General features: G+C 37.5%; 1 long non-coding RNA gene across 1 annotated transcript; it reads right to left on the reverse strand.

Annotated features, from left to right (window-relative positions):
* Positions 1 to 64,705: 64,705 nt before the first annotated feature.
* On the reverse strand, positions 64,706 to 94,383 carry LOC126962735 (uncharacterized). The gene is made up of 3 exons (XR_007728795.1): positions 93,959 to 94,383; positions 64,990 to 65,207; positions 64,706 to 64,868 (listed from the first exon to the last, which is right to left on the reverse strand). It is a non-coding gene; the product is annotated as an uncharacterized LOC126962735 (long non-coding RNA).
* Positions 94,384 to 141,782: the final 47,399 nt, after the last annotated feature.

The raw sequence follows: 141,782 nt of genomic DNA on the forward strand, positions 1-141,782 counted from the left end.
CAAGAAGTTAACATGTTTGCACAAGTCATCAGGTAATGATAAAATGAGTTCAGCCTGTATACCCACAGTGCAGTGTAGGACACCGTAGTTTACAGCATTTGATAAATAAGGGTCATTATCAATATTATGATTAATATATTGTTAACTTTACTACCATGATATCAGCTGTTCCTCTTTAGTTGTTTAACATCTTTCAATAATCTGACTTCAGTATTCCCTGCTGGTTCCTTCTCAAGTACACACTGGAGAATGCTTTCTCAGCCTAATTTCCATGTCTGAGTCACATGCAGTCCATTTTAAAGTCGACCCGATTTGTGTCCCCAGAATCAGCTCCTGAGCTACTGCACTTCTCCAGTGCTTAGGAGTTTAGCTCATTAGATGCTAGATTACTACCATCAGAAAGTGACAAGTTTCACTTTGCAACATTTTTACCACCATAAACTCACTCAATAAAAACAAAAGGAGCCATAGAGAAGAAGGGTTTGGGGGATCATAAAGAAAATACATGTTTCAGGCAGTTAGTGTTTATCCAAGTGACAGCATTGAGTTAATGCTAAGGAAGTAGACAGCTTCAGTTAATGAGATGTATTATTCAGGGAAAACAGAGCTGTCACTATTGTTTGCCATGTAAAGCAGTGGATTTGTTACTTTTGAATGCTGGCTGCATTAACCAAAACATCCTGCATTATTCCTATTGAAATGTTCCCCCAGAGCTGCACTTTGATTAATAAAGATAAACCCTCATGTTGGTGGTCAAACGATATCTTCCTATCCTAGGAACCCTTCCAACAGCAACCTGGGCACTTATTCCCTGATAAGATTTGCTTAGTGTAAGATCTTCATGTGTATTTCAGAACTTGGGTAGATTCCCTTAACTGACCTCTGGGGCATTTCTGTGACAATGTGAGATCTACACCTCTGTGGTTTGCTGAAGCATGAAATCTAAAGAAAAACAGAAACGAACAAAAAATTTAAGAATTTCAGCCCCATAACAAACTTGCGTGTTTTCATTGGACAATTATCCAGCTTCCAGTCTCCCTCTCTCCTCTTCCTAGCCAAACTTCCCCAGATGTCTCCTCCCCTTCCTCACCACTCTCTTGCTCCCAGTCCACTCTATTTTAGCTACAGCACCATCACTCTACCCAAGTAAGTTTTACTATAGTCAAAAATGGGCTCCATGTAACTAAACCAATGAGTAGTTTTAGCTGTCTTCATTCTTGACCTATCATAATTATTGGATACTATTGATACATCCTCCTTCTTTAAACGCTATATCCAGTTAGGGATTCTATACTATTCTAGTTTCCTTCTTATCTCTATTGACAAGTTTATTCCTCTTCACCCACAGTCATTAAATGCTGGTGTCCCTCAAGGCTCAGTATAAGCTTTGATCCTTCCTCTTTCCATCAACTCTCTCTAGAAGACCTCACCTACAGCTACAGCCTTGAATGCCCTCTTTTTACAGGCATCCCATAAACTGGCCCGTGACTCTGACTCAGACATCTCCAAACTCTGGACTCACTTAACAAGCTAAACCTTTGATATCTTCCAAAAGATGTGTCCTAATCTTAGTTCAATTCCCAAAATGTCTAGTCTAAATGTCTGAGTTTCTTTCCCAAGCATGGACCTCCTCCAAAATCACTATGTATTCTTCTCCCTCAAACTAGAAACTTAAGTGATATCTTGAAAATAGCCCCTCTTACATTTAATATCAAATGTATCATACATAGTATTTATTTTACCTCTTAAATATTGTTTATATCTATTCATCTTTTTTTTTTCATTGTCACCCCTTAATTTAGGGCCCAGCATATAACAGGAACTCAATATTTAAATTTTGAATTAAAGAATCACTATCGTCAACACTCTAGTAAAAGCCTAGCCTGCTGCAAGAGCTTCTGAATTGATATCTTCAGTACAGATTTACACCACTATAACAATTCCCCACTTTCCCAATTAGCTGGAAGCTTTATGCAACAAAATAAGATTGTCATTCACTTTTTCCCACTGTAAATGAAATCTTAATCCTCAAGAACCACATCAATTATCTGAGTTCTCTCTTTATAAAGCCATCACATCCCATGCTCTCTCATTTCCCTCACTGCAACAACCACCAGGCTGCTTTAGGCCCTTTCCACTCACCATACGCTCTACAGACATGGTGTCCTCTCTCTGATCCAGTCCTCTACTCCACCCCAATCACCTCCTAATTAAAGCCTATTCATCCTTTAAATTCAAGCTCATTTTAGCCCATTTCTTCAGAAAAATTCATAACAACCTCCCTGACAGGATCAATCATTTCTATCATGTGCTCTAAAAGCACAAAAATTAAATCCTAACTTGTTAGAATTTTTCTCTATTTGATTAATATTTGTAACCACATTTAAATATATTTCCGAGAGTACAAGTTCATTAGGGCAAGGATGTCTTCTTATATTCAGCATTGTATCCCCAGAAACAAATAGCTCAATAAGTTTAATTTTACATATATATGTATTTTATATGAATATGATTTGGCTTATGTAGTATATGTGTGTGAATATTTGTATATATTATTTTTTATGTATATTATATATATATGTCTATCTATATTGTAGTTTTAGACAATTTTGTGTCTCTGGGGATCAATTTTCTTATTTATTTAATGGGGCCAAAATAACAATATCTAAAATCTTGCCCTGTGTAGATGTAATAAAATAAAATATTAACAATTTTGACATAAAACTGACATTAAAATAATAATTACATGGCAAAAAATAACTGTATACTCAAACTCAAAGCACAGCAGAAAAACTGTGAGATAATATTTGCAATATGTATCACAGATAAAAATTCACATCCCTAAATATAAAGAACTTTTTGAATGAGTGAAATGTTATCAAAAATGTAATAGAAAATGGGCAAAAGATATAAATGGATAGTTCACAAGACGAATGTAAACACAAAAAAGACATTTAACTTCCCTCATAATGAGAAAACAGAAAATAAAACTGTACTGACTTACCCTTTCTCATGTATTAGATAGGCAAAAATGAAAAAAATTATATGACAACATACTCAGCGAAGATGTAGATAATAGTCACTCTCATACTATTCTGTATAACATAACATTTGTAAGCACCTTATGAAAATGAACTAGAACTTGTCAGTAACCTATAAAACTACATGTATGTTCATATTTCAAACCAGAAATCAATTTCTAAAAAGTGCTCCTGTAGATATATCTCTAAATATGAAAAAATACATAGGTGTGAGGTTATTAATTACAGCATTGATTACAAAGAAAAAATACTGGAAACAAACTGGGTGCTCATACACAGGAGACAGATTCAGTAAACTAAGGTATATCCACAGAATGGACTCAATACACCCAGAATAGAATGAGGAGGATGAGAAAGATTCCTATGATATGGAGTGATTTTTAAGAAATACAGTTAAGTGAAAAAGCCAAAATAGAAAGATTAGAAAAAGCATACTATTCTTAGCCAAGGGAATCTTAAACCAAAAGAACAAATCTAGAGGCATCACATTACCCAACTTCAAATTATACTAAAAGGCTATAGTAACCAAAACAGCATGGGACTGGTATAAAGGTAGATCCATAGACCAATGGAATAGAATAGAGAACCCAGAAATAAAGCCAAATACTTACAGCTGACTGATTTTTGACAAAGCACACAAAAATATAAACTTGGGAAAAGACATCTTACATAGTAAATGGTTCTGGGAAAATTGGATAGCCACATGTAGAAGAATTAAACTGAATCCACATCTCCCATCATATACAAAAATGAACTCAAGATGGATTAAATACATAAAACTAAGACCAAAAAACCATAAACATTCTAGAAGAAAACCTAGAAAAATTTCTTCTGGACATTAACCTAAGCAAAGAAATTATAACTAACAACCTGAAAGCAAATGCAACAAAAGCAAAAATACAAAAATGGGTCTTAGACTAAAATGCTTCCACAAGGCAAAAGAAAATAACTAACAGAGTAAAGATGCAACCTACAAAAATAGAGAAAATATTTTCTATGCATCTAACAAACAATTAGTACCCAGAATCTACAAAGAAGAACTTAAATCAGCAAGACAAATACAAATAATCCTATTAAAATGGGGCAAAATACATAAGTAGACATATCTCAAAAGAAGATACGCAAATAGCCAACAAACATATTTTTAAAATGTCTAACATCACTAATCATCAGAGAATTGCAAATTAAAAACATGGTGAGATAACACATTACTCCAGCCAGAATGGCCATTATTAAAAAGTCACAAAACAATAGATAGTGGTGTGAAAGTGGTGCAAAGGGAACACTTTTACACTGTTAGTGGGAATGTAAGTTAGCACAACTTCTATGGAAAACAGTATGGAGATTTCAATTTCTCAAAGAACAAAATGTAGATCTACCATTCCATCCAGCAATCCCACTGCTAGGTATCTACCCAAAGGACAAGAAGTTGTTATACCAAAAAGATACCTATACATGTATGCTTATTGCAGGACAATTCACAACTGCAAAGACGAGGAATCAACCTAAATGCCTATCAACTGATGAGTGGAGAAAGAAAATGTGGCATACGTCTATACCATGGAATACTACTCAGTCATTTAAAAAGAATGAAATAATGGTGTTTGCAGCAACTTGCATGGAACTGCTATTATTCTAAGTGAAGTAACTCAGGAATGGAAAACCAAATACCACATGTTCTCACTTAAAAGTGGGAGCTGAGGTATGGGTACACAAAGGCATACAGAGTGACATAATGGACGTTGGAAACTCAGAAGTGGAGAGTGAGGAAGGGAATGAAGGATGAAAAAGTATCTATAGGGTACATTATACATTACTCAGGTGATGGGTACGCTAAAATCCTAGACTTCATTAATATACAGTTTATCCACATAACCAAAGATCACTTGTAGCTCTAAAGCTATTGAAATAGAAAAGTTAAAATTAAAAAAAAAATACTAACAATCATGCAGTTTAAAAAGAAGGAAAAGTACTGAAATTCCTTGATTAATATCTATCTTTTCTGCTAGACCATAAATTCTGTGAGAATGGAAATTTTCTCTGATTTGTTCACCACTGTATGTACAGTACCTGGAATATCATAGGTGCCCTACAAGTGTTAAAATAAATTGAAAAAAATGCAGATATGTGTTTCAACACATTCAAATATAATAAAAACTTCTATATATCTCTAAAACATATGCTATTTTTGTGTAAGAAAGATAGGGGAGTGAGAAAATATGGATGTATCTTTTTGTTGTACATATAGGAAAGATACTTTAGAGATTAATGAAATTGGTTAGTTACATCGCTTAGTTGAGAACAATGGAAAGAATGGAAGGAATGGGGATAGGGAGGAGAATGAAGCTTCTGCAAGCATACCATGTTGAACAGTCTGACTTCTAGAGCCCTGCTAATGTTTCAAATAATTAAATGAAGGGAAATAAATACAACGATGTGTGGGGAAGTCTAAAACAAAACACAAACAGAAATGCATTTTTTAAACCATATTTGGAGAAGTCATGTAACCACACTGGAGGAAGAGAAAAAAAGAACTAAATCAGAAAATTTTCAACAGCATTTACATTACACACTTCAGGCCAAAGACAAAATTAACTTTGGAAATATGCTGGACTCCGGTTAATAGGTTTCTTTGTCACAAACAGATGGGTTAACAGTTCTAAAACTACTTTCTGTGTATTCTAGATCTAAGCAAATAAGTAAATATATTGTAGATACTAGGAGCCAGATTTCTCACTGTCAGAGAAGGAAGCTATAAATATGGAAAGGTGAAAGGATAGTATGAACCCTCTAGTATTTGACTGGAAGAATGAGTGTGAACTTGATTTTAATATACATAAATAAAGAAGTAGTTAAGAATGTTTTGGCTGCATGTATATTCATATATATGTGTATGTGTATGGTTGTGTGTATATAAATATAAATATCTTTAAATGTAGGTCTGTTAAGAAATACATACAAATATAAAACTATGAGTATGTATATATCCCTGTATATATATTTGTATCTACATGGCTTCTAACTCTATCCACTGAGGGAGCCTGGAAGTGATAATACTTCAGTAGCAATGGGCATACCTAGTAGCCATGTCTTGATTTCTAATCACATTTTCCACTTAAAAAGTGCAGACATTTTAGATAAACGGCTGATTTCAGGGATAGAATGGAACAACGAAAGATGTACTTGAAATACTATTTTGTGTCATAAAATGATGAAGTGCTCAATGAATGCCAGCTCTGTGGGGCACCACTTGCTAAATCTGGGATCACTTGAGTACATTTAAACACATGATAGTAAAGATTTTCATCCACACAATAAAGTAATAACTCATGTGTCCACATGCATAACAATAAATCAATAAATAAAGCTCTTCTTTACAGCAGAAATTAATGTAATACATGCAGGACTGATGGAATTAGAAAATCGAGTGGCAGCCATTATTGTAATCATTGTTTGAGGTAAGACTCCTCAAGAGATGATGAAACTGTTGAGTAAAACATTGGCAAGCAAATATTTGAAAGGAAACTACATAGTTTCAAGATATATCTTTACAAGTTATTAATTTAAAAGGGGAAGCATAAGTACCTGTACCTTGGAGAAACCAAGTGATCATAGTTAATATCACCAGAAAGGCAGTAAGTCAACAGCATGTTCCTCCTAATGTGATTCACTGAGAAGGACAGAAAAATCCCTTATGTAGAATTCCAGGCAATAATGATCTGAACCTAATCATTTAGAAATATCAGGCCAGGCGTGGTGGCTCAAGCCTGTAACCCCAGCACTCTGAGAGTCCGAAGTGGGCAGATCGTTTGATGTCAGGAGTTCAAAACCAACTTGGTCAACATGGTGAAACCCCATCTCTACTAAAAATACAAAATTAGCCAGGCATGGTGGTGACTGCCTGTAATTCCAGCTACTCAGGAGGCTGAGGCAGGAGAATTGCCTGAGCCCAGGAGGCGGAGGTTGCAGTGAGTAGAGATTGCGCCATTGAACTCCAGGCTGGGTGACAGAGCAAAACTCTGTCTCAGAAAAAAGAAAGTAAAAAAAAAAAAAAAAAAAAGACAAGAAAAAAGAAAAGAAATATCAGGCCCAATTTAGGCATGTTCTACAAAATACCTACATTTTATTTTATTTTTTTTAATGTTAGTATCATGTAGTTCAAATTTAAGAAGGCTCCTGGATTAAAGAAAATTAGAGAAACATGATAACTTTTTGCAACAAATGATCTAATTTTCTTTTGGAAATGACTAGAACAGTGGTGAAACTAAAGAATATTGCTTTAATATTAATTTTCTGATTTTGATAACTGTACTGTGGTTATATAAGAGAATAGTCTTACTTCTGGGAAATATACTCTAAAGGAACAAGGGGCATCACATCTGTAACTTATTTTTAAATGTTTCAAAAAGTATGTAAACATGTGTCTGTGTGTGTGTGTAGATATCCATAGAGGCATAGATAGACACATTGAAAAGACAGAGGAAGAAAGGAGAAGGGCATGGAGAAAGAAAAAGTGAGAGTGAGGGAACATTATCATGTGTGTGCACAAAGGAAAGAGAAAGCACAAAAGGAAATGCTACGATTTGGGAAATGTGGGTGTAGGGTATGTGAAAATGTCTTGTTCAGTTCCTACAACTTTTCATAAGCCTGAAATTATGTCCAAATAAAGTTTAAAAGAAAAAAAAAGATTATAATTCTATGCATTAGTAAATAATTTTCTGGTCCTGGCAAAGCCCAAATGGTAACATGATATTACTAAGATCAGACAATTTGTCAGAAGCAGAGCCAGGTGTAGAACTAAGTCTCAGGTATTCTTTTTACTAAACAACAATCAACAAGTCATCAGTTTTCCAAGTCCTCCCTTCTTATGCCCAAAGCAGATATTGATAATCAATTAACAGAGGCATGGTCCAGTCTTGGTATCCTCCTCAGTTCATTGCTTCAGGCAACCTTTAAGATTGAAACCTATTTTCCATTCTAAATATCACAGCTCACTCCCTCGAATCCATACTGAAGTGGAACTATCTCACACCAGAATCTTCAGAGAAGGTTGCTTTTGAGGCAGTAACAGAAATGAAGTACAAAATAAAATTTTCTACTTTGAAAGCAAGCTATGTGCTATAATTAAATACATTTTTATAACTTAGGACTCATCCCTTCCTTGAAACAGAGTTCTTTTGGTCTGAAAGGATGTAGACAACCCCTTGTTCCTTTTACGGCAGCTGGGTTCACATAGGGCCCTCACTTTCCCCACTAATGAAGTAGAAAGAGGAGCCTGTTAAAACACCCTTTCAGGTTTGGTTTAAAGTTCTAAGACATTAGCCATTGATCATTGATCATTGCACCTTCCTCTACCATAAACTCCACTTTGAGCCTAGAATGCTGCTTCAGAATCTCAGTGTAATGCTCCAGATCATCATTTCCTATGTGAGTTGACACTGTGATAAAACTCACATCCTTTCACAGGGATTCCACCTTCCTAATTTAAAGTCACTATAAAGAGTAAATGACTTCTACCAGATTCTTTCATGGGATGTGGCTGGGGGTGAGGTCAATGAGAATGGGAGAATTAAGGTGGGAAAATATAACACTTGAAGGATATTGTATGATTAATGGAAGGCAAAAGAAATCTGAGAGCTGTGCCTCAAGGTCTCAAAGTCATCCTCTGCTGATTTTCTAATCTATCAGGGTGTCTGAGGTAGACAGCTGCATTTGCATCTTAAGGTGTGGGTCAGATTATGCCGGTATATTTCTGCAGCATATTCTAGTCTCAAGCAATGGGTAGAGTTCCATTGCCCAAGATGCCAAACATTAAAGGGATGGTTCAGAGTTTCTCCCTCTGCCTTTTTGAGAACCATGTTTTGGCACACCTACCTCAATGACACAAGGCTATGGATTGATGACATGCATTTAGGCCAAGGGAATGCTATTTGCATGGAAGAGACTGGTCTTTAGTTACTGAAATTTGTTTAATAATGGCATGTCTTGCAAGGGAACCGACATATTTATGTATTAATCCTTTAAGTGGTAGTCTTAGTCCCTAACTTGCAAAGTGCAAATTGGCAGCATTTAACTACTTCAATCCAATTCCCCAATCTAATTTCCCAAATCTTCTCCACTGGCAGCTGCCAGTGCCCCAGGGTGCATACTTCACATAATTAAGCTTTATAGCTAGAGCCTGTTCTGAGATGGTCAGCTGCCTGAATCCCATTGAAAATGCAGACAGAACAGAAAGTGTAAGGCTGATTCACACTTTTGGAAGCTCAGACCTTGCCCTGGTTGCTCTCTGGTTTGAAACAATTGAAAGGGAGACTTCTGTTCTGCACAGGAAAGACTCAGTCACACCCGTGAGGAAGGAAGTCATCCTCTGGCTGGTACCGACACAAAATTGAACCAAGGGGCACGTAGATTTTCATTATCAAAGACGATCCTATATTTATAATAATTTCCTATATCTCATCACATTTCTTCATCTTCAGGACAAGGCTGCAATTGGTACAGTCTTTGTGGCCATTTTTTAGGTTAAGAAAATGAGAATTTTTCTGTATCTCATCCTTTTGCTAAGATGGTTTAAAATTCAGATTTTCTGACTCTAAAACCAGTGAGTTTTCTTATTACACCTCTAATAATTTTATTTTCCCTACTAATTCTTTGATATATTCACACACACACGCAAAACGCACATGTGCACACACGCACAAATATATATATCCTCTCCTTATACAGGGATCAGACTGCAGTACAAGGCTGGTGGTCTTAGAGAGAAGGGCAGGTATAATGTTGGAGACAAAGGCCTGATATCAGAGGAGACATCAGTAGATAGAATCTCCTGTGATCAAAGATTACAAAGTTCATTCTGATTTTGGGGCAGAGATGGTTACTTACAGCTGGTAAGGTGAATCTGGGTCCATATATTTAACTATAACTGTAATGAAGACACGGTTTCCTGGAACACTAAGGGTCCTTATGTTCCATATTCCTTCCAGTACCAGCACATGGCAGCCCAAAATAAAAATGGTATTGAAGTAATTGGAAATATTTCCAATAAAGCACCAAAGCCAAGATTTGCTATTTAAAGCTCAGTATTAGCTGAAGCCAAACTTTCCTTGGAAACACACACACATGAAGATCTATTCACTCGTGTAGAGATAAAAATGATGAATTGGCAGATGCATGGGTTTAACCGTTTCTAAGCAGGGTAGGCAGGATTGGGGCAGTACCTCCCTTATTCCCAAACTCTCTCCACACTCTGGCTACCTCACCATGGCCACACACTGCCTTTTCCAACAGGTAATGGCCTGAATTTAAGGCTGCACAACTTTTTGAGGAAATGCCACTGTCTTTTAGATTGTAGCAACCAAGGTTTTTTTTGCTTTTTTTTTTTTTTTTTTAATAGAAAAAAGTACTAAAAGCCTGAAACAACACAGTGTTTCTGGTAGTATGGCCCTCCTAGACCCCAGGGCCATCCTTGATAGTATTTGCTGTGTTCTCTAATTTCATCTCTGCCAAAAGCCATTAAGGGTATATCAGCAGCCATAAAAGGCTGACTCCCAGGGAGGAAATTGTAAGAAACATTTCTAGGGTTAAAGCTAGCCTCACACCAAATAGTCCTGTGAGGAAAAAATACAGCTGACAGATTTATGGGATTTCTCTTAGAAAGGAGACCTTGCTGGACCACAGGTAGCAATATAATCTGTTGAATTCTCACACTGCAGGGCCTTGCTTTATACAAGAGTAATAGGTTTTATAAACTTAATCTCATTATATTCATTGAGGTAATTCACTAGGGCAGTTCAATATGTGAAGGAAACCTGCAGTGAACATTCTGAAAACTTAAAGATGTGTTTTATTTTCTTTATTTTTTAAACAGCTTTGATACACAATTCATATACTGTACAATTTGCCCTTTTAATATAATTCCATGGCTTTTAGCATATTTACACAATGGAGCATCCATGACTACAATCAATTTTGGAATATTTTCATCATCCCCTCAAAAAAGACTGTATTTCTTCGCCTTCAACCAAATCTCCCCATTTACCCCAGTTATCCTAAGTAATATATTTCTGAGTTGATAGATTTATCTATTCTGGACATTTCATGCTGTAGCAGGTTAGTCCTGACTTTTTACCGTAACAGTCATGAGGTTCCATGAAACAGAGAACAGAAGCATGAAAGGTCTCTTGAGGCCTGGGTTCAGAACTTCTAACGCATTCTATTGGCTGAAGTGAGTTAAAGATCAGCCCAGATTCAAGGGGTGGAGGAATATATTCCACCTGTTGATGATGAGTGGAGAAGCCATCAAATCCCACGTCAAAGTTATAAAGAAGTGGGGAATTGGAGTCACCATTAAAAGATAAATCTACCATTGTGATAGTCTATTTTATCAAAATTCTGCATGTGTTATCATCATTCTTAGTTGAGAACATAAGAAAATATATTACTAAATAGTCTGGTACTGCATCCTAGTCTTTATAAAATGACTAGGCAGTATCTGTGGCATCTAAACCAAACACCTATCTACCGATAAAATTTTCTCTTTACCTTTCCACCAAGGCATTCTCTCCAAAGGTACCTCTCTGTATATCCTGGGTCTCATGGACAACAAAATTAAACTCATTATTTCCTTCAGAAACTTATCTTTTTCTTCCTGTATTTTACATTTAAATGAATAATACAATCAATTATTCAGTTACCTAATTGTGATACCAGGGAAGTATCTAAGATTCCTATTCCCCGCCAACCTACGCACATTATTCAACAAGTCCTACATCTCTACCTTTAAATGGCTTTTAATTCTTGCTTCATCTCTGCATTCAGCTGCCATTGCATTATTCCAGGATCTCTTTATTTTTAACCTGAATTATACAACTTTTGGACTTGTTTCTCTGTTCCTGTTCTCATCTGTCTTTAATCCAATTATCCACAGTTGTGCTGGTATACGTTTACTATATTATGGCATCTCTTCAGCTAAATGTCATCCAGTGATGTTCAACCGTTTCCCACTCAAAAATCCATGCTTCTTACTACAGCATTCAAGGTCTTCTCTGATCTGATCCCGTCTTGCCCCTCCATTGTACTTTCTTTTCTCACTTTGCTGTGTTCTTGCTCAACTCACTATCATACACAGGTACTTCCATTTGCCTCAGTGTTCTTCCCTCTAGTGTCATGGGGGAGGGAGGACCCATGGTATTTAAGAGCAAGTATGTTAGAGTTAGATACTCTGCTTCTGAATGTTGAGTTCCCACTTAATGATGCTGAGCTACCCTTTTCTTATTAGCATAATAAAATGGAAATAGTAATGACATCTACCTTATAGGGTTTTTAGGGTATTAAATGTAACAGTGCATGCAAATAATTTAGTATAGTTACTTACACAAATAAGCACTCCATAATGTTAACTATCAATATTAATATTTCTATCACCTCAATATTTTTGCTTCTGAAGACCCTATTCATGTTTCAAGACTTAAAGCTTACATTTTTCAGCACCCATTTTGGAATGGAATTCTACTATCCCATTCTCATTCTTCCAGTGCGTTCCCATCAAATCCTAGGCACACCTTCACTACAGCATTTGATACATAATATGGAATTTCTCCTCCCTTTCTGTATGCCTGTATCCCCTCCAAAGCCTATAAGCATCCTAAGAGCGGGGATTGTGCTTCACTCAGCTTTGAATTCCTTGTGTCAGTAATGCGAGATTCCCTGGTGACGTTATGGAAAATCCAGGCCCAGGTTTAGCAGAAATGAGTATATGCAGTCATAGATGGAGAGGTGGCTAGGGAATTAGAATTTCTTGGCTCAGTGGACTTTATTTACTCAGTCAGCTTCCAGGTCATATCCTGACAGCTGAATATTGACCAAAAGAAGAGCTGGTAACTCAGGCATCCCTCAGGAACCTTGGATCAAAACAATTGTGATCCCGCCAAGCCTTGGCTTATGGCAAGTACAACTGTCTTTGATTCTAAACCGTTTAGTGAATTCCAAAACTAGTGTTAGTCAGGAACTCCTACATAGGTTTATGTATCATGAAAAATATCAAGACTGAGAAACCAACATTTTGGGAAATTACTATTATCAATACCTGATAGAAACAGGATGATGACATTTTGTTGAATGTAAATTTCCAAGAACAACAAACATGGGAATGAGACCGATTTCCCATCTTAATCATGCAGGATTTCAAATCAATTCCTTATTAACTTGACAATATTGCTTTTTCTAGAAAGGTCACTATTTTTGGAATTAAGAATATGCTCTTGGCCGAGCATAGTGGCTCACACCTGTAATCCCAGCACTTTGGGAGGCCGAGGAAGGCAGTTCACTTGAGCTCAGGTGTTTGAGACCAGTCTGGGCAACATGGCGAAATCCTATCTCTGCAAAAATTACAAAGTGTAATTTTTGTGTGGTGGCACATGCCTATGGTGCCAGCTACTCACTCAGGAGGCTAAGGTGGGAGGATTGCTGGAGCACAGGAGGTCGAGGCTACAGTGAGCCATGATCATGCCACTGCGCTCCTGCCTGGATGACAGAGCGAGACCCTGTCTCAAAAAGAAGAAATATGCTCTTTAACCTTGAGGTAGTACATGCAGTTTGTAGAGAAGATTGTTTTCCCTTATCTTTTATTTCTTATTCTAGTCTCTGGAACTTGCTCATCAATCAGAAATGCATTTGAGGGGTTGAATTTAAACAATACATTTAACCTACATACCTCTTAGCCGGGTTTTTCAGTATAAGTCTCATTTTCATAGATTCTTGCTCTTGATTCTAAATTATTTTTGTGAGTCTTTCTCCTGATTGTTCTAGGTTATCTGGCAATTATTTGTAGACACAGGAGCTTGAAAGAAGTCTGGAATTTCTGCCTGCCAATTTGTAGTTTGACTTTCAAAACCTATCTCTTTGCTTTCGTTCTTGTTAACCTTTCTTAAGACCTTTCTGGTCCAACCCTTTTTTTCTATTTCTCTTTATTCCACAGAACATGGTTTTTATAAACTATTTAACTATTGCAAAAGACACTTTTGATCCTTTCATTTCCTATAAAGGGAGTAATATTTCACCATCTCCATGATATGTTTGTATCCTATACAGGAAGAACAATGAGACATAGAGTGAAGAATTTCCAATAGCTCTACCCTTTTATCACTGGACAGACAAATAGCTCACTGCATGTGGGTTCCCATATACTATTTTATTATGAAAGATAAAACATTTAGAAAGAGAAGAACTCTTATAAGGTAATTCTATTAAGCTCTCCTCCCCCTCCTATTTTTATGTTTTATGTTTATTTGATATCATTTTATGTAATTATTTGTTGTAGTGCTCTGATTTATACTTAACAAGGTAACTGTATTACAAAATAAATGAGACTTGAATTGATTTGAGGGAAATGTATATAAAAGTTATACTCTTGGTTTAAGTTCAAATACTGTGGGAGGAGTAACAATGCAGAAACACATGCCCATGTACACCTGGCCTCCACCACACACATTATACACCAGGTTTTCCTTAACTAGGACCGTAGAGGACTAAAGCCATACTGGCACATACATTATGTCTCCATACTATATATAAACATAACATATAAGTATTTATGAATTTTCTCTTCCTTCTTCTAAAACAAGTACACATTAATTTCCTCTCTCTTTTCCTTGAGCTTGAACTTATATATTCTTCCCAAATTTTATATAAAATATAGCCAAATGTGACATGAAGCTTTTCTCCAAAGCCATGTAGATTTAAACAATTATACAATTATCTGTTAATTATCTACATTTATTTACTCTGTGTCATAATGTCAGGACCGAATTAGGCAAACTATATTTTTCCCCTGTCCAAAGGCTTCTTTTTAGAATCTGCCAATAAAAGGCAGACTCTGGAGGAAGAGAGACAAAGGGATGTGTCTCCTTTTGTAACTGTTATATCTGTCAGCGTCACCCAATGAAGGAATTTAATGCAGTAGCAACACTTGATTCCTGCCTTCAAGTTATTTCAGCACTCTTAACACCAGCTTAGGAGCCCCTCAGAAGCACTAGCAGTAAGTAGGCTGAGCAGCACTTCTTGGAAATCCAAACCCAGATCCACAGGATCCCTTTGAGGATCTCCTGAATATCAGCAACAGACAAGCAACACTTACTCCAGAGAAGTCTCATCCCCAGGTCTGCAAGGTACCTTCTGTAAGCTCTCGAGGTACCAGCAGTAACTAGGAGCCAACCTCTCTTCACTGATCCACCTGTACATGACCCCTCCTACGAAATTCAAGATTTTGATAACTCTGTCTTCATCCATTTGTTCTCCCAGCCTTATGGGTATTAGTTATTTCCCGCAGTTATTACTTCTATGTTACCATACTGTTCCATTTCTGCTCTTTCATCATTTTATGTCTGGGTTAACAATACTTTATGTAAAATGTTCACTGTTGAATTACAGAATGTAATATCAGTTTTTCTTTTTAGAGTCTGATCTGTACTATACCAGTAGTGGTCCTAGAAAGCAGATGTTCAAAGTTTGAGACTCTGGAATTGGTGTGGTTGTAACCTTGTCCTTGAACACAGAATTGGATTACCTACAAATGTAAAACTAGATATAAGTAATTTATAGCATGTAGTTGCAATAGAAATCTCAACATTAGTCAAACTTCTAACTAGATTAATTCAAACCCCAGCATTAATGACCAAGCAGAAAGAAAATGTGCCCGTCTCCAGGCATAAAAGCTGTTTATCTCAGTCTTTTACTATCCTGTACAAGATCTCTGGCTTTCAAAAACAAAGCACATTAAGAAATGTGAAAAAGCAAGAAAGGCCAATCTACCAAGAGATAAAACCAGTCCTCAGAATGAGACTAACAACACATTCAACCTAGAATTCTCTGCCTAGAGAAAATATGTTTCAATAATGGAGAAGCAAAGACTTTGTCATACAAAAAACTACTGAGGGAATTCATTGTCACCCTAATTCTCCATTGAATGTTAAAAAGGAGGTTTTCAGAAACAAGGAATATGATATTAAACAGAAACTTAGATCTACACCACGAAAAGGAAGAGCACTGAAATTGGAACAAATGAAGGTAACTAAAAATTACCTTTCTCCTTTCCATTGCTTTAAAAGATAAGTTACCGTCTAAAGCACAAATAGTTGATAGCATATGCAAAACGAAAATATCTGACAACAATAGCACAAATGAGGCTAAGTATAAATTAGAAGAAATACAGTTTTATGTCTATGGCCATACCACCCTGGATGTAGCTGATCTTGTCTGATCTCGGAAGCTAAGCAAGTTTGGGCCTGCTTAGTACTTGGATGGGAGAAAATATAATGTTGTATGATCATTAAACAACATGTGAAGTGGTATACTTGAAAATTGAATAAATTAAATATGTAAGATGTGTTCAACTCTAGGGCAACCTCTAAAAACATTTTTAAAAATCATTATTCAGAAAATTACCAATTACAACATAACAGAAAATGAAAGTATTATAATCCAGCAAAATATTTGAAAGATCTGGATGCTGAAAAAAACCAAAACTCTGAGAAAAGGAAGCAAGAAGACCTTAATAGTGAACTACATAATGTTCTGACAGTTATTCTGACAACTAAATGGTCAGAATTCCATTTTTTGTCATTGTAGGACTGAGGTCTCTGTTTTCTTGCTGTCAAGCTAGGATTTTCTCTTAACTCCTTACAGCCACCCGAATTCCTCATCACATTACCTCCTCCATCTTTACAAATCATGGTGTCAAGTCTTGTTCATGCTTCAATTCTGTCTGATTTTACTTCTGCCACACCTCTTCTGCCTCCAGCCAGAGAAAATTCTCTGCTTTTGTGGGCTGGTGTGATTATATTAGGCCCGCCAGGGTAATCTAGGACATTCTCCACATCTTAAATTCTTAACTTTAATTATATTCACAAAATCCCTTTTGCCATGAAATATAACATTTCATTGGTTCTGAGAATTAGGATGTGAATATATTGGGGAGGGGAATATTCTTCTTCTTACCACAAAAGGAACCAATAAAAAGAGTGAAATAATAGTGTTAGAAATTACACACGTGCACACACACACACATACACACTCTATCTATGAAAGTTTTCAAAGGACTTTTCAATAATATGATCACAACAAAGAGTCAGCAAATTTGAGAATAGGTAGGTCAATATTAATTATCTAAAATGAAATAAAAGGGGCCAGGCACAGTGGCTCACGCCTATAATCCCAGCACTTTGGGAGGCCAAAGCGGGTGGATTACCTGAGGTCAGGATTTCCAGATCAACCTGACCAACATGGTGAAACCCTGTCTCTACTAAAAATACAAAAATTAGCTGGGTGTGGTGGCAGGTCCCTGTAATCCCAGCTACTTGGGAAGCTGAGGCAGGACAACTGCTTGAACCAAGGAGGTGGAGGTTGCAGTGAGCTGAGATCATGCCACTGCACTCCAGCATGGGTAGCAGAGTGAGACTCCATTTCAATAAATAAATAAATAAAAATAAAATGAAATAAAAGGAAGAAAAATTGTTAAGAAAATACTGAACAGAACATTTAAGAATTGTGGGAAAATAGCTTTTCTCTAACATACATGTAATTGGAGTCCCAGGTAGAGGAGAGGAAGATGGTTGTTTAAGAAGTGTTTAATGTGATAATGGACAAGAATTTTTCAAAATTAATAGACAAGAAACCACAGATCCACAAAGTTCAAAATTCCAATTAAGAACTTAAAAAGGCAAAAACAAGAACAAACCCACAACCAAGAAACTGAGGCCAGACCAAACCAAACCAAAGATACACACGCAGACACACACAGGCATTACCATAGTCAAACTCCTGAGGCATCAAAATAAAGGAAAACTTTTGAATGTAGCCGGGGCGGGGGAATATAAAAAGTACAGAAGAAAAATACGTCTGGGTAACCACAGATCTCTTTTCAAAACATAGAAACTTAGAAAACAATGAAGCAAGCAACACCTCTAAATTTTAAAGTAGAAAGCAGTGAAAAACCGAAAGAACAAAAAACTACCTGGTCAGATTTCTATAACCACAAAAAATATGTTTCAAAAATAAATTTAAAAAATAGTTTTCAAACAAACCTGACTCAATCGCCCCCAGAACTGAACAATAAATATTAAAGAAATGTATTCAACTGCATAATCATTTCAATACTTGCACAAGCACATTTGAAAAATTCTGTTTCAAAGAACTTTCACCAATTTGGAAGGGAATTTTCTTGATGTAATGAAGAACTATCCATGATAAAGAGCATCTATCAAAAATGTAAGCTAACATACTGAAGAGAAAAATGTTGAATGCTTTCTCCCTGATATTGGGAATAAGGCAGAAATGCTCCTTTTTTCTTATTTTATTCGATGTTACAGCAGAGGTTCCAGTCATTGAAATAAATAAAGATAAATAATTAAAATAGATAAAAATAAATTATTTTCATGAAGTCTTACAAAACCTGCAAAACAAGTGTTAGAACTAGTAAGTGCATTTAGCAAGACTGCAAAATATATTGCTAATATCTAAAAACCAATAGTATATTATCATCTATCTGCAAAAAATTAGACAAGTGAAATATTATAACAGGTTTGAGTCAAAACCCATTAAATTTACACTTTACATTTAATGTAAATCCTTGCCTAAAAAGGAGAGAAAACACTTTACACAAATACTTAAGTCTAGTTAATAAATATTTAGAATGAAATATAATGATGTATGCAATTTATGTAAGTATATTAAAATGAGATGGATAGAGTATAGCCTCATGGACAGATACATGATAAAATACATATAGTAAAATGTTTGTGGGAGAATATAGGTGGATATACTAATGCTCACTGTAAACTTGATGTGATGATGCAGGAGCTTTGGGGAATTAAGTGAATGATGTACTTTATCATTGTGGTTGTCATAATAGCTGTAAGGACTGTGGGAGCAGAATGACTATTTGTAACTACTGGAAAGCTCACAAAAACATTACAAGCTGTGGGCCTTAAACCCCTTAAATAAATTATGGTAAAAGAATTATGGTAAAAAATATATAGTAAAAGAATTAGAGCACATCAATGATGTTTCTAATTCTCTAACTCCTTATATCTGTAAGGATAACCTTAGTGATAATTAACCTACACAATATGACTGCTTGGGTTGCAGAATTACAACATAAGTTGAATTCAAAGACTTGCTGTGTCTATTATGTGATAGTCAAGGCATTGATAGAGATGGGATGGGGTTCTGAAACACCTCTAAATTTTCCCTCTGAAAATTAGTGGGAACAATTGGATAGATTTAGTTGAGGCAAATAATTTCAAGACTTCAAGTCTCTCTGCTTCTGTGCTGACTTCAGAAACATCCTGCCCCCCAATATCAAAGAAGGATAGTGTTTCAAGAGCCCCCAGCTACCCTGGGGCTCCAGTATTAGCACAGCTAGCAACTCTGCCCTAATGGAAAATGAATGGGAGCTGGCCCGGGTATTTGCAGTGTGCCTTTCACAAGACACGTCTTATACCTGGTGAACAGCCTAAGGCCTTGTTGTCCAAAATGTGACCAGGGGTGCCAAACACAGGAAACTTGTTTATACTGGCAGAAGTCCTTGTGACTCTTTCCTGACCTGTGTCCAGTTTATGCCTACCTGGCCTTCTCTCTGGAGCTGGGAATCCAACCTTGTGTTCTCCCTGATATCCCACAGAAACACTGGCCTTCGGTAGCTCATGGTTCTTCAGATGAAAGTTGCAAATTAAATACATCACCACAATAGGAAACAAGTGCAAGATTTTTACTTACAGATTCTGGGCAGATAGGGCACAATGAGTCGGGAGGACAGTTTTCCATCCCTGGGTCACGCAAGGCAGGAATGAAGAGTCAGGCAGAGAGAGACACTATGTGTGGCAACTAGCAGTGTATATAACAGAATAGGACATGGGTCACTTTAAGTTCACAAGCAAATGCCTGAATAGTCCCTTTTAAGGAAGTGGCCCAAGAAAACTAGTGTGTTAGGTGGGAAAGTCCCTTCTAAGTTCTTAACTTTGGCCATAGGCTTAAGCCATTTAGGTGTGGTTTTCTATTTCTAATGCCTAGGCAGCAACCTTTCCTGCATCATTCTTCTTACACCTAGGCTGCCCTTTACTTACAAATCCTATGGTACATTCCTTCTGTTGAAATAACTAGTGCAGTTTTAATTTCTTAACTGCACTCTAATACACCATTCTAATGTACCTTTTTAAAAAATTCTTCATAAGAGCTGGGCGGAATGGCTCACGCCTATAATCCCAGTACTTCGGGAGGCCGAGGCAGGCAGATCACCTGAGGTTGGGAGTTCGAGACCAGCCTGACCAACATGGAGAAACCCCGTCTCTACTGAAAATATAAAAAATTAGCCAGGCATGGTGGCACGTGCCTGTAGTTCCAGCTACTTGGGAGGCTGAGACAGGAGAATAGCTTGAACCCAGGAGGCGGAGGTTGCGGTGAGCCTAGATCATGCCATCGCACTCCAGCCTGAGCAACAAGAGCAAAACTTTGTCTCAAAAAAAAAAAAAAAAATTCACATAACAGTTTCAAGATCTTTTAAAAATTGACAATAATCATTATCCTTTTTCTTTCATATTTTTTGGGTGTTATTTATTCCTTACTTCCAGACCACATGGCAGGATGTTCAGATCATACTTTCCTAAAAAGTCTAGTGTTAAAAAAAACCCACAATATTTCTTAAATTTAAAGACATTATTTTATATTATATAATACTGATAACATATAATTTATACTTTTCTTTCCTCTTTTATATACATTGTTTCTTACAACAATAGTAGCTACTGAGGGAACCAACCAGTCAAATTAAACTATTATTTTCTACCCACCCCAAACATATACTTCCTCTGTGTTTCCCACCAACACCCTTCCAATCATGTAGGACAGGAGCCATATGGTCTCAGTTGTGATGACTCAAACTCTGCCACTGTGGCACAAAAATAGCTATAGCTATTATGTAAACAAAGGTTATATAAAGTATGGTTATCTTCCAATAAAACTTTATTTACAAAACTAGGCAGCCCCTGGGAGGTAGTTTGTCTGCCCTTGAGCTGGGTGTTATACCCAATAATCATTTGTAACTCCTGCATCCAATCAAATTTCAAATTAATATCAGTTTATCAAACACTCACAGAGTATGTGCTCTTTACTGGACATGATTAAGGTCCAACTCTTATCTCTGAAGCAAGCTGCGTAGATATCTACTACTATGTAGTCTTACTGTCCCAGTATAAAAAGCCTCATACTTGGTCTTCCATCTAATTTCTTTCTAAACCCTTCAGATTTGAAGGTATTCTCTTTTGAGGTCACAGATATTTTGTGCCACTGATATGGTTTTGATGAAGGGAGGAACACCAAGTTCTTCATTTCGAGTTGAATTAGATAAAACGACACGGATACACGTGGAGTGGTTTTAAGGAGAGGAGAGTTTAACAGGAAAAAGGGGAGAAGGCAGAAGGAAGAAGCTCCCCAGTACAGAAACAGAGGGAGGGGGCTCCAAAGCCTAAAGAGGAGACCCCGAATTCGGAGGATACCAGTGAGTTCTATGCAAAGGCTGGAGGAGATGGTGTCTGATCTCCTTTGCACAGGGCTCATTTACATAGACCATGAAAAACCTGGCCCTCCCACCTCAGTCCTTTAATATGCAATTACAGGGCACCATAATATTCTACACATGTGGGGATATGCGGGGGTGGCCATGCTGTCAGGTACATGTGGGGGCAAGGGCAAGAGAGCAACAGTGGGAACTGCCATGTTGGGTAGACCCAGTTTCTAAGGTTGCCAGTCTGGGTCTAAGAGCCAGAGCTTTCATGCTAGACAAGAAACATTTTTTGGAGCTGTGAAAAAACCTTCCAAGGACCCCTTTTCCTCTCTATCTGCCTAAAATAATTTCTTAATAACTCCTACCACACCACAAGAGTATGTCAACATAGCCCAAGTCATGGATACAGAGAGAACAGCATTTCAGAGGCCAATTAACTTACTTTGTTATTAATCATTTTATTACAGAAGAACACAAAACACCTAAGTGGTAATGTACAGCCCAAGTTCCCTTTTGTTATTTCTGGAAAAGTCCTCACCTTTAGTATGAATAGGGTTGTTTTAAAACAGTGAAATCTAATAATAATATTATTATATGAAGATACATACACACACACACACACACACACACACACACACACACACACACACAAAGTAATCACCAGCTCCTGCCTTTGATATTTATGATTCTGGAAATGTAATGCATGCCTCACTGGCCCTGCTGATGACGTCTGCAAGCATCTTTGTTTGATTTTTTTTAAAAGCTGGAAGCAACAATGCTGGATGTTGACTTGTTAATGAAGAAAGAGATCTAAGACCTGAGACCTTTACTTATTCAGAGGTTATTTAGCAAACTTGGTTGGCTTTGGATTGACAAGAAAAAAAAAAATCTATTGTCCTATCCTGGAGAGAAAAAGGATGCTAAAGAGGCGAATAAGGTTACCTGATCATTACAAAGTGCCTATGCTGCCTTTCTGCAACTAAGGCATTGGAAATTGAAATTTATAATAATACAGGCACTGCCGCCTTACTGAAACTGGTCACACCGATGGTGTTTGTATTATTAGGTTTGCTTTACACATTTACCATAGTTTCCTGCCCAACCAACTCCTCTTGAGAAAATTCTGTGTGGCTCTAAGCATAGCTATGCACTAAACATTGGCAGGAAGCCAAGTATTAATTGGATAAATATCATCCCTTCTGGAAAAATATTTTTCCCAGGGTTTTTCTCTTGTATCTCCCCTTTCCATTATCACTCTTCCTTGAATTATTTGTACTTACATACTACAGAAGGCACTTCAGGATTCAGGGATGAGTTGAATGACTGGTAATGAATTGCTCTATTGGTGATAGAAGACTTTATATGAGCCATCACTCATAAAACTGGCACAAGTGTTACCATCTTCCTGGAGGCACTTCCTTTCTGCCTTCCCTAATCCCTTGATTCCAGGCACAACTTTCTCCTTCGGGCACAATGTAACGTGGATTGGGCTGTATGTGTATTCATGTTTCTATTTCATCACCATAACCTCATAAAGTATCACTTTACTCATTTATAAAAGGGACAAGCCCATGGAATGCAACAAGCATTAGAAAAGGTAATCAATGAAATGCAAATAGCACCGTGCATCCCACAACATGTCTGCTCAATACAAGGTAAACATATTTAAAGCCATGTTAGAGAATTTTAAACCTGAAAGAGGCCTTGAGGAGAACTGAGTCCATAGGTTCCACTGGCAGGTGCCTGCAACAGAATAACCAGAGATTTCTTGCTCCAAACACTGGTGCTCAGGCTTCCCGAAGACCTAGTGAATCAGACTGTCTCCTGCTTTCATGTTTTAAAATTGTCTTAGATGATTCTGATGAGCAGTCAGGTTTGTAAGCCAGTACATCATTTACTCCTTCTTCCAATGCTCCTATCATCCTCTCAATGGCCCTGCCATTTGTTCCTCTAGCTTTTTTTTCAGTGATAGTAAACTGACTATCTCCAGGAACAGGCATGTCCCCATGTGACAGATTTGCACAGTTCTTCCTTCTACACACAGAAAACCTGTCATCCGTATTGTCCATTCATTAAAGCCAATTCTAACCCTGGGGGCTATGAATGAACAAACTTAACCACTTTTTTTCTGTTTGAAAATGCTCCAGTTATATGAAAATACTTATTTTCCTATATCTTTTCTCCCATGTGTCTAATGCATCCTGATAAAGCCCTTGTCCTGGAATCTCAGCTTCTTGTTTACTAGATTTTACCAAATGCTATTTCACTGCTAGAGTTTCAGTGGCCTTATCTTTAACTTTTCTGATAACTGTCCCTCTTTAAAGTATTTTCAATGTCTTATTTCAGTCACTTCTTCCACAAACATGTTGGAAATATATTCTTGCCTGTAAGCTTTTGCAAAAGGAATTTTAGGTCTTTTATCTATATGATTTCTATATTTTCAGTCATAATATAGGTTTTTTAAATGTCAACACTGTGATTTTTAGTATGAGAATCTGAAAATGTCGAAGTAGGTAGGGTTGAAAACATTAAGACTCATATGGTGCAACTTCCTAACTCTTAGATCCATTTTAGAGATAAGACATCAACAACCTGATGGACTAAGTGGTTTCCTCCTATCTCCTACAACAAAAGGCTCCTTATATTAAGATAGTACATTTGTATAATGCATATAATTCAGGCTAACAGCCTGCAGACATGTTGTTTTAATTTATTATAGCCATATATGTGTGTGTATATGTGTGTGTATGTGTGTGTATATATATATATTTAGTGAAAAAAAATATATATATATATATATTAAGCTAAGAATTGAAAGTCAAAGATTTCACATACTACTCTGGAAAGGAAACACTGAGAAAGCTTGTAATTTTAGGGCAGCATTCTCAAGTAGTAACAGTGGGCTGGAGTTCAATGGTACATACCCATTTTGACAGAATTACATGCTCCAGCTTACCTGTCTAGATATTGTAGACAGTTAATTGTACCTTGCCTCTCTCTTATATGTATGTTTTTTACTTGAACTGTAGTTTAATACTATGCAATACCCAGAATTGGCATATACATACCCATATACTTTAGAGGTATACACATTAAGTTATCTGAGGTTCTTAACATGTGAAGTAGTGCACAGTATTTTAGTGGTTTGGAGTAGTTTAGAGTGGTTTGGAGTAATAAGCCTGTCTGCTTGAAAACCCCAGTTTACCACTTACAAGCTGTGCAACATTAGGCAAATCATTTAATTTTTCTGAAACATGATTTCTTTCTCTGCAAAATGGACAATGTAACATTATTGGAAGCTCAAAGCAGAAAATGAATGGAATAGAAACTTTTAGCCAAGGGCTTAATAAAATTAGCTATCTTTATTTTGTACAGACTGGGTACCAGAACTCGTATCTCCTGGACCGAAAATGAGACTGTTTCTATTGTGCAATTCTGCTACACATCTAGGTTCCATGTGTGTCCTGCCACAGTTTCCGGAGCTTCATAAATGAAATCCCTGCTTGGGATACCGCTTGGTTCTAGATGAGCAATGGAAACATCTCAACATCCTGCCTCACCTGCCCTGTCCCCAAAGCTTCTTACGCCGTGAACAGAAAAAAGGCTCTGTGTGACATGACACTTCAATAATATACAAAGGTTGGGTTATGAGTAGGATTAGATGCTTTTATGTCTATTTGAAAACAACTGGTAAATAATAAAAAATTGAGAGAATCAAATTACAAGATTTGTTAGGTAAATGAGTAGCCTGGGACTCTACCTCGTGACCTTTGCAAATCCTAACAGTCTTATGCAACGTATTGGCTTTGTGTATGGCTTCCCTCTGTTGAATCTGGAAAATTAACTTAAGAGAGAAACTTGGGCTACTCAGCATCTCCAGACCAGAGACAGTCTTCAAACTTCACATTCTCAGCAACAATCTCTTCTCTTTCCTGTCCTACCATTTTTTAAATGCTTAGAATGTTGGGGGCACTGTGGCTGTGTGGAGAACAGGAATGTTCTTGTTTTTTAAGATAGCATTTAATAATGCCTCAGAAACACCCCCGAAAGAATCAATTAACACTTCCTCATAAACATTTGCCAGAGTTTGGTCTTGCCTCATCCGGTACAGAATCACCATTCTTAACTGTATAAAAGAAAACTGAAATTTCTAAACCTATTCAAGACCTTTTAAATATATCCTCAGGAGTGGATCCCAGGAACGTGTATTTCTCTCCTTTTTTCCTTCAGACTCTCTAGATTATTGAAATACACTAACGTTTGAGAATTAAGTAATCCATGTTCGGAGAAATGTGATAGCCTCTGAACTAGGCATAGAGATGGAGAGAGAATTGGCATCACTCCAGCAACAAGTGTTACTGTAAATTTAGACATATGAGGAATACAAAGCTGTAGGTCAAGCTTTTTAGAAGCATGAAGGTTTCCTTGGCTCTGAAAATGTAAAAATAAAAAAAGAGAACTATGTAAGAAAATAAGAACATCCATGATTGAATATGAGAATGAATTTTGCTAATAATAATTGCTGTAGGGTTTTGGGAATGGGCCAAGGAAGCATAATGGGAACAATTTGGAAAGGAAGTGATATGATATAAAGTAGGTCTTAAAATATGTTCAATCTTTACATGGATGGATAAAAGAGAAGGGGGATTTTGTGACAGCAGGAGGGAACAACATGAATAGATATGAGGTGTTAGTAAATATAGGGGTTTAGGTTAATGAAGGGTTGAGAGGGTGTATTGAAGACAGAGATATATACAAACTCATGTAGGTGCTTATACTAATCAGGACAAGGGTTGAGATCCTAGACGTCAAAGTGGATCGTTATGCTTTAGTGAAAAGACATTGATCCAGCACAGTGGACATACAAGCCTTTCCATAACAGTGAAATTTGACCAGGCATTTGAGCAACAGAGTCCCTTCTCCCCACATAAGACTTTGATCTGGAAATGTGTGGACAGGTTTCACTTTGGGCAAAAGAAAATGAAAAACATTCCAAGGCAGAATAAAGCATTTGTAAAGCAAGGCAACCCTATTCAAAGAGCAGGGGGAAGTGAAAAGAGGGAAAATAAGTGGAAAGCCAGAGATTTACCCTTCTCTGCTTGTCGCTTTAGCTGTGTCTCAAGGGGCTGTTCCCCAACTCTGCAAAACCAGACGGTACCTCTCTGGTAATCCGTGTGTGCAACAGAATCAACCTACAAAGCATAGCTTTATAAAATATAGTTGCTGAAATGGGAACTGGCAGCCTCATTCATTCTAAATAAGACTAAAACATAAAATCACATTCTTTTTCAAGGTTTCAGATTGCATTTAATATTTCTCACGCTAAATCCCAGATCACTTGAAAAATCCACAGAAGATTAAACTCATGTTCTTTTTCTTACACTCTTGCAATACTGGCAAAATAAAGTTTTTGCCCTTCCTTTTATTTTCTTTTTTTAAATCCTTTAACCAGGTCAGTGTCATTCATTCACACTGCTCTGAGACTGTGCTAGGTGGCACAGAGAGTCTCTAATGCACGATGTGGACAAGATTTAGTGCTAAGGAATTTGGTTGAGATCCTAGCTCAGTGGCAAGGAAGGTGTTCATTTTATGAGAGGACTTCAGTGGGCATAAAAGACCAACCTATTGTAGCAAGGCTGAAAATCCCCATAATCTGGGAAAGTTATTATCAGCTTTATTCCATGTGTTGGTCTAAAAATCAGTGTGATTCCTATTTTACATGCTAGTTTAACCTAGCATATTTGCATACATGCTCAGTTTAGTGAATGTGTGTTATCATTTTAGCCATGCAACTTGGAATCCCCCCTCCTAAATAAAAAATACCCTCATTTCTCTCTGAGGAGCTAGAACTTCTCTAATCTCACAATGTGTGCTTTGGGTGTAATTGAGACTACCTCCAGCTCCAAAGGAGGCATCTGATTTAGCCCTGAACCGCTTTTTTGGCCACAAAGTTGGATGCACAGGTAGATAGAGGAATAAATTGGAGCCAATAAAGCTAATCTTAGGATATGGTTGAAACGACCAAAAAAAGGACGTCTTTTTTCCTTCGCCTTCTATAATTTCCATGGCCATCTTTTCATCACAATGGGACAGCCTGTCTGAGAATGAGGCCAATGCAAAAAGAAAGTGGAGCCCACATACAGAGAGATGATACATTGATGATATCATGTGTCCTAGATTCATGCTTCATATGAAAGTACATTTTACCTTTGACTTTTTGTTTGTTCATTAAAAAATATACTCTTACATCAAGATACTGAGGTAGCATTCAATGGTAAATGTCAGTGGTATGCTGACTGCCAAATATTTGCCAGCTGGCTGGTGTGTGTGTGTGTGTGTGTGTGTGTGTGTGTGTGTGTAAGAGGGAGATGAGGGTAAAACTCTGATTTATAGTGTTTTCTAATCTCCAAAAACATCCTCCTATGCCAACTTTGAACTACCAGCTTGAGGTCACTGAACACAGTCCTGGGAAGAGATGCATACTGTAGATTCTTGCCAGCTGATGAGAGCTACCTCCAACGTATCACTGGTTAGATTATATGCTAGCTTTCAGTAAGTCCAAACAATTTTTCTCCTAGTATTTATCAATCATTTTAGAAACATCACACCTTTTTCAAAAATCATTAAATGTTGCTATGAAATAGTGATACCTGGAACACTTCCTTTCCAGTTTGTCAGCAGAGGATGAAGAATAACATCATATCCCATTAACACAAGGGTAGGGGTAGGTTTAGAATACTTCAGATACATCATACAACTCTGACTTAGTAATGGGAGGTAAGAGGTGATCAGAACAGAAGCATATGTATCAGAAAGGCATCGTATCTGTGTGGCAATATTTAGATTTATCTTTCATGTGGAAACCTGGGAAAGTCAGTGAAATTTTCTGAGTCTCCCTCTGCACATCTATAAAATTGGTTCTTACCAATACCTAAGTTATGGAGTTGATAAGAGAACTAAATCTGATAACCTATGTGAAAGGGCTTAGCATAATGCCAAGAACATGGTGAGTGTCCAGTAAATATTAGTGATAATGATCATAACTATTAATATAAATAAATAATCCACTACTTTTTTTGCTCCTTTCCTTCTAGGAGTCCCATTATACCAATACTGAAACACTGGATATTGCCTAACAAGTTATTGAAGTCTTGTTCATCTCTTTTTTATGTTTTTCATATTGGGTGATTTCTATTGATCCATTTTCATTATCATTGACTCTGATTTTCTTTTGCTCCTTCAATTGGCTGTCAAGACCATTGGTCCATTTTTCAATTTATATGTTTTATTTTGAGATCCTAGAATTTTCGTTTGCTTCTTTACAAATAACCTGTTGATTTTCACGTTGAAATCACTCTTTTTCTGTTAATTTAACACAAGTGATGTATTGACATTTTTAAAATTGCTGCTCTTTCTCTGAATCTTGCCTAACATTGCCCCATTTCCTTACACTCTTGATAAATTTTGATTGTCTACTAGACATTTTGAATATATGATACACCGTAGACTCTGGCTTCAGTTATCTTCCTCTGAAGTGCATTTATTTTTATTTTAATAAGTAATTAAATTATTAATTGATCACAATGAAATTGTGCATTCTTTGGTTTACACTTCTAGGTTTGTTTTCTTCCTTCCTTCAGATTTCCCCGTAATTCTATGGTCAGTCTTTAGTCCTGGGACCTAGCCTCCACTCCTAAAGCTTCTGGGGTTTTAGTGGAAAACACGAGGTGACTACCACTTGTCTAATGGTAGTATCCAAACTTTCTTTTTTTTTAAACCTGTGGTAGAGAACAGCTGAAATTTCCACTCAGCTTTTTCAGGTATGTAATTATTACTCTCTTCTATGTTCTTTGAGTGTATGTGAAATTCGGAGTCTGCCAGGATGTGAGAGGAGTTCACAGCTAAATTGTGGAGCTAACCCAGTAAGGCCCTCCCCTTTTCAGGACTAGTCTCTCAATTTCCAGATACCGTGTCAGCTGCAGTCTCTGTCCTCTAACACAGTGGTCCCCAAGCTTTTTGGCTCCAAGGACTGGTGTCACGAAAGACAATTTTTCCATGGACTGGAGGTGGAGGCAGAGGCAGAGGCGGGGTGTGTGTGTGTGTATGTGTGGTTTCTGGATGTTTCCATGCCACTTCAGATCATCAGGCATTAGATTCTCACAAGGAGTGCGTAACCTAGGTTCCTCACATGCGCAGTTCACAACGGGGTTCGCACTCCTCTGAGACTCTAATGCTCTGTTAATGTGCAGGAGGCAGAGCTCAGGTGATAATGCTCCTTAGCTGCTCACCTCCTGCTGTGCGCCCCATTTCCTCACAAGCCACAAACTGGTATGGTCCATGGTGGCTGGAGGGTTGGCACCCCAGGTCTAGCCTACCAAACCAACCAGCCTGCAGCTTTTTACCTGAGTTTCAGCAATCATATACCACACAATGATGTGAAGTAACCCTAAAATAAAATCTGTAAAATACCCAGTGCCGCTTCCTTTCTTCAAAGGTCAAATGGTCAAATGATCTCCAGCTTTTGCCTGATTTTGATCATTCTCTAGTGCCTTCAAACAGTATTTTTATCCTTTTTACAGAGTTTTAAAGTTTATTTAAGAGGAGTAAATATAACACAAGATACTCTCATGTTACTGGAACTGTAATCCAACCCATTCCTTTTCCATTTGTATCATTTTAGGACATTTCTATATTTCTGACCTATTGAAATTCCTCATTCTTGTGTTCTAGAAATAATATGCTTTTAAAAGCGTTATTTCTAGCATTCTGGTACCTTAGAGTAGGTGAGAGTATAGCTTATGCTGAGTTCTTCACATTGAATGAAACTTTCCAAAGGTAGTTATTAAATGGCTTTCTTGGTTAAGCATTCACTGCTAATTGCATTTAAATATATTCCGGTAATGAGTAAACATCAGTTTTTCCTACTGCTAGAAATAATTTTCCTATCTTTCCATTATGATCAAGGGTCCTTTTAACAAGCTCCTAGAGAATAGGTTTCTTATAGGTTTTAAGTGGAAAAATAATTTCACATGAGGTATTTCTAGGGTCCAGAGGTGACTGATATTTTTATGCATTTATGTATTATTTCTCAGGACTCAGAGCCAATTGAACCTGTACATAGACAAAAACCTGAAAAGCAAGATAAATGCAGGTTTGGGCTACCCAGAAACAGGTGGCATCTTTGGTAGTGTCAAGCCTGGCCTCCTTTTGTGCGGACTAAAGTTTGGCTTGTGTTTTTCCGTCAGCCTAAGCTTTTCCACTTACCCTCAGTAAACCTAGGCTCTATCCCAGCTGCTTCTAAATTTGCCAAGTGTAAATGAGCTCAGGCTGCTGAGAGAAAAAAAAAAAAAAAAAGCCTGGGGACACTAGGGAAAAGAGCAGAAGAAACTCTTCAAAACTCTTTACCCCAGTGACTTATGAGACAGCTTCTAGAATAAGCAACTACAATCTTTTCCTCCTTCTTTGTTATTTAAAAGAAAACATCAAACCAACACTAAGTGAAAGTTTTATTATTCTGACTACGAGGGACGTTCTTATCTCAGCTGTGATCTTAATTGAGATTGATTTGAAATCTAGCTAAGAGTTCTCCTTGACAGGAGATATCACAGAGGCAGACAAGTTTAAAGTTACCCAGGGAACTTGGTGAGATGCAGAATCCCCTTCCAAGTTTCTTAAGTCATCATTAGAAGAGGAAAATGGCAGTGATTTGTCTTTTCTTTTTGTTTGGGATCTATGTATGCTCTGTTACCAAAAGATGGACTAAACTGTCATCTGGTCCTTTTCAAATGGAAGTCCTAATTGACAGTCTTCAGACTATCAATCCTGTGTGTCAGCTATTATTTGAGTTATCATGTTCTCATTCCAGAGAACCCACAGTCAGATGACACTGTAGATGTTTCATGTTTTCTACGTTCAAGGAATTATAAGATGTTTTGGAGACATTAGGAAATAAATTTAGCATCACACACACTTACCTACATAATCTATGGCGTTATTGAGCATCTTGATTATACATTTCATTTTTTGTTGTTTGCTTTGGGATGCAGCTGATTCAGTTGTAAGTGCACTGAAGTGTGTGAATGTGGGCATATGTCATTTAAATTTCATGAATTACATGTCCATACATTGCAATAAGACTTTCCATTTATTAATTCATTCATATTTAATAAACAGTAAATGCAGGTGTTAGGTTCAAGTTCAGGTTTCAGTCCATGCTGAGGTCCAAAGGGAGTGGGTGGATGAATGACACATAGCTGAAAGAACACTCAGGGGGCCATAGGTAGGTGAAATACGGCTTTATTCAGCCATTCTCTGATCAGTAGCTCTCTTACACTGTCTGCTCTGTCTTGGCTGCTCCCACACACAACTGCGTGGACTGCTCTTTCTTCAGGGTCAGCAGTTTAACTCTTTCTCTGGGCACAAGCTGGCCAAGCTGTGTCCTGTTCCCCCGTTCATCTGCAAAGACAGAAAACTCTGGCTCGCTCTCTCTTTCTCTGGGCACGAGCAAGCCTGTACAGTGTCAGCAGGGCAATTATACCTTTTACAGAAGAGATAGCTGGTTATGATGGTGGGAAATGTGGTGCTAGGAACCTTTCCAATCAAACATTTTCCTCCTGGTAGTCTCTTACCGGAGCCAATTTTGCCACTGCAGTTTACTTCTTTGGATTGGGTCATGTTACCTAGAAAGAATTTTTTTTTTTTTTTTTTTTTTTTTTTTTTTTTTTTTAACTACCGTGTTCAGTAGAGGAGAGGTGGGAGAAGTTTGGAACAAGGAGGCGACCAACTTCATTTTTAGACATGCTGATTTTTAGTTGTCTGTGGGCATCAGGATGAAGGGGTCAAGGTGGATACATATGTCAGTATTCAGGGGACAGATTGTGGTTAGCGAATTATGTTTAGAAGGGTCTATATATTCAAGCTAACAGAAACCATGGGTGTTCATGTAATTAGCTAGGGAGAGGTTTAAAAGTGAGACGAGATGCTTGTTGCTATTCTATGAAGCAGATATTATTATTCCAATTTCAATAGAAGAAAATTAGTCCCCTGGAGTTTACTTAATTTTTATTTAGTTACTAAGTTGTGAAGCCAAAAATAGAACCAAGTTGTCTTAATCAAAATTATCATTTGCTGAGTCATGATCTCTTTCTTGCCCACAAGTAGCTATGGGGGCCCAGCATGTGTAAAGCACTATAGAGCTAAGAAACAAGCAGAAGGCACATGATCGGCCCCCAGGCAAGAGTGGGACTGTATGAGTTTAGAATGAATCTCTTCGTCACCATTTACACCACTCCTCTCTTTTAGGGCTTTCATTGTATTATTGGTCACTTCTTTTCAAGTCATGGTCTGTAGGCCCTGCCAGAATCTTCTTCTGAAGATGTCTAATGGTTTACTTTTGTCAAAGAGGAAAAAACTGAAGTTTTCAACCAACCTGCAAGGTCCCCTGAGTCTGGTGTAACCACGTTTTCCAGTTTTATTTCACTGTCTTCCCAGAATGGAGTCTTTCCTCTAGCCAGAGAGATCTTGTCACTATTCTCTTGTTTTAGTGATCTATTTCTATGTAATAGTATGCCCCAAATTTAGTAGCATGAACAATAAGCAACAGTCATGGTCTGTAGGCCCTGCCTACATATATATATGTTTTTTTTGAGATGGAGTTTTGCTCTTGTTGCCCAGGCTGGAGTGCAATGGGGTGGTCTAGGCTCACCACAACCTCTGCCTCCTGGGTTCAAGCGATTCTTTTGCCTCAGCCTCCCGACTAGCTAGGATTACAGGCATGCACCACCACGCCTGGCTAATTTTGTATTTTTAGTAGAGACGGGCTTTCTCCATGTTGGTTAGATTGGGCTCAAACTCCTGACCTCAGGTGATCTGCCTGCCTCGGCCTCCCAAAATGCTGGGATTACAGGTGTGAGCCACCGCATCTGGTCAGTACTATATATTTTCATATCACTGTTAACTGTCACTTCCTCTGGGGAGACTTCACTTAAGTTAGTAACCACTAAAGATGTCTGGACCACTTTCTGCAACACTCTACGTTATATGCAATACTAGCTATCCTTTTTCATATACATGTCTACCTCCTCAACTAGAAAGATATAGTAAGGTTTTAAAAGATAAGAACATGTTTCAAAGGTTAATTCATTGATTAATTCAGGATATTAAGGGGATATTTATTATGTCACTATTATCTAATAATTGATAAATTACACAAATTTCTTCATTACGTGGCTGAGCAGGTTTATAGGTAAAGCTCAGGTCTGAGGACCAGGAAACTTCAACTCTAATTTAGAAACTCTTGATAGAGCAGATCCCTTTCTCTCTGAGTCTCAATTCTATAGTATTCATAAAATGCAAATAAGGTCCCTTCGGGCAGGAACTTGGAGAAGGGCAAACTAATTACCCTCACACTGCAATGTAATTTTTGGTATGATATCCCTTTTGAATTCAGCAAATCTTGGAGGCTGTTACAGTTTATGCTCTTCAGCCTTTTTTCTTGGTAACTAGGTGGCAGTAGCTTGGAGAAGCCTCTAATCTTGGCAAATACTCATTAAAATAAAAGGTCTCTTGGAGCCCCTGGGGGAAAAATTTATCAGGAAACCAATTAGTTTAGGTTCAACCCTTGACTCTTTCTGTTCAGAATTTTAAAACTACTGCCTTATTTCCTGTTTTATTTTCTTAACCTGTAATTAATTACTGCCCATTACAAATTCCCAGACCTCAGGAAACATTTATCTGCAACTTTAGGTCACTTAGAAGAAAGAATAAATCTGTAAAGAGAGGATACTGAATGACTAAAGGGTTTCAGGATTGAACATATTAACTCCAGAGACAGCTTCCTGATTTGGGGAATAATCCAAGACATTCTGTAACCCATACATACAGAAATCTTCCATCACGACTGTGTGATCTGCTTGAGAACAGCAGGTGTTCCCGAAATAACTACCACTACCAAGGCTAGATTCTGGGGGATGGGGAGATTGTCAGGTCTTGGCCTTGATTCTGAAATGAGTGCAAACTCTTCCCATCGACAAAGAACTCAAGAAGGACAGATGCAGCCACTTGTATCATTATGACAGATCAAACTAATTACGACAGATCAAACATATCTTTGTTACATAGCGAATTTTACTCGAATATTGTTTCAGAACTTAGCATCTTAGAGTGTTAAAGATTTTAAAATTTTTATTACTTAGCCCTCACCCTACATACAAACAAGGTTATGTTGTATTATAGGCATGCATTATTTCACTTAATGACTAACACGAAGTAAGTATTGTTATCCCACATTTAAAAGGAAAAAACTGAGGTTCAAAGAAGTTAGGCAATTTTTTAAGATCACAGATTATCAGTGGTAGAGATCTGATTTAAATTGAGGATCTGCTGTTTTCTAAAATACATGTTTTTTCTGCTAAATCCTATATATATATATATATATATATATATATATATTTTATATATATATATAAACACACACTACAGCTATTCAAAAAATATAGTTCAATTAAAGAGTAGAATATCAAAGAAGAACTTATTCAAATGTATTTTATTGTTACCTAAAGTTGTATCTCTAATGGCTAACATGGTGGCTAGCACGGAAGGCAGACTTAGTAGGTAGTTATTGAATGGTGAACACTCTTATGAGTAGTGACAAGGGAAAGGATACAAAGAAGTTGTTGAAAAGTACAAGGAAAAGTTGAGCTTGCTCTTAAAAAATGGGATGAGTCTGGGCACACATTTGACAGGAATTGAGTGTCAGAAAAGGGTTTCCTTGCACATGGGCCCCCGTGAGCAAAGTAAGGGGTTAAGTCTTAGTAACTCGAAGGGTGAACAAAAGATTCAATGGGAAATGAAACCATTGAAGGTGGAGTATCAGACATTAACCTAATTGTTAATAGGTAGAGAAAGAGATACTTTTTAGTTAAGGCAAATTTTACTCCAACTGAAATCACTCCAAATATGGGATCCCAGGTAAGGCTGAACTTGACAATTTCTTGAGGGATCTAATCATGCCATCTGAATTGACCTGGTGCAGGGCTTTATTCAAATGCCTTATCATAAAATGAAAATAGATTTCTCCTTCTGTTCATCATATATTCATGTTTATTTTAATGTTTGTTCCAGGAAGATGGGCTATCACATACCTGTGAGGGCAGTGTTACAGGAGGTTAACTTGTCAACATAATATACCTCAGGGGGAAAACAGTGTTTCTATGATGTTTATTTTTCAACTTCAGAACAATTATTATGCATTTTAGAAAATAAAGAGAAGTCATAAGAACTCTCTAATGCAGCATGTTCCAACAAAAAATTTTCTAAGTCTGGTATTTCCAATCCAGACTTAGAATTTTTTTGTTGGAACATGCTGCATTAGAGGATTTACTTTTAAGTGAGCAAATGTAGTGGAATTATGTCCACATTGCAAAGCCAACACTTGTGCTACAAAGCAGAGGGAAGACTGAAGCAGCAAGGGAAGTCCTCTCCCCCACATCAAGGAATCCTATTCATGTTTGCTGGAGAAACCTAACACTCAGAGAAATGAGCTGGGAAATTTTCACATCACCTTCATTCAGTCCTTTTCCTTCCAGTTTGGTCATCCTTTTCCTGAACTTTTTAGTGGATGATTAGGTATGCTCAGTGCTTTAGGTCCCTAAGAGCTTTTTAGGAATGACAAAGGAGACATGGTATCAACAGGTTACTGCCTCAGGAGAAGAGGCATACTTACTGGCTGTGAATCGTAATATCTATACTCATATGACTTTCTCCTATGTGTATTTGTTGAATGAATGAAAGAATGAATGAATGAGAAAATAAATGTGTATTATTTTTGCCTTCTTCTCCTCCCCCTCAAGCACATTAATTTAGCACCTACTGTATGCTATGCCTCTAATAAATATGACCCTATCCTTGTCCTCAATGATTGTGCAATCCAATTGCAAACTGGCAATGTGGAGGACTATGACTCAAGATTCAACATATAAGGAAAAGAATGATTCATAGGAAGGTTAAAAACTGAGAGTGATCACCACAATGTGTTCAAAGGGTCAAAAATAAACTCCCAGCTTAATAGCCCAGGATAATTATCTTTACTTTTTAGAGGTAACGGAGGCACACAGAAACTAAAGTATCTTTCCCAATCAAACTTCTAGCAGGTTAAAAAGGACAAAAAAAAACTATTATTTCCCTTTATTACTATGCACTCTTTCTCAAAAAATAGAAAATATTAAAAACTACCATAAACAGAAAATTCTTATGTTCAAATAACTTATAGCAATGAACACACAATGCCTGCTCACATCTGCTTAAAATATGCAACATTGGTCAAGTTTGATTTATGAATTATGACCCAGACAAATCTATAAATGCATCAAAGCTTTAGAGCTCTAGTATTAAAGGTTCATTCCTCTGAAGCCAAAACACTTTCCCTCTTTCCAGATTTTTCTTCATTCTACATTGTAGCCAGAAGAGACAATTAACCATTTTTTAAGACATTAATATTTGCATACATTATAGATTATATAACCCAATCTTGGTTTCCCCCTTGCACAATGGCAGTAAGCCCCACCTTAGGAGTCCAGAACTGGGATATTCTCTAGTTCTGTAGTAGAGAGAGACTGCATACTCAGTATTGGAAAAAAAACAGAATATTAGGGCCCTACAACACCCTTGATTCACTTTCATAGCAAACATCATGAGGAATCCAGTAAACACATAACCTGAATCTACCTCATAGTCCTCTGTTGCAATGAAAATCACCTGTTGTTTTTGCATATGAAATAGAATTAAATATATTATTTACTAAAATTTTAGATATTTCATCTCTTGGCTCTACACACATAGACACACATATGCACACACACATGGCAAGGGAAAGCAGGGAAAGAAGAAAGAAGAAACAGACCCTACTCTTAGAAAATACTACACTGGTAGGCAATCATTTGTGAGCCCCTTGAGGACAAAGACTAATTTTTAATTTCCGTGTCCCCAGTGCTCACATCTGGCCTCAATAATTGCTTATTGAAAAACTGGACAAATGATTAAATCTTCATTCACTTACTATTCATTTATTTATTCATTCAAAAATATGTATTGCATTCTGTTTTGTAAAGGTAATGGCAAAATCATAATGGTGGAAGACAAAGATGATGCTGTGGGCTGGACTTACATGGAAAGGATTTACCAGAGCTATATGATAGGGTTAGAAAGGGACAATTTAAAGGAAGAAACAAATGAGGCATGGAAATAGGGAATGTTTTACATAATGCAGTACAAACCAGCCTAAGCATATATTTATATGAAGGAAAATATGCTTCTCTGTATCTAGTAGGAATTTTGAACTGCCTTCTTGGTAGTAAGCACTGTTCTCATCCGGTTCTCCCATTAAGATTTTGTGCTATCCTGTTTCAATGAACTGCTTTAACATCCAGATAATTCAGCTCTACTTCTTCAGAAATAGCCCTTATTCCTTTCACTAATTATATGGAGATTTTCTATCATTTACTTTTGTAGTTGGCATGTGTTACATTAAAAAGAAAAAAAATATGAAAGGACCACCACCAACAAAAAATGCTCCACCATATACGTGCCCCATCACAAACTCTAGTGTCAATCTTCCTTAATCTCTTCCATTGCCGAATTCTCTGTCCTCTTTTATGCTATCATTGTGTTGCACTTGTACTTTCTTTTCAAGGTTTCCATTACTTGCATTCCTTTCTTGGCTAACCCTGAACAAACATGCATCTGATCTCTGGAAAAACATCTCTGATTCTCTGAATCTAGCCTGGGTTAGGTGCAGCTCATTTTTTAGCAACCTATGCTAATATCAATAAAAGGTTCATGTTTAAGACATAGCTGGGTCTAGGGTCTCAAATCATGCCACCAACATACTTTTGTTGTGTTTTCTTCTCTTTTCGTTTCTATGTTTGAAACATTCTGGACAAAACTTCTTCATATATTGGGCCCTGAAGACATCTCTGAAATAAAACATTCATATTTGAGATTCACTTTAACAGAAATAGCAATTAACATTTTCATTGGCAAGGCTGGAGTCATGGGCTTTCCCCTAGAACCAGGATGAGAAGTCTACCCAGCCTAAATTACAGAGACCAAGAATTGAATGGGATGGATATCTTAAAAGTCAATTGGAGGGAGCATCAAAGTGTGATTACCCAGAGGAAAGGATAAGTTAAACGATTATAGGGAGTTAGGTGGATTGAAGACAGAATGACTTTGAAAAAGTTAGAGAACTGTACTCAACAAGCACACACACGCACACAATACTGAAAAAATGAAGAAATACTAGCTCTGATATTATAATAGTATTCAACAACAAAAAAGGGCCATCTTTCCTTTGTGGAGCTGTTTATTTGGCAATAAACAAAAGATCTTTGCTGAAATGATGGGCCTAAGACCCAAATTTTAGGAGGTGCTGGACGGTAGCAGTTAGAGAACAGGCTTTTGATAATAATTATGTTGATGCAGAAATTTAGCCAGAATTCTGTGTACATTATCTCATTTAATCAGCCCAACAATCTGGATTATCATTATCTCTGTTTCACAGATAACGAAATAGTCTTTGCAATATTAAGTAACCTACCCAGAGTCTTACAGGTAGAAAATGGTCAAAAGAGGATCTGATCTTGGGTCTGTGTTTATAAAAGCTCTTGTCTATTCCACTGTGCCATGAGGGTTGCTTTCCTTGTCTCTTGTTTGATTAGCAGGCACAATTCCAGTTTTTCATTTGGCACATTGAAATATTCCATTTTCCATCATTTCTTATATATAAACCTTCCCCTGACTCTAGACAATTTTTAGAGAAAATGAACCCTGTTTTGACAAGAGGCTTCTTCCTTGGATGCTTACTAGTGAAGCATCATCCAGCAGTAGGCTGAAATCACACAAGCTTAGGAAAGCCTAGTTCTTCCTCTTCCCAAGAGAACTGATGTGAAGGTGTACACACAGAGTCTGCTCCTATGCCAAATTTTGGCTTGATTACCAAGACGTACTAGCAACAATGTGAAGGTTTGTTTACATGGCCTATTGCCCACTTGTCTGAACTATGGACCATCTGTGTATGAGTTGCCTAGGCAATAGGTTGGGAATGAGCAGACCAAGATTTATTTGCACTGGTTGTAAGCAGAAAACAAACTTTCCCAAGTAAATGTTTGATTTTTAAAAATCAACCTGAAACAGATTCTCCAGATACAAATTATTTTGGGGAAGGGAGAAGTGACTGGTGATAGGTTTTGCTAACACTGCAATTTTTACGTTTTTGTTGTTCCTTAAGATAAAGTATAAATAACAGACAGAAGAAAAAAGAGCTACTCAATGAATTATAAACACAAATGAGTTCATAAAATATTTACCTGCAATGAAGTGGATTTGATACTATTTGACAATAAATATACACAAATATAAAACACTACTGCAACAAGCATTATTTTTAATGTGCTCCTTTTGATGTTTTTAATTGAAATCTACTATTGTCAAAACTTAACAGGGACCTGCAAATGTGTTGGGGTCATGTTTTTATTACTCTCTTTTCTCCAAAAACCAATATCTTAGCTATAGGGTGAGATACTAGCATCTCTCCTTGTTATTTATTATTATAATCATCATAAATTTGACTATTTGCAAGTAATTGTATAGGTGCATATTTATGCGTAATTACAGCTATCCATAGAGTTTTGGGGGAAGTAAGAGACATTGAGAGATCCACATCAAATATGTAAGAGAAGTTTGTGGGAAAGAGCACATTATGTGGTTAATGAGGGTCCCTACCTAACTGTCCTGCATCCACATCTCAGCTAGTGTTAGCCCCCTACACCCTAAAGCTTGTATAACATCGCACAGCATGGGTATTAAGAGTACTGCAATCAGACCGTTTTGCCTAGATTCCTAGTTCCACCACTCCCTAGCCACATGACCGTGGGCATGGGCATGCTGCTTCTCAGATTCCTGATTTGTAAAAGGTGGATAATAGAAACTATGCCTAGAGTGGTTATGGGTGAGATTGGGAGAGCAAGAGATTGAGCCTAGTACCTAAAAGATGTACACAGAGGTAGGTAATCAATACTGGTATTCTCCTCTTGTACTTTACGAGTGAATAATATCAATCTCTGCATTATTTCCAAATTCAGTCTATATCAAACCTCATAATCTCCCAACACATATTCTGGAGAGGTGTTACTAACTCGTTTCAGAACCTGAGACAGCCAATGTGCCTATGCTGTGCTGATATAATTCTGAATTGCAGCTCAGGTAGGGAGTTTAACTGAAGGAAATATGGGAAGGTTGGCTAAGGTGATCAGAATGAGAACAAAGATTGACTGATATTCCCAATACCTTCTGTTAAGCTCTTTTCCTTTCAGGAACACTCATCCTTCATTAACCCAGAATGATGATTTACAAGACCTTAAAATTAGCTCATTTTGGAAATGTATCAATGCAACGAGTAAAATAATAAAAGTTTCAGATTCATATAGATGCTTCCATAAAAATGACAGTAAAATTTATCTGTATAACTTGGAGTGTGGGGGAGGAAAAAACAGAAAATATCAGCTAGTATTTATCCTTAATGAGTGGGGAATTACTATGGAATTTATTCTTTTACTTATGGGGAGATTGATTAAATCTCAAATCAGATAATTACTGGATTAATGCCAGGTTTACATATAAGTGAATGGGATTTGATGCATAGCATCGACCTATAGTCCTTGATTTGTACAGGATATGATGAAAGAAACTACTTTCATTCTGATTTTCCAAAAAATTCTTAGCCCAAAGTGAAAAATAAACATTATCTAATTGGAAATTGAAATACAGGAAGAGTAATCGAAAGAGATCTCTTCCTTGTCCTACAGAAAGGCAGTGAAAAACAGTCTACCAAATATTTCTTCTTCCTGCCTTTATCCAGTTGAGCATTTCTTCTCTTCAGTACTTCTGTCTCCCTTTACTTCACTAAAACAAAGCCAACAGTGAGAAAAATTGCCAAATACACACTACATGGGTGTCAAGTGGAAAACTGAGAGCTTATGGCAGCTTATGTTCCCCTAAGCAACTCTTGCTTGTTTATATTTTGTAGTATCTACCAGCTCATAATAGTTGTGACAACAGGATGACACTGACCCTCTGGCCTTATTTGACTGAAACATCTATTGTCCTTGATATGAGCTGAGTCAATATTGTCTTTTCTAAGTGTTCTGAATTAAAACTAGGAAAATTGGACATAGAAAGTCTTTGTTTAATGTGGAATTTTGCAATATGTGCATTTCAGAGTTGAAGAAGCTATGTTCTACAGAAATAAAGGTTTAACAGCAGAGAAAAGAGTTCTGTGAGAGAGAGAGAGAGAAAATAGAGAAACAAAAATGAAAATGTCTCAGGTTCTTGAAAGTTTTAATTTTTCAGGCTCTGAAAATTTCTGGATGTCTGACTGCGTGTTTAGCCAAGTCATAGTGAATTTGACAGAGGCAAACATTGCTGATTAAGACAATTGTTTGACTGGTTCATTTTCTTAAGCTTTCCATGTCTTTTTTTTGTAGGGTAATCATGTTAGTGGTTGTAGGCTCTGGATGCTGACCTGTTTACTTTGTTTTTTCAACCATCTCTGGCCTTTAGACATTAATCCCACTTTTAATAAGAGGTGCTCTTTGAGCCTCAATTAACAAGTCAAAGCAATTTCTGCAGCTTCTGATCAAGGATTGATATTCTTTTCATGGGCCATACATCACCTCAATCTTTCTAGCCTAAGTCGTTGGGGGAGGATCATGAGATGGACACATATTCCTTCCACATCTTCTTTCCAAACACTATTCCTCTTCATGATTAAGCTGCTCTTTCCCGGGCATTTTTATTAATCCTTACAAGAGACACAAAGTAGATTTTACTATTTTCAGTTTCAGATTGACACATTGGAACTCAGGAAATTAAAATAACATGTTCAATATTGGAGTTGGGACATTGAAACGCTGGAATTTTAATTGAGGATTGTCCGTCTCCTAAGCCCTTTCTGGGACCCTACCACCTCTTGTTCTTTCTCAGTGTCAGGAATTTAACCTTGGATTAATTGCTTACCTCATTCCTTTGGGATTTTTATAGTATTCACTGCCAAGAACCATGAGCACTTTTGAATTTCATTTCTCATCACAATCCCAAGAGGAATGTGTTTATTAACATTTTGAAGATGAGGAAACTGAGTCTTGGAACTTGCCAAGGACACAGCATTTATAGATTGCAGTGTTGGACAGCATGCCCAGATCTGTCTGACTGTTCTCCCAATCCACATCACTTGCTCCAGATCTTTACTCCCTCCTTTATTTTCCAGCCATAATTAGCATGTGTTAAACTGGGACACTTGGCTTAGTCCCATGCTACTCTGAAGACCAGATTTGATGTACTAACTTAGAGAAACAGAAAGGGAAATGGAGGAGGAGAGAAATAGAGAAAAGCACTGCTACTCGCACATTACAAAAGGAATGAACAACTCATTCAATGAACAAGAAATCCCTAGGTCTAAGTCATCCCTCAACCCTGAGAAAGAAAACTAGGATGGCTGACTTTGAAGTAACGTCCCTCTTCCAGCTGTCATACACTGATTTAAGCTCCCATGCTGAAAGTTGCCACCTTATAGCATGACTTTTATTCTTATTCCATCAATGCTGCTGATATTCACTTCAACCTGATTACACCCTTTCTCTATGGTCAGGTCACTGCATAACTGATTATATTCTGCAAGCCTTCCTTCTGCCCTCTCGGTTCCTTCCTTGTCATGCCTCTTCTTTGTTCCTTTGTTCATTCATTTACTCATCCATTCTCTTCTCCCTTTCCTATCTCTCGGCTATGACATGCATTAGAGAAGGGAGAAAGGGGGAATAATCTACTCATCTGTGTGTTTTATTCAACCGCATGCCTTAACATCTTGTTTCTGTAACAAGAAGTAATTTTGCAAGGACATTATGGACTCTTAACAATAAGTAACAATCTCTCTTGTCCTGGAGACATGTAGCTTCAGTTACTTACATTTGGCCTGCATTCTAAAGCCTATATGTATAACTGGTCCAAAGATTTTACTACTGCCTAACCTAACTTCTTTCATGTGCATGGCCAGTTTATTCTTGCTTATTCTCCACTTTTCCCCCAAACCCTCTAAGAGAGCTCTTTAATAAGGTTGAACCTGTGACAACACAGATGGAGACGGTACAAATAGAAAGCAAAGAGAGCAGGCTGACATGCACAGACAAGAAGCGAGTCAGTAAGCTCTATGCACAGCATAAAGAGTGTTGATCATTCAGCTACACAAACTGGTTGTGAAAATAGGGAAAACATCAGTTTTTGAAAGTTAAAGCTCAGTTAATATGTGACCAATAACATATTACCCCATTTGACACAGTACCCCATTTCATGGGATACTATGTGTTTTCCATGCTAGCAGTTATGAGAAAACTTCAGAATATGGCTTGTAAAAATTTTTTCTTCTCAGATTACAAAGTCTTGATTTTCAGGGGTTTTTAAAAAATAATCTATATGAGGCCCAGCGCAGTGGCTCATGCCTTTAATCCTAGAACCTTGGGAGGCCGAGGCGGGTGGATCACCAGTTCAGGAGATCAAGACCATCCTGGTCAACATGGTAAAACCCCGTCTATACTAAGAAATACAAAAAATTAGCCGGGCATGGTGGTGCGCATCTGCAGTCCCAGCTACCTGGGAGGCTGAGGCAGGGGGATCACTTGAACCCGGGAGGTGGAGGTTGCAGTGAGCTGTGATTGTGCCACAGCACTCCAGCCTGGTGACAGAGCAAGGCTCTGTTTCAATAATAATAATAATAATAATCTATATGTATATATGGTGCATACAATTACAGATGTGCAAAAAAAAACTATTATGATTGATTGAGTGCCAAAATACCCCAATTTTTCAGCCCAACACATATCCACAACATTTGTAAAACAACTTGCAACTTCTCATTCTTTCCTATTCCCACTATTAAAGGTGGAATTGATTGTCCCACCTTTCAGCCCCATGATAAATCTATCTGTAATGTGGCTAACAGAATGCAGGAGAAGTGATAGTGTCCAAAGCCACTGTCACTAGGCTGATCCGAAGCCGAGACTTCAAGAGGCCTTTCCGGATTTTATTCTAACTCTCCAACCCCTGACTCTGACATGAGAACAAATCTGAGTTGGTCCTCTGGAAAATGAGAGACTATTTAGGAGCAGCAAAATTATCCCATCCGAGACTGTCCTTGCCCAGTTGTCCCTGACAAAGACAGTCTTAATGGTTCCTTCAGTTTGCCAACATTTTTGACAGGTTTCTTCCTGACTCTAGGCCCCCGACTCCCTTTTCTTAGAGCATTTTCTTTTGAAAACTTATAAATGCTTTCTCTGCCCCTTTAAGATATAAAGCTTTTCTTTTGTTTTTTTTGTTTTTTGTTTTTTGGGGTTTTTTTGTTTTTAAGCCTCTGGATAATTTTAGAGCCCAGGAATGTCCTTCCCAAGGACCTGAGAGCCATCCCTTTGGAATGTAGTCAGTAGCCATTGAGGAAGATAGAACCCTAACTTCCAGTCTCTGTGGTAGGAGCCTAACTTCCATGGCACCTTGCTCCAAGTTGCGAAACTACCTCTTGTCATAAAGATATGAGAAGTTTATTTTTCCTTTAGATAAAGCCAACTAGCATCACAGATGACCTATGACTTCCGCCTAACATCTACCAGTACCTTCCCACCAGTTCACCAAGGGCTTCAAAGCCCTCCCACCATTTGTTGCAGAAAAATTGAGTTCAGGTTGAGTTCTGCCTTCTTTCCCTATTGCAACAGATTTGAGTAAGGTTTTTCTTGCCTATTAAACTTTTTGTCCAGTAAATGTTTTGTTTTGACATTCCCCAACTGACATGCCAATGAACTATGTAAGTCCAGGTTGGATCAGCTGAGCCTGACACATATCAGCAAATTTGCCCAGCCAATTTGTGGTTTCATAAGTAACAATAAGTGTTTTTTGTTGTTGTTGTTGCAAGCCACTAAATTTTGGGGTGGTTTGTTATGAAGCAATAATTAACAGAAATTATGCAGCAGAAATTGGTAGCTATCTGTGAGGGTCTGCCATGACTAAAACTTAAAATACTTGGCACTGGCTTTGAGACAGAGATGCAAGTGGGAGCTGGAAATATGATGAAAAAGTTATTATAAGTGGCTGGAAAAATTCCAACTTGTGTTACACATTCGTGAAACTATTAGTAAATAAATCTTCTGCAGTAACATGGCAGGCAAGAAATTTATCTAACAATCTTATAAATATGAGTAATGAGATTTTCAGGAAATAAAAGCTAAGAAACATTGGAAAGATGAGCCAATGAAATTATTCAGTTTGCAAATGGAATACCGAGGAAATAGTACAGGAGACAAGAAGCCTTCAGAAATAAAACTATTGTCATCTCCCAATTTTCTACTTGATATAAGATATTTCAAAGTGAAATGAAGCCAGGGTGAGGGGGGCAGATTAAATTAAGGGTGTGGCTATTGGGTTGTTCATTAAGACTTCTTAAGGAATTAATACAGCATCTAATGGACCCCTTGTGATGGTTAATTTTATATGTCAACATGGCTGGGCCAAGTGGCCATATGTGCGGTCAACATTGTTCTGAATGTTTTATCATGGGTATTTATGAAAGAGATTAACATTTAAATCGTGGCCTTTTAGTAAAGCAGATTGCCCTCCATAATGTGGCTGGGCCTCATTCAATCAATTGGAAGATGACTAGAACAAAACTCTGACCTCCCCTAAGCAAGAAGGAATTCTGCCACAGATAGCTTTTGGACTTGAATGCAAAATCAGCCCTCTCTTGAGTTTCTAGCCTGCTGGCCCTCTGAAGATATGGGGCTCATCAGCCTCCATAATCACAGGAACCAATTTCTTAAAATACATCTCTCTCTCTCTCTCTCTCTCTCTATATATATATATATATATAAAATATATATATAAATATATATATAAAATAAAATATATATATATATCTATCTATATATATATAAAATCTTCCTATTAGTAATGTTTCTCTGTGGAATCCTGATGAATACACCCCTTTATCTGGATAAAATGATTTCTAAGGACTTTTAAGAAATTTTTCCACAGCAATCTGTCACATTCGAGGTGGTATTAAGACTAAACATAAATGCTTGTCTTGAAAATAAGTATGGAAGTGACATGTACTGAACTTGAATTGAATTTATGTATTGAATTGAGTGAACTTATGTCAAATCCATAGAAATTTCACTAATTTTAAGGGGATTATAAAGCCAAAGATTATGCCATCCTTGACTATAATTTAAAAAGCTTCTTGGTCTTGAATTTACTATGGGCTGGAAGTGGGTTGAGAAAATGGCTCAAAGGATATATTTTCCAACATCTCCTTCATAAGAAACCAAAAGAGCAGATTAAGAAGAAGATCTCAGCAGTCTCTGGGGCCCGACCAAGCAACTTCTGCCTAGCATAATTTTTGGAATTGATACAGACTAGGAACTGCTACAGCCCTCATCTTCTTCCCCTTCTTGAATTAGAGTGTCCACTGTGGCTATTCTGTTCCTATTCACGGTTTCATATTTTATATCAGGGATAGGTGGGATAAAGCATATCTTTTTGATTCATAGCTCTTCAAATTAAGAGATGCCTTATTTGAGGTGAAGTAGACCAACCGATGCTGGACATTGAGTGGGATGCATGATTGGATTAGACTTTAGAGTTTTTGAGCATGGGTGGGTGCATTTTTCATGTGTGAGGATGTGAATAATTGTGGCCAGAGAGTAAACTATGGTAGATCTATTGCCAACCTAGTGCAAGTTCTCCACTTGTCTCTATATCTATGCCCTCTGCAATGTGACTTTGGAGGTACTCTCATTAAGCAGTGGATTCTATTCCCTCACCTTTAGTCTTTGCTGGTCTTATGACTTTTTCCAGCCCCTAGAATATGACAGAAACAACAGTGTGTCAGGTCTAGAAGCTGTGCATGCTTCTGCTTTTTTTCTTTGATATCTGCCTCCACCATGAAAACAACAACAGCAAAAAAACAAAACAAAAAACTACTCTACTGAAGGATGAAAGATTACTCAGATCATAGCCAAGATATGTTATTACGGGCAATCCAAGATTTCTCAGCCCTTAGCTCATTTGTCTGCAGACTGCCCACATATGAGTGAGCCCAGCTGATACTAGACAATCCTGACCTGGACCTGCATAACTGCTCAAATCATGAGATTTATGTGAAATAATAAATAGCTGTTGTGTTCAGTCACTAATTTTAGGATGCCTTGTTGCATAGAAATAGCTAAGTGACTAAATTATGTATCATATTTCCACCAGGGAAACCTAGGGGGAGGCATCTATGACTGTCTGGTCAGATGAGGCTCTATGCTTACCCTCTCCCAGTCCCACTGGCTGCCCTGTGGCTACTTTCCCACAATACAACAGACAGGTAGTTGCCTCTGGCCCTTGCTTTTCTCCCAGATAGATATAGGTTTCTTTTCTACCTTTTTAATAATTTGGTCGAACATGAACATCTTCGTGAAACCTTTCCTAACTACATTATCTAAAATCATTCCGTCAGTCTTCTCTAATTACTTTCCCCCATAGTTCATATCCACATTGAACACACTCATGCCACTAAAGTGAATATGCTATGAGGATATGGATTTTGCTATTTGTTTTCTTTTTAGTGCTATATATATGGTTAACTATACATGCAATAAGAATAAATATATTAAATTAGAGAACAAAAGCAAACAGAATAAAAAGTAAATTTAAAAGAAAGAAGGAAGGAGTAAAAACAAAAAGAAATGAAAGAAAAACAAGTCATTGTAACAGAAGCAAGAATACTAATAACATGTAACTAACTTACATTTTTTTATTTATTTATGCATTTATGCATTAAATAAAGATACATTTACTACAAGTCATTTGTATAAAGTGTGGTGACAAAAGCTAGGTCTGGTAGTAGTGATCATAATAATAGTAATAATAAAAAATTACATTGGACCCCTTTCTTGAGGGGCACATAGTAGTCCTTTTCTTCTCAAGAAAGGGGGAGGATGTGTCTATGGATTTAGAAAGGCCACCTGGAAAGGTAACATTTTGATTGGATTGAAAATATACATAGGATATGACCAGATAAAGTCATTTCAGGCTGAAGTAAAAACATTTTATCAAGGAACATAGTTTATTTGGGAAGTGGCCAGAATGTAATTGTAGCTATGGATGGAATGTCAGATTGGAAGGAAACTGTAAAATTTTTTTTTAAGACAGGGTCTTGCTCTGGCGCCCCGGCTGGAGTGCAATGGCATGATCTTGTCTCACTGTGGCCTTAATCTCCCAGGATCAAGTGATCCTCTCACTTCAGCCTCCTGAGTAGCTGAGAAAACAGGCACACACCATCATGCCTGGCTAAATTTTTGTATTTTTTTTCTTGTAGAGGTGGGGTGTTGCTATGTTGCCCAGCCTGGTCTGGAACTCCTGACCTCAAGTGATCTGCCTGCCTTGGCTTCCCAAAGTTCTGGGATTACAGACGTTAACTACCATGCCCAGTGAAAATGTATAATTTTAAATATGGCATGTCAAGAATTTGGAATGTTATCTTTAGGCAATACAAATCCCAGAAACAAACAAACAAAAAATTTAGGTGAGAATACAGTGTTTGATCAGATTTAATTCTCATGTCAGTATGTAACATAATCCAATTTGGGAAGATAAGTGTTTTCAGATATACAGAAATTATTTGGATCTCTGGAAAAAGGTGGCATAATTCTTCTGATAGGGCCACTTAATAAAGGTCCTAAATGGAGCTACAGGAAGATAGGATAAACTCTTTTAGGCTTTTCGGAATCCATCTTACTGTAGCTGCAACAGGAATGAGGGCTTCTGGCCAAGCCTCTAAAGCACCTTGCTACCTGTCCATGCATGAATCATGCTCTACTTCTAGATGTTTTTTACATTGAAAATGACATTACTGAACTCATCATAAATAAATTAAAAACCTCAAGTCCTTTTTTCTAGTAGGGTAAGTCTTTATAATACCCTAACCTAAATATTCTCTTTTCACTTATTCATATTGTGACAAAGTAATGCTACTTTATGAAATGACTGGTAAGGATTTAAGTTGCAGCCCAAGGCCAGGGAGCAAAGTTAATTAGGCCACCAAGGAACTGACCCTTCACTGTAGACTCTGCATTCAGCTTTCACCATGGGCAACATAATAGTATTTTTGAGGCAATATTTTTCAGTCCCTTTGACATGAGTAGGTAAAGAAATACCTGGTTGAGTCAGGAAAATTTCAGTTTTCCCCAATTCACAGCTGGCAAGCAGCAGAGTGAACAGGGACTGCATCTTTCCTTAAAATTTAAGGTAGAATTATTGTATGAGATCTTGAAAATCTGATCGATTTTCAAGTCTCAACTTTGTGCAGTAAATACAAGAAATCAAACCAAAGTATCTGCTACATACTTTCAGCAATCTGTCTCTTCCCTCTCTCCTCAGTGTCACCCCACTGGATATGACCTGTTACTTCCATGATGGATTGCGCAGCTGAAGTTCTTCAGCCTGCCTCTCTATTATGGAGACTCCCTGGTACTTGACAAAATACATGGGTGAGGTTCTGATGACCTGGGTAGGCCTCCCTTGCTGCTTGAATGGCCATGTGCTCACAAAAGCAAACATTGTTAAAGGATGTGGACGAAGCAAGTGACTTTCCCTGAATGATGGACCTGAAAAGAAAAGGAGAAGTTCACGGAGGGCACTGGAGACGTGTCAGCAGAACTTAGAGAAGCTGCTCAGCACACCCCAAACACAGAGGCAAATGTGAAAACAAATGGAGGATTTACAAAGGGATGGCTGTTCACCAAGAAGAGCAGTGGAAGAGAAGTGGAGTCCCAGCAGGAGGGCTGTGAATTTTGCATAGGGCCCAGATTAGGGCAGAGGAAGCACACATGCTCACAATTTTTCTGTATGAAATGGGGCTGGAGCACAAGATTGAGAGGCCTGAAGTATGTAGTGGACTCTATTTTGCCTGCCCAACATCCATTTCTCTTTTAATGGTGTTTCCTCCTGTTTTGTGTTCGTGAATCTGTTTTCCTATACTCAAATTATGTTGGTGAGATGAGGGTGTGGTGTCCTTCCCTCAGCTCCAGGGATTGAAATGTACCTCCTGAATGGTTCAGAGAATCACATCATACGAGATACAATTTTTTTTCTAAGGTAGACACAACCCACTCCTATCAAAGACAATGAGACAATAAACTCCAATTCCATTTTTTTGGGGAGGTGGGGGTGGAGTAGAATTGCTAGGAAACCGAAAACAAAACAAAACAATTTTTTTTTTCTGCTGAACTTGAAACTCTCTTGCCGTAAGTCTGTAGCTGCACAAGGCCATCATACAGAGGAACTGGATTCAAAATGAAGCCACATCAGAAAGCAACCAGAGCAGAAATATGCAACATGGCCAATTACTAATACAATTGTCTGAGTTCCTGGATCCACACTTGCCTAGACTTACTAGCGAAGTTGGCTAATGAGTCATATTGTGTGTTTAAATGTGTCTGGGTTAGATTTCTGTCACTGCTAAGCAACTGTTCTGACTTATACAAAGTATCAAAACATTGTTCTTAGGCTATAGAACACCCTCACCCCCTAACCCACACTATAACCCATGAATTATAGCCTAAAGCAAGGCTTATACACAGGTAGTTTATTCTGGGAATTAATTCCAAGGAACAGGGGTGGAAAAGTGAAACAAGGAAGGAGGGGAGGCAAATCAGACCATGTAATTGACAAGTTTATCACCACTATAAGCAAATGAGGGTGGATCCCATAAGGGATTTTATGAGAAACCATGTAGAATGACCTTCAGTATTGTGCATGTGAGAAATGGGAAAAGGAGAATATTTACCCATTGTTTCCTGTTCCTGAGCATCATGATTACCTCACAGAGTTCTAATTTATTTCCATTTACAGACTTGCGCAGACATCAGAAATGGCTGAGTAGGTTCCTGCAGGGTTCTTCTCAGCAGAAAATAGGAGGTATCTGATATACTCCATTTGTCACTCTGCTCAGATCCATCTGTGTACTCATTGAGTCCAATCCATTAAAATACTTTTGTATTAGTCTGTTTTCATGTTGCTGATAAAGACATACCCAAGATCGGGCAATTTATAAAAGAAAGAAGTTTAATGGACTTACAGGTCCACATGGCTGGGGAGGCCTCACAATCATGATGGAAGGCAAGGAGGAGCAAGTCACATCTTACATGGGTGGCAGCAGGCAAAGAGAGAGAGCTTGTGCAGGGAAATTCCCCTTATAGTACCATCAGATCTCATGAGACTTATTCACTATCACGAGAACAGCACAGGAAAGACCTGCCCCCATGATTCAATTACCTCCCACCAGGTCCCTCCCACAACACATGAGAATTCAAGATATGATTTGGATGGGGACACAGCCAAACCATATCATTCTGCCCCTGGCCCCTCCCAAATCTCATGTCTTCACATTTCAAAACCAATCAAATCTACAGTCCAATGTCTCATCTGAGACAAGGCAAGTCCCTTCTACGTATGAGCCTGTAAAATCAAAAGCAAGTTAGTTACTTCCTAGATACCACAAGGGTACAGGCATTGGATAAATATAGCCATTCCAAATGGGAGAAATTGGCCAAAACAAAGGGGCTACAGGCCCCATGCAAGTCCAAAATCCATCAGGAGAGTCAAATCTTAAAGCTCAAAAATGACCTCCTTTTGACTCCATGTCTTGCATCCAGGTCTTGCTGATGCAAGAGTTGGTTCCCATGGTCTTGGGCAGCTCCACCCCTGTGACTTTGCAGGCTGTAGCCCCACTCCTGGCTGCTTTCATGGGCTGGCATTGAGTGCCTGTGACTTTTCCAGGTGCACAGTACAATCTGTCAGTGGATCTACCATTCTAGGGTCTGGAAGACAGTGGCCCTCCTCACACAGCTCCACTAGGTGGTGCCCCAGTAGGGACTCTGTGTGGTGGCACCTACCCCACATTTCCCTTCCATACTGCCCTAGCAGAGGTTCTCCACGAGACCCCGCCCCTGCAGCAAACTCCTGCCTGGGCATCCAGGCATTTCCATAAATCCTCTGAAATCTAGGTGGAGGTTCCAAAACCTCAATTCTTGACTTCTGTGTACCCGCAGGCTCAACACCCTGTGGAAGTTGCCAAGGCTTGGCACACAGCAGAGGGACTGTAGGCCTGGCCCGTGAAATCATTTTTTCCTCTTAAACCTCTGGGCCTGTAATGGGAGGGGTTGCTTCAAAGGTCTCTTACATGCCCTGGAGACATATTCCCCATTGTCTTGGCAATTCGTATTTGACTCCTCATTAATTATGCAAATTTATTCAGCTGGTTTGAATTTCTCCTCAGAAAATGGGATTTGCTTTTCTATCACTTTACCAGGCTGCAAATTTTCCAAACTTTTATGCTCTGATTCCTTTTAAAACTGTATGCCTTTAACAGCACCCAAGTCAACTCTTAAGTTGTGACAAACCATTAATTTCTTCAAAAGACCTAATACACCAGGATTAGTGAAGCAAGCTGCAGTAACTGTTGCCTCTTGAAGGCACAGTTGAGGCACTGCTTGAATTGACATTCTCTGAGTGTTGGGCAATATTTTTAAACTTAAAAAGCTGGCCAGGCATGGTGGCTTATGCCTGTAATCCCAGCATTTCGAGAAGCGGAGGCAGGTGGATCATCTGAGGTCAGGAGTTTGAGACCAGCCTGGGAAAAATGGTGAAACCCCTTCTCCACTCAACATAAAAATTAGCCAGGCATAACGGTGCACACCTGTAATTCCAGCAACTTGGAAGGCTGGGGCACAAGAATTGCTTGAACTTGGCAGGTAGAGGTTGCGGGGATCTGAGATCACACCATCACACTCCAGCCTGGGTGACAGAGCAAGACAGTCTCAAAAACAAAACAAAACAAAACAAAACTTTAAAAAGCAGTCATTCTATGGTGTTGTGGTCCCAATAGATAGAATATATGAGTCTGACATCTATGGGGTAAAGATAGGTGTAGGCCTGCTTTCAACACTCCTAGCAAATTACTTGGGACATTCAAGCATCGTGCTCCTTTGGATATAGAGGTTTTTCTTCCTGATGAGGGAATGCCTTCACCAAGATTAGGTTGACCAACATGTTCTATGACTATCCAGGTTTTAAACTAGCAGTCCTACTTTCCAGAATACACCTAAACCCCAGGCAGCTACAGGAGCGCTTACTCAGTCACTTTTGCCTCTGCCTGCTGGTGGCTCAGCATGCAAAGAAAAAAGTTTTCATAGAGGCAGGGGTCATTTACCCTGATTATCAAAAGGTACGGTGCTGCTTCATTATGAGGACATGGAAAAAGACTGTGTTTGACCATTAATATGCTGGGGCATCTATTGCTACTTTCTTGCTCTATTTTAACCTTCAATAGGCAAGTTCACAACTGTAGCTTGATAAGTACATGTTACCAGTGGCTCAGGCCACTCAGAAATAGTGTCTGGGTTTCTGTAGGCATATATTTCTGGTAGAAATATAACTCAAATTTGCTTTTGCATACAAGATAATATATTGGCCATATTAATTAATAAAATAAAAAATTGATCTATGGTTCAAATAGTTTTATTAGTAACTTAACAAGTAATTATCATTCTTTTCATATTTCCCTTCTACATTTATTTTGTGATGGCTTTATTTCAAAGCAGGTTCACATGCATGGTGGCCGTTTGCAGCTACAGGTGTACAGCAAAAGTGTCAAGTTTGGAAGTGATTTTTTTTCTTCCACGTTTCTAACAGAAGACCTAGAAATGAATCTTGACTTCTACAGTGCATTGAGGCATTGGACTTAGATTAGATCTCTCTCTCAGAAAGCATAGCCTAAAATGAGAGTTTGTGTATAGGTAGTTCCTTTGGGCAGGAATCCCATGTAACAGGAATGGGGGAATTGGCTTTTATTTCACAGGTTAAGATACCAACTGGGGAGTTCTGCCAAACTCTACATCCCAATTACAAATACAGGTTCTAGGATGAGTCATTTACCTATGGCACTTAGTATGAGATTAACTTGGGCCAGTACTCCACTTACGATCTGCCTACCACTAGCCCACATTCTAGGTGCTACTGTGCCTATTCCAGAGCACTGACTGGTATCAATCCTAATTCAGACCCTTTACCAATAACCACTGGTAATGATAGGCAGGCTCCTTTCCCTGGAATAGTTTTTCTCATAAGTAACCACAGGCCCATTTGGAAAAGGAACGGGATATTAAATATCATCCATATAAGGAGTGGCATGGCAGGGTCCTTCCTAAAGCAGACACAGCCTTCTCTTCAATCAATGAGAACTGGATTATGTTTGAAAACTCAGTGAGAGGTCATGATTTTTCACTGTGGAATCTACAGTCCGCCTTCTATTCACCATCTCTTATGTCCATCCCCTACTCAGCATTATATTCAGCCTCATTGGTCAAGCACCCTTATATTCATTCTGACAAGCGGTTCTCTGATTTCTTCCAGTAAATAGTAGTCAAATATTGCAATATTGCAGGAGGTGGAGGAGTGTATACTACTATCTTCTACGTATGCATTGTATTTCTCTACTTGGATGATGCTGTAATGTGCTCATATTTACTAGTATGGATGCAAGGAAGGAAGCTGAGGCCAATATTTGAGAAGGGCAGGCATCAATTTCTTAGGTATCTGACTTAGGGGAAGTATTGACCACATCTCAAGGCCACTTCTTGTAAGGAGAAGGTTGCTGCTACTTCTGGCTGTGTGGGATTAGGGAAATATGGGTGCTATGGTTTGGATGTTTGTCCTTTCAAACCTGTTGAAACTTGATTCCCTGTGTTAGAGGGGGGTGCCTAATGGCAAGTGTTTGGGTCACTGAGAAAGATCCCTCATGAATAGATTGCTGACCTCTCTTGGGAGTGAGAGAGTCCTCACTCCCTTCATTCCTACAAAAGTTGGTTGTTAAAGAGCTTGGTACCTTCCCTTCTGTCTCTCTTGCCCCCTCTCTCACCATGCGATCTCTTCACACACTGGCTCCCACCATGAGTAGAAACAGCCTGAGACCCTCACCAGTGAAGATGCCCAATTTTGCACTTTCTAGCATAGAATCATGAGCCAAGGAAGTGATTTTTCTTCATAAGTTACCTAGTTTCTGTATTCCTTTATAGCCACATAAAATGAACTAAAACCATAGGCAATCACTTTACTCATGCTTATCTATTCAAATATCCCCAGCTCAACACTCAAGATCTCACTTGTGTCTTCCTATAATTCTGATTGTATCATAACAAATTTATTGAAGCTTTCCATTTACTCAACTTTGTAGCTAAACTAGTTTTACAGTTAGGTCCTACGTGTAATATTTAGCACAGTCACCCTGTTGCTTTGGGAGTGAAGGATCTATTTAAATGCTTCCATGGAGTCATTCTAACTCTCATGTTATGCCTTGAGTGGATAGCTATCTCGCTTTGTGTATGTGATATTCATTTCTCGTATCTTCTAAAGCTGCCAATCAACTTTATAACATTTATAATTTAATTGCTCACCTATGGTTTTAATATCACCATTCAATATAAGCTGATGTTTCCCCTTCATCCCATCTCAATTTACTACCAGTGACAATCCTGGTGATCATGATGCTTTAATGTCAGGCGCTGTCACCATTCTACTTACCACTACTTTTGGGAGACATCGTTGTTGAACTATGCGTAATCCAATTTCATAATCTAGACCCAAGGCATTGCTTTTTCAGGGTACTTCCCATTTAAACACTCTGAAATCTGGCTCCTCTTAAAAGAAGAGCCTGAGGTAAGGACTTGCATGCAGTTAGTATCTTGAGGAAGTGACAGCAAGGAATTAAAGGTGAGGATTTCCAAGAGTGAAAAATTGAAAGAAAGCAAGTGAAGTCAAGGATTAGTTATTGAGTTTATCACAACTGTAACTTAACCCCACTATAGATCCTCCGAGGTGTCATTTAAAATAAAGATAGGAATTTTCCACCCAAGGTACAGACAGGGGCTATTATCCCCTTGCTCTATTTCTCATTGATCATTGTTTCTCACTGGAGTGTTAAATCCCTTCTATGTCCAGATTTGTGCATGCATCAAAATAGTTGGGTGGTTTTGAACAGATATCCAATTCAGAGTTGGCAGAAATATTTTGGGGTAGAAAAAAGCAGCTCAGAGGAGGCACTAACAACTTATAACTACATGCAACTGGTTGCTGCAACAATGGCTAGAATAAACAGGTGGATGGACTAGGAAATGGGAAGTTTGAGTGAAAGTGATATCTCATGGAGCATATATCTCCACTCATGCATAGAGTGTGGGACAAATGTTTTTTCCTTCAGATTCTTTGTTAATACAATCCAGTGCCTGTTTTGGGAGTTTACAAATGCTTACACAATTTTAGGTCAAGGAATCACTCTCTTCCTGCTGCCTGAAATTCTTCAGATCATGTTTTCACAATATCTACATCCTTCATGATTGTTGCCTTTTCTCTAGCCAGTGTACATTTATCCATTTCAACAGTTACTTATAGTAAATCCTTCATGTACAATGATGTTGAGGAGATCCAGTGATTAACCAGAGATATACCTCACCTTCACATTGCTTTGAAATCACTAGGGAGAAAACAGTATCAGAACTTTCTTACTGTCATATTTTTCTTACTCTTATTTCTGGAAACAAGTTTTGTGTCCTTGTGTTAAAGGATACTATTCCAGGGCTTCAGGAATGAAATAAAAAAAAAAAAGGTAAAAAAAACCTGAGACATGATTTGGCATCTCAGAGGTTTAATTTGGTCAAACACAGACTGAAAACTTTGGGATATTAATTCAATCGGTTGGAGAAAAGTGACCAGGCATTGAAGATAAACTCTAGACTCAAAAATTCAGGTCCTTTGGGAGAACAGAAGTATACAGGTGGACCTTATTCTAGGTCAGGGAACAAATGTTCTTGGGGAATTTTTTTTTTTAATGGTAGAAACATGTCATTTTCAGAATTGACATGGGGAGGAGTGTGGGAGGAGGGAGACGATCAGGAAAAATAACTAACGGGTACTAGGCTTAATACCTGTGTGATGAAATAATCTGTACAACAAACCCCCATGATACAAATTTATTTATGTAGCAAACCTTCCCATGTACCCCTGAACTTAAAAACAAAAGTTAAAGAAAGGGAAGTTTCAACTATTATCAATGGATTTAAAAAATCCAAAAGTGATTGATACTTTGTGAGACAGAAATTTGAAATATCAGCTAAGCTAAGTTGTAGCCTAGCCTCTGCCCAACATCCAAGTTGAAACACATGAAAAACCAGCATGGTGGGTGTCAGAGGCCTTAGTTTTTCAGGTGTTTATGGAAAGCAGCTGATTTCAGAATGAGAAACAGTGATCCATGTTGATCCTGGATCCCCTCTGGAACAAGAATAGGGGAAGATAGGCAAGGATGGTGAATGTGTCAAATTAAAACAAGCAATGAATCTACCTGAAACTTATACTGAAAGGGTCTGTGAGGCCATTACTTGGCTGAGTGCAAAATAGTTCCATGGTTGATTAGTGGTGAGTGACAGAGGAGTGAACATCAGGACAAGTGACATATAATTAACATCCCTGATAAGGGCAACATAAATGTTATCTTGGTATGGGTTCCCCTTAATGCTTATCATAAGAGAAAGCCTTATGAGAAGGTAGTTTATTTGTGAATGAAATTTCACGGAGCAGGTGTAAGGGAATGGGAACATGAAGAGGAAAAAAGTGAAGCCAATACAAGAGCAAAGTGTTGGTTTGGCCACTGTTAGGTAGGCTGATCTTCAGGCATATTCTGGGAAACTTATGAAATGAGTCTTAACATTCCCTTCTTGGGGAATGAAAGGTGAAAGCATGCATTTTTAAGCCCCTGACTCATTGGTCAAGAGTAACCTCCAATCATTAGTTCACTGAACTTTTGTGTTTTGTGTTCATGAGGCCAAATAAGTTATTGTCAATATCCCAGACCACAACTTTATTAAGCAAGTAGTATGAGGCCCAGGGCCTGGGGAAGAACTCGAACAAATCTGCACAAAGTCTTGTTGAACTGGGGACTACAACTATGACTGAAATCAGATACAGGGCTGGGAGGAAAAAGTAGTGCACAGGAGGTACTTGATACCTATATTCTGGCATCACTCCTTCTCTTCTTATTTTTTGCAACAAGCCTATGCTGACTCTATGAATAAAACTTGACCGAATCTTACCAGTTTAAGGGAGTATGCACACAAACTGTAACATTCACAAGCATAATATTCCTTGGGATTTGCCCTAGTCTGGATTTCATATCTGAGTAGTAAATTATGCCATTCAAGCTTAGGACACAGCTGCTAAAAGGCAACAGTGTCAGTGAAATAAAATGAACAGTGCTGCATGCTAACAAAATGAGGGAAATCCCTTATTCTCTATTTTTAAAAAGATACTAGCCTGACCCATATTTATTATTTTTTCTGCAAAAGTTAGTTTTCCCAGAAGCTTTTGAAAAGCACTCCAACAGTAATGTAGCAGAAAAATGATAGACGTTAAGAAATTAAAGTGCTCTGGGTTATAAACTTGTACCTCTTTGTTTCCCACGCTATTTTGATGAGCTTGCAAAGTTTCAGAACTCTTTAATTTAAGATGAAGTCGTTTTATTTCTTTCAGATACAGTGGAAATAATTTCCTTATCTATCATTAGAATGGTTTAATACTTTCATTAATCCACACATCATAAAGCATAAGGGGAGTTTTATACCTACTCCAATCAGTCATTGTGCCTGCTTCAGAATGGAAAACGGTTGTTTTCTGCTGATTCTAAGACAGACTTAAGGCTAGTATCTTCATGAGCCATCACAATTAGAAAAGCAAGATGAAGACCTAGAAATGCTGTTGCCACCTCCTCTCCCTTGGTATAATTTGGATTATTGCTACAAGCAGCAGAATATTTGCAAATATATCAGGGATCCTTGAATTTGTGGCAAGACATAAATATGGGATATCGAGAGGCACCAGGCCTGCCTCTGGGGCATGGAGGATTGGTTTCCTGATACCATCTATAGAAAACCTTTGAGACTGAGCATCTCATCCTCCTGTTCCATGGCCAACAAGGTGGGCAAGGTTTGAAACTAGATGGCTATGTCATGATACAGGAGTTTCAGCCACTGTTCCCACACAAACTCCACTTCTTATTTCACTGGTCTATTGAAAATATATTCAGAATACCTTTCCTCTTCTGACATAGAACACTAGGTTTTCTATTCCAAATGGGCTAGAAAGAGGAAACAGGCATCTATAATATATATTAGTAAAATTTTCAGTCCTCAGTGATATGGATTCCAATGGAGGTAGTCACCAGTTACCTTAGGTGATTATTTACTCTGGTGTAATTGAAAGGAGAGAGTGTGCTAAGAACAAGAGGACACTAAAGAGCCGGCAGGCTAGTCAGAATTCACAGCAGCAAGACTCTGAATACTAAAACAGACTGTCCTAATGTAATTCCCAGTGCAGGAATCCCAGCCTTACTGCACAAGTTTAAATGGCGTACCCTAGGCATCCTAATAAATGGTACGGGTCCTAGCACTGAGGAACAAAAATGGAGAACTTAGAAAAAATCACAAAGAATAAAGAGTTGAAAGAAAGAAAATATAGGTCAGGGATGGCAAATGCACAACCCTCCCCTTTCCCACACATGGCAAAAAGCATGTATTCTTATCCCAAACTCCAAAGACACTAAGTTCTAATCCTGGAGAAATAAAGGCTGTCTAGAGAAGAGGCATTATATAAACCACCAAGAAAATATCCTTCCCTCCATTTGTAGAACACTCTTGGTTTGAAAGACCATTTGTAATTTTACATATGTGCTGCCTCAAGTGCTTGCATCTTCATGCCTTAATAATATCTTAGTTATATATAATGTTTTAAATTTTCAAGGTATTTTCACATAAATTACTTGCTTATTTTTTTACAACCATCCTGTAAAGTAAGGCAGGTACGATTGCTCCCATTCAAAGAGTTAAAATAAGTGAGGCCCAAAGAAGTTAAGTGGCCTTTCAATTTTACATTTTTTTAGAAACTGGAGGAGTGAAGATCAAAGCACTTAGCTTCCCTGTATCATCTGTATTGAAGTAATTGTCCAAGATTGATTTAAAGAGAAAAAATATGTCTGTGGCTAAAAGAAAGTTGGAAATCATAAAAATAAACATTTTTAAACGTGCTTTCCAGAGAGGAACAAGAGAGGTATTTCCCAGGTTTCCTGAAGTCTTAGTTGTGACCTATTTGGATTTGAAAGCAGCCTTAGGTAATCTAACAATTTTGTCCCCAGTCTGAACGTTATGTAATAGTGCACCACGGGTGAAAAGAATACTTCTGCTCTTTCAAGACAATCGTTTTATTCACTGAGACCTGATTATTCTTTTAGCTGACATACGTGGAATGGCTACAAGTGCTATTCTGCACTAAAATAACACCTGGCCTTGTCAAAACTATGAAACAAGTTCCATATAATCATTGCCTGCAGGTATGCACTTTGTATTACTGAAATACTCTAATCCATTTGTGGATACACTGTTGACTTCTAGTTTCAGGAAGTAACTAGGGTAAAAATTTATGAGTTACTTTCTGTCCTCAGATCCACAATTGACTCCTGAAATTGTGTGCTCAAATTTCTTGGTAGAATGAAATAATACTACATATTTTCTTTATGGGAGGAAAACAAATTCAGTAGAAAAAAATAAATCTAATGGGGATGTATCATTCAGTGAAGCCTTCCTCTGACGAAGAACTTAAGGTTCCCCTAACTTATCACTGTAAGAGCAGAGTTATGGTAAGACACACTTTTTCCACGTTAGTCTTCAGGCAGTACCTATTTACAGATCGTCTGTTGAATGTACACTGTGCGAGGTTATCTGCTTTTCTTTATCTGCAAAGATATTTGGAACATCTTGTGACGCAGTGACTCTAAAGATCTCAAGTGATTCCTTTCACAAGAGGAATATTTTGAGAAATTATATTATATTTTGGCTTTATTGATTTAATGCAGGCAAGGTTCCTTTGTCTCCAGGTGACAAAACAAATTTGGAATCTCTACAGTATTATGAAAGAAGCCTTGGGCATAGATTAGGGAGACTGGAGGTAAAAGGTAGAACTAGGAAAGAACGGAGAGGCAGACCTACAGTTAGGAAGGAAGCTGAAAGAAAATGAAAACCACTTAATTTATAATGGAGAATTTTAAAATAGGGTGTTAGGGTATTCCTTGGGTTTACCTATCCCTAAAGTTATACACTAAGTTTTTTGGATTGCTCACCAGGCATTCAAGAACTAATGCCAGATGGAGGGGATGCCAGGCTGTGTGCACACACACACACTTTTTTTCCCCCCACCCAATGAACTGCAGAATTTAATGCAAATGTTGTAACTTGACATGCATGGACACTCACCATCAGCCTTGTCACCTGCCATTTTTCCATTTTCCTCCCTATATTCCAACCAGAAAAGACCTGATGGGAAACTAGCTGTCCAGGACACTAAGCTATAAAAAGCACTAAAATAGTGCTCAAGTTGTTATTTAAAAAACTATTTTACTAACAGTTAGCAGCTCATTTCAGAATAATTCTACATTGGTTGCAAGTAATATTTTGCTGTGTTGCTTTGAGTCTCTGCTGAAAGATCCAAAATGCAAGCCTGAATTTCATCCTCTGGCCACTACAATTCCATCTATGATGAGTGTAGCCAAGGAATGAAGTTTAGCTAGAGGTGAATTCAGGGAAGAGGCATACTTTTCACTATAATTTAAACCAAGCAGCTCCTTAACAATCCCCCTCCTTGACCTTTATCCCAATTAACAATAAGCCAGAACTTTTAAAATAAATCAATATGTCTCTGTGTGTGTGTGTGTGTGTGTTTGTATATGTGTGTATTTGTATTAATATTGATTTATTCATAATTGACTAAAGGGACACCTGGCTATTAACCTGTTCATGTCTCTACCCGCATTTATTGGGCCCTACTCCAATTACACTGAAACTCCCACCCACATCTCCCCAGCATTCCTTCAACATGCTGGTTACTTCATTGTCCTTGCCTATTCTCCTCCATGAGAATAGAACACAGTTAAAGTTCCCACCGCTCCCACTTGGTCATAGTCAATAATATCATTTTTCTACTCAGTGACTCTGCTTAAAATACATCAGCTTTTCCTGTTGGCTTCATTTGCTTCTTCCTCTGGAATCTCATTGCACTTGGTTCAGATCTCAGTTTTATCACTTACCAGGCTAACTGCAAAGGCTCTTTTTATGTAATAGGCTTTGAAATCCCCATGGACAAGGAGAACATCTTATCAGTTTTTGTAACCCTGGTATCTAACATAGAACCTAGCACTGGAGAGGTGGTCTATAAATGTTTGTTAAATTACTTCTTAAATTCTCTAATTTAGGTTGTAGTCCTGAATGAGTTGCTAACCAACTGTTTAACCTTGGAGAAGCATCTCAATTTCTGTGATGTGATGCTTCAGAAAAATAATAAAACTGTCAATGTCACACTTACCTTGAAACATTTTTTTTTTCTAAAATCAAAGAAACATGCTTTTTAAAAGGTAGGAAAGCACTCTGCAACTTCTCTACTGATACTGACATAGAGGAACGTGGAATAAGATTGATTAATGTCAGATCAAAGTACAGGCTGGTACAGAGCACATTACTGTAAAAGTTCAAGGTTTAATTATAGTTCCTATCTTCTGACTAAAGAAAATGTGAAGTTAATAAACACCACAATTTGAAATCTCAATTCTTCCAAGGACATCTCCAAAGGATGGCGTTCATTGTCAGCAAGTGTGTGACGCTCAAAGGGCCTAGCAATAGTTCTGTGCCTGAGCATTTCTGAGACACTCTGGAAAGTGGGAAATAAATCTTGGTACGGACTTTGAAATTAAGGCTTAACATGGCAAAATCTGCCAACAGGAATATAAAGAGAAATGGCAGCAAGGAATATAAAGTGAATTCCACTCAAAAAGTAATAGTTTCAACCAAAATATCTAGGCTTATTTATTATTACATTCTCTACCTCAATTATAAAAAAGAAATGAATTTTAAAATCACACTTGTTTCACTTAAATTATTATATTCATAGTCCACTGATGGTGAATATATGTTGCTTAGTTTGTCCTAAATTACAGATCAATTTCTTTTAAAGGTCAAATTACGGTGTGACAAATTACTCCAAAACTTAGTTGCTTAAAATAGCCACTTTACTGTGCTTGTGGATTCTGCAAGTTGGAAACTTTCTTATTATTCAGGGGTATGTCTTTTTCATAATGTCTGGGGCTCAGAATTGTGGGTGGCTCAATGGCTAGGGGTGAAAATCTTTGAAGGTGTAATTCATTGGTGCATTTGGCACCTGGATGAAATGACTGAAAGATTAATACTACTAGTCCTAAAGTGTACATGTGATGAGTCCATATGGCTTGGCCTCTTCAAAGCATGCATGTTTCAGAGTAGCTTGACTTTTTGTGGCAGCTTAAGGCTCCAAAGACAAGTGTTCCTGCAAATCAAGTAGAAGTTGCCATTGGCCTAGGAACCAGGCAGTGTCGATTCTGTTGCACTGTACTGATTACACGCAAGTCATCTGCCCATGTAGATTCAAAGGAGAGTGAGCATATTGGTGAATATAATGTCAAAAATCCATAGGCCAAGTACAGGGGCTCAGGCCTGTAATCCCAGCACTTTCAAAGTTGAGGCTGGAGGATTACCTGAGGCCAGGAGTTTGAGACCAGGCTGGGTAACATAGCAAGGTCTTGTCTCTACAAAAAATAAGGAAAAAAAAAAAATTAGCTAGGTGTGGTGTCATGCACTCATGGTCCCAGCCAATTAGGAGGATGAGGTAGAAGGCTTGAGCTCAGGAGGCTGTGACTAGAGTGAGCTGTAATTTTTCCACTGCACTCCAGCCTAGTAGACAGAACTAGATTCTGTCTCGAGAAAAAAAAAATCACAATTATTAAAATAAAATTAAACTGCAACCATTCATCTTCTGAGAACCAACTTTATATCTCTCCCATATCTAAAATACTCTTACCTGTTTTGGAGACACCTACCTTCCCTCCACCCATACCGAATCTCATTCATTTTATTACCAGGTTCAAGGTCCAGCATATCAACATTGAAGTCAGTTCCCATGTGCATGAGACTCCTTGTGTGCGTTCCTCTACTGTGATTCCTCTATATCTGAAGAAGCATGCTCTATACAAAACAAGAAATTTACCCCATGGATAACAACATACAATGTCAAAACTGACATAGAATATCTGCTACAAAAGCTATCATTCAAAAACAGGGTAAATGGGAGGCAGCCAGTGCTTACTGAGTAAAATTATCCTGAAATTCAGCTGCACACATGTGGGTAGTTTTGTGATTAGGGCTCACTCTCACTTCTTGGGTATTATTCTCCATGACTTTTGGTTCTACTTTCTGAGTTGTCTTTCAAAAGAAATAGTCTGTAGTTGTAACACAGTGCAGTCGTCATCCCTTCATCCATAGTTCCACTTTCTGTGATTTCTGTTACTCCTGGTCAACTGTAGTCTGAAAATATTAAATGGAAAATTCCAGAAAGAAGCAATTCATAAATTTTAAACTGCATTACCTCCTTAGTAGCATAATAAAATCTCATGCCATTCTGCTTCATTCTTCCCTATCCCTCCTGGGTGCGAATCATCCCTTTGTCCAGCCTGCGCATGCTGTCTACACTACCTGACTGTTATTCACTTAGTAGACATCTCGGCTATCACACCCACCATGTAGGTAATGCAATGCTTGTGGACAAGTAACCCTTATTTTACTTAATAATAGTCCCAAAGCACAAGAGAAGTGATACTGGCAATTTGGATATGCCAAAGAGAAGCTATAAAGTACTTTCTTTAAGTAAAACAATGAAAGTTCTTGACGTAATAAGGAAAAGAAAAAAACTGTATGCTGAGGTTGCCAAGGACTACAGTAAGAACAAATCTTCTATCTATAATATTGGGAAGGAAAGAAATATGTTCTAGTTTAGCTGGTTTCACCTCAAACCGCAAAAATTACAGCCAGAGTTTGTAATATGTGCTTGGTTAAGATGGAAAGGGCATTAAATTTGTGGGTGGAAGACATGAACTGAAATGTGTTCCAACAGGCAGCAACTGGGTTCAGTACTACACATGGCTTCAGGCATCCACTGGGGGGTCTTGGAACGAATTCCACATGTATAAAGGGAGACTACTGTGGCCATCTCATCTGATTTCTGCCCATGGAAATTTGGGAACTCAAAAGCCTCTCTTCAGTTTGTATAGTGTTCCTGTTTGTCAAAACTGGGACTAAAAAAAAAAAAAAAAAAAAAAAAAAAAAAAAAAAAAAAAAAAAACTATAATATTACAATACAATCTTTGGTACTGTAATATAAACCATTACAATACAATTTTTAAAATGATTATGAACTTCCTGTTTATCATTTTATCATCCACTCAATTATGCCAAAGCCAAACCTACAACTCTCTTAGAAATAATCCCTTCTTGACCTTAAACACCCTATGAGTTTCTTGTGGAAAAATGCTCTTAAGATTCTTAAAAACCCTATTGTTTAACAGAGGACTGTTAGAAACACAATCGAGAATCATCAGGTGCCTTTTATGTGCCTGAAGTGTCTATAAAGCACTGACTTAGCTCTGAGGTCTCAACAAAGGATCTTACAATTGAGGTCTGTACTTGATCTTTGCCCTGAGGCTGCTTATTACTTTGAGAACCTTCTACTGATCGAACAGACTTTTCTGAGCATTTAACATTTCTTCCAGTTTCCATTAGACAACTGATTGGTTCATTCTTTAGTTCATATCCCTCCTCTTCTAACTTTACTACACACAGCTTGAAGAAGGCAGGTGGCACCTTCAACACTCTCTTTAACTAGATTATCAAGTTCATTAAATGTATTTTCTGTTTTATGGGAGATGACAGTTTTGCTGAACTTTCAGCCACTACATATCAAGATTTTCCTTTCTTCTAACTTCGAGTAAGAGTTTGCTCCTTATACTTTCATACTTCACCAACAGTCTTCTTGAGTCTCTTCCACCTTTCACCTGCCACCGGGTCTCAATGCCAGTGTCACATTTTAAATCCTTTTTTTATTGAATAATGAAAATTTCCAATCCCTTGCATGTGATTTAAGCTGGGAAAATAAGATACTTGTTCAGGCCAAGACTATTTCTTAAACCTTTGCAAAACAGAGTCTTCACTTTTGGAGGGCTAACCTATATAGAGAATTTTAGGCCTAGAATTAGTGGAGACCATTTTGCTACCATTTTTGTAACAGAGCGCAGACTTGACTACTTGACATTTGCAAAGCCAATAAAAAGGACAAAGTGCAATGAAAGGAAGGTGACTTTACTTTCATTGTTAGCAGTGGGTAAGCAGCCAGCTTATGCTTCCAGAAACCCCTTCAAACTTTAGGTTGGGAAGAGGAGTTTTTAAAAAAAAGGAACTTGGAATGGAAGGCATGCAGGAGGGATGTTGGGTATAAGTTCTGTGTATTTTGTTCTGGTGGCTATCTCAAGCCACCGTCCCCTTGGAGTGAAGGCTGGTATCATCTCAGCAATGACTGGGTTTTAGACTGGCTACCCTGAGGTAATCTCCGGAATTTTGCAAATGAGGTAATCTCCGGAATTCTGCAAAAGTGCATGAGGTAAAGGAGTACATAGTGGGAAAGGAAGGGAGGGGAGTTTCAAAGTATCTTTCAAGGCTGTATTTTAAGACTAAGGAAAAAGGTTTCTACTGTTTGTTTTAATATTAACATCTTGGGAGAGAAGAAAGGAGACAAGAAAAAATGTTTTAAAATATATTTTGAAACTAAATTACTAAGTTACACATTTTGACTGTTCAGTAATTAATATGGAGAAAAGTAAGCTGAAAGACAGAAAGAGAGAGAGATATTACTGATGAACTTGTTTCTAGCTCTGCCTACTGTCAGAAAAGCTATCTGGATTTTTCAATGTCATGAGACAACAAATCTCCTCTTTTGTTTAAATAATTTTCACTTAGATTTTTGAATAATATATCTTTGAAAATACATACTCAACCCTCCACCAACAGCTGTGTTCATTCTGCTCCATCTACATGGAAGGAAGCCTCCTTCCTCTCTGCATAGGTTAGTACTACCTGTCACTCAACCTTTGGTCAAAGCCCGCCTCCGCTGAGAAATCTCTCTCAGCCCAGCAGATAACAATGACTTTTTCCTCCAACTATTCACTGCACTAGAGATCTAGGACTCAGGTGCTTTACGCTGTATCACACGGCACTCCAAGTTGTCCTTTGGTTAAAACTTGGTTAAAAGTCCCAATTGCACTGCCCTTGAAAGTCTCTGCAATAACCTCTACCAAGTTAGAAGTTCTATTTTCTCCTGGCCCCTGGCCTCCATCTTTGACATTGCACATGACTTTTATGTTTATTTCCACTTTGGATTTGGACATTTAAATTCCTGAACTACTTTTTCATAAATATTTCACTGATGTCAAGCATTGATGAGTTCTGCAACTGAACATTTGTGTATCATTGGGAGAGAGTGCAATCCATAGCGCAGTTTTCCACCATCTTATTCATTTCCCCACTACTTTTTTAGCTTCCTCCAACTCCTGTATTCTCAGTCTCCACCCTCACATTCTAAGAGCAAAATAAATCCTTCTTATTTTACCATACAGATTGGTTTGGTGGATATAATTTTTTACTTAGTAATATACTATCCCAAGGGGTTTGTCCAAGTATTTCTTCTAAAAATATATAGTAAAACCTAAGAGAAACCTCAGTAAATACAATTATCTCCACCTCACTACAACTTACACATATGTTGGTTTTCTAGCTAGGCTTTGGTAACTGTGGCGTAATACAGAAAGGAGAACAGCTTTAAGTTTAGGTAGGTTTGAGTGGGAATCCTGACTCCACTGCTTTCTTGAAAGTCACTTAACCTCTATGAACGCTAATTTTTTCATGTATTAAATTGAGATCATGATAGCTACTTCAAAGATGAACCAATGTGTATAATGTGCCCTTGGAAGCTCCATAGATGTTAAATGTCCAGCTCTGCCTTCTGTGTTTAGCACTTGTCACACTGCCTGGCATGAGCAAGGTGCTCAGTAGACAACTGATGATGTAACGATGGCAGTGCCCTGAGATCACAGCATAGTATTATACTACAGATACAACTGGGCTTCACACACTGTGGTTCTGACTGGCTTCTGAAGAAAGTCCAACCCCTTTTAGCCACTGGGAGCCTCCTTCCTGGCCTGAGTTATACCTATATGTTTTTTTCAATGCACTAAATTTCCAGTCTTTGCTCAAAACTGTCATTCAGAGATGTGAATAAAACATCAAAATAAAAAAAAAACACCAATAGATTTTGTGGGGAGAAACTAAAAAAGGTAAAAAAAAAACCACTTTCTTCTGGGAAAACCATAGTTCTGTTGACGTGTGTGTGTGTGTGTGTGTGTGTGTGTGTGTGTGTGTGTGTGTATGTATGTATTAGTCTGGGTTGCCATAACAAATAAATAAACTGGGTGGCTTATAAACAAAAGACATTATTTCTCACAGTTCTGAAGGATGGAAATAACTCAAAGCAATGGCAGATTGAGTGACTGGTAAGGGCCCACTTCCTGGCTCATAGATAGCTAGCCTTCTTCTCACTGTGTCCTCATATGGCTAAAGGCGTGAGGGAGGTCTCTGTGATTTCTTTAAGAGGGGCTCTAGTTCCACAGGCCTCTATTGTCATGACCTAATCACCTTCCAAATGCCCTGCCTCCACTCCACACACCCTTCCATTAGAGATTACATTTCAACCACCGAAATTAAAGGGAACACAAATATTCAGGCTTTAGCAACACACACACACACACACACGCACACACACATTTATATGGACACACTGAAGAATCACCACCTAGAGTAACGCCTAGTAAAATTCCTTAAAGATGCAAAACAAAAATCTTCCAATGAATGCTTGTCTCCAGAGAGGCATCTCATCCTTATTGTCTGCTACATCTTTCGATGAATCACTTTTAAGCTTGCTCCAAAAATTTGAACGCTCTTTTTAAAGGTCATTATATATGGCTAATGAAGATGGCAACATTGACTGTCAGAGGCATGGCTGGTAGTTTCCAAGAGTATAATACCACTGCATGTGTGGAACTAATAACATCTCCATTTTGGTTCAAGATATTGCAAAGAAAAATTTAGTTTTGCTTCGATAAAAAGAACAGTCTTGAGAGCTGTAGAACCCATGCCCTAAATGAGATTTGGTAATAGTAAGGGAAAGGAAAACCCTTTAATAGGCATCAACTCTTCTTTGATAAAAATAACAGAATCAATTAAAAAGTATGTCAACCTCTCCGTGAAATGCTAAAACCCAAAGAGAAAGTCTTACTGTTGCTTATCAAGATAAGGAATTCAAACATACTACAAAACAATGAAAATGTATCTCAGAGAGAGAGAGAAACACTAAATCACACCAAAAGCATGAAACTGGGAATATGTTTCCTTTCATGATCATCAATCAGTAATCATCTCTTTTGAAAGCAAGGTACACTAGATAATTAAAAAAGAGAATGGACACAATATCTGCCTCTGAGCTATCAACATCTCACTGATAAAACAAGACTTAGGGGTCATTTACCATGGCTGCTATTCCTGTGACTACTTTTGCCTGCAGTAAGTTTCTGTGAACTTCAATGGCAAGTTTTGGCTTCCTTTATTTATTTATGCATTTGTTCTTTTTGTCTGTAAATATTCAACTGAGTGAGGCATTTAAGAGTCCTGAGCCTAAGCCATCTGAAAATATTTTGTATTATCTGAAATAATTTTGTTGTGATTTTTTCCTCTTATTCACCTATTCATTTATTATCAAAATAGCTACTAAATTGCCCATTATGTCTACAGTTCTATAGCATTAGAGATATAACATTGATAGACACACATATTTGCCCTCAAATGCATTCTATTCTAGAAATAGAAAGATAATTAAGTAGACAATTTCCCTGTAGTGAATTAAATGTTTTGAGGGGTTAAGAATGAGATTTTTTGCGGTAACACTTCCTGGTCAGAAATGTCATTGTGGTAGCATTGTGTCACCTTGGAAATGTGTAAGGTGTCAACTACAGTTCCCAGAGATCCATTTCCAGTTAGGGGGAGCTACAGAAGACATTACTGTGTGAGATTTGGAGGATAGGAGGGGAGCGGTAGTCACTGAGCAGCTTTATTGTGAGGGACCTGCTGATTTACCTCATTGGTGGGAGACAGCTGCTAGATCTGCAAGTGCTCCACCTTTTCTGGATCCTCTTGTAACTCTTCTGATCTCTGGGCCAGATGTGGGTGTTTTGCTCCACAGCAAAGGGGCCCAGCTTCTGCAGGATACCTACACCCCTAAGATCAGAAACAACAAGAAGTGACACATGTTTTTTTTACTTTATTCTCCTGGGACTCCAAATTGTGCCTGTGGGTTCTGACTTATTCTTAATCTCCCCCACCCCCTCAACATGTATAATCTCTTCTCAACTTTCTGACTCATGGACTTCAAATTCTAGCATCACAATGCAAAGGTCATATTCTTATAGAAATTGCTTTACCAGTTTCTATTCCACAATAGAAATTGCTTTACCAGTTTCCACAATTGCCTTTAACAGGTCCAATGTCTGTTAAAGGCAACTTTATATACATATATATTCAATTGCATTGCTATTATATAGAGGTTTTTTAGTACTAGCGATAGGTACACACTATATATAAGTGTATATTTCTTATTGGTTCTGCTTCTCTGATTGAGTGCTTACTGATGCAGTCATTTAGTTAACAAAGATTTTCAGATGTAGGTCCCCATGGGGATCTGCAGGAGGCTCTTAATAAGATTACCTAACTCCTTTCAGGAGTGTTGTGAAACTAAATAAGGATCTATCTGTCTATCTATCTATCCACCTTTTAATTATCTATCCATCTATATGTCATCTAAAACAGTACCTAGCACATAGTGAGTGTCACATAAGATAATTACTCATCTCTGACTTTCTTTAGGCCTAATCTGGGTTCAAGACTCATTCTAGGTCAGTGGCCATGAGTAACCAGCCCCTTTCTAGGATTATTTTTTCAACGCCTTTTCTAGGGTATCTTGAACATATTTCTCAAGAGACATGAGAGACAGAAGGGCCTGATCTTTCTGTAAGAAATATCCCAATGGAAGATTTGTCCCCTGTGGAATGCTGATCTCATCTCTGCTCAGCATACTCTTTTGAAGGAATCAATAGATTTTGTTCTTAAGATGATATATGTTCAGAAATCTGACACTTCAATTTTGTCACTCATATACCAGAAATAACCCCCTCCCTCTTGCCTGGCAGATTCCCCAGTCCTTCAAAATGAAGGCTTTGAAAGTGAGGATTTGCCATGAATATGAAAATTATAAAGTTGGCATTTTATCTCAGCAGATCATTTATCCTACAAAGTACTGTGTGTAAATTAAAATTTCTTTTCTTTTCCGTCTCAAACCCCCACTTTTTTATACTTAATTAAATTTATCTTTGTCTGACTTAACCTTCAGAAGTTTGTGTCTCCACGCTCTTCATCAAGTGGATTTCTGAAGGCTCCTGTTTTGGGTGAACTCTGTTACATGGATTCTTCTAGTAATGTGCCTGGAAATGGAAGCTGAGCAATTTACAATCACCTCATGTGTTCCAATACTAAAAAAGCCTCTATATAATTGCAATGCAATTGAATATGTTTAAAAAATAATACAAGTAGAATGTTTAAATACCTCAACTAAGAACATTTTGGATGAATTTTTAAAATATGCCTTTACTTTAGAAATTAATGCATTTTGTTTAGTTCATGAGAAGATGAATTTTCTTAAACTATGATTAAGAATACATTTAAATTAAAATGCACTCATAAGATAGAACACGAGGACTTAAAACTCTCATCCAACTTAAAACATCCAATGGAAGTAATTTCTTTTGTCTACTTAGACATAGTTTATGGCATCTATATTGTGCTAGAGGGACAATAACAAAGTTTGCAACTCAATGAGAACACCAAAATTGATTTAGGTTTTTTTCATCAGAGCATATCTTTATTTCAATCACCATGAGAAAGTAAAGGCTTAAAATTCTAAATTTAATTTTTAAATAACATCCAAGTTTTCTTCTCTAAGAAAACTTCCTAGTGATTTATAATGGTGTAACTTTTTTCTTCGGAAAGCTGAAGTAATTTGTGCATTTTATCTTGGAGTTGTAATGGTGGAGGAAGATTTCAAGTGAAAGCTATTGAAAAAGATTAAATTATCTATGAAGCTAAAGTTGTAGTCTATTAATTATCAACATCGTATGCTATTTAAGACAACTGAAATATTTTGATTAATTAGCATAGCTTAGGAAAAGCTAGTAAGTTTACAGCTCTTCATGCCTATTACCATGTGAATAATTTGATGTTAAACTATAAAATATTGACAACAGGATTCCGAAAATAACAGAGAAATAAGAATTAGAATTGTCAGAGGCCTTCCTAGAGCCTATAGCTCTTGAGTCCAACTCTGGTGACTAATAGGATTTGAATGAGCATGAGGGAAAAGGGAAGGGGGCTTGAAAAAATATATGAAGTGTGAACTGAGCATGGTATGTAGTGGAAGGGGGTGAGCTTTGAGTTTAGAAGCCATTATGACTTGACCACAATAGATGTTTGGGTGAAGGAGAAAGGACAAGATGGAGGAAGGTTAACAAGAAGGCATAATCCATGTTGCTTCCGGGTTCTTCCTCACCAACTTTCCCGCGCGCGGGGAAAATGCAGCCCGCCCCGGGAAGATGCAGATCAACCGAGCATGTGCCAGGTGATGTCAATCCAAAGAGATCGAAACTTACCCGGCCACGCCTATGGAGACGCCCCTATCACACCCTTATCCCACCCACTGCCCTCCCCCTTCCAGTACCAATGCATAAAAGTCTGCCACTGGCAGGAGCCAGTGTGACTTCTTCGGCCCCCGCATTTGTGGACCGGACAACATCACTCGAGAGCCCTGGCGCGACTTCCCTGGCCCCCCACACCTGAGGACCAGAGAACCTCGTCCGAGAGCGTGTGCATATTTGCAATAAAAGACTGCCACTTTCTTATGTACTTTGGCCTCATGTTTAATTATTTAGCTCTCCTAAATTAAATTAAATGAAACAAAACAATAGACACTGGGAACTCCTAGAGGGAGGAGGGAAGGAGTAGGCCAGGGCTGAAAAACTGCTAGATACTTGTCATGCGCATCCGTGTGAAGAGACCACCAAACAGGCTTTGTGTGAGCAACATGGCTGTTTATTTCACCTGGGTGCAGGCGGGCTGAGTCCGAAAAGAGAGTCAGCAAAGGGAGATAAGTGTGGGGCCATTTTATAGGATTTGGGTAGGTAAAGGAAAATTACAGTCAAAGGGGGGTTGTTCTCTGGCGGGCAGGAGTGGGGGTCACAAGGTGCTCAATGGGGGAGCTTTTTGAGCCAGGATGAGCCAGGAAGAGGAATTTCACAAGATGATATCATGGCTTAAGGCAAGGACTGGCCATTTTCACTTCTTTTGTGGTGGAATGTCATCAGTTAAGGCAAGGCAGGGCATTTGCACTTCTTTTGTGTTTCTTCAGTTACTTCAGGCCATCTGGGCGTAGACGTGCAAGTCACAGGGGATGTAATGGCTTGGCTTGGGCTCAGAGGCCTGACAATACTATGCTCAGTACCTGACTGACAGGATCATTTCTACCCTGAGCCTCAGCATTATGCAATATAATCAGGTAACAAACCTACACATGTACCCTCTGAATCTAAAATAAATGTTGAAAAAGAAAAAAAAAAAAAAGAATCCATTGTGACTACGCAAAACAGCATCTCTGAAGCCTCAAAGAATCCAGAATTGCTGTGAATAAATAGAAATTTTTTTCCAATGAACTTAATGAGAATAAGTGCCTTTACCATACCTTGCAATTTCTGAAAACTAAATGACATTAATTTTCAGACTGAAATAGTTTGCTATTAGCTCAGCACAATAAATGAAAATAGATCCAAAGCTAGGGGCATATCTGTGGAATTTCAGAATTCCAAATATAAAGAGAATTCCCTAAAAGGTTCTACAGTGGCAAAAATGTATGGAGTTCAGAACGCTATCAGACATCTCAATAGAAGCCTCGGGTGTCAAAGACAGCAAAACTGTAACTTCAATAATATTGAGGAAAAATCATAAATATATTATTTAGAAATGCCAAGGTAAATATATCTAAATCATTAAATAGGAGTTTCTCCCAGGGAGCAGATTTGGAGATCATAAAATATTAGAGCAGAAATTTCTGTGTTTTGTTCATTTTTATATTTGGTTTTATTTATTAATTAATTAATTTATTTATTTGAGACAGGGTCTTACTCTGTTTCCCAGGTCGAAGTGCAATGGCCTGATCATGGCTCACTGCAGCCTTGACCTCCAGAGCTCAAATGATTCTCCAATCATCTGGCTCCTGATTAGCTAGGACTACAGCTGTGTGCCACCACACCTGGCTACTTTTTCATGTTTTTTGTAGAGATGGGATATGCCCTGTTGCCCAGGCTGGTCTAGAACTCCTGAGCTCAAGCAATCTGCCCATCTTGGCCTCCAAAAGTGCTGGGATTGTAGGTGTGAGCCAGTACGCCTGGCCTATATTTGAATGTTAACTTTAAAATTAAAAAAAACATATAAAAATGTAAATTGAAAATGAGGAACATTAAGAGTTCTATGATCAGTGAGAGCTTCCAAAAATGTATGAATGATCCTCTGCTCTGAACTAGATCAAATGATCTCCCAAAGACTAAAAATATTACAATGTAAAGAACAGTTAGGATTTGCTAAAAATTATCACACAATGACTTAATTTGTGGTCTTATCCAAACAAATGTGCTAATGGGAGGAATTCTTTTTACCAAATTAGAATGCTTTAGTTGGTTCCAGCCAGGCCAATTGGAAGATATTCAGCAAAATTGGTACAAAAATATATCCTTATTCAAACTAAGATTTTTAGAAGGTCTTCACTGAACTTTCTACTGTATTTGGAGTTATTTCCCAGGTATTCTTATGCTTGTGCTGTGTACTAGAGGCTCAGAACAGGTCTGATCCAGGCCTCCTTGGTAATCATGGTTCCTCAGACCCTCCTGAGGCAAAGCTGGCCTTTCTTGGGTTTACTTTCCTGGGTATTTCAATCACTTTTGTGCCATTTTCTCTACTGGATGAATCTTTAGTCCACTGTAGGAACTGAGACTTAATAAATAATATTAGGTACGTTTAAATTGTTCTTTATGGAAAGGCATACATTTTGTTAGTGGATGACTACTTGTAAATAACCTAGAAAGTTGGATTGACAATAAACTCAAATATGAGTTTTCAGTGTAATATGGTCTTCAAAACTGTTGATGGGATCTTTTAAAATGTTTTTTTATTTTTGAGACAGTCTTGCTCTATCGCCCAGGCTGGAGTGCAGGGGCGCAACCTCCACCTCCCATGTTCAAGCAATTCTCCTGCCTCAGCCCCCTGAGTAGCTGGGACTACAGGTGCCTGCCACCACACCCAGCTAACTTTTGTATTTTTAGTAGAGACGGTGTTTCACCATGTTGGTCAGGCTGGTCTCGAACTCCTGACTTCATGATCTGCCTACCTAGGTCTCCCAAAGTTCTGGGATTACAGGCGTGAGCCACCACGCCCGGCTAATGGGATCTTAGCAAATAGTAATAGCATTTTCTGTCCTCTTTCTTGTTGCTATTCACATTACAGCTACAGTTCGAACTTTAGAGTCAACCATTTAGTAGACTGAGATATACAGCAGTAAACTTGGAGTAGAGAGACTGGCATGTCTCCACTCTACCAACAGAAGGGACAGTGCAGGGCATGAAGACTGCCTCACCTGGAGATGAAGCTTTGGTGGAACATGAAGACTGAGTTTTAATACCTGAAAAAGCTGCCCTTCAGGGAAAGAATGAGACCAGTCTCGCTGCTGCAGTTGTTGTTATTTTGTTGTGTGAAAGAGTAGAACTAGCACAAGTTGATGGAGTTTCTTCATAAAGAAGAGACACTCTCTGATTTAAAATGTCTGCATAAGAAGATTGTGATCTCTCTATCCCTAGAGATCCTCAAGCAGAACCAATAGGTTCCAAGATCAAGACTGGTTCTGAGTGTTTTATAATTTTGTAGAATTACTCAAATGTGAGAACAGACAAACAAGTATTAGAAAGTGAAATGAGGTCAATTATAAGAACCTTTGAATTGCATTACTCACCTTTGTACAATCTCTACCACAAATATCAACTCCTCAGCAGAATATCTTATACTGAGTCAAATTGGGTACATGCCTTACTGAGAAGCGTCCATGGACAGTGAACTATCTCTAGGACAGGGGTGGCAAATACATACCCTCTACACTTCCTCTCACCCATCATTAAAGACTTAGAATGCTCTTATGTTGTCAGCGTGCAACCTCAGCATCCTCCTGAAAACAATATGCAGTCACTATAAATTGGAGTGGCATGACAGATGCAACCTGCTGCCATCTCTGCTCTGGGATACATTTGACCTCTTGCCACATGTCCCATCAGTACATCAGCAACTGTATTAATCTACCCGAAAATATCTTTTTTATCTTCACCACATTGATACTTATCTTATACCTAGTAATTAATGCTTAGGTGTTGACTATTTTATTTCATTTGTTTGTTTCTTTGCTTTTTAATAGGACCACCACATAAAATTGTTTTTTTTTTAATGGACTACTGTATACAATTTTTTTTTTTAAGACAGAGTCTCTCTCCATCACACAGACTGGAGTGCAGTGGTACTATCTCAGCTCACTGCAACCTCCACCTCCCAGGTTCAAGCAACTCTCCTGCCTCAGCCTCCCAAGTAGCTGGGATTACAGGCATCTGCCACCACACCTGGCTAATGTTTGCATTTTTAGAAGAGATGGGGTTTCACCATGTTGGCCAGGCTGGTCTTGAACTCCTGGCCTCAAGTGATCCACCCACCTCGGCCTCCCAAAGGGCTGGGATGTAATTGTTTTGGTTGTTTACTGAACAACTCTAATGGAGTCTCATTTACATTAAAAATCAATATAGACATATGTCTATAAGAATAAGGTAAAATGAGGTAAATAATAACTTGTGAATTGTATTACTCACCCTAGTACACTCTACCACAAATATCAACTCCTCAGCAGAATATCTTATACAGAGTCAAATTGGGTACATGCCTTACTGAGAAGTGTCAAGGGACAGTGAACACTTCTTTATTAACATTAAAGATTAATTTTATATTAATATTTATATATTAATAAAATTTATATATACAGTAATTTTCAACAAATGATAAAGAGAATTTTCTTTTTCACATAAAAGCTAGTGATGGGATTCCATTAGCTTGTAAACAATTAGAATATAAATTGAACTAAATACATATTTAAAACATAGAGCAGTAATGAATTTTCACCACTATCCCATCCAATTTTCACATATCACAGATGAGAAGCTTAAAGCCCAAAAACGGTGACGTAACTTACTGAGAATCTCACATAGAGCTTAGGTAGAAATAAAACAGAAATCTTCTTGGAAAGAGTCCTATTCTCTTTTACATAGTTTTCCTCTAATGGGTTTGTGGGTCTGGTCCAGAATACGCAAAGCTGTCTAGACACAGGTCGCAAAGCCATGATAATGGAATAACAGGCATTGGATTGACATTGCATGATAACAGGCCAGCACTGAGGGAAGTCACAAAGCAGCACTGTTTCTGAAACTGTTATTTACTTTTTGATGTCCTTTCACCAAAAAAAAAAAAAAAGAAGAAAAGAAAAGAAAGAAGAGTTCAAGTTAGTTGTAGGGGAGAGGAAGAAAGTAATTGTCTGTGGACGGAAACAAAGCTGTGACTGAGAAAGGAGGTTCTACGTTATCATTGAGACTTGATGAGGTTTATATTAAATAATACTGTTAAAGGCTTGATGTGACATCAATTAATGATGTAATGCAGTAATTATAATGTGATTATAATTAAATTCCTGCAATGAACTTTATAGGTAAAAAGGAGATGAAGGAAATAAGATCCAAAATTCAGCAGTTAAAATGTTGTCTATGAAATAATTAATCAAAAAGATTTAAAATGATGGACATCAAAGAAAATCTCTGTACTGCTACCTTTCATTACAGGAAGAAAGATGAGCTTTTAACATAGAGCTATAAAGCAAGTGCTTCCACTCTCAGTGTCAGGCCTCTGAGCCCAAGCCAAGCCATCACACCCCCTGTGACTTGCACGTATAAGCCCAGATGGCCCGAAGTAACTGAAGAATCACAAAAGAAGTGCAAATGCCCTGCCCTGCCTTAACTGATGACATTCCACCACAAAAGAAGTGAAAATGGCCGGTCCTTGCCTTAAAGGATGACATTACCTTGTGAAATTCCTCTTCCTGGCTCATCCTGGCTCAAAAAGCTCCCCCACTGAGCACCTTGTGACCCCCACTCCTGCCCGCCAGAGAACAACCTCCCTTTTGACTGTAATTTTCCTTTTACCTACCCAAATCCTATAAAAGGCCCCAACCTTATCTCCCTTTGCTGACTCTCTTTTCCGACTCAGCCCGCCTGCACCCAGGTGATTAAAAAGCTTTATTGCTCACACAAAGCCTGTTTGGTGGTCTTTTCACAGGGACGCACATGACACTCAGCACAGATAATTATTTATAGAAAATAATAAACACGATTAAAATTACACCTGTCCCTATCGCAGCATTATGTAACACTCCAGAATCCTGAGCTTCCTGTTGATGTAGTTTGAGTTATTCTTAATAATTTCCCTAATTTGCTGAACACTACTCTGTGTTCTTTATACACATCATCTTATCAAATTCAATCCTCACAAGAACTCTGTAGGGTAAGTGTTATTTCCACCAATTTGGAGATGAGGAAACTGAGTCTCACAGAGGTGCAATGATTGCCCAGAGTTTCACAGGGGAAAGTGGTTGAGTCAGGATTTGAACCTTGGTCACCTGGAGGCCAAACACTTTGCTTTTTCTACCTTCTCCTGCTACCTCTTCTTAGGCCACTTGCTTTTCTGCAAAGCATCAATACTTCTGATTCTTAGGTTCTAGATTCTTCCTCTGGGATCCTCAAACATGTCCTTCTTACACACATGGCCTCTTTGAGCTGGAGCCTTGCAAAATGAGCAAAATATAATAGTGGGTGAGAATGAAAGACTGGATGACTGAGGATTAAAGAATCAGCAGAACCGGCTGACTGACTTTGCCTGTATATTGATTATTTTGATTCATCTCTTGTGCTACCCATAGGCATGAATTGCACAAACCTATATAGCTGATGGATTCTGGTCCTAGCCCTTAACTTCTGATGATGTCTTTAAAAAAAAAAAAAAAAAAAAAAAAAAAAGCCAGTTTCACTACAGTTCCATCTTTCAGCTCTTTAAATGAACTCTGTGCTTATTCCTGGGCTCTTAACATGGAAAATATGGAAATATTTTTTCCATGTTATTAATGCTGTTTTTAAAGAGTCATCAGTGCTTTCCCTTTGTGTCTTTGACATGAGGAAAGTCTATAACATTAGAGGACAAAGCCAATAAAAGAAACCCTGCTGTTGTTACTTTCTTAGCACCCTCAGATGCCTGTTGATATTCACATTCAGATAGGAGAGAACAGGAGGAAGCCACTTTTAATCAGAGCCCACATGCACAAGCACACATGCAGAACAAAAAAGCTGGAGGTGGGGAAAGAAACCATATTGGGACGTGTCAGGGACTGGATTCATCCTTGAAACTGCACCAAGTGGAGAGCTTGGGTGGTAGCTACAGATGTCTTATATCTTAAATGTTGAGATAGAGCCATGTCAAAAAAATAATTCAATAAATAAAGGACAGTTGCTTTTCTTGAGTGATACCAATCTTAGAGTCAGCCTCAGGTCAATAGCTATTTTTCTTCCTAGAGCAGGACACTTAGAGATACCAAATAAAAAAATCAGAGAGAAAAACAGACATCAGATAGTCTATCAGTGAAGTATATAAAACCCAGGACATTTTGAAGAGTTAGTTGTAATGACACTTCCAAAACTGATTGAATCAACCTTTAGATCCAGAGAAATGAAGTAAGCAAATGTGAAAGCAAGTGAGAAAAGGACATAACCAAGGTCTTTAGAATTTCTTTACATTGGGAGATGTCATAGTCAGTGAGTGATTGCAGATTCTTTGACAACCGGATATAATTCTCAGAAGATTTAGATTTCTTAATTAAAAAAATTATCTCCACTTGTTAGGAAGAAAACACTGCCTTTAATTAATATTAAGGGAGAGAAAATTCCCAATTTCTACAGAACTTCCAAGAGCTTTTAGTGATAACTCTTATTAACATTCAGGTAAAGTGTAGAGATACACATACATTTCCACTACTGCTGACACTGTATGTTGGTGAAACGATCTCCATTTTTTCATCCATTTACCCCTTACCTCTCCTTATTGTAGAGTCTGTAGAAGGTAAAATATCCAATTACTAAGCTCTTTTGTACTTAGAAATAGGCCATAAGACACAGTGCTGACCAAAAGCATACACATAGATGTTGCTGTTTCCACATCTGTCCCATTATCTCCCTTCCTGCCAGAATGCAGACTGGAGGACCGGAGCACAGAGGCCTTTATCAAATCGCAAGGTGACAGTTGTGCAGAAACATGCACCAAGGAAGGCAGGAGGAAAGATATCATGGGCCTGCATTGCAGATGCCATCACATAGAAGTTGCACAGCTCGAGATTCCCTAGATCTGGATTCCATTAATGTGAGGAAATATGAGTTATGCACTAATATGGAATATACGCTAACATGGACATGCACTCACATGGATGTGCAGTGGCACAGAACATGTGCTGGCATGGGATATGCTGTATGTGGGACAGGTACTAACCTGGGGCATGCACTAATATGGGGCATGCATTACATGGGATGAGCCCTAGCAGGGGGTGGGCGTTAACATGTGTTGTATGCTCACTCGGTACATGTGCTTATATTGGGTGTTTGTCAAAATGGGATACACACTGGCAGGGCATATGGGCAAATACGGAGTGTGCGTGAACACAGAAGATTGGCTAAAATGGGATGTGCATTAACGAGAACATGCATTGATATGGGACATGCTCTAATATGGGATATACACTAACCTAAGCTGTGCATTAACTTGGGATGTGCCTACTATGTGCTAGGCACCATTCTCAGTACTGTTTATATCTACTGTTCTGTTTACTTCTATAATTGTCTCTTTCAAATCTCATATACTTTATCTCACTTCCAACCAGCTTTATGATATACTTAAATAATAAAAAGAGATTATATTTTTCTGAAAATAAAATGGGAAATAAAACCCGTATGTACTACCAAGTGTGTATCTAAAATTATTTTACATTTATTAAGTAATATGCATTAATACGTGGTGTGTGTTACCTTGGGAGTTGGCTAACGCAGGGTCTGTACGATTGTGGACATGTGCTAACTTGGGATGTGCATGATCATGGGACGTGCTCTAAAACGGAATGCCAGTTAACTTGGGATGAGCTGACATTGGTCATTAACTGATATCAGGCATATGCTAACATGGGAAGTGTGCTCATGTGGATACATGCTGATATGGGTTCTGTGTTCAACCTGCCTTAAGTATCCCTGAGAGAAAAATCCAGAAAAAAAAAATCAAAACTCCTGATTACTGAAGGAGATTCCATAAGACGAAAACTACCTTCTGAAAACAACTTGAAAAATAAATATTCAGGAACAAGGGACACTATTATTTTCCTCATACAACAAGAAAGCATGAGAGAATGCTAAGGGAGTTCTGAGAAGGCTGCAGACTCTGTCAGTGGATGAGCCTCAGTTGTGTGGAACAGAGGTGAGAGAGCTTTTCGTTTGTTAAATCTCATAAATGACTGCATTTTTCATTCCCCTCTTATTAGATAGGTCAGCAGCCTCTGGAGTACCGAGTCGCCATATAGCTCCAATTCCTAGCACACACAGTGCCTTGCATAAAATCAGCACTTCATCTGTTGTTAACATTGATGCAAATGGAATATAGTCATTAGATTATTTTGATTCATCCAGAAAAATATATGAGAATAGTTTAAAAAGAAAAAAGTTAACTAAGAATTTGTTATATACTTCATATAAAAATAATCAATAATGAGAAATACATCTTTTATTTGGACTGCAATAAGCCTAATGAAAATATAATGTGTGTGAGTAAACATAATTTTCTTCTTCAACCAGGCTGCTGACTAGATAAGTTTGGCTTTTACATACCCTCCCCTTTTCAGCCACAGATATTAACCATTTTGTAAAAGGGAACTAGATTAATAATTTAACAAAGATGAGCTGAATATTTTCTTCTGTTATTTTGCCAGATAAGCAACCATGCTGTCTTACTTTAAAATCAATCTTAACTACATTTTCTATTATGTACTTTCTGTTGTTCTAAACAAGGCTAATTTATTTTATGCAAGTCACTGAGCAACCACCACTAAAATAAAATTGAATCTGAACCTCTCTTAAGAAACCCCTTTTTGTTTTAATTTTTTTAATCAGTCTTGTGAAATTCCATTTAAAATTATTTTTCACCAGAAGAGATTTAGACTCTTATAAAAATCACTCATTTCTGAAACACTGAAGAGAGTTTTTTCTAAAATAATTTTTTAATTTTTAAAAACTACCAAGCATTTTGAAAAAAGGAAAGCGTTTCTCTGACCTCATGAATATCCTCTCTATAAAACAGGGAATAATTAATATTTTTGAAGAATTTCCTCACGATTATTTGTTCAAAATCTTTTTTTTTTTTTTTTTTTTGAGACGGAGTCTCGCTCTGTCGCCCAGGCTGGAGTGCAGTGGCCAGATCTCAGCTCACTGCAAGCTCTGCCTCCCGGGTTCCCGCCATTCTTCTGCCTCAGCCTCCCTAGTAGCTGGGACCACAGGCGCCGCCACCTCGCCCGGCTAATTTTTTGTGTTTTTAGTAGAGACGGGGTTTCGCCGTGTTAGCCAGGATGGTCTCAATCTCCTGACCTTGTGATCCGCCCGTCTCGGCCTCCCAAAGTGCTGGGATTACAGGCTTGAGCCACCGCGCCCGGCCTTGTTCAAAATCTTATATAAAATGAAACAAGCTACTGGGAATATTTTCAATATTATTTATAAAAATTAGCATGTTAGTATATGATTCAAATGCTGGAATTTTTTCTCCTGTATATTCTTCAGAACAAATGATATTTTCAGGTGTTATAACTTAAATAAAATTTCAAGACATTGACATTTGGTCAATGACCAATAAAATGTTATACTATAGCAAATGTTCATATACTCTAAAAGCAATAGTTTAATACACAGCCATTGCCATTTATTTAATAATCTATCAAATATTTAGTTGTCACCTACTATGTGCTAGGCATCATTCTCAGTACTGTTTATATCTACTGTCCTTTTACTTCTACAGTTGTCCGTTTCAAATCTTGTATAATTTACCTCACTTTCAACCAACTTTATGATATCATTGAATAATACTTAAATAATAAAAAGAGGATACTATAGTTTTTCTGGATGTTTGAGTTTTGAAAATCCTTTAGTTGAGCATGGCATGATATGTTTCCTGGTTTAGCCATATTTGTTCTAAAAATAAAATGGGAAATAAGACCCATGTATACTACAAGGTGTGTATCTAAAATTATTTCTTACATTTTTAAAGTACATACGTATTTTAAAGAAAATAAAATAGGATTATGCTCTGGTCCTACCTGTACGGGATTTATTCAGCTAGTGTCTAATACATTTTCACAGGAAGAGATACAGGAAGTTCATCACGACTTTGTCTTCACACTTTGAATTTGGAGCCCACAGTTTTGTCTCATAATTTTTCTTTGGGACAGTCATCAAAACCTTTGAGGATTTGATGGAAGAAGCTTTCAGACCCACTGGCTTTGACCCTCATTAGTTTCTCCTATAGAATGTATTTTTCTTTTCTCCCTTCAATGCAGTTAGTGTCAGCACTACAGCAACCTTCCTTGTGCTGTGCACGTGTGTGTGTGTGTGTGTGCGCGCGTGCATTGAGTTATAGGGAATGTTAAGAGCACAGTTATGGAATAACAAAATAGCCACTGTCTGAATCCTGATTCAATTCCTTCCTGGGCATAATTTATAAATTCCCTGGGCCTGATTTTTCAAGAGTTCAAGCATTGTATCCAAGAGCTTTTAATAAATGGCAGATGTGTTTATTCTTGAGTGTGAAACTATCTGTAATCTCACTTTTGTAGCTGGTTGATTGAGTGTGGGTGAGACAGAAGGGGTGGTTCCCATAAATACAGTAATGATATAATAAATACTAGTTGAACTGAATGACTTCACTCAATATTCTCTGTAAAGAACCCTTAGCACACTCAGTATCAGAAAGAAGCTCACTCTTTACCCAATTACTGATAAATGTATAAAATATGCACCCATCCAACATTGACACTTCACTTTTTATCATTCTTCCTGGGAAAAACACTCCAACCATTTGAATAATTGCCAAATGATTTCCGCATCTGGACCAAATTTTCCATAGTTCACTAATGATAGCAGAAGAATCGTGTCAGTTAAAAAAAGTTAGTATTTATAACAGCTAGTTCAGCAAATATGGGAAAATTGTTTGGACACCTTATTTAAAAAAAAAAAAAAAAAAAAAAAAAAAAAAAAAAAACTGTGCAAGGACATGCACTTTCATTCCATGCCTTTATAAACTTGCTCCTCTTAACATCTTAAAAAAATATTGCCACGTTCCGACTTGGCCTTAAGCTTGAATCAAATTAGTCTGTCATAATTAATTAAGAGAGAAGACATTTTGAAATACACTGTTTGTTTTTCAGCCTCAGTCTGACATGTTGATGAAAGCAATTAGCAATGAGTTCTGCTACCAAGAAAAGCAGCCTAGCCCAGGGGATACAATGCATTTGTGGACAACAATTCAGTAATGAATGTTACTCTAATTTCCATTTAACTAGGCTATGTTCTCAGAAATAAAATATACTTTTAAATTTTATTTCAATAATTAAACTCCTTCTCTCTCTCTGTATTTTTAGTAGGAAAGTAATAATCTAGAGCAATATATTCAACATGGTGAGCCAGAGCTGATGAGTAGATCCCACTAGATCACAGAGGTCAGCTAGTGTGGGACAAATAACACCCCCAACAAATTAAGCAAATTAATATTTCTCTACTGAACAAAATATTAACTAGTGATAACTAAAATGCCATTTTTAAATTCCCCCAGTTCTCTCAAATAGTACTGAAGCTGCTTACGAGATTTGAGGAAGACACTTGTTTATCACAGGAAACTAAGAAAAGTATTTGCCATCTTTTAGCTAATTACAATACTTTTTGAAAGCGATGATTTGAGGCCAAGCAGGTAACTAAAGGAATACAAAGGCCATAATTAAGATATGTGACTATTATTGCTTAGTTATGGTCTCTAGATATTAGAACACTTCAGATGAAAGCCAGGAAAAAATAAGTGTGCATTTATCTGCATTACATTCCCCTCAGCCCATCCAATGGACGAAGGACAGGCTTTATAACTCAGATGCCTTGGGTATTACTAGCCTTGGTTTTTAAACATTATTTGTAATAAAGTATGTTTACATCCGTTAGCCCTGAGACAAAGTGTTTCCTGTTTGACCCCACCAAGTGCTCAAATTTTCCTTAATTTTATGTTTACCTTAACCAAAATTGTGATTTTTTTTTTTTTTACAATTGCAAAGTAAATAAATTTTGGCTTATGCTTCAAAATATAAATAGTTATTCCATGTACTTTTCACAGTTAAATTTTATTCACTATATCAAAAATTTCCCCCAATTGTTAGAAATTAGGGAGAATGTATCACCTTCCTTCTAGTGTGGTTGTGAACCAAACATGGTGCAAGAGGCAGAGGGTGAAAATTCTCACCAAGTATACATTGGACTTAAATCAGAAAGATGTTAGCTGCATTTAGCAGAATTAAAACAACAGAATATGCTTGTTTCTTTTGCCACGAAGCAAGATATAGAGTGTCCCAGGGTCTATTCGTTAAACATAACAATGGCACCATCAATGATTCAAGTGCTTCCATCATTCTCCTTAGCTGTGTCCAGCTTGCTGGCCTCAATACTCAGGTCTATGCTCTCTAGATCATACGCTGGCTGCCACTACCACAGATAACACGCTCACAGATGTCCACACCCAAAGGCGGAAAGAAGAATATGTTCCCTACATCTCTCTGTAAGTCCCTTGCTTATCTCTCCCATCTTACCTCCTTCCACACTTGATTTCTCTTGATGCATATTCTCTTGCCTCTTTGAGGTCCCAATGGTCTGTTACATCCCAGCTAATCCCAAAGTAGGCTGTAAATTAAGTACTCTATTTGAAATTTTCAGCCTTTGTAAGTAATAATGGGAGCACACAGAGATAAAAGGTAATAAACCACATTAGTACAAGTGATATAATCTCTGAGCCTTAAACATTCAAACTCCAGCAGTATATACAGAGGATCCTGTCCTTATGTTGAAGTAGGAGGAGTGGGAAGAAAAGAGAAAAATTCAAAACGGGAAAGACACGGAGGGACCCTTAAAACAGTCTTTTCTCATATCTAAAATTTATCAATGGACATCAGTCAGAGAAAATTAACCAATGACCAAACCTAAGAATTGTATTTGTTTGAGAAATCATATAAGATGCTCTTCATTGAAAGATGCTTCAAAATGCAGTTCAGAAACTGCATGGCTACTTGGCAGACAAGTGTTTCAGGAACCCACATGCTTGTATTGTGGGTGTCACACATAGGACATCCAAAAAGAGGCTTTGAGTTTTGGCATTTAAATGGTCAGAATATGGGAAGAAAAAAATGTAGCCTTTAAAAACAGATGTGATTTTTCGAAAGATTGCCACTTATTTCCTTCAAACTCAGAAGTTTTGTTTTCAAAAATGTATGGTTTCATCCCGATAACTGCATATCTATCTTTAAGACGTTTTTGCTTACACTAAGATTTGGGAGGCATCTTAGAGTTTGAGAGCTGTTCTTTTCTGGAGATTACTCATAGGTATTTTTACATAAGAATTCACAGAATCATAGAATATCATTTAGAAGAGAAAATAGTATTTAAACCCAACACTTCCATTTCTCAGAAGAGGACACATAAGCCCAGAGAAATGCAGTGACTCACTATATGTTATCTGAGGATCATTCACTATGATCAAGTGGGAGTTATCCCAGGAATGCAAAGACGGTTCAACATACACACATAAATAAATATGCTACACCACATCAACAGAAAGAAAGATGAAAAACATACGATCATTTCAATACATCCAGAAAAAGCATTTGACAAAATTCAATATCCCCTCCTGATAAAAATTCACTACAAATTAAGAGTAGAATGCATGTACTTCAACACAATAAACGCTACATATGAAAAAAACCACAGCTCACATTATACTTACTGTGAAAAATCTGAGTGTTTTTCCTCTAAGATCAGGAACAAGACAAGGATGCTCACTTTCACCATGTCTAGTCCACATAATACTGGAAGCCCTAGCCAGAGAAATTAGGCAAGATAAAGAAATAAAAGCTCTCCAAATTGAAAAGGAAAAACATAAATTGTCCCTGTTTGCAGATGATAAGGTATATAGATATCTCTATCTTATATAGAGAAAATCTTAAATATTCCACTAAAAACTGGTAGAACTAAGAAATTCAGCCAATTTGCAAGATACAAAATCAACATACAAAAAATCAGTATTTCTGTACATTAATATTAAACTATCTGAAAAGCATTAAGAAAACAGTTATTTTAATAACAGCTACAAAAAAGGACACCTAGGAATAAACTTCAGCAAAGAGGTAAAATACCTGTAAGCTGAAAACCACTGATGAAAAACATTGATGAAAGAAGTTAGAGAGAGCAAAAAAAAAAAAGACAGTCCATTAGAATACATGTTCATGGATGAGAAATTTTAATTTTGTTAAAGTGGCCATACCACCAAAAGCAATCTACACATTTAATACAATTCTTATCAAAATACCAATGACATTCTTCAAAGAAATAGAAAAAAGATTCTAAAATTATATGGAACCACAACAGACTCCTAATAGCCAAAACAATGCTGAGCAACAAGAAAAAAGCTGGAGGCATTATACTACCAGATTTCAATATACTACTGAAACAGCCTGGTAGTAACATAAAAACAGACAAATAGACAAATGGAGCAGTACAGACAGCACCAGTACAAAATTCATACCTTTACAATGATTTTGGATGAAGGAGCCAAAAACATACATTAGGGAAAAGATGTTTCTTCAATAAATTGTGCTTGGAAAATTGGATATCCATTATGCAGAAGAATGAGTCTAGATCCCTATCTCTCACGATATACAAAAATCAACTCAAAATAAACTGTAGACTCAAATGTAAAACCCGAAATCACAAGAGTACTACAAGAAAACAAAGGAATGTGTCATGACAGCAGGCTGAACAAGCACTTTTAAAATAAGACCTCAAAAACACAGGCATCAAAAGCAAAAATAGACAAAAGGGATTACATCAAACTAAAAAATATTTGCACAAAAAAGGAAACCATTAATATAATGAAGAGACAACCTACAGAACAGGAGAATTTAGTTGTAAACATCTGATAAAGGATGAGCATTCAGAACATATAAGGAGCTTAAACAACTCAGCAAAAAAAAAAAAACCCAAAAAACTAAAAAACCACCACATTCAAAAATGTTCAGAAGACCTGAATGGACATTTCTCAAAAGAAGACATACAAATAGCCAATAGTTATATGAAAAAATGCTCCACATCACTACTTATCAAAGAAATGCCCATCAAAATCACCTTGAGATATAACCTTATTACAGTTAAAATGGCTATTACCAAAAAGACAAAGAAAACAATTGTTGGCAAGGATGTGGAGAAAAAGAGAATACTTACAAACTGTTGATTGTACATTAGTACAGCCATTATGAACACAAGTATGAGAGTTTCTCCAAAACTTAAAAACAGAATTATCATATGATACAGTGAACCCTTCCTTTGGTATATATCCAAAGGAAGTAAAATCTGTGTGTGAAAGAGATATCTGCATTCCCATGTTTATTGCAGCATTACTTATAATAGCCAAGGTATGGAATCAACCTAAGTGTCTAACAATGAATGAATAGATTTTAAAATGTGGTATGTATACACAATAAAATACTAGTCAGTCATAAAAATTATGAAACCCTGTCATTTGCAACAACATGCATGGACCTGGAGGACATCATGTCAAGTGGAATCACCAGATACAGAAAGACAAGTATCACATGATCTCACTCATGTGTAGAATCTGTCAAAAACAAAGAGTTTATATAACAGAATCGGAGAGCAGAATAGTACTTACTGGAGAATGAGAGGGTATGGAAAAGGGGAGAATGGGGACAGATTGGCCAAATAGGCATGCAGTTACAACTGTATAGAAGTAAGTTCTCCTGCTCTGTTGTACAGTAGAATCACTATGGTTAACAGTAAGATATTGTATATTACAAAATAGCTAGAAGTGAGGCTTTTGAATGTTCTCACCACAAAAAAAAGGATAAATGCATGAAGGTGATGGATACGCTAACTCTCCTGATTTGTTCATGTTATTATATAACATATATATGTATCAAAACACCAAATTGTATCTTATAAATGTGTAGAATTCCAATGTATCAGTTAAAAATATTTTTTTAAGTTTAAAAAGAAAGCTGGCTCCTTCAGTCATTAGTTTTACAGTTACATTCATGCCACAGGGAAATAAACACTAGATTGGAAGATGCAGCACCTGTTCTCAGGGTGCATATATTCCACCTGAAGATACACAATTGCACATGAAACAGTTTATCATGAGTCACATAAGATGCTCAGCACAATAATTCAGAGAGGGATTATTGGCAAAAGAGGTGAGGCATCTGCTTCTGGGAGGTTTCTGGGAGAAGAGCACAGAAGAAATACAAAATATAAGGGTATCTTATCTGGAAATCATAGGCATTTTGAGGATTTATTTTTGTCTGCAGTAAACTTTTGATTTATTATTATTTCCACAGGCAAAGTATATAACAAATAATTTAATGGATTCACATATACCTACCTGCCAGTTACAGAAATAGAACATTACTAATAGGTTTTAAGCCATCTATAAACTTTCGCCAAATTTCATGTGATTATTTTTTAATATATAGTTCTAACCATCTAATATACTGGAAGTTAATGGAGACAAGTATCATCAAAGGCAAGATTTCACAATTGCAAAAAAAAAGAGCAAAAATTATGACTTTTGTCTGATTTTCAGTACAACGCTAAAGTTCCAGAAAACAATGATTTCTTAGCTTAATAATAGGCAATGCACATGCACTTTTCCCAGAAAAAAAAAATATTCCTCAGAATATTTCACCTGTGAATAAATGGGATGGCTTATTCAGAGGGACAAATGATAATTGGGTAGTTAGAATTTAAACTCAGTCCTCCTGGCTCCAGATACAGGGCTGTTTCTTTATCCATCACCATCTATTTCAAAGATACTTCAAAAGCTTATGCTCTGTAGGTCATCCTAGACTGGTTTCTAATACTGATTTTATTGCACATATTTATTCTTAAGCAAACTAGGTAACCTATATATGCCTCAATTCATATACATGAAAAATAGAGATAATAGTATTATACATCTTTGTTATGGAGTTGCTCTAAATATTAATTGAAATAATGGTTGTATAATGCTTAGCTCAGTGTCTGACATCAGTACATGCTCAGTAAATGATAGCTATTATTATGTCCCTTTCTCTTGAAGAAGATGATTTGAAAATCTAAGAGCAAACAGTGTCTGCATTTGAAATGTCCTTGTAAGTGAAAGGGGTTGTCATGTATGATGTGAATCATGTGAATATCAAGTGGGAGTAATCATTTCTGAGTGCCAGTTATCCCTAGGAGTATAATTATAACTATGTTTGGCCTATGGTCTTTTAAATTAAATATATAATTATAATATCTTACGTAATTATATAATACATATAATTTTAAAATGATGTATACATACATGTATATGTATATACCCAAATATGTATACATTCATATGTATATGTATGTATGTTTTGTCAATAAGGGGTGAATCTTGGCTCTTCTTTATTCTTGATTCAGTTTAGAAATAACGCAGGCTATTTCAAGGGCATGGCATATGACATCTTGTGTCCTCAAAGCCAAAATAGTCCTAATGGCAAATCTGCAAATTCTGCTTGTAAATGAAATCTTGAAGACCATTCTAGTAGATGTTTTGGATGTGAAACCTTTCATTTCCAGGAAGGTTGAAGAGACTGTTGCACCCTAAATAATAACGATCCTTGCAAAAGCTCCAGGAAGAGCACTCTCAAGATGCATATACTAAGATGTGTGTTTGGTCTTCTCTGGAGGGAACTCTAAAAAATTTGCATATGCAAAACTCTTTGCTTATTTACCAGTGCAGGTGATCAGTAAAAGTAGGTTTGAATCAATTTAGTGGCATTTTTACACAGAGCTTTAAAAATTGGATATTGTGAATGTCAACTTCCACAAACCCCACAGGCCTTTCAGCCAAGCACAAATACTAAAGCGAACAAGAGCATTCAAAGAGAAATAGCTGGAAATATTATTTCACGTGGAATGCAAAGGAAGATTTATAAGCAAACAGCTGGCCTTCTCCAAGATACTTTATAATTTAATCTATTTCATATTTTGCTTTTCCAAGGGACTTTGAAAACTTCAGGAAGAATGAAGATAACTGATGCCATTCCTTGGAACTGCAGACCGTTGCTTGGCCTTGTGTTGCCTCAAGGGAAGCCATGGGTAAGAGAAGGGCAAGCTTGTTCACCACATCATAGGAAAAATAATTGCCAGAAACTTGTCAAGTTTCAAGTTCTATTTCCTATGTAAAACCCCTGACTACCACCCTTTTCTTAACTTACATGACACTATCTCTCTCCTAGCGCATACGCTAGTCACATTCATCTTCTTTCTGTTTCTTAAGTGTACCAAACTCATTTCTCCCTTTCCAAATGTTTTTCTCCCCAACCACTATATTTATTCCCATTATTCAGAGTAAAATCTGCATCTCCAGTCAAGATATCCTAGGAGTCTAATATAAATTAAGTCCTCATGCTATTTTCTTTTATAGTAGCCTGGATTACTTCTTTATAAGAATTCTATATTGCATTATTACCTTGATCGCCTATTTGATGATTGTCCCTTCATTAGAGTATCAGTTTAAGGCAGGCAGGGGCTTTGTGTAGTTTATGAATTAATGTAGTCTAAGGAAATAGCAGTGTTCAGGTAACAGTAATCATTAGTGTTGGTTTAATCAATGCATGGAGAGGGACTTTTAGCTCCCTTGAAGGTACTTGGCAGTCAACCACCTAGAAATCAGAATAAAATTAATAAATATGAACCTTAAAATGATAGGCATGCCAATGAAAAAATAAAATTAAGCACTATTTGAAAATAATTGTGACCTAATAATTTATCATAGGTTTCAGTATGTTTCTTCTTGCTTCACTTCAATTAAACTGACATAAAACAAACATTGTTTCTTAAATATCCAGGGACACTGGGAAAAGGTGTTTGAAGATAATATTGTGTCAATTAAGGCAAAGCTGAAGGATCCAGTCCTTTCTCTGGCAATTGACTGGGCTATCTCTGCAGAGAGCTGCCTGAAAAGTCACAACTAATGCGAAAGCCCTGTTGATGTAAAGGAATTAACACAATTCCAAATCCTTGCTTTTCCAGAGCAACAGAATACAATATGCTCTCAAAAAGGCTCATCTGGATACCTCAGCATACAATTTTTTATTTTTATTTTTTGCGACGGAGTTTCACTCTTGTTCCCCAGGCTGGAGTGCAATGGCGCGATCTCAGCTCACTGCAACCTCCGCCTCCCGGGTTCAAGAGATTCTCCTGCCTCAGCCCCCTGAATAGCTGGAATTACAAGCATGCGCCACCACACCCAGTTAGTTTTGTCTTGTTAGTAGAGATGGGGTTTTTCTGTGTTGGTCAGGCTGGTCTCAAACTCCTGAAGCATACAATTTTTATCCTTTCCTTATTAAGTCAAGAACTTTCACCTTTTCACTTAAAGGAACTGATGGCAGCGGCAGCCATTTGGAGCGGCCCCTGCGAAGATGCCAGTCACGGCAGGCGAGGCACAGCTAGGGTTGCGCACTCCACCCAGAAGGAGCCAGGAACAGGCAGGAGACTCACCCCTTACTGTGTTGGCGGGAAGAGAGCCCTGCGCTCCCAGGCACAGCTGCATCTGTCCAGTCGCGGCTCTGGATCCAGGCATCCTTGTGCTCTCAGGGCCCCAGGAAACTACCCCCCATAGCAGGCTTGGAAATGCCTGCTCCCACTCCCGGCCTCTCCCTGCTCCCAGTGCCTACTCCGAGTCTGGAGCAATGTTGTGGCTGAGCCCGGGTGCTGTCACCACCCAGCTGGGTGTGTGCACGCTTGGGGTGGTGCTGGCATGCCAGGCCCCTGCTGCCTCAGCTCCCTCTGGACTTCGGGCACCGATGAGCATGGGAGGCAGGCCAAGGGGCTGAGGGTAGCTCAGCGAGGGCCTGCAAGCCCCCTTGGAAAGAACAGCCTGGGTCCCGTGAACCGCTTGTTGACGGTGGGAAGCAGAAAGGTTCCGGAGCTGAAAGGGGGTGTCTAGCGAAGCCCCACCTTCAAGCCAGGGATAGCCTGAAGCCTGGAGGCTGAGCTTCCAGTTCCGGGTGGAGTCTGCCTCGGAGAGTGAGAACTTACGGTGCTTTTTCTGCGCGTGCTCATGGCCACCCACAGACCAATCAGCATGCACTTCCTCCTTTCTGAGCCCATAAAAACCCCGAGGCTCTGCCAGATTCAGGCAGACAGTAGGACTACCAGCAGGGCGAGGGAGCCACCCACTTCCTGTCTCCTCCATGGGACCACCTGTCTGCTGAAAGGGGCTACTGACTACAGGTCTCCTCTCCTCTGAAAGCTGGATACTCCTCAGGATGATCTGTCTGTGGAAATGAGCTACCACTTCAGGTCTCCTAAGAGCTGTTCCACAGCTCAATGAAGCTCCTCTATGCCTAGCTTGCCCTCCAGGTGTGTGTACCTCCTTCTTCCTGGATGTGGGACAAGAACTTGGGACCTGCTGAATGGTGGGACTGAAAGAGCTGTAACATAAACAGGGCTGAAACACTCCCCTGTCCACCTTACGCTGTGTGAGACAAGAAGGAGAGAAGAGTTGTGGCTTTTCAGGAAACCCAGACCTAGGGGCTCCCCAAACCAGGGATGTAACACCCTTTTGGGGGCTCTGTGGTTTTTGGCATCTCGAAGCTTTTGGGTGCCACTGCATTTCCCCATCTTTGACGCCTGTGCCTGCAGAAAGCCGCCTGCAGTATGTCTTGTCCAGCTGCAGCATCACATGGAGCCGGCGCCTGTGCCAGTGCCTAAAGCTGCCTGTCCTGCCACAGCAGCCAGTGTGCCTGGCTGTGCGCAATGGCCGAACCCTGCACGCGCTCGCCTGCATGCTCCTCGCTGCTCTGCACCTGGCTCGCCCTTGGTAGTCGTGGGATCCAGGCCAATTACACGGACTGAGTGCAGACTGCCAAGCCGAGTGGGCAGTAGGGGCCAGCGGGCACAAGCAACACTTACGCAGGAGGTGCCACCAGCCACAGAGGTTCCCGGCTGGCAAAGTGACACCCCAAGGATCCTGTGACAGAGCGCTTTAGGGCTTCTCTTTGCCATATCCGAATTGCCAGCAACACTTGCGCTTTCGGGAATGTCACTGACTGAAATTAAATGAGAGTTTTATTAAAAAGGAAGAACAATAGAGGAGATAATGGGAAGTCAGTCAGCCATGTCTGCCACACCTATGATGGTCTCATGCAGATAAGCTAAAATTAAGTAAAATAACGTTTACTCTAACACAAGTACTGCAATCCCATGACAGTTGATCAGATAATTGAGACAGCTGCTAAGTGACTAATGGGTGGGGAACAGAGGCAGGATGGATAGGCTACACAAAGGTATGATTCACATCCTGGGCAGGAAAGAGCCAGAAGGCATGAAATTTCATCATGCTATTCAGAACAGCACACAATTTAAAATTTATGAATTGTTTATTTCCGTCCTGTTCTGTTTAATATTCTCAGAGTACTGTTGATTATGAGTAATTGAAACCTTGGAAAACGCAACCACAGATAAGGGGAGACTACTGTATATTTAAGGTGTACAACATAATGCTATGAGAGAGAGAGAGAGAGAGAGAGAGAGATAAAATAGTCACGTTAGTGGCACAAACATATCTACATATCTACATATCTACATCTCACACAATTACCTATTTTATCCTCTGTGACAAAAGGAACTATAATCTACTCATTTAGCAAAAGTCCTGAACACAATACACTATTAACTCTAGTTCTCATGTTGTACATTTGATTTTTCCACCTGTTTATCCTACATATTTGCTACTTTGTATCCCTGAAGCTACATCACCTCATCTCACCCCCACCCTATCCTGACCCTGATCACCACCGTTTTATTTTCTATCTTTATATCATTTGACTTTTTAAAAAATAGAGTTTACATATAAGTGAGATCATATAATATTTTTCTTTTTGTGTCTGGCTTACTTCATTTAGCCCAATGAAAATTCGATTTGTATCAGTATCTTTATAAAGCAACTCATCTGAGAAATCTTCTCTTGCTTCCTTCCTGGAGGGTCCCGTTGCCCTTTCTTTGTGCTTTCTTAGTGGCACCGTGACTCTCCTCTCAGGCGGCATCATACTGCAGGGCAAACATCTGTCTCTCTCCTCTCACTAGATGATAAGACACTTGAAGGAAGGGATTGTATCTATTTTTCGTACCTTCAAAACCACGACTATAATACCTCAATAAGCATTTGCTCAATGAGCAAATGAGTGTATGAATAAATGAGTGTTATTTGCTTCATGGCCTGGATTCCTCCATGGCAGAAGCTTACCTGCATGAGATCATCACAGGTGTGGCAGGTATGACTGGCTGACTTTCCAATATCTCTTCTATTCTTCTTCCCTTTTGATTATATTTCAGTCAATGGTAGTTCCAAATAAAATATTCATTTTCTATGTATTTTTTAAAGACTAGAAAGTTTAAATGGCAGTACTTGCCAATGAATATAAGCAAATATGTGTTGGAAATTTTGGGAAATGTGTTGCTTTTTTAATGAAAGCATTATCACTTCTTGTTGCTTCCCTCTTTTTTTCTGCCTATAATGCTGACATAGGGCAAGCAAAGAAGTCTTTCTGCAAGATAAGAGAGAAATCCATGTGCTAAGGTACAGGGAGATAGAAGGAACCTGGTTCTTTGAGCAGCCAGGATGACCTAGGCTTGCATGATTAAAAATGGAGCAGCCAGGATTACCTAGTCCTCCTTTTGAGCAAGCCATTATGATAGGGTTTCTTTTACATACAGCCTAATAAAATCCATAACTGATAGCACTTAAAAGATTGCTTGAACTAATTGTCTTGGATAGAACAAATGAATAGGTATATAACTATGGTAATGAAGAGGAAATTTTCTGCTTTGGTCCCCAAACTTAATGCCTACAGGATTCAAGATCTATTTCTAGGTAAAAATGATGATTGTATCCTGTACCTTGCTGGGACTCAGTGATCCTTTGTGTTAAGTTCTATAATGCAGAAGTGCCGTGGACTGCTATGCCAGATTCTTCTATTATAATACTCTCTCCAAGACTGTGTCTTTTAAACATGCACAAATTCATGCTCAATCCCAGTTCTGGCTTGAGATATAGATAATATGTGTAGAAGAAGTCAACACTGAACTAAAAATGAGAAGTCTTCTATTTCAGCCTCACTCTTTTGCCACCTGATGGTCAAGTTATATAATTTTTTTAATGAGTTTAAAATCACGGCAGGGAAGCTGCAACCACCTGTCATCAATTTTCTACTGCAATTGTGACCAAGGCCTGAAATTAAAACTCTTTTGACTGTTTCCCCATTTACCCTTCCAAGTGCAGCCTACTGAGACTCATGGAATTAGCATCTTAAAGAAACCCACACATCCCTTCACACTCTTGAAAACCACTGCCAGCCACCCCTGCTTTCTCACAATTGTTCTCCAGGACTGCCTGTCTATAGCTGTCACCATTATTCATGCAACGCCCCCACCGAGCAGAGATGGAGAGAGAGATTGAGTTTGCTCACCAGTAAGTTGAGCTGTAAACTCAGGAAAATTGAGCTTCACAAGGATGGAGAGCCCAGAGCTTTGACAGGCTGTGCTTCTGAAGAGACATGGAGTAAACTGCATTTTCTTTGTTCCTCATTTAGTGAAAGAAACACCTTTTGTGAAGTTGTCTCCACAGAAGCATAGCACCTATGGCCACTTTTCCCTGGGGACCTTTAGAACCGAACAAGGCTTCTTCCCCATCACTGTGTGGAGAGTTCGTGCTTTTAACCACAAGGCATGCGTAGGCAATAAGCTCTCAATGGTAAATGTCTCAAAAATTGTATCTGTAGACGAGATGGTTGTCAGAGCTGCTGACCCTTAAGTTCTAGGCAAGATTGCCTTGAATGTAGGACGCACATAATTTCATGGCCTTTGGGAGTCCACAGGTCTACCGTAAGATTTCTGTGAATTTCCATGTAGGCTTCAGCTGCTTGATTTCCCCTGCTTTGTGGGGCTGGTAATTTTTTCTTTTTTCTTGGATTCTGATCCAGAACAACGCTTAGTCCTTTAATGCTTTACCTGTCAATGCCCCAACTGCATACTTAATTCACTCATTTTACATCAGTGAAGACTTAAAGATCATGAACAAAATATCACATATGGAAATCATACAGTAATCAACGTCTTAGTCTTTATTAGACCCTTTTCCTCCCGAAGGACTTTTTAGCACTCTATAACTCAGTATCCAGGCCCAGTCTTCTCTTCTTTGTTAATTTCTCATTTTCTTATCTAGTCAGCATCCTTCTTTGTTCTAGACTCACCACCAGAAGCTAATCAGGGAGTATTGTCGGGTGAGACCACTGCAGCTGTGCATCACCAGATCCTTGAAATCATACAGACCCCCAAATTCTGGATTTCTGTGTGTGTACGTGCACCTGTGTGTTGTTGGATGTGTCAGTAAGGATCCGTCTGTTCAGAATAGACTGTGAGCTTTAGAAATTATGAACACAAAGTTCTAGACATTCTAATATGCTATATCCAAACCACATTTTCTAGATTTACCTCTTGAATGGCCTCAGAATCAATCATCAGACAAAAGGTTTTACACTACTCCAACCACTGGCCACCTTTCTGAAACGTGAATGTTTGTATAGCACCCCACCCCAGCCTAAAATGGAGATACGAAGGATTTAAAGTCATCACTTATTTTAGTAGCATGAATTATTGCAACTTAAGTCACTTTTCCATATCTTAACCCAGTGTAAAAATAGTCTGCTTTAAGAAAATCCCCACCCCAACTCCCTAAGCTTATACCACTGAGGAAGCTGATACCCAATATATATAATATATATTTTCTCTTTACAAGAGTATTTGATGCTTTTTACTATATATTAAAGATTACAGCAATATGTTATGTGAATATGTAATAATGTAGCCATATTTCTGGTAATATAAAATAATTTTAGCACTAATCTGTACCAGGCATTTTCCTTAGCATTCACAGAAATTACTTCATCCAATTTCACAATTCAATGAAATAGATATTCTCATCATCCCGATGCTTCAGATAAAGAATCTAAGACTCAGAGAGATTAGGTTAATAATAAAAACTCATCAAACTAAAATGTGCACAACTGAGATTTAAAAATGTAGATCTGAGTGAATCTGTAGCCTACTTCCAACATTCCTAAAATTCAGTTTGCATAAAATTTTCATGAATATAGCTATTGCATAAACATGGCCCAGTGATTTAGTAAATGGGGTTAATATATCGATTATAGGGTCAAACCAAGCTAGGGAGTATGTTTCCAAGTAGCATGTCAAGTTCTATAAATCCTTGAGAACACTGGGAACTCATAAGCCAGATGAGTTGTGAAGAAATAACAGGTGATCAATACTTACATGCTTCTTGGTTAGACCTAATATTCAGCAATACCCTACCCCCAGTTTCACCACCAACCACACTACTTTTGTGGGGAAGCTGTTAATATATAAAAGTCCATCTGTTCACTTGAGAATAAAGGACCACTCTGCTCCTAATCCAATGTGTGTTGCTTTTACAACTTTGAATACAACATCAGAGGTTAGTTCTGGTATTTCCCCAAGTCTTTCTGGCATTTCTAGTGAAAGGGAGAACCTAAAATGGAGTGTAATAAACTTTATCACCCATCTGCATCTCAAATGCAATATACATTAACTAGGAAATGCACATGGATTTCCAAGTGTGACTGTATTTGCTAGTGTGGCTCTCTGGGAAGAAAACTGTCTCAATCACCAATAGACCATATCTAAAAACTAACAGGTTATGTTTTGTTGTGACCAACTCTCATTTCCCAAAGTATCTACCCCACATGGACCCTATTCTGCTGCATCAGTTGGGTGAACATTCTCCCCTTTTTGTATTCTCTTTGCAGCATGGACATTGGGTGTGAGTGTGTTTTTTGGAAAAAAAATTCATTGCTCCATTAATGAGATAATGTATTTATTTATTATGACAATAAACACAGCTGCAAAATGGACCATAAAGAAATAGATGACTTGCAGATTTCTGTGCCCAACGTGTCAACTGTAATTGAGAAATAAATTAAATGATCCATCTGCTTCCCATCATCTACTCCTTTATTTTTGTCAGTATCCATGGTTTTAAAAACTAATTACTCACTAAAAAAATCCATATAGAATTTGAATGACTTTGTAACACAATTTTGCCATCCCCAACGTACTGTGCTTCTTTCTAATACATTCAAATCCAATGACTATGATGAACTCTTTCTTTTATTAATAGTTTACACTTAATCATGCCAATACTATTTCATTTTCTCTTTATTAGTGTCTTATAGGCACTGCTAAAATAATATAATAGGTTTAACAGTAATCTAATCTATTACCGTGGTGGTGTTTGCCAAAAATAAAGGAAAGTAAACAAATGAAATAAAAACAAAATGTGCAAGTGAACAAAAAAATCTATTTCATGCAGGTTATAACACAAGATTCAATCTGACTTCTAATAGTATTCAGAGGTGAGGATTAAAATAGCCAGCAGCAACTGGAACTAATTAAATATAATTGTACCATTTTTAAAAACTTCATTCTTATAATTATCTCACTGAGAAACCACACATCAGAGCTGGGAAAGCAGCAATAACTTCTTTGCTTCTCACATGCTTTCATGTTCACGCTTCTCTGCTCTGGAACTTTTGTTTGTTTTCTTAAACCCCCAGGGACATCCCTGCGACAGCCCTATTAAAATATTTGCAGCCTTTGCCATGAGGTCTGGAGAGAAGATAGAAATATAAAGCAGTCTTTCAAAATGTATTTATTGGTATCATTTTTTATGGCAAATGAAGTTCTTGTTAACTGTTAAAGAAAAAGAAATAGAAAATATACAAAATCAAAAAAAAAAGTAGGAATCATATGTACACTATCCCAGCAAATACACCACTGCTCACATTTTGTTGTCTTTTCTAACAACATTTATCTATTTATTTGTACAGAAATTTTAAAAAACAAAGTTGAGATACTATGAGGCTGTTTTCTAACTTATTTTTCTCAATTAATAAGAGTGTATCTTTTCATGTCTATATTGATTCACAACATCATTTTAATGGTCGCATAGAGAAAAGTTATGTTGTCAGCTTCCTATTGCTGTACTTAGGCTATGTGAATATTGCCAATATTTGGTTCAGTTTTTTCTGATTACACTCCTAAAGTTTAGTAAAAGGATTTCTATTATACTTCCTTGTAAAATGGAGATGCTTTGACCCATTTGCTAGAGATTCTGTGGCTTAGTAACATGAATTCTTCCACCCACTCTTAGAAGTTACTTTTTTAAAATAATGGGAAAGATGAAAGGCAGATATTGTTAAGAGTTTGAGGCCAAATGCTTTATTCATGTTTCCTGCCTCTGCATTTCCCATTGTCATACAAGCCAACCTCCCTACCAGGACAGGGACTTGAGACTTCTATGATGGTGCTCACTGTGGTGCATATAGGGGTGCAGGAAGTAAAACCCCTTTCTATATACCATATACCACTGTGCATCTTCCTCTCTGTAGCTGACTCTTCACACAGTGTGAAGTTCAACCACAAGTCTTTTATATTTCCTGTAATTAGATGGCTTGAGAGGAAAAAAAACAGCCTTATAAAATAGAGTTTCGATTCATTTCTGGGGATATGGTAGAGAGGTTATATTTCTGAGACATCTTTTTTTCTAATTTCTTTCTCTTTCTTCTCTCTCTCTCTCTCCTCCCAACCCCCTGTGTGTCTTTTTATATCTCAGCATAGTGCTTGCCAAGATACAAATGCTAGACAAGACAGTAGATTAGATTATTTGCCACAGTGGTTAATAACCTTCTGTGCAGAGGGTCAAGAAGGCACATGCACTCTTTGCTTGCCAAATAAGGCTGATCAATAATATCCATTCTTTTTGCTTCTGAATATGTTTCTTTTTTTAAAAAAAAATATTTTCCTTCTTTTCCCTGTCTGTCTTTCTCATTTTTCTAGTTTATTTATTTCCAAAGAGACTAATTGCATTCAGGTCCTTGTCTTTGGACCTGTTTCTGGGGAACCCAATCTAAGAGGACAGCTTGAGTCAAACTCTGCTCATTACTCTTCACTGCTGCAGAGTGAAACCCACGCTTCTTAGCTCTTATAGCTAAGAGCTGTGATCTGCATCATTTCTCATGTCTGTGCCCACCCCACCCTACAGTGCACCCATTTCTTTGAAAGTCAGATTGAGCCCCTGTTGTTCCTATGGCCTCTCCATATTACCACCCCTGCTCTTACAGTTCTTCTATTACTTCAGCTTGGTAGGTCCTGTAACAGAGCTTTCCTCTCATAAGTTATGTGATTTGGGGCAGGTAATTTAACTTCATTTTGATCTCCTTTTAGCAATTTGTTGTAATAGGAAAATAGGAGTCCCTACCTTATAACACATTTGTGAAAATTAAATCATAAAGCACTTATCAAAAGTGTTCTGCCTCTTAGGGAGTACTCAAAACATGCCAGCTTTCATTACTGCAGCCCCCAACCATCCTATCCTTTAAATTCTACTTCAACTTCAACCGTCTCCTTCAGGAAACCTTCCTTGTGCCCTCAGCTGGATTTGAACATTCTCTCTCCTGACCTCGCATTTTCTTGGTATTTCGCCGCTGGCATTTATTTTTACAAAGCATTTTAATTAAACATATTACTTTTCCTAACTAGAGTATATAATGCTAAAGAAGCTATCTCTTTCTTTCTGTTAGGATTGGTTGAATAACACCACTCTCCATAAAAATTTACTTTAAGTTCTGGGATGCATGTGCAGAACGTGCAGGTTTGCTACATAGGTATATGTGTGCCATGGTGGTTTGCTGCACCTATCAACTGGTAACCTAGGTTCTAATCTCCACATGCATTAGCTATTTGTCCTGATGCTCTCCCTCCCCTCGCCATCCCCATCCCCTGCCAATAGGCCCTGGTGTGTGTTGTTCTCTCCCCTGTGTTCATGTATTCGCAATGTTCAACTATCACTTATGAGTGAAAACATGCCGTGTTTGGTTTTCTGTTCCTGTGTTAGCTCACTGAAGATAATGGCTTCCAGCTTCATCCATGTCCCTAGTATTCCAAGGTGTATATTACAGAACACATATCCAGTCTATCATTGATGGACATTTGGGTTGTTTCCATGTCTTTGCTATTGTGAATAGTGCTGTAATAAACATACATATGCATGTATCTTTATTATAGAATTATTTATATTACTTTGGGTATATACCCAGTAATGGGATTGCTTGGTCAAATGGTATTTCTGGTTCTGGATCCCTCAGGAATCACCACACTGTCTTCCACAATAGTTGAACTAATTTACATTTCCACCAACGATGTAAAATTGTTCCTGTTTCTCCACAGCCTCACTAGCATCTGCTGTTTCTTGACTTTTTAATAATCGCCATTCTGACTGGCATGAGATGGTATCTCGTTATGGTTTTGATTTGCATTTCTCTAATGATCAGTGATGTTGAGCTTTTTAAAATACGTTTGTTGAACACATAAATATCTTCTTTTGAGAAGTGTGTGTTCATATCCTTTGCCCACTTTTTGATGGGGTCATTTTTTTCTTGTAAATATGTTTAAGTTCCTTATAAATTCTGGAAATTAGACCTTAGTCAGATGTGTAGATTACAAAAATTTTCTCCCATTCTGTAGGTTGCCTGTTCACTCTGATGATAACTTCTTTTGCTGTGCAGAAGTTATTTTGTTTAATTAGATCCCATTAGTCAATTTTGGCTTTTGTTGCAATTGATTTTGGTGTCTTTGTCATGAAGCCTTTGCCCATGTCTATGTCCTGAATGGTACTGCCTAGGTTTTCTTCTAAGGTTTTTACGGTTTGGGGTTTTACATTTAAGTAAAAGGTGTCTACTTTCTAATTCTCAGAAACTATGCTAGTTACCTTATATGAAAAAAATGATTGTGCAGATACTATTAAATTAAAAATCTTGATGTGGGAAGACCATTCTGGATTATCCAGTTTGATCTGGTATAATTATAAGCATATTTATATACAGGTGTCAGGAGATCAGAGTAAGTAGTAGGAGACTAATGACAGAAGCAAGAGATTGGAGAAATGCAGCCATAAACCAAGAAATGCCAGCAGCCTCTTGAAGTAAAAAGGCAAGAAATACTTTCTCCCCTAAGCCCCCAAAAGGAATGGACCTTGCTGAAACCTTGACTTTATACTGGTAAAACTCATGTCAGACTTCTAATCTGGAAGTATAATAAAATAAATTTGTCTTATTTTAAGCCATTAAGTTTATGGCAATTTGTTATAGCAATGGCAAGAAACTAATACACCACTGATATGGTCTGGCTCTGTGTCCCCATTCAAATCTCATCTTGAATTATAATCCCCACATGTTGTGGAGGGACCTCGTGGGAGGTGACTGGATCACCGAGGTGGTTCCCCCGTTCTGTTCTCATGATAGTGAGTGAGTTCTGAGGAGATCTGATAGTTTTATAAGGGGTTCTTCCCACTTTGCTCCGCACTTCTTTCTCCTGCTACCTTGTCAAGAAGGACGTGTTTGCTTCCCTTTCCGCCATGATTGTAAGTTTCCTCAGGCCTCCCCAGCCATGCAGAGTTTCCTCTTACCTCCCCAGAGGTAAGTCAATTAAACCTCTTTCCTTTATAAATTAGTTAGTCTCAGGTATTTCTTTATAGCAGTGTGAAAACTGACTAATACAACCATGCAATAGGAGTATTTGACTACTGCAGTTGTTAAATAAATAAATATTTGATGAGTAAATTAAATGCAAACATATCAAAAGCAATGAAAAGATAGAGTTCATTAAGTAATATCACTTGAAAAGATCTTAATCAACCCTCAAGAAAAATAAGAAAATACTAATTTTATAGCTATGTTATTCTCCCAGGAAATAAAACACTGAGTCTCATCTACCCATCTCTATTAGAGGTCAGGGTGGATTCTACTGTCATTTATCATTCTAAAACAGGAAAAAATAAATCATGCCGAAAGAGAAGATAGTGATGATTTTTTTGTTTTGTTTTGTGTTAATGGTACCACAAATTCCTAGGCAAATGTGTCAGTTGAATTCTATGCAATGTTTATGAAACACACCTCATCTCCAGGGAACTAAAACCTGCATAAGGAAATATTGTCATTCAGCCATATGACTCTTCCAATTACCTTCTCTGCTTCTGGATTTAAAAATCTGTTAATGGTACACACACACACACACACACACACACACACGCACACAATATTCACCATGTTAATATGGTAATTTAGAGAGTTACATGGAAGAGCTCCGGTCTTGTAATTGAAGAGCTGTTCCTCATTCATCTACGTGGGAACCCAGCACTCTAAGTGCAAGACACTGCCAATTTCTGAGACTAGGCCTGATAGCATTGCAAAGTAAAAATTAGGACAACGTTTTCATCAAAGAAATGGAGTAGACCAATTTTTTTTTGTTTGTTCTTGCATTTTTCCTTCTCCTTCTATGTTTCTTGGGGTTTACTTTCCATGGAGTCACAAAATCAGTCAATCAATTTGTATATATCAAGTGACTGACTAAATGCCTACTAGCTACCTCTTACTCACCACTGCTCATATAAGAAACAGAAAAATCTGCCATGACATGCATTAAGAGCCTGGACAGCTAAGTTCTCAAGCTTATGGTAAGAATGAAAATACTTAGGGATGGAAACTATGTCTTGAATGCTGCTCTATTGCTCAAATAATATCTAAAGACTTCAACATTTCCTTTCCTAAGCATTAAAGTCCATAAGATGCTGTCCAGATGACCAGGGTTCTCCATTGGTTCAGGCCAAATTCACAAGTCCCACTGTTTCAATGTTTTAGGCAAAGTTCTTCTTTCTCACTAAATGTAAACATCTCTTGGAAAAATCTCTGGGCTGAGAGTCAAGAAACCCACATTAGAATGGCTATTATCAAAAAAATAAAAGATAACAAGTGTTGGCAAGGAAGTGGAGAAAAGGTAACCCTTGTACACTGTTGGTAGGAATGAAAATTAGTACAGCCGTTATGGAAAACAGTACGGAGGTTTCTCAAAACTAAAAATAGAGTTAGAATTATCATATGATCTAGCTATCTCACTTCTGGGTATATATCCAAAAAAATTTAAATCAGTATGTTGAAGCAATATCTGCACTTCTGTGTTCATTGGAGCATTATTAACAATAGGCAACAAATGGAATAAACTGAAGTGTCTATGAACAGATAAATTGACAAAAAATTGCTTATGTACATAATAGAATACCACTCGCCTTTAGAAAGTAGAAAATGTTGTCATTTGCAATAACTTGCATGAACCTAAAGGACATTATATCAAATGAAAATAAAGCAGGCACACAAAGACAAATATTGCATGATCTCACTTATGTGTAGAACCTAAAAATATAAAAGCAGAGAATAGAATGCTGGTTACTGAAGGCTTGGGTTTGACGGGAAATGAGGAGGTGGAATGGGGAATGGAAAAATTTTGACCAAAGAATACAAAGTTTCAGTTAGACAGGAGGAGTAAATTCTCAAAATCTATTGCATAGTATGATGATGATTATTATTAGCCATAGTTAATAATAATGTATATTTCAACATTGCTAAAAAGATAGATCCTAAGTATTCTCACTACAAGAAAATAATAAATATATGAGGAGATGGATATGTTACATTAGCTTGATATAATTCGTGCCACAATGTGTACATGTATGAAAACATCACATTGTACCCCATAAATACAATTATTATTCATCAATCACAAATAAAAGTTTAAATGTAAAAAAATCCACATTTTAAACTAACTCTGTGGTCATTCATAAGGATTCTTTGCACTACTAACATTAGAAAACCCAATGTCAACTGGCTTAAACAATGAACACCTTTATCATGTGAAGTTTGCCAGTTCAAGGATCATTAAGCAGAAGCTTAGCAACAGCATCCCAGCATGTGCTCTTTCCATCTACGCCTTTTCAGCCTCATTGTGTTTGTGTTATACATCAAGCTAGCCTCCCTCATGGTCAGAAATTATGTACTACAGCTCCAAGTGTCATACTCATATGACAACATCTCACCAAGGTGTGGAACTGTCTCTTCTCATGTGTTTCTTTTTAAGAGGAAAGGCATTTTACCAGAGACTCCACCAGAAGATCTACCCTCACACTCTTTTCATCAGTCACATGGGTAGCCTAAAACCAATCACAAGTGGAAAGAAAAAAGAGAAAGAAAAGGAAACAAACAAACAAACAAAAAAACAAATGGCTTAAGTTAATGTCAGCAATATGTATTCCCTAAGTCACATGTGAATGAATTAACACCCAGACTGGCTTTAGGGTAGGTAAATAACTGTTTATTACACTACACCTTGGATTAGTTGTATAGATCTATATAAGACTCTCAGGCAAATAAAATATAAATATATGAATATATATATATGTATACTGGAAGCACAATTGCTTTCTTTTAATCATAGTGTCACTCTAATTGTAAGTTGCTGATATAGATCTGCAAAGCCTTCAAAGATGACTGAAACACGGTTTCTGCTATAGTTTTACATCCTTTTGGAGAATCTGAAAGAAATGAAAAAAAGAGCTATAAAACAAGCATATTATACAAAGCCACAGAATAAAGTTAAATATTTAATTGGGCCTAACTTGAGGAAGACATCTAATTTAGGGAAGAGAAGAGTGAAGGAGTCAAAATAGGCTTCATAGATGAAGTGGCATTTTAGACAGACCTGGAAGGTTTGGTCAAATTCAACAGATGAAGATGATGAGGCCTAGCTCGTGAGAGGGAGGAAGGGCATGAGGGAGATGGATAGTTGTTGTATCTGCCTCTTGGTTTCTGGTTACTTTTTTCTGAGTAAGAATTCCCCAATTGTTATCTGTAGAGGCATCTGGCCTATTTTCATGCTTTTTCAGTCTAGATGACTTCATACACGCCCTAGTCCCTGGAGTGTGTGTAATCATAGACACATAATTTAGGCTCATCCTTCTATTTTCCTGTCCGTAACAGTTAGTTCAGGTCCAATCAGAGCTATCATCGAGGCTCTTGTTTGAATTACTGAGAAAATAGACATCTTTGTCACTGGATATGAAATGGGGATTATGTAGGCCTAAAGAACATACAGACATTTTGCCATCACATAGATCTGAGACTGAGTCAACATGGAGTTAGAAGGTGGAGATGCTGAGACTTGGCAATATCATATGACCCCTCAATTTAACGACATGAAGTGAACCAGCATTAGTCTCTTCCATTAGTTGGGTCAGTAAATTTGTTCTGCCAGCCAAGGTGTTTTTTTTGTTTTGTTTTCTGTAGCTGAAAGTCAGACAATATAGAGTGACTCAATGGCTCCTCTTATTTAGTTGGGATGACTAGAGAAAGCTTGCCTATTTCTGAGAAGTTTAATATTAACAACCTACTAAACCCATAAGAGAGGATAGAAGTTGAAAGAACAGGCAGGCCCTACCATTAATAAAAACACAGCTTTTCTTGGATGGACACCTTTCCTTACCAGATAATACTTGTGGTCTACTGAGGAAGGTTACTGGAATTTATGTGTTGGTAGCTGGTACTTTTTGGTAAAGCAAGCTGATGGTTGCCAACAGAACTGAGGGCTCTGAATAAAAATCTCCCAGTGAAACACTTTAAAAATAGCCTTCTTGTGTTAAATAACTTTATGAATCAGTGCATATACTAGTCTCCTTCTTGAAGAGCCATAATGAGCATGCACATTTTAAATATAATGAGAAATCTTGCTATATACACTTTAATTAACTTAAATAGAACCTGGAAAAGATTAATGCTGGAAACCTTTTAATAAGTAATATATAATAATATTCTGAGGAATTAGTACACAGGATAAACTCTTACAAGATCAAATCTACACCTATTGTACAGAGTAAAGACTCAGATATAAAAACAATGCATCTGTGCTTGGTTATACAAAATGGTTTTATTTCAACTGGGGTAACCAACCACAGGAGAAAAAATAAAACACCCTTTAAGAAAATTTGGGATATTGTTTGGCTCCCTATCTTACTTCCTTAGCTTTCATAGAAGCAGGGCCTGTTAGAAGGGGACAGAATCTGAGCATCATCTGTTTAATGTGAAACAAGAAAAGAATACACAAATAAGGGTCAGTGGTTTGTCCAAAGTCCCCAACTTGAGTCCTTGGCAGAGCCAGAAATAGGAGTCTGACCTCCTAACTCTGGCCAAGGAGAATATCATGTAGCGGTTTGTTGCTAAAAGCCTTAGAATTAGGCTGTTCATATTTCAGTCCCAAGCTCTGTGATCTTAGATATGTAATTTATTCTTCATAAACCTCAGTCAACTCATTTGTACATTGAGGTTGATAATAATTGTACCTTGATAATAGGGTCACTGTGTGGAGTAAATGGCATAATAACTTGTGAAAACACCTTTCCAAATGCCTGTCTTATGCCAGGTACATATCAGGTATTTTGCCCAATCACTGCCTTTCATCTGGGACCATGCTTAGAAGGGCTCCACATGAGTTTGAAGCTCTGATGTTGCTGTCTTGAAATTTTTGATAATTTTGAGCAAGAGTTCACATTTTAAATTTTCACCCCTTAAATTATTTAGCTGGTCCTGCTTGCCTAATGTCTGTCACATAGTAGGTGTTCCACAAATATTAGCATAGATCAGAGGATAGATTATTAACATGCTCTAATTATCCTTTAGCAACATAAAAAACTCTTTAAATGCTTATTACCTCCATCTTTCTTATGAGATTTAAAACCTCTTTAAAGGCGTTTGTAATTTATTACAATATTAGTGAGTTTAGTGATTTAATCATCATTCCAATTAGTTGGTGTGATTATATAAAGCTTTCCAATTATTGTGAGATTTACTGTTTAACAACCTACCATACCCCTAGGAGATGAGTTGAGAAGAAAATCAGACTCTCCATTACATAAAACCATCCTCTTGTGCAAGGGCAGGAAACTTCTACTTGCCATATAGAAGATACATGGCCTGTTGACAGGGTGGCTGAAATTTCTCTTTGATTATATGGTGACTTTTTGCTAATCTGGCTATAAATATCTAGTGAGACTAGCCAAAATTTACCTATCCCATCATTTCTCAAAGTACATTTTGAAAAGTATGTCCCATTTAAAACAAAATGAAACAAAGCCAAAACAACAAACCAACAAATAAAACTCATCTAACAAAAGGTACTTGTAATCAAATAATTTTGGGTAGATTTCCTTATACTATTCCTTACATAGAGAGTCTCATTGCACTTGAATATATAAAAGACTGTGCTATGGGCCACAACCACTTAATTTTCACTTAATACACACTAAATGTACTATTTAATTCGGGATTTTTTTGTCAATTAGAATCTATTAATAGGAGACACACACTCCGAATAGTGGAGTAAAAACTGCCAAAAATCTACTCTACCATAATAGCAATGAGAGCATTGGCAAAATTTATAAAAATCCGCTTTTTCAGAACTCTGGATATTAACTTAAGGCTCACAAAACTTTCAGAAGCCCTTATTCAAGAAAAAAAACGACTAAATCTCAGTAAGAACAATAAGTTTTGCAATGTCTTAATTTGTCCTACTTCCATGCCCCTCACTCCAGGTTTGAGGTTACCTGAAAAACCGGTAGCCACAGAACCATGTAATCTGTGAAAACCAGTAATCTGACACTCATAGGATGGGTCAGAATGAGTTTGGTGAGTTCCTTTTACTAAACAAAAATTGTCATCCCCAGAGAATTGTCACTGACCTTTCTGGGAGCTCACGGGAAAAATACCACCCACAAAGTTTGTTTTATTTATCCTAAATCAGAGCTAACTCACAGAGGAAAGTCTTATCCCCGGTGTGTTGGTTTAAAATTACCAGTAGCAACTATTTAACATTTTAGCTACTTGAATTTATGAGTGAGTCGGGTCAAACAAGAAGCTAGACAATAAACTTAAGCTAAAAATCTGGAAAATCAAATGACTATAGGGAGTTTTTAAAAAGCTCTCATAGAGAAAAAAGAATCCGGAAGGCCAGAGATATATAGAGAGCTGTGCTCATGCCTAGGAAAAATTCGAGAAGGTTTTTATCTTTCACCTGTGGATAACCTTGAGGCTCTGTACAAGAAAGAAGTGAAGACTAATGAAGCTATGTAAATTACTGCATGGTGTTGAAGATATGCCTCAATACACAGAAAGCTTCTCAGCAAAGTGTGGTACAAAACTTTAATACAATAATTTAATAATTAGCTGACCACCAAACTTACCAAGCAAAGACTTCAATGGCCATACATGACAAAGCATGCAGACTTTACAGAATCAGTCCAGGACCATTACTAACCTAATACATAGATATAAGAACAATAGACACTGAGGAAGAAATCTGATTTCACAGTTGTCACACTTAACAAAAATTATAAAACATACCAAAAAGTATACTGTATAAACAGAAAAAGAAATCAGCAAAAATAAACTATTTCTGATGATTCTCCAACATTGAAGTTACTAGAAGAAAATTTTAACCAGCATATGCATTTTTTTCAAAGAACTAGAAGAAAAAAAAGTACGAAATTAAAAAAGAAAATGTGAAAGTGTGACCTATTAGAGAAAATAAATATACAGATTGAAATTATATTAAAATAAAATAACCAAAGTGAAATTCTGGAGATTAAAGGTACAATATTAGAAATAAAAAATTCTCTAGAAGATTTCAACAGAAGATATGACCTGACAAAATAAATAAACAGAAAATTTGAAAATAGGTCACTTCAGCACTTCAGACAATTCAGTCTGAGGAACAAGATTGTTCTTGTCTGAGAAACAGGATGCAAAAGGAATGAAAGAAAATGAGGACCACCTCAGAATCCTGTGGGATGTCATCAAGCATACTAGCACATGCATAGCAGGAGATCCAGAAGAATAAGTTAGAGAGAAATGGGGGAGGCCGGGCGCGGTGGCTCAAGCCTGTAATCCCAGCACTTTGGGAGGCTGAGACGGGCGGATCACAAGGTCAGGAGATCAAGACCATCCTGGCTAACCCGGTGAAACCCCGTCTCTACTAAAAAAATACAAAAAACTAGCCGGGCGAGGTGGCGGGCGCCTGTAGTCCCAGCTACTCAGGAGGCTGAGGCAGGAGAACGGCGTGAACCTGAAAGGCGGAGCTTGCAGTGAGCTGAGATCTGGCTACTGCACTCCAGTTTGGGCGACAGAGCGAGACTCCGTCTCAAAAAAAAAAAAAAAAAAAAAAAAAAAAAAAGAGAGAAATGGGGGAAAGTACACGTAAAATTAATTAATAATGACCCCAAATTCTCAAATGCGATGAAAAACATTAATCTGAATATTCGATAAGTTTAGTTGGATAAACAGAGATTCAACCTAGATACATCTTAGTTAAACTCTTGCTATTCAAAGACAAAGAAGAAGTACTGAAAGCAGCAACAGAAACATGACTCATCAAACATAAAATGTCTTCAGTAAGATTAACAACTGACTTCTTATGAGAAACTACGGAAGATAGAGGAAACAATGTGCTAACAAAAACTATTGTCAACCAATAATTCTATATCCAGTGAAACAAGCCTTCAAAAATGACATTCCCAGAAAATAAAAAATGAAGAGAATTTATCACCGGTAAAACCATTATATAAAAACTATTTAAAAAGAGTCCGTTAGGCTGAGATATAATTATAGTAGAAAGTAACTCTAATCAACACAAAGAAATAAATAGTACCAGTAAAGGTACCAGTAACTACATAAACAAATATAAAACATTATGTATAATTTAGTTTGTTTCATTTTTCATCATTATTTTAGAAATTTAAACTTAATAAAACAATAGTTATAGTTATGTATGTGTGTTAATGGATTATAATGAATAAAGAGATGACATATATAAATAATACAGCGAAGTGGGGAAATGGGTATGAACCTATATTGAGACAACATTTTTTTGTATACTATTGAAATTAAGTTGGCATTAATAATGCAAATGACATTATTTGAAATTAAGATGTCAATTGTAACCATAGGGCAAAAACAAAAACAGTTTGAAATATAGTAAAATAAATAAAAAGCGGATTACAATGGTATACTAGACAATCTCTTTTTAACAACATAAAAGGCAGCAATAGAGGAAAAAACAGCAAAAGGTATAAAAAAGTAAAAAACAAGTAACAAAATGGCAATCGTAGAGCCTACATTAGCATTAATTACATTAAATATAAATGAATAAAACACTTCATTCAAGAAGCAGATTCAACCTTGCTGTGTATGGGGACACACATTAACTCAAAGACACAAATAAGGTGAATGGACATTAATGAAAAATAACGTACTATGCTAACCAAAGAAAATTAGACAGGCTTTAGTATAATTGGTATAAATAGATATTAAATAAAATATTGCTAAATAAAAAAGGCAACTTTTTAATGATAAAGGGGTAAATCTATCAGGAAAACTTAAACACTCATAAACATACATGCACCTATTAAAAGACCCTCAAAATTAATGAAACAAAAATTGGCATAATACGATGAGGAAGGAAAATTCAACAATAGTTTTGGAAACTAATATTCAACTTAGAATCATATATTTCAATTTCCAAAGTTTTTATTGCTATACCTTTATGTTCATTGATTCTTCCCTTAGTAAGCCCATCAATGGTGTTCTTTATTTGTTTTAGTGTTTCTGATTTCTAGCATTCATTTCTACTTTTCTTCTAGAGTTTTTTCTCTCTGCTTTTATTATCCATATATTCTTCTATGTTGCCCACTTTTTTCTTTGCAGCAGTAAGCATGCTAATTACAGTTATTTAAATTCTCAATCTGATAAGTTCTACATCTCTGCTATTCTTTTCTTTTACTTGCTTTATCTCCTGAGATTATTTTCAATTTCTTTTAGTATGTCTTGCAACTTTTTGTTGAGAGTTAGAAATGATGTATTAGGTAATAGAAATGGAGGTAAATAGGCCCATAGTATGAGGATTTATGTTTATCTCGCTAGTATTTACATTGTGTTTATTGTTTGCTATAGCAGTGGCTGCTATAGCAGTGGCTAGGCTGAGGCTTGAATTTCCTCTGGCATCCTTATTTTTGTCTCCTCTGTTATTTCTAAGTTTCCCTAGGAAATGTTTATTAAAGTCTTAGATTTGCAGTTCATTTTGTTATAATCCTCTGTTGTTATATGCAAAAGAATTGTTGATGTGGTAGTAAGGTGTTGGAGAATGTACTAGTCAGTTTTCTTGCTGCTGATAAAAACATATCCAAGCCTGGGCAATTTACAAAAGAAAGAGAATTATTGGGCTTACAGTTGCACCTGGCTGGAGAGGCCTCACAATCATGGCAGAATGTGAAAGGCATATCTCATGTGGCAGCAGACAAGAGAAGAGATCTTGTGCAGGGAAACTCCCCTTTTTAAAACCATCAGATCTTGTGAGACTCATTTACTCTCACAAGAACAATGCAGGAAAGACCCACCCCCATAATTCAATCACCTCCCACCAGGTTCCTCCCATGACATGTGGGAATTGTGGGAGATATACATCAACATTAGATTTGGGTGGGGACACAACCAAACCATATCATTCCACTCCTGGCCCCTCCCAAATCTCATGTCCTTACATTTCAAAACCAATCACGCCGTTCCAACAGTCCCCCAAAGTCATAACTCATTTCAGTATTAACTCAAAAGTCCATAGTCCAACATCTCATCTGAGACAAGTCAAGACCCTTCCACCTATGAGCCTGTAAAATCAAAAGCAAGTTACTTACTTCCTAGGTACAATGAGGGTACAGACATCAGGTAAATACACCCATTCCAAACAGGGGAAATTGGCCAAAACGAAGGGGCTACAAGCCTCATGCAAGTACCATATCCAGCAGGGAAGTCAAATCTTAAAGCTTCAACATGATCTCCTTTCACTCCATGTCTTGGATCCAGGTCACATTGATGCAAAACGTGGGTTCCCATGGTCTTGGACAATTCCGCTCCATGGCTCTGCAGGGTACAGCCTCCCTCCCGGCTGCTTTCACAGGCTGGTGTTGAGTGCTTGTGACTTTTCCAGGCACACAGTGCAAGCTGTCAGAGGATCTACCATTCTGGGGTCTAGAGGATAATGGCCATCTTCTCACAGCCACTAGGTGGTTCCCCAGTAGAGACTCTGTGTGGGGGTTCCAAATCTACATTTCTTTCTGCACTGCCCTAGCAGAGGTTTTCCATGAAAGCTCCGCCCATGTGGCAAACCAGCCTGGGCATCCTGGCATTTCCATATATCTTCTGAAATCTAGGAGGAGGTTCCCAAACCCCAGTTCTTGACTTCTGGGTGCTCACAGGCTCAACACCACATGGAAGCTGCCAAGGCTTGGGGATGGTACCCTCTGAAGCCAGGGTCCAAGCTCTATGTTGGTTCCTTTCAACCACAGCTGGAGCGGCCATGACGCAGGGCACCAAGTCCCTAGGCTGTACACAGCATGGGTACCCCAGGCCCAGGCCAAAAAACCACTCTTTCTTCCTAGGCCTCTGAGCCAGTGATGGGACTGCCAGGAAGACCTCTGACATTCCCTGGAGACATTTTCCCAATTGTATTGAGGATTAATAGTCGGCTCCTCATGACTTATACAAATTTCTGCAGCTGGTTTGAATTTCACTACAGAAAATGGGATTTTCTTTTCTTTTGCATTTTCAGCCTGCAAATTTTCCAAACTTTTATGCTCTGCTTCCCTTTTAAAACTGAATGCCTTTAACAGCACCCAAGTCACCTCTTGAATGCTTTGCTGCTTAGAAATTTCTTCCACCAGATACCCTAAATCATCTCTCTTAAGTTCAAAGTTCCACAAATATCTAAGGTGGGGACAAAATGTCACTAGTCTCCTTGCTAAAACATAGCAATAGTCATGTTTGCTCCAGTTCCCAACAAATTCCTCATCTCCATCTGAGACCACCTCAGCCTGGGCCTTATTGTTCATATTGCTATCAGTATCTTGGGCAAAGCCATTTCAGAAGTCTCTAGGAAGTTACAAACTTTCCCATATTTTCCTGTCTTCTTCTGAGCCCTCCAAACTGTTTCAGTCTCAACCTGTTATGCAGTTCTGAAGTCACTTCCACATTTTTGGGTATCTTTTCAGCAGTGCTCCACTCTGTTGGTACCAATTTACTGTATTAGTCCATTTTCATGCTGCTGATAAAGACATACCTGAGACTGGGCAATTTACAAAAGAAAGAGGTGTATTGGACTTAGAGTTCCACGTGGCTGGGGAGGCCTCACAATCATGGTGCAAGGTGAAATCATGTCTCATGTGGCGGCAGACAAGAGAACAGAGCTTGTGCAAGGAAACTCCCCTTTTTAAAACCATCAGATCTCTCGAGACTCATTCACTATCACAAGAACAGTACAGGAAAGATATGCCCCATAAATCAATCACCTCCCACCGGTTCCTCCGACAACACATGGGAATTGTGGGAGGTACAATTTAAGATGAGATTTGAGTGGTCACACAGCTGAACCTTATCAGGAAAGAAAAGTGGTTCTACGGTCTTATAATTATTTCTCAGCCTTTCAGTGAGCTTGTGTCCCTCTGTCCCTGGCTTGTGACCATCACAAATGTCTCACCCTAAGTGAGAGTGAAAGACTAGAGTGTGGAGTCAAATATTACCCTCCCTGCATATCAATTAGGTTCTGATAAAGTAGTTTTGTTTGAAAGAAGGTGAGAAGAAAACTCTCTGGGGATATTCCAAAATGGTTACTTTCAGTATCTCCCTGCTAAAAGCATAAGAGTATTAGTTTCTGATCTTCACTTTGAGAAGAAGGCCCCTGAGATTAGGTGCCAGGATTTTTTAACTCTCAAGCTAACTGACAGTCATTCTTTAAAAATTTGTCAATTATGTTTTGTTTTTTTATTTTTTCTAACAGTTTCTGTCTTCAGCATCTTTAGATCTTTGTAAACTACATTTGTCTGTGTTTGCCTATTTCTTCCACTTTCAGGAAATTATTTTGTCCTATGACTTCAGTTCTGTGATGGATCTAATCGGTTGCTGATTTTCTGTGTGTTCAGTTTTTTTCTTATTGTAGGATGACAGCAATCACTTCCAAGTTCTTTACATATTGAAGTAAAAGTCAGAAATCTAGATATTTTAAATGATGTAAAGAACAACTAGGCAGAAGGCTAAAAAGGAAATAGAAAACCTGAGCCCCTGGGTAAGTCAATTAGACATAACAGACAACTACAGAAAAATTCACCTAACGACAGCAAAACACAGAATCTTGTCAATGTACACGGAACAACTGCCAGGAAAGACTACATGTGAGGCCACAAAGAGGCATCTATAAATGTAAAATAGTCAAAAATCATACAAAATATAGTATATGACCATAATGAAATAAAATTAGGAGTCAAAAGGAAAGTGAAATTTAGTAAATTACAAATATAAAGAATTTTTTAAAAATATTCTCCTAATCAATAAATTAAAGAAAAACACAATTAATTAGAAAATAGTTTCAGATGAATAAAAACAAAATCACATATCAAACTTAGAGGATGTAGATAAGAAGTGCATGGAGGGTAATTTGTAGCTCTAAATGTCTGTAAAAGAGGGAAACTTCTCAACAAGATGAAGGATGTCTATGAAAATTCCAGTGCTAACATCATATCCAATGGAATAACACTGAATTCTCTTCCTCTAAGAGCTCAGTCAAAACAAGGCTTTCTGGACCCACTGTTTCGATTCAACATTTTACTGGAGATTGTAGGTCAATTAGGCTAGAAAAGTAAATAAATACATCCAGTATAGAAAGAAAGAAGTAAAACTATACTCTCAGATAATATATTGTATATCAAAAATTCCAAGTAAACCTCGTACATGCATATATATACACAAACATGCACACATACACACACACAAAAGTATAATGATAAGTAATTACCAAGTTTTCAGTATGAAAGGCAAGTTACAAATTTGATTGTATTTCTATACATTAGCAATTCAAAACCTGGAAGTGAGATTTAAAAAGAAGTATACTTATAGTAGCATCAAAGAGAATAAAAATTTATGAATAAATTTAGTAAAAGAAGTGCTAGATTTGTACACTAAAAAGTACAAAACATGGTTGAACAAATTTTAAATTACCACAAACAGAAAGATGTTTTAATATACATGAATTGAGACTTTATATTGTTGACTCCACATTACTCCTTCGATTGAGCTATAGATTCATAGCAATACCTATCAATATTCCAGTTAAATACTTACCGAAATTGGTAAGTTGTTCCTAGAATTCATACAAAAATGCAAAGGATTCAAAACTGCCAAAACAACCTTGAAAATGAAGAACAAAGTTAGAAGACTATTTGTCAATTTCAAAATTGATTTTAAAGCTACAGTATTTGAAACAGTGTGGTACTGATGTAAAGATGGACATACAAATCTGATTAGCTATCAATAAATCCTTAAATTTGTAGGCAACTGGTTTGTTGTAGGCAACAAGGATGCCAAGACAATTCAGTAGCAAAGAATAGTATTTTCAACAAATTGTTCCTGTATATCTGGATATCACATTCAAAAGAATGAAGTTAAATTTCCTTCTCCTTAAACCATACATAAAAATTACTTGAGATTGAATCATAGGACTAAATGTAAGTGCTTGAAAATGTAAAATACATTAAGGAGATTCCTTAAAGAACTAAAAGTAGAACTACTATTTGATCCAGCAATCCCGCTACTGGATAACTACCCAGAGGAAAAGAAGTCATTACATCAAAAAGATACTCTGACACATGTTTATAGAAGCACAATTTGCAATTGCAAAAACATGGAACCAACCCAAATGCCCATCAACCAATGAGTGGATAAAGAAACTGGGATATACATATACACATACACATATATATGTATATATGTATATATACACATATATATGTGTATACGTACATATGTTCTTCATGTATATACATATATATACATATATACATATTTATGATGGAATACTACTCAGCCATAAAAAGGAATGAGTTAATGGCATTTGAAGCGACCTGGATAAAATTGGAGACTATTACTCTAAGTGAAGTGACTCAGGAATGGAAAACCAAACATCATATGTTCTCACTCATAAATGAGAGCTAAGCTATGAAGATTCAAAGGCATAAGAATGGCACAATGGACTTCAGGCACTCAGGGGTAAGGGTGGGAAGGGGGCAGGATAAAAGACTACAAATAGGGTGCACTGTATACTGCTCAGGTGATGGGTGCATCAAAATCTCACAAACCACCACTAAAGAACTGACTCATGTAACCAACCACCACCTGTTCCCTGGTAACCTACAGAAATTAAAAAAATATGTTAAGGCAATTATGAGGGGAAATCTTTGTGATCTTGCATTGGCAATGATTTTTAGATCTGACACCAAAATCACAAGCAACAAAAGAAAATATAAATTAAACTTCATCAAAATTTAAATCTTCTGTTCTTCAAAAGACAGCATTAAGAAAATGAATAGACAAATCCAATTCAAATCAAAATCATAATGAGATACCACTTCAAGCCCACTAAGAAGGCTACAATTAAAAAGATAATAAAAGTTTTGGTGAGGAGTGGGAGAAATTGGAACCCCTATACATTGCTAGAATGTAAGATAGTGCAGCTATTTTGAAAAACAATTTGGTAATTCCTCAAAATGTTAAACAGACTTACCCTGTGACTCAGGAATTTTGTATATGTATATATGCAACTTTATTTTATATATATGTGTGTATACCATATATATGTATACACACATGTGTATACAATATGTGCATCTATATATTTCATGTCTATATAAAATAAAAATGTCACCACAAATGTTCATAGCAGCATTATTCATAATAGCCAAACTATGTAAACAATCCAGTATCTAAGAGCTGATGATGGATTAAAAATGTGGCATATGCTTAGAAGACAGACACTGCCTAACTTCACAACTTACAATAAAGCTGCAGTAATCAAGACAGTGTGGCATTGGTAAAGGGGTCAACAAACACATCAGTGGAACAGAGTAGAGATCCCGGAAATAAACCCATACAGTCAATAGATATTTGACAAAGGAGTAAAGGCATTTCAAGGGAAAAAGACTAGACTGTTCAATGAGTAATGCTAGAACAATTGGACATCCACATTCAGAAAAGTGAACCTAGGTACAGACTTTCTACCTTTCACAAAAGTCAACTCAAAATAAATCATAAACCTAAATATAAAATGAGAAGCTATTCAACTCCCAGAATACAACAAAGAAGAAAATATGGATGACCTTAAATTTGGTGACAACTTTTTAGATATAATCACAAAAGCATGATCCATAGAAAAAAATTAGTACGTTGGACTTCATTAAAAATATAACTTCTGCTCTGTGAAAGGCATTTCTAAGAGAGTGAAAAGATAAACCACAGATTAGAAGAAAATATTTGCAAAATGCATATCTGATAAAGGAATAATATTCAAAATAAAGAAAGAACTCTTAAAACTTAACTATAAGCAAATAAAACAAAAAACAAAAAACTTAACAATAAGAAAGCAAACAACAAAATTGAAAAATGTGCAAAACATCTGAACTCAGTTTACCAAAGAAGATAGACAGATGTCAATTAAGCATATGAAAAGATGCTCAACATTATATATCATTAGAGAATTAATTGCAAATGAAAATGAGGTACTACTGCAAACCTGCTAGATCACTGAAACCCAAGGCACAGACACCACCAAATACTGGTGAGGATATGGAACAACAGGAGCTCTCATTCACTGGTGATGGGAATACATAATAGTATGATCACTTTAAACTTTAATTTGACAGTATTTTATAAAATAACCATACTCAATCCATATGATCTATCTATCTTCCTCTTAGCATTTACCCAAATGTGTTGAAAATTTATGTGGACATAAAAATTTGCATATGAATGTGCATAGCAGCTTGACTGATAAGTATCAAAACCTGGAAGCAACCAAGATGTCCTTTAGTAGGTGAATTTCTAAACACCTTGGTACATCTGTATGACGGAATACTATTCAACAATAAAAAGCAATGAGCCATCAAGCCACAAAACATCACAGAGTAATCAGACATGTATATTGCTAAGTGACCGGGGTCAATCTGAAAAGGTACATTCTGTATTAGTCCAACTATATGTACTTCCAGAAAAGGCAAAACTATAGAGACAGTAAGAAGATAAGTGGTGGCCATGGACATGGATGGAGGAGGGAGAAATATATTGTTAGAGCATAGGGGATTTTTAAGATAGAGGAACTATTTTGTATGATACTGTAACACCAGATAGATACATTTTTTCAAACCACATAGACTATACAACACAAAGAAAAAAATGAATGTAAGCCATAGACTTTAGTTAATAATAATGTCAATATTGGTATTGTCAACAAGGTCAATATTGACTCATCAAATGTATCAAATATATCACACTAATGCAAGATATTAATAATGAGAGAAACTGGAGGGAGGGGAGTGGTGCATGTGGGAACTCTGAACTTTATGCCAAATTTTTCTATAAACCTAAAATTACTCAAAAAATAAAGTCAATTAATTATTTAAAAAGTAAAAAATGTGCTATCTTTATACTATGGAGTGTTATTAAGCTACAAAATGAAATAACATACTGACGGATGCTGCAACATGGGTGAACATCGAAAACATTATGCTCAATGAAAAAAGCCAGTGACAAAAGACAAGATATTATGTGATTTCATTTATAATATTAATGTCCAGAATGGACAAACCAACAGATACAGAGTGTAGATTAATGGTTTTCAGGCTCTGAAATAGAGAGAAATAGAGACAGACCACTAATAGATTTATTTGGAGGATGATAAAATGTTATGAACATTTTTGGAATAACAATTGAAAACTCTGAATATACTGAAGACATTAAATTGTACATTTAAAAAGGGTAATGATATCTAAATTATATCTTAATATAATTAATATAATTGTTTAAAAAATCCCCCAAACAAGATTGACCTAACACAGTACAATTTAATGACTGGAACTTCAATATAATTTTATTGAAAGTTAATTAATCTGGGGGGAAAAAGAAGGATTTTGTGCTTAGATGACCAATCTTTTAAAGATACAGTAGCATCAATCACTAAAAACACATTCAATTCAGAAAATATTGTATTTTCATTGGTGAATTGATTTGTTAACTGTATTCAGAATAAAATGCTAACATGTCATTGAAGATTTACAAAATATTAGGAAACTACAAATCATATTATCAAATAATACTTGGGAAATGCTCACTTGTATTAGTAATATGGATTCAAATCTTTATATGAAACAAAATGCATCTATACTTGATTATGGCGGTATAGTTTCTCATTCAAATGGGATCTGAGATGGGAGAAACCATATTCTATTAACAGTGCTATCCAAAAGAATTTTCTGAGTTGATGGAAATGTTCTGTTTCTGCATTGTCTAAGTTGGTAGGCACTAGTCACATGTAGTTACTAAGCCTTTGAATGTGGTTACTGCAACTGAGGAACTTTATTTTTATTTAATGTGCATTGATATACATTAAAATATATATTTAAATACCAGCTAGGGTTGCCAGTACTGAAATCAGTTGAGAAATGGTAGGAGAAATTCAGTGGCTTATTTTTTTCTACTTCCTTAATTGTTCCCCCTCTTCCTACCCTCCTTACCGTGATTAAATAGTATCAGTCATAAAACAAGTGCTAACTGAACAGGCTAAAAAACAAGTGGTGATCTTTTTCTAAATCTGCTTACACATGTATTTGCTATATTAGTAAAACATTAGTTTTGATTTAAAATTCCTTCCTTTCTAATGCATGCTAATTAAAATTTAGATAAGTGTGATATAAAGGTAGCACTTACTATCAGCATCAGCAAATATCAGAAACATTTTGAAATTCAAATGGTTTTCTAGGAAAATGGTAGAAGTTAATCAACCAATCTCTTCAAGTAATGCTGTCATGTCAATGTATTAATTAAATCAAACATGAATTATTCCCTTTCTTACATATAAACATTGTATCTACAAAGTAAATTAGTTAACTGTGGCATGCAATTAATAACATTCAAGAAATTCAGTATTTTGTTAAGATCTAAGTTACACTCTTTCTCTCTTGATATAGACTGTGGGTTGTTTTTGTTTGGATTTGCTTTGTTTTTATTCCCCTGAGTATACAATGACATTCGCTATCTGATGTCAGCTTGAGACTTGTCAGGGTCGTCTGTGTTTATATAGTTTATAAGATTGCTGTTGCCTTTCATGCATGTGTTAGGACAATTGTTTCCTTTCTGCCAAACCTAATCAAGGAATTGCTATGTCTATCTTCTCTCTTTCTCCAAACCACAGCCCACTCAAGAACAGTTTAGCCCCTGAAGTGGGCCTGATATTATTCTTGTTCATAAGCACAGTTATTTTAAACCACGATTGAGAGCTGTGTGTCTTATATTACCATCATATTTTCATCTGTGGGAAAACCCTTTCCTCTATTCAAAGACAAATACCTCTAGATATAATCGATGATAGCAACCCAACTCTAAAATAAAACCACTTGTAACCAGTTGCCATTGGCTAATTGAGGTAAGGCACACTGGATGTTAAATTCTACTTTATAGACAGAGAGAGGGGAAGGGAGAAGGAGACAGCAGGGGTGGAGGGGAGGGAGAGAGGAAGAAGAGACAGGAAAGGGAGAGGGAGGAGCTAGAGAGCCTGAGAAAATTCTGCTTGACACAATTCCTTGTGCAGCATTGTGTACCGTAGGATGAGAGGAAGATTCAAATTGCACCTACCATTGAGAGCTTCTGATTTGACTTGGATACGGAGCGAGGATGGAATCTTGTAAAATTATAACAGTGTCATGCTAATACTATTTGTCACTACATTGACTTCATTAACTCTTTCCCATGCACTGTTCCAGGTATTAGGGGATACAACTAGGAGTGAGAAAAATGAGATTGCTTCTTTTAAATTTACATTCTAGAAGATGAGTTAGAAAATAGGTGCAAGATCTAAGTTTACTACTGTATCCCCTTGCTTCCATGAAGCAACTTCCTTACCAGTTACATTTTGCTATGTAGCAAACCATACTCAAAGTTGGTAGCTTAAAACAACAAACTTTTTTAGCTCACAATTATGGGGGTCTATTGGGCAGTTCATCTGGTTGAACTCAGCTGGGCTCATTATGAGTCTACAGTCAGCTGGCAGTAGCTGACAGATTGGCTGGCAGTTGGATAACCTAGGATGAACTCACTCCCAAGTCTAGCATTTGGCAGGTTGTCAGATGTGGCAAAGATACGGGCCTGCAAGCTTCAGCTTCCTCACACAGTGCAGGAATGCAAAAGCAGCAATAGCCAAAGCTGCAACAGATCATGAATCCTGGGTTGAGAACCAGAACAAGGTCACTTTTGCCATAGGCAAGCCAAAATGCCACAGCATAGCAAAAAGGGTGGAAGATTTAAACCCCATGTTTCAATAAGGGGTACTGTAAAGTACTGTGGCAATTTTTGACACACAACTGCAGTCTCCACTGCAGATCTTTTAGCATTCTGCAACCATTATTTTCTACTAATTGTTATTTCTGTTCACTCTCAAGAGCTGATAATATTTTTAAATTAAGAAAAAATGAAAACAGTAAATTATGTTTCTGTCGAGCAATATGTGCACTAAGAGATTAAGTGAACAGGCAAATGCCCAAATGGCACACAATTATTTCATGGCAGATTAAGAAAGATTCAGCAGGTGCTATTTTTAAAACCAAGATGCTCTTCTGTAGTGACAGATGCTGCTGCTCTGGGGATGTCTTTCAATAACGGAATACTTTCACCAGAAAAAGAATTTAAACTGGTATGATTGTGTCCCCAGAACAAAGGTACTCTAGGCACTAGAAAGCCCTAAAGATACTGCTGTTATTGATCTTGGTTTTCTGTTTTAATGCATCCACAAAGAAGAGAATGTACACATGTCACAATTCATAACATTTTCAAGGCACTTTGGTGCAACAGTTCAGGAGCATTTAATAATTTAAGTTTCATTGATTATGGCATTGCTTCCATGGTATATTCCCCACCCAAACCCCATAATCAGCCACTGTGCAGGAATAATTTTTTTTTAAATTAGCCTCTAGGAAAGAGGGGTTTCCACCACAGGTCTGGGAAATCTGCAAATTTTAAAATGCAATGTACCTAAAACATACATAATGTAACAGGAGTGCAGTCTGAGTGAAATGATCTGAAAAGAGAGTGTAAAGAGTAGAAAAATTGAGTGCTCAAACAGCAGAATCCTAAAACATCCTACTTACAATAGTCATGTAGCTTTCTACAGCATATAGACCATCCCCTACTTGACTCCTGCATCCCTGTTATGAGGTCCACATTGTGAAATCATTTAGGGGGGAAAAATAATTGTAATAATGGAGAGCTCACTACTTTTATGTTTGTAAAGTTTTCAAATTATCTATTCATGCATTTATGTAACTTTTTTAAGTCCACAATTTAACATTTTCTCTGCTAGCAAGACAAACAATGTCAGGAGGTATTTTGATTTGTCACAAGTGTGGAGGAGAGATGCTACTGGCATCCGCTTGGGAGAAACCAAAGATGCTGCTAAACATCCTACAGTGCAGAGCACAGCCTCCCACAACAATGATCAATCCCAAAATTTCAATAGTGCTATAGTTAAGAAACACGAATTACATTAAAAAGCATGTGAAATAGGCTCTACTTTGAGAATAAATATATAATGTGGCTATACGACCACAAGTCCCAGTGCGTAATTTGTTATTATTAACGTAACAGGTGTGATGGTTAATACAGAGTGTCAATTTGATTGGATTGAAGGATGCAAAGTATTAATCCTGGGTGTGTCTGTGACAGCATTGCTAAAGGAGATTAACATTTGAGTCAGTGGGCTGGGAAAGTTAGACCCACCCTTAATCTAGGTGGGCAAAATCTAATCAGCTGCCAGCAGAGTTAGGATAAAAGCAGGCAGAAGAATGTGAAAAGACTAGACTGGCTTAGCCTCTCAGCCTACATCTCCTGTGCTGGATGTTTCCTGCCTTCAAATATTGGACTTCAAGTTATTCAGTTTTGGGACTCAGACTAGCTTCCTTGCTCCTCAGCTTGCAGACAGCCTATTGTGGGACCTTGTAATGGTATGAGTTTAATACTTCTCAATAAACACACACACACACACACACACACACACACACACACACACACACATCCTATTAGTTCTGTCCCTCTAGAGAACCCTGACTAATAATACCAGGGTATGGCTTCACTAGTGAATTCTACCAAATATCTAAAAAAGAATTAACATCAATTCTTCTCCAACTCTTCCAAAAAACTGAAGAGGAAGGAACACTTCCAAAGTCATTTTTTGAGGCTGACATAAACCTGATACCAAAGTCAGATAGTGACACTAGAATAAAATTACAGGCCAATAACCCTGAAGAATATACATGTTAAAATCTTGAACAAAATGCTAGCAAACTCCATCAGAGTAAGGGTTTAGAGAGAAGGGCTCATAGAAGATCACTCAGTTCTAAAAGTTCTTTTGGGGAGGTAACTTTCTTTATTTAACTTTTATTTTAATTTATTTTAGATAAGTTAAATGACAGAGAGTTATAGATAGTAAAATCCTCTACATCTTTTACCCAGCTTCCCCTAATGTTAACATCTTGTATTACCATAGAGCATGTATCAAAACCAAGAATTTAACATTGATACCAAGCTAAAACTATAAATTATTTGGATTTCAAAAGTGTTGCCACTAATGGCCTTTTTCTACTCTAAAATTCAGTCTAGGATTCCACATTGCATTGAGTTATCATGACCACATGAACTTTTTCAATCTGGGATGATCTCTAAGTTTTCCCTTGTTCTTTAGGATCTTGACAATTTTTAAGAGTATTAAGAGTTTTGTGGAGTATCTTTCAATGTAGATATCTGAAGACATCTCATGATTAGATTGCGGAGATGTATATTTTCAAAAAGATCACATAGGTCCAGGCACGGTGGCTCATGCCTGTAATCCCAGCACTTTGGGAGGCCAAGGAGGGTGGATCACAAGGTCAGGAGTTGGAGACCAGCCTGGCCAATATGGTGAAATCCCATCTCTACAGAAAATACAAAAATTAGCCAGGTGTGGTGGTGGACCCCTGTAGTCCTAGCTACTCGGGAGGCTGAGACAGGAGAATCATGTGAACCCAGGAGGTGGAGGTTGCAGTGAGCCAAGATCGTGCCATTGCACTCCAGCCTGGGTGACAGAGCAAGACTCCAACTCGATTAAAAAAAAAAAAAAGATCACAGAAGAGACGTCTCAATGAACCCTTCTCATTCCATCAAATCAGTGCATTATAACACACATACATATGACATGAATTTATGTTATTTATTTTATTATTATAGTGTTCCAACTTTGGTCATTTGAAATTCTTTCCATTTGGCTTCTGCCCAATTTCTCTTTAGTTTCTTTACAGTAATATTTTCCCTTCCTGTATTGTATTTAATAGAAATGAGTCATTAAATCTGACCAATACTCAAGGGAAAAGGAATTAAGCTTCACTTTCTGGAGAGAAAAATATCAAATAATTTGTAAATAGGTTAAAGCCACCAAAGAAACTAATATTTTATCAGAGATCTGTGCAAGCTATGCAAATATTCTATATCTTAAAATATGCCGACCAATTTTAGCATTTCTTGGTGGATCTTGCCTGAAGTAGTTATTACTGAGGCATTTTAATGCATATTTTATTTTTCCTACAAATTATTTGGAATTCTTAAAAAAGAAAGATATTCTTTCTCCACCATTTATGTATTTATTCAATCATTTATTTATATAAATTTTGATGCATATGTATTTATTTTATTTCTTGTGTTGTAATCAACTATTGTTACTTGATTGTTTATATGATGGAGCTTTGTCATTCTGACATACCTCCATCCTTTTGTTTACCTAAAGCATCCATTTACTTTTTGGTCTCACGAGATATTGTAGGCTTATTGTGTATTTTCCCTCCTCCAGCTCTAGAATTAGCCATTTCTCCAAGGATCTCTGATTCCTTTTGTTGGAGAATGATATTTAGAAATCAAGATCTGGATTCTAGCTATGTTCATTGCTACTGTGGTGTCATTACTTCCGGGTCCTGTCGAAGAAGAGAAATAGGAAATATATTGATTTATACTAACCCACACATATCAAGGCTTCTGTGTTTTTGGTAACATCACTTTGTTGAGGTATGACTGACTTGTAAAAAGCTGTGCATAGCTAATATTTACATTAGATGAATGTAGAGATAAATATGTACTCATGAAATCATCACCACTATCAAGGCCATAGATATTTCCATCAATTTAAAGAGTTTCTTGCTGCTTCTACAATCATCATAATTAACAGTATTGATTAAAAACACTTCACATAAAATCTACTCTTTTAGCAAGTTTTAAGTATACAATACAGCAGTGCTAGCTATAGGTACTGTGTTGCATAGTAGAGCTCAAGAACTTATTTTATTTGTCAGATAAACTGTACGGTTCTATTTCCACTTTTCCAGTCCCTATTTATACATTGAGATATCACATTTTTTCATAATAAACATATTTTCTGTTTCTCTTGTATATGTCCTTGGATGTTTTTATTATACGTGCTTGAAAATGTTTTTCTGCAAATGCCAACACCTGGGATATCTTAAGGTCAGTTTGTATTGACTTTTTTTTCCCCTTTAGGCTTTGAGTCACATTTTTCTGTTCCCTGCATGTTTAGTAATTGTTTTATTGCATATCAAATATCGTGTATTCTATACACTAGTGATTCTGGATCTCTCAATTGTCTTCCTCTAAAGAATGTTAAATTATCTTACAGTAGGCACATGACTTGTCTAGTTTTGAACTGCAAACTCTATTGCTCCTGTAGTAGGAAACTGCTAAAACTTCTGCTTAATTTCCTCATCCTGTTGCCTTATAGCACCTGACCCCTTGGAATTTCTTCCTTGTAAGAACATTTTGATGTCAGTCATGGAGACAGGCTGAGTTTATAAATAAATTTGCATGCTTCTTCCTCAAACTCTTTCTGTTTTCTGGGACTTTATTTAATTTTTAGTGTATCTGTTGGCCCCAGACTCTGTCCTCCAATGTCTCAACCCAGTAGGACTCTTGTTTTGTGTTCTAATCACGCTATGTCCTGAGCCATAGAGGATACCCAAGGTAAAATGTTGTGTCAATCTGAATAATCTCCATTATAATTTCCTTAAGGTTCAACTTCTTTCCAGATTTTGCTAGCTTTTTCTTGCCTGCTCATGCCTTCAAATAGATTTTAAAAACATATTTATCATTGTGTACATTTATTATCTATGGAAGTGTTATGCTAATAAAATCTACACCTTTATTACAAGGATTAGAACTCCCTTTAGTAGACTTTTGCTTATAAAATCGTGTTCTCAAAGAAAAAAATGAAAATTTTCTAACATTGGGTCACATCAGTTGTGTTTTGTACGTTATTTATTCTTTAAAATAAATAGATGTAGATTTTGCATTTTTCAGGGCTATTTTGACATGCTTATGTCAAAATTTACTGCTTCTCTCTATTATGAGATTTCATTATTTTTAACATATAAAACAGAAAAATAGCCAGCAGTAAGAGATGACTTTTAATATAAATAACAATTCTTATAATGCCAAAATATATTTTACAAAAGGTGGTTATAAGGTATCATTCTTAGATTAGGCATTTCGTTATCTAAAGAGAGTACACAACTGATTGACGAACACACTGGAACAGATTCATTTACACTGTTAACTCATTTGTCCTCTTTAAAAAATATAATTTTCAGCGAGTATTTTGCTACATTGGTAATAATAATTACAGCTGTATTGTCAAGTTCCTGTATACCTGGTCTTATTTTTAGGACTAGACATACATTATTTCATTTAATTTCTATAACTTAAGGTGTGTATTGAATCTGTCTTTCATAAATTACTATACTTTTGACAGGAAAATGAAATGTTTCCAACGTCTCCAGTAAAGGGAAAAGTAGAACCAGGAGTTCAGAGAGGAGCAAGGAGATTAGAGCTGGAAAAATGCCACAGAGAAGACCTATGGGAATTTACAACATATTGTTAAATACTCAAGAAATTATATTGCTTTTTTTTTTTTTTTTTTTTTTTTTTTTTTTTTGAGATGGAGTCTCGCTCTGTCGCCCAGGCTGGAGTGCAGTGGCCGGATCTCAGCTCACTGCAAGCTCCGCCTCCCGGGTTCACGCCATTCTCCTACCTCAGCCTCCCGAGTAGCTGGGACTACAGGCGCCCGCCACCTCGCCCGGCTAGTTTTTTTTTTTGTATGTTTTAGTAGAGATGGGGTTTCACCGTGTTAGCCAGGATGGTCTCGATCTCCTGACCTCGTGATCCCCCCGCCTCGGCCTCCCAAAGTGCTGGGATTACAGGCTTGAGCCACCGCGCCCGGCCAAGAAATTATATTGCTTTTACTGAATAGTGACATTAGCAAAATGGTGGAATAAGACCATTATATCCTCAAAGAAACATAGATATTGACAAACACTGATGGGCAGGAATATCCCTGTAGGAACTCAGGAGTCCAGAAGATAGCACCCTATTTTAGCAAAAACTTGAACAAGAGACACTTTTTTTTTTTTTTTCTTTAAAGACAGGGTCTCACTTTGTCACCTAGGCTGGAGTACAGTGGCATGATCTCGGCTCACTGTAACCTTGACCTCCTGGGTTTAAGTGATCCTCCCACCTCAGCCCCCTGCAAGTAGCTGGGACTAGAGGCATGCAACATCTTGCCTAGCTAATTTTTGTATTTTTTGTAGAGACAGGCTTTCATCATGTTCCCAGGCTGGTTTTGAACTCCTGAGCTCAAACAATCCGCCCACCTCAGCCTCCCAAAGTGCCTGGATTACAGGCGTGAGCCACTACATGTGGCCACAATAGACACTTTGAGGAGAAATAAGAATATCACTGAGGGGTGTAGGAGTTCTTGGCTCTTATCTTACTTGGGAGAAAGAATTTGGCCAACAGACAATTAGTAAAGTAAGCAAAGTTTTACTGAAGGAAAATAAAGAGCAGAGAGTTTATTGAAGGACAGACACTCCCAGAGAGGAGGGGGCTGAACCAACCAGAGAAGCAACAGTAGCAGCAAGGCTTAAGTGGTAGCAGAGTTCATTTAAAGAGGCAGAGTGGTTTGCTTGAAAGAGAATGGGCTGGCAGCCTGGAGCTCAATATTGCGGTTTTTAATATGTCAGACTCTTTCTTTAAGCTCCTGCTTCTGTCTTAAGTCTCCGTTTTGTCTTTGTCTAGTTTCCTTGCTTCTGCCTTTAGTCTCCACCTTTTCCCCATCTAGTTACTGCCCCAGGTTTGTGGGATTCTCCCTTACTATCAGCTGATGCACATGTGCAGGCCTGGTGTTGGATACCAGTCCTGCCTGATGGTGGCGCTGCTCATTACTGCCACCTCAGGAAGGTCATACAGCCATTAATTCTGTACTTATTGCACCTGTGTATGTCTTAGGACTTTCTTCTTTGCCCTCTTTCTCTCCTTATCAGCATGCAGCTAGCTGCATTCTGATAGGTTAACTGCAGAGAGAGTAATTACTGGGCATCTTAAGGAGCATTTTGGGGGTGATCTTTTCTGCATAGATATTTCCCGTCCTCTCTCTCATATTTAGCATTAATGTTTCCAGTACTCTCTGGGGTGTGACATTTTCCAGACCTCCTCCTTTTAGGGGCTTCCCTTCCTACTCATGTCTAGCTATCTGCCTACTCTAACAAGAATAGTTTCAGTTAACTTGCATCATCCTTCTCACGAGAGAGCACAGCTCAATATCATGAGATAAACCAAGTGAACAAACTTCTAGCTAGACTAAGATAAAAGGGAAAAGACTCAAATAACACAATTATACATGAAGAAGATACTTTTTGGATATAACACCAAAAGCATAGGTACCAAGAACAAAAAGAAAGAAATGAGACCACATGAAACTAAAATGATTTTGCATAACAAATAATCAACATGAAGGAAAATCAACTTTAAAGAATGGGAGGAAATATTTGCAAACCATATATGTGATAAAGAGTTAATATTCAAATAATCTAAGGAATTCATATGACTCAATAGCAAACAAACAAACAAAAACCAAATAACTCAATTTAAAAATGGCCTAACAACCTCAATAGACATTTCTCAAAAGAAGACATAAAAAGGGCAAACAGGTATATAAAAAGGTGTTCAAAATCACTAATCATCAGGGAAATGCAAATCAAAACCACAATGAGACATCACCTTAGACCTGTGAAATGGATTTTCTAACAGACAAAAGAGATAAGTGTTGGTGAAGATGTGTATAAAAGTGATGCCTTGCACAGTGGTAAGAGTGATGTAAACTGGTTCAGCCACTATGGAAAAAATATGAAGATTCTTCAAAAATTAAAAATAGAACTTTCATATGACTCAGCAATCTCACTTCTGAATGTTTATCCAAAGGAACTGAAATCAAGATCTTGAAGAGATAATTACACTCATATTCATTGCAATATTCACATTAGCAGTATGGAAACACCTAAGTGTTCACTGGATAGATGAATTGATAAACAAAGTATGGTATAAATTCTAGCACTTTGGGAGGCTGAGGTGCAAGGATCACTTGAACCCAGAGGTTGAGGCTGCAGTGAGCCATGATTCCTGCATCCTAGGTGACAGGGCAAGACAGTGTGCTTAAAAAAGAAAAGAAAAATCCAAAAGAAAATAAAATGTGGTATGTACATATAAGGAAATATCATTTTATTTTATTTTATTTTTATTATTTTTTTGTTGCTGCCATTTGCAACAACAAAAGAGATAATGAAATGTTGCCATTTGCAACAACACGAAAGGACCTGGAGATCCTTATGCTAAATGAAATAAGCCATATACAGAAAGACAAATGCTGTATTATCTAACTTAGGTTACAGTCTCACCAATGCACCACAATGTAGCAGTCTCTCATTGCCTGAGGTATCACCCCTAGCCCTTTGTCTCACCACCAAGAAAGTTAAGGAGAGTAAACACCAAGGGTGAGGTTGGAGCAAAAGTTTCATAAGTGAAAGAACAAACCTCTTTGCTGTGGAGAGGGGACCCAGAAGGCTTTCACAAGATGAATGCAAAGGCTTTTCTATAGTTGAATGCAAAGGCCTTCACAAGAAACCAATGGGGACTGGGCATCTTATTTGCATAAGATGTGAATTTCTGGTAACTTCACCCCATCCTCCTAGTGTACATGAAGGCCTGTAGCTTGAGTTACTTCATATTGCTTTGTTCCCCTTACTGCACATGTGTCTGACAGAATTTTCCATTGTGAGCATGTCTGGGCAAGTCACCTGTGTGGCCCTTGTTATCTGTGCAACTGTGGGCATGTCTTAGGCAACACCTCCTGTACAAGTTCCCTTATCTGTCCCTGCAGGCTGTTCTTTTGCTTGAAATAATTCAAACAAGGACACACCCTAACTGCCTGCCTAACTGGTTTCTTCCTTTCTCCTCTCTCACTTATACATAGTATATAAAACAGTCAAACTCCTAGAAGCAGAAAGTAGAATGATGGGGGATGGCGGAAAGGAATATGGGGAGATTTTGGTCAAGGGGTACAAAGTTAAAACAAGATGAATATGTTCTGCTGATCTAATGTGTAGCATGTTAACTATAGGTAGCAAATGTACTGTACATGTGAGACTTGATTGTAAATGTTCTCATCACAAACATGAAAAAAAAGGTAACTGTGAAATGATGGGTGTAAAAAGTAAAGTAAAAGTTCCTCTTCAGACTTTCTTCCCCATCTAATTAGGAATAAATAGTAACATCTCTTAGAAACAAAATTTATTCAAAGACCCATGCTAACATTCTTAAATATCTGCTAGCCATAATAAAGAAATCAATGTACTTTATGTTCTTAGCTCCCATAACTTAACCTAAATATTTGCACTGGCATGCTTATACTGTTCCAAGCAAGCATTAGGTCATAGCCTGTTCCTCTTCCTTATTTGAAGGTGTTTTTACCTTTCTCAGTATTCCACAAGTTACTTCCTCCTTCCTTTATTCTCCTCTGCCTTTGTCTCTTTTAAAAAGTTCTAAGTTGCTAGTTGATTGAGACAAATACAGAATGTGGGGTCCCGTTCCAGCCAATGGAAAATGGACACAGCAGTAGGATGGACACTTCAGGTTATAAATGACCCTGTCTCTTTTGTTTGGTGTACTCTCATTGCAAAACTGCTGGTGAGTGTACCCTTTCTGCAGAAAGTATAAAAATGGCATTGCTGAGGAAATTAAATTTATGTGCAAGTGCTATTTCTTTATGGCACCAGAGAACAAGCATTTCAAACATGGACATATTAATGATCTTGTTTGTGTTGATTTTTTCACAATGTGTATGTATATCAAATCGTTAGGTTGTATACCTAAATATATACAATGAAAAACAAATCTTTGCCAGATTTCACAAGACAAATAACAGATAGTTCCTCATTTTAAATCAATGTAATAATGGACAGTTCAAATTCATGATTAAGATCTAAATGTTATTTATAGAACAAGCAATAAGCCCTGTGATTCTGTAATTAATAAATTTTTATATATATGTACCTATGAAACCACCTTTGCAAAAGTTATATCAGTGAGAAAACTTTAACAGTAAGCTAAGCTAACCCAACCCCCAACTTGCCCTTCCTTTAATTATTCCTGGGCTATTGGGCCAAGCTAACTTTGTAAGACATTTAGGCTACAGTTTAAATGATAATAGGTCTTGCCCAAAACTCAACCACTTTTGTAAAGCTAATGGGAGGCCAGTAGGCTGGGGGAAGGAGGTGAACCTGAGTCCTCCTAAAGCACAGACATAAATGATGGTCAGCCATTATTCCTGAGGTTCTACGATATACAACTTCCCCAATTACTCCGGCAAATAACATCACTCTTGTAGGTTGGCCTTTTGAGATATCTTTCCAGGTTTTTTGCAAGTTTGACACCCATGGCTCCACCTTGACTGCCAGTCCAGCTCTAGTGGCCTCAATCAGAAGCAATTCAGTCCTTAGGACAGCTCTGACCACTCCCCACCATGATTTCATCTCCACCCCAACCAGTTAGCAACAAGCACCTGTTACCTGACTGCCTCCATCCCTTCCCTCAAACTGCCTTTGAAAAACCCCTAACCTATGAGCTTTCAATTAGATTATTTGAGTACAAACTACATCTTCCATGCAGTGTGGCTGGCCTAGTGCTTATTAAACTCTTTCTGTATAATGTAGCAGGACAAGCTGCAGACAAAACCCCTCAGACACCAAGTTAAAAAGGAAGTGGTTTATTTGGCCGGGAGCGTCAGCAAGACTCCTGTCTCAAGAGCCGAGCTCCTCGAGTGAGCAATTCCTGTCCCTTTTAAGGGCTCACAATCCTAAGGGGGTCTGCTTGAGAGGGTCGTGATCGATTAAGCAAGCACTGGGTATGTGATGGGGGGCTGCATGGACTGGTAATTAGAACGGAACAGAATAGGACAGGGATTTCCACAGTGCTTTTCTCTACAATGTCTGTAATGTATAGATAATATAACTGATTAGGTCAGGGGTCGATCTTTAACTACCAGGTCCAGGGTGTGGTGCCGGACTGTCTGCTTGTGGATTTCATTTCTGCCTTTTAGTTTTTACTTCTTTCTTTGGAGGCAGAAATTACGCATAAGACAATATGAGGGGTGGTTTCCTCCCTTACAACAATGCCATGGTCTTTCTTTATGCAGTGGTCAGGAAGAATTCCTTGGCTGGCTATGTGTATGTGTATATATATATGTGTGTGTGTGTGTGTGTGACTATATATATATATATATATGTATTTTGTTCCCATTTTCTGGCATGTAACTACTAAAACCCTTGTAATCTCCAAAGTGATAAGTGTCTTTTTGTATGTTAATGAGATGACTGAAGGCTGGGGCTTCTGGATAGCTTGGGTTGGAGTCTGGTTGCCTGCAAAACCAACCATATAATTAGAGGGCTGGAACTTTCAGTCATAATCCTGACCTCCGTGGAAAGGAGAGGGGCTGACGTTTGAGCTGCTCACCAATGACCAATGATTTAATCTATTATGCTATGTTGCCAAAAATGAAGGAAAATTCTGTAAAATATTTTAAGAGGTTTATTGCGAGCCAAATACGAGTGATTATAGCCCATCTTACAGCCTGAAGAGTTCCTGAGAATATGTGCCCAAGATGGTTGGGTTACCCCTTGGTTTTATACATCTTAGGAAGACAGAAGTCACAGGTTAAGACACAAAAGGGATATACTGGTTCAACCTTGAAAAGTGAGATAGCTTGAAGTGCAGAGAGTCAAAGATCTTTTGATTGGTAATTGGTTGAAAGAGTTAAGCTTTGCCTTAACCTGAGAAGTTGAAATCAGCATTACAAAAATTATGTGTTAAGATAAGGGGGATTGGGAAAGCCAAGATTATTTTTACATAAATGAAGCCCCCAGGTAGCAGGCTTCAGAGAGAATAGATGGTAAAAGTCTCTTACAGGATCTTAAAAAGTGTCAGACTTAGCTAAATCTCTCCTGGATCAGGTAAAGACCTGGAAAGGGAAGGGGATTCTCTACAAAATGCAAACTTCCCCCATAAGAGAGGGCTTTCCATGGTCATTTCAAAATATGTCAAAGAAATATATTTTGGGGTAAAATACTTTGATTTCTTTCAGGGCCTGCTATCTGTTACATGATGCTAAACCATGGTCAGGCTGGAATTAGGTATCTTATTGCTACAAAGAGTCCATTGTCAGTCTTAAAATCGCTGATCTCTATTTTAATGTTAATGCTGGTCAGTTGTGCCTAAACTCCAAGGGGAGGAGGGTGTGATGAGGCATGTTCCACCTCCCTTATTGTCAACCCTGAAATACTTTTTCAGGATTGTCATCCCTGAAATAGTTTTTAGGCATCCCCTTGGCCAAGGTGGGGGGGTCTATTCAGTCAATAGCGAGGCTTAGAATTTTATTTTTGGTTCATATCTACTTAATGAATCCTTCATAAAACCCCAAAAGGAACAGGTCCAGAGAGCTTCTGGTTAGCTGAACACGTGGATGTATCTAGACGGTGGCATGCCCAGAGAGGCCAAATAAGACCCACACCCTTTCTTCCATACCTTGCCCTATACATTTCTTTCATCTGTCTGTCTGTCTGTATCTTTTGTAACAGTCTTTTTAAGAAATGAGTAACAAGTAAAATGTTTCCCTGAATTCAAGCAAATTAATCAAACCCAAAGAAAGGGTCATGGGAATCTTGACTTACAGCTGGTCAGTTAGAGGTATAGGTCACAACCTGGACTTGTGATTGGCATCTGATGTGGGGGCAGTCTTGTAACACTAAACCCTCAACCTGTGGGATTTTCAGAGCCCTCAGGTGACAAGCTCAGGAAACGTGCCCACAACTCGGTCTGAGTCACTGCTATCACATGTTGGAAAATCAGTATGGATCCTGTCAAAAACTCAGGCTTACGCTTCTTATGTGTGGACATGCACTCATTACTTTATTAATTCATTTAAACATCTATGTTTTATAATAGCCAGAACATTTAAGCTATATAGCTTATGATGACACATTATGTATTGATTTTACACTTATTGGTTAAACAATTATTCTAGACTAACACAATTTTTGAAAAGGTTTATTTTACTTAAGAACCCCCTAAGTGATATCTAAATATCTGATCATTATAGGGTATTTCAAGACAATCCATGTGTTAGAGCATATTTGTCTATGAGGTGTAAGCTCTTTTAAAACTTAGTTCTCTCTCAATTATCTCAGATTATAAAACGAATGATTTTTCTTCTCAAAGAAACTCATGCTTCGGGTTTATTCCAAAAATATTTTAAGCTTCAATCTCTCTCCCTCTCTCTCTCTTCCCCCACTTGTCTTTCCTTAAATAAGAAAGGATTAAAGCATTAATTAAAATATAAAAGTCTATAGAAGGTTTGCCCACCTAACAATACAAAATGTCTAATCATGAAAATGAATATTTTGCTTACTGAATGACTAATTACAAACTAAATATTAATGCAAGCATATTCTTTTTAAGTGTATTGTAAGGTTTGTTTAAAATTTCCTTAAATTGAATAATTTTTATGCTAACTGAAGTTCATGTACTTCAATTATATCAAGTTGATGTAACTGAACTTCAAGAATTAAAATATTGTGTGAACTCTAAAACTTAAAGTGTGGAACTGTATTTTACTTTAATCACAGTCATATCTCTACCTCGTTCTATGGGAGAGAGATTTTATAACATATTAGATAACCTCCATACAAGTAAATGTAGTTCAGTTTGGTGGAATTTTTCTTAGGGAAAATTCAGAAATAGTACAATTAGTTAAAGCTTACCTATTAGGGTAAGAAACAGGGATAGAGTTCTTAATTCTATGAAAAACCAGAGGGATATAGATCACATAAGTACAAGTTGGCTATTATTTGTTTTTCTTTTCTGCTTTCTGAAAGTGAAATAAAGCTGTATCGATGAAACAAAGGAGAAGTCACATGTTGCATAAATCTCTTTGACATTTTATTCTGGTTGGAAAACCAACTATCAGTTACTTGGGTCTCTACAATCATCTAGATTTTTATTTTACTTTTAATATCCTTGAACTAATTCTGTAAGAAACACAAAACTGAACCAAATAACCTAAACAAATTAAATGCCTATTCTTTGACATGCAAAATGGATTGAGGTCTTCGGTTTTATTATTATTTAAAATGTCAGCAATGTTTTGCCTGCTGGGAGCATGTATTTTCTATTTTTCAATCTTTCTCAAAACAACTTATTGCATGTTTCATGAATCATAGTGGCCAGGGATCTTAGTTGATGTTTTTCAAAATTAAAAAACAAGCAAACATGGTGCTTATGCCGGCATTTTCTTAAGTGGTTGTGGCACATGTAGTGTTATCAAGTGTTTCTAGAAAACAATGCAATGAGAGAAACATTCTTGTAATAATTATTCTATTGTGTGTGACCTTCAGGTGCAGAAATAATCATTGAGGGAGCAATCTGAATTCCCTAACAGAATGTCAATTATCCATTAAATCTGGAAACATAAATAATTATATGGTTATTATTAATTTTAACATGGAAAATGTATTTGATAACATAATGTAGATATGCCTAATTCCCATCCTTGGGGATACCTCTATACTCAGTTCATGGGCTGTCCTTTCATTTAATGTGGCATCATCTCTGATTTATTTATTATTTTTGTTCTTTCTCTATCTCTCTCCCCTCCCATAAACTCCATTTTGAAAGTTAGCATCATATTATCATCATCATCGAGATAGATATAATATCAGGAAGCTTTTCCAAACTAAGTGGGCTACAGAAATCATCATGGTGGATTGAACACAGCCTAGCTCACCCACGAAAAGCTCTGTAATCCCTGACCCTCTCAGCTACTGAGCAGCCTGTACTAGCGGCTTAGTAGCATCTACTTTTCTGCACACAGATTCCAGTTCCCCATGGATGTTCAGCCCCTAATAGAAGTAGATAACTAATGTGAAGTCGTTCATTAACACTGTATTTACTATGATTTCTGGCAACCCAAATGGCTTTGGCTTTAATAATAGTATGATACTGCCTCATTCCACTGGGTTTCAATGGGTTCTCTTCCAACCCATTTTCAATTTAGTTGTTCTGATTATTTATTTCGGAGTCAGGCAAAATCTACAAAAAACATCAGTAATTGTTTTTCCAAATTACAACTTTGTAAGATTGCCTCCCAGAAGACATAGCGAGGACAGGGTACGATCTCTGTTTAAAGAAAAATATGAATAGGAAAAAGTAAAAATTCAGTATGACTTATCACGTACTAAAATCAAAACAAAGTTTCTGAGAAAGTAATGCTATGTTAGGAAATAAACTGGAAAGATTTTTGGGGCATAGTCTTGCATACACTTCAGCCTTGGGATCCAAATGTCAAAATTATATCCATATCTATATCTATGTCTATATCTGTATCTGTATCAGTAACATCTATGTTTTCACTCCTGCAGTCTTAATCCCTTCCTTTCCAGGCTGCACATAGAGTGCCCTCAGAGGGTTTTTTTTTTTTTTTCACCTGAGAAATCAAGTATTTTATTTCTGGATGATTCTTTAGTATCCAAGTGCTTGATTATTGTTTTTAACAATGGAATAATCATAATACAAACAGTCATTTTTGTTCACAATTACATTTTCCAAGCCGTAAACCTAGACTATAGATAGAGACTATTTATATACACAAAGCCAAAAAACAGGCAGCAAAAAAAGGGACAAGAATAAGTGAATAAATAGAAGACAATTAAGATGGTAGATTTAAAACACAGCCTTATCAATAATCCCTTAAAATTAAATGGTTTACATAGCCCAATTAAAAGACTATCAATTTGGCTCAAAAAGTAAGACAGGTGTTTGCGGTCTTAATAAAATCTACTTGAAATATAAAGAAAGACAGAAATTGGTTAAAAGGATGGAAAAGAAGAGCGCTCTAACACTAATTAAATCAAAGCTAGCGTGGCTATGTAAATATCATAAAGCTAGATTTCAGAGCAAATAATATTATCAGGAATAAAGACAGCCTTTTTTTTTGTTTTGAGACGGAGTCTCGCTCTGTCGCCCAGGCTGCAGTGCAGTGGCGCCATCTCGGCTCACTGCAAGCTCCGCCTCCCGGGTTGACACCATTCTCCTGCCTCAGCCTCCCGAGTAGCTGGGACTACAGGCGCCCGCCACCACACTCGGCTAATTTTTTGTACTTTTAGTAGAGACGGGGTTTCACCGTGTTAGCCGGGATGATCTCGATCTCCTGACCTTGAGATCCACCCGCCTCGGTCTCCTAAAGTGCTGGGATTACAGGCGTGAGCCACCGCGCCCGGCCAAGACATCTATTTTCTAATGACATTGATAATGACAGTTTATTAAACACGTACGACAAATCTGAATGTTTGTGCTCCTCTGTGCAGGTCTCTCCTCTCCTGTATTCTGCACTGAGAACTCTAGTTGCCTTTGCTTCCCCTGACTCTCAGCTCTGTCTGCTCAACTCTAGGAGACTGCCAGGCTCTACTGGGTGAGGACCCTGCCATCCCATGACTTAGATATGCTCTCCCAGCAGTAAACTGTTAATCATAGAGTTCTTTGTGTTCGTTCTTATTTTCAGGGGTCATTGTCTTCTGCTGCCTGATGTCCAAAGTCTTGAAAACTGTTGGTTCATGCATTTTATTTTTCAAGTTGTTTTGTGCAGGGAGGAAAATGTAGCTCTAGTTTCTCCTTCTTTGCTGGAACTGAAATCTCCTATTTATTTCTAAATTTATTTTAGTGATTCACTTGCTCAACAAATCTGTACTGAATGG

Source organism: Macaca thibetana, chromosome 9, assembly GCF_024542745.1.
Source record: "Macaca thibetana thibetana isolate TM-01 chromosome 9, ASM2454274v1, whole genome shotgun sequence".
Lineage (NCBI taxonomy): Eukaryota > Metazoa > Chordata > Mammalia > Primates > Cercopithecidae > Macaca > Macaca thibetana.